The following is a 144179-nucleotide window of genomic DNA, read 5'->3' on the forward strand; positions in this document are numbered from 1 at the left end:
AATTTTTTACATTGCCATGAATGGGATAGGTGCAACAGTATGCAAAATTATTTACATGACATTAGACTAAATAGGAAAACTGCCCATTTTTGTTTCTAAATGTCTCTTGAATTTCAATGGTTTCATGCTCTTGGCAGCCATGAATCGTCAAAACCCATTGTGGTCAGCACAAACCGATTTTATCCATGCTGCAAGTGAACCTGCATTTAATATAGTCTCGGTCGCATATGCATCCAATTTGAGATCCATCTAATTTGGCTAGTTTCTACATAGTTACAGATAAAATTGCAGCAAAATACTATAAAATTAGATCAAACGCATGACATTAACATCAACAAAAGATATGGGGATGCATTTTCTCCTCTTTTTATTTTCATTTTATAAGCCTATTTATTTTGCTATCCAAAGTATGTATGATAATATGGTTAGTTAAATTGTATTATTTGCATGTAGCTCTGTTTTTGTCCCTGCTGTCTGCACCCCTATTTGAACAGGCCTGTGACCCATTTGGGGTTGCAACCAACCAGTTAAAAACAATTGCTCTTTTTATGTAAATGGCGGTGTGTAACCTCTTAGCCATAATTATTACCCACCTGAGTTTCCTCAATAAACCAGAATGACCTCTGTATGCCCTGACCTTCTTTTTACTCTGCTAAAGAGGGAGGCTTAGGTAACTGCTACGGACACTGATGCCACTTTCTCAAAAGATCAATAATTAAATTCGGCCATACATGGAATAGTGGCCTGCATCTGAACTGGAGTTTTGTTTTCCATTTGATCTCCTCCCAAAGTGGTCCATCATTCTCTCCAGATTACTTTACACTACATGAGATCGCATACACTACTAAAATGAAACTAGTCAAATGTTTGGACACGCCTACTCATTCTTTATTATCACAACGTTAAAACTATGTCGTATGTGGTTTTGATAACAAATATAACTATTTGAGATTATTCAAAGTCACCACCCTTTGTCTAGATTTCAGCTAAGTTTATAATTTTTAGATATTATATATCTTTAATTTTATTATTATCATTATATAATAAAAATAAAAAATAAAAAAAAAACATAAATTCAGTCAGGTGTGTTCAAACTTTTGACTGTTATTGGACATAATATCTGGTGATGCATGCTTAGTCATTTGATAACACATGCGAAGATTAGCCGATACATTTTGTAAGGTCTATATGCTATATGCTATAACATCAATTGTCAGTTGTCAGTTTGCTGTATATGTGAGTGTCGTGGCTGAGTGTAATCTCATTTAATGGGGTGCTACATGTGACAGCGGTGTAAACTTCCCTCTCAGCCAGCACCTCAGTGTAAAGCACATTCCCTGCGGCCCAGCTCAGCACTCCTGCTCCCAGGCCATTTGTTCACAGATGCAATCCCACTTTCCCGTGGCATGAGAGGTTCACCTTGAGAATGAGAATTACTTTGCTGCTTGACCCTGTTTGTGTGAGTTGACTTGCATGGTGGATATATTTTTTTTTTTCTGGTATTAATTAGAAATTGTACTGAATGTCTATTCATATGTTTTTGTTTGTTTGTGTATTTGTTGCATTGAAAAGGTACATAATTTAATTTGTTTGTTTAAAAGTAAAGTGTGTAATTTCTAAATAACGTCCCCAAAATGGAATTGCAAATGCAAAGTGAAATTGGCTCAGTGTTGTAGTGTTGTGCTGGTTGAAATGCTCAAACAGAGCAATGTTTTGAAAGTGCCACAGAGTCGTAGTGTTTATACTTCTTTTGGGAATCAACCCAAGACAACCTAATAAGGAACAAATTGTGGTAATACTTTACATTAATGTTCTCTTTGTTGAGAGTTTATAAAGGGATTCATTGATGACTAATAAGTCATTTACAAATGCATTATAAATCATTGACATGCAGCAATATCAATAAGAAAGAAAACATTGTGACTTTCATCCAATACTTGCCAAATAGTGGGAATTTTTTAATTAAGTGTTATGCATGCTTTATAAATACACTAGTGTTCGGTTCAAGTCCACCTTAGTCGAGTCCGAGTCAAGTCTGTGTCTTTAAACAATCGAGTCCAAGTTGAGTCCGAGTCCAAAAGGGGCCAAGTCGGACTCAAGATCGAGTCCATAACAGTCTGAGTCCGAGTCCAAATGAATCTGTTCATGAATCTGAATTAAAATTGTAACCGTAAACTCAACATCAATATTTTAAGCTTATTTTAAACTTCACAACTAAGAAAAACAGTTTGTCAATATAAATTGTAACAAAAACACCTCTGTTCCTTTTATATATATATTTTATGATTAGTATCCTGCTGAACAGACGTCAAAGTGCTTTCAGAATGAAAGCATATGCTTTAGGTGTATGAAGACAAAACTGTCCTTCAACACAATTCTTATTGATTTCTGTTGACATTTCAATTATTTGTTGCTTTTCCCCTCCACACAAAGCTGTGTTAGTCATTATAACCAGAGTTATTATTATATTGAATTTGAATTTAGTTTTTATTTCTACTTCATTTTCAATTTGTCAATTCAATTTCATTTAGTTTTATTTAAAATTATCCCTATCTAAAGAAATAATAGTCTATCCTGAGATTTCTTTCTGAATCTTTTTTCTCTATCTGCCGACTGATTTGGGAAAATACATACTGTACAAATGAGTCAACACAGTAGTAATTAGCACTCGCTCAGAAGTTACATCTCACAATTTGACTGCAAATGCTACATCCAAAAACACAGAAAAAGTCCACTGATAATATTAGGGCCATGTCATCATAGACATGATTTTCTAGTTAATTTGTGGGAAACCGCACAATGCAGGGCTGTTCTGCGAGTTGCTCGTGTACCTAAATCCCTGATGCGTCCGTGTGTGCCTCGCAGCATCAGCCACAGAAGATAAAAAATAATAAAAACAAATAAAAATTTATATTTGCTTGAGCGGCAGCCGTGTTGGTCTGCAATCAGTCTGAAATCTTTAAATACCAACCAAAGAAAATTTCATTGAGCTCTTCTTTAACTGCAAATACATGGAGAATAATAATTTTGAGTCATAAATTGAATAGAATTGTCCTTCAACAGTGTCAGAGATATTGGCTAAAAAAGATGTGCATAAGTTACCTGGTAGTTTACAATAAAAATAAAATAAACATTTAAAATAAAAACGTCATAACCAACTAAATTCATCTCGTACAAAACATTTCACTGCCCAAAATATCCTAATATTTTATTGTACCTGGTTGAATGTTGTGAATGGTGGACAAATGCTGTAAAAGAATGTATTTTAAGCAGCTCGTCAATGCTTTGAAAATAGTCAGTCAATAATAAATAGGTGCTGTTTATCTGTTTAGAGTTGCTGTCTGCTTTAGCAATAACACTTTTTCCCCCCGACTATTTAAAAAGTTACACAGTTAATTCATCAAGCTATTATGGACCAGTTCAAGCTGACAACACTGCGTGGACCACAAGAGACTACTGAAGCCTACATGTGTAGATACATTACGCCTAAAACAACTTAATATCCAATATTAATACTATTTTTATGTATTTTTATTTCGATATGCTGTTTTTAGTCAACTGTGAGAGACATGATGTGGATGACTTGACTCAAATAAGTTCCTGATTTTAAGTTTTTAACCACGATGAAACCGCAATGCGAGCACCGTCTTGGCTGCACAAACGCCACACGCAATTTTACCAGTTGTCAGATCCCGTGTCATGTGAAACTGCCTTGTTTAGTTTCTGTTACATTGGATACATACCCGTCTTTATTTTTTCATTGTGCCAGTCACCTCGGTAGTCAATGTTATACAGTCTCTGTAGTAACATTCAAGCGTATTGGTTGACTGATGAGTGTGCCTGTGCACGTGCGTATGTGTGTGTGCATGTGTTTGCTTAAAAACAGTGAAAAAAACTCTGGCTATGTCTACGACTTCAGGGGCTAATACAGCTGCATGCAGACGGAGATGTGTTCATTAATTTCTGTTTTGTTATTTACTTATTTTTATTTTTATTTTTTCCATTCATTCACAAATGTCATGGACTCGGCTGGACTCGGAAAAAAATCCAGAGTCCCAAAAGCTTGAATCCGAGTCAAGTCCAAGTAAAAATGCATCCGAGTCCATGACAAGTCCAAGTCCATTAAAACTGGACTTGTGACTTGGACTCGAGTCCGAGTCCAAACTCGAGTACCCCAATTCTAAAATACACTTATACATATTTATTTTAATCAAAAACATAAAATGCCCTAATAAATCATTTGTCACATTGCAAAAAAATATATATATAATAATAATAAAAATAAAAAATATCATAGTGAGATTAAAAGGAGATTTTATGTAATTTTTCTGCAGTCTGCTTTGTTGTCACTTTCATTGTGCACACTTATGTCAAAAGACGTGCTACTCCGAGTGCTGTCCCAACTTAACTGGTCTTAGTTACCTCTGCAAAAACACTTTTCAGATCTTCATGATTTTTCACAACATATATAATAAAGCCTGATAAATATTAAACCATACTGAACATTGTTACATTTTAATGCTATTTTATTGTTACATTAAAGGTACATTTTCATAAGTTACTAATGCTTAATAAGTGTTATTAAGCATTTATGACATGTGAGGTAAAATGGCTCACTATATGGGAGGTATTGAATGAAATTCGCCCTTTTTTATTCATGTTGTTAAAACCACATATAAATTATTTATAATGCATTAAATTAATTATTATTCATTAAATAACCCTGTTATAAACCCTTAACAAAGGGAATTTTAATGTAAGTGTTCCCCAAATGGCTCACTAATATTGGCTTTTCATATTAATGTTGGATAGGGAAAGTATTTTAACTTTGAAATAATTACACAGTTCACTTTATATCTAACTATAAATTTTTTGTTTTATATGTTGTGAAAATTATGTTTTTGTTTGCAGACTTACACACGACAAGCAAATGGCTGAGCAAACGTTTGCCTGCCTGTTTCTCTCGGTTTCGCCTAGAAGCACCTCTCTCTCCCTCTTTCTGGTTTAAGTTTCCCTTAGGGACTTGTCGAGACCCACAGCGTCAGACCCCATTCAGTCTATTGTTAATCGAGTGCGTCTACAATCAAAGTGTGGAGTGTTTGGGTCAGGAGTCTCAGTGATTGTGGCCTACCCCAGGGCAAGAACACGGCCCCGAGGGACACGAGCTCACCAACCTCCTTTACACAACAGAGCAATGAGGTTTAGCCTGGAGACTGGAGTGCTTCAAAGGGCTAATGACCAACTCCAAAAATATTTACTTGATTGAGTGCAGTTGACTCAAAGGTAACTTTTTTTCTCGTCTTGATCCACAGGTGAGGTCTTCTGTTACATTTACAAACAAAAGTACATGTTAAATCTTTTTTTTTATTTCTCTCCAGTTTATCACAACAGCAGCCCTGTTTAACTATTAAAATAAAATTGTATTTGGACATTTTTTTATTGAATCTTTATTGTTTTGAATTGTATTGAAGGCTACGAGGGGATGTTGGGATCAGATTTTGACTAGCTCATACATACTGGTATATCATGCATCAATTCAGCGTTTTTTTTGTTTTTTTTTTTCACCTCTTCCACTCTACATGCACTGTAAAAAGTGCATATGTACAGTTGTTTCTTTAAAGATCAAATGCAGAAATAGGAGTTTTATGGCTTTTAGTCCATGTCTGTTAGCTCTGAGAGCATCTATATGCAAGTGTGCTTTATTGTAAGTTGACAAAATGAACTTTTAGCACATATACTTGAGATTCACAGTCTTTCTTTTCCTGAAAAACAGACCAACATATATCTACTGCCCTATTTCTGCCTTATCCAAGGTTCAAATGGTCATGCAAACCTGGATCAGGACATTTTAAAATGGCATTTTCTAGTCCTGGGAAAGTCATGGAAAATGAATAAAATCGTAAACGTTATGGAAATGCTCTGCTGTTCAACTGTTCAATAATGAGAAAGTGCTCTTTTGTAGAATAAAACTTAATCACAAGCCATAGTACTGTATGGTTTGTGAGCTAGTTGTTTATTGTAGTTGGTTCTTTAGAATTAATCAGTCAAACTGGAACACAAATCTGTCTGAATGTGTCATATTAAGTCATATTTTTTGACTTGCAACCAATTAATTTAGGTGTCACCACATGAAGCACAATTTAGGTGAACAGACTATAGTGTATTTACAGTCCATGCTCACTTATATACTACCTGAGATGGCTTTAGGGATGGCATATTAGACTGCATAGACTGTTTACATTGGACTGTATGGCTATAACTTAAGTATGCAAAACCACACTGAGCATCTTTGATTGTGAGAAGGAGGGTGTGATGTACATGAAGTGTGCTGGTCCGGCCTTCATGGATGGTCTTAATATTAAGACACCCTCTCGGTGTACAAACAGGTGATGGCCTCGGAGCTCATTAGGGTGTGCTGGCACTCTGAGCCCAGGCCTGGCTCTCCCCATGTCCTTGCAGGAATATATGAGTCTTCTTCACACGTCCTCCACAGAAGCACTCTTTTGCTCCATTGCTGCTGTCTCCTCCTCCCCCTCATCCCTTTTTTCCTCTTCTCTTTTTCTCTCAAAGGTGCTGATCAATTCACAGCCTCCTTCGGAGGTGTGAGACTCATCCCTGCACTTTGTGATTGGCTTAGGCTTCACAAACCCTCTGCCACTCTCTCTCCTTCTCTCTCTCCCCCTCTTGCTATCTCTCAACCAGGGCAGCGGCCTACTCTTTTCACCTCTGGGCTCTGCCAGCCTGTTCTCCACACACTGCAAAATCGGCCATGGCTTCGGTCAAATGAAATCACACTAATCAACCCCCCAACACACACACACACACACACACACACACATACACACACATCTCCATCTGCCTCTCTCTCTCTCTATCTCACTCTCTCTCACTTTCTCCTCCTCTCTTGTGGCTCTGAGCCCATCAGCACACCTGAAATAATAACTCAAGTGGCAAATGTTTTGGCACTTCTAGCTGATAGACCAAGAGAAAGGGTGGGAGAGAGCACACCATGCTCTCAGAGATTTAGACACGATATTTTCCAATCCCTACTGCGTCAACACAGGAAGCCGACAGATTCAGGAATCATCCTATGTGAAAACTCACAAGCTTGATGTTAGTAATAAAATAAATAAACAAACAAACAAACAAACAAACAAACAAACAGGTTTGAGTATAGTATTTGTATGTTCTTTTAATCAAAAATCTCATTTACGGTGAATTAATGTCAGTTCCATTGGCCACATGTAGTTTAATAAAATCACAAAGGCATAACGTAACACTGATATCACAACTTTTCTTGATGCTCCACTGGTAATGCATTGCTGTTTGGTATTGCAAAATGTGTCATGCACATTTCTTAGGTTATAATCCAATAATGAGCTTTAGTGAACACAATTAATTATCATTGCTTTAACAAACAAAACATGCCAAAAGGAAACGGTGTCCTTTCATTTGTAAAGTGCTGTTGACCCTTACGATTTGTATTGTATTTTTATGTTTTATGTTTATTTATTTATTTTTGTGCTATGTATTTTGTCGCAGGCAATAATGTTAGGCTACTAAATTCTAACGCTATGCTTGATTTAGTTTTTCCTAATTTTGAAATGTGATTATTTGTGTTTTGTTTTACTTATAAAGTTTTTCAGTTACAGAAAAAAAAAAAAAAAAAAGATAATTTACAGATGAAAACTTCAAGAATTAAACTATCAATTGTATTAAATTATTAGATTCAACACAATGATCACGTGAAACAAAGAGCTTACTGGATCAAGTCGTTTTAAATATTGATTAATAAATACACAGTCCACAAAACTGTCATATTTAATTACTCTTGATGATTATTTTAACAAATAGGCCTTATTTAAAAGTTTTGGGATGTTGTAGCATGTATAGTGGCATTTTTTTAATATTTCAGAAAAGTCGCTGCGGCTCTCATTGGGAAACATAGAAAGAAAATTCTTTATGTATCCAGTAGAAGGCGCACATGATCAAGCATATAGGTCACTGAAAGCCTTTGCGTATGAAAAATGCTTTTCTTTTTGACCTTCTGTAGCAGTTTACATTATTGCAATTGCAAAAGTCTCGATTAAGAAAGTTTGTCGCAAATAATAGCCTAAATAGGCCTAATGAAAAGAAAAAGAAAAAGAAAAAGAAAAAGTCAAATACAATAAAATAAAATCACAAAATATAATGAATTAAAAAAACAACATATTTTTTAAATTAGTTCTACTAGTAGGCTACTAAAAAAAATCGACAAACGCTCGTGGCCAAAGTAGCGCTTGATTGCAAAGCCTTCATCTAATAATGTCAGTAAACAAATAGCCTTTATTTATCCACACCTGCAACATCTAAAATAAAGAAATAATAATAATAAAAAAATAGTCATTGTATTTTTATCCGATTAATTGAACTTATACGTTGATGGACGCAATGATCATTTGTTTTTTATTTTTATTTATTTATTTATTTATTTTTTTTTAATGCCTTGGGGTTTAATTTTATGTGTGTAGCCTACGCAGTCCTCTTTGTCAAGTCAATGAATTTGACTTTTTCCCCCGATTAGTACAAAATAATGACCATCTGATATGCGTCTGACATTTTAAATTATCCAATTGCCGAAAGCGTCCGTTGTGAGCTTGTGTAATGAAATACGATCATGAGTAAATAGAAAAACGAATATTTTAATATTCAAACATATACTTTTGACAAGCACTTTAAGCATGTTGGGAGAGCTTTACATCCAGTGGCAAGATCAAGAAAAAGCCAACAGCCTACTGTATTCTCCCCGTGCGTCTTACCCGGATAGTCTTGTAACTTTCAGGCGGTTGTCAGTGGTGGGGAAGGCAGGGTTCACTGCTGTCTGGCCCCTGCTCGCAGATTGCTGCGGGGGGATATAAAGGCTGACCTCCGTTTGACTTCTGAACCACAGCGGCATGTTGCTCTCAATATCGAGCTAGGGAGAGAAAGATTCAAATGAATAACAAATATTGAGGCAGGATGGTAACATTCTTAGAAACATCCAAATGACTTCATACGTTTGAACACGTCCTTGTTTTCAAAATGAAACTAGGTTAAAATTAGATTCTGAAGCCTAACGTAGGCTAATTGTTTGATATGAAACGCTGAGTTATTTTAGAGGCCCTATGCTCTAAAATGGGTGGACATATACTCTATAGGTACTTAATATAAGCTATGTATAGGCTACATACTGTATAGGCTACTTAGTACAAAAATAAAGTTTATATGATTAATTCTTAACATAAATAAATAAAACAACACACCAGATAGCCCTAATGAGCAGTTTGAACAAATGATGCCTGTGGTGCAAATAGATGCTCTCTTTTTTTATCTGATAGTGCAGGCCAGATCGATTTGCCCGATGAAGAGTCGGGCTTATTTTTAAACTCACATTCTCATTCTATGCCGAAAGGTTCATATCTCTTTCTAAACCCAATTTATCAGAAATGACGGTATTAGCTTACTGATGCGTGTTGCATTCTGGTGACCCTCACTAAAAGCCAACCTAAACAGTGAAAGTCCATGCCCTCTTTGTGCTCTTTAGCGTCCTTTTATAGATGCTAATTGAAGGAACTTAATTACTTTATAATGCTATTCTGGTGCTGTGACAGCAGTTAAGCGTTTGGGTAAGCAAGGCTTTCAAGTCATTCCGTTTGCTTCTTACAAAATTGAGACAGACGCTAAACTAATGTTGAGCTTACAAACATCAATAAAACAAATGAGTAAATAAATAAAATATAATAGATTAAATATGCAATGCATTATTTGCTTAGCCAGGTTCTAGAGCTAATATTTGGATAAACAATAAAACAAATTGATAATAAATAAAAATAAAAACGCACGCATGTGTAATTGTTTTATGTCGTTGGGCATCTGTTGCATGAATCCTGCTTTCATTGTGTTTATGTCCATGCGAGTTGCACTGATGGAAACATCAGATATCTCACCCGCGCAGCGCGCACCCATCGTTTGGGGATTTGTTAGTAATTTCAAGCCTGTAAATGTGCGCGCCGGATCCTACCGCCGCTCTTGCGCGTAAAGCGAGGGCTGTGTGATGCTCAAGGCAGCTGATAAGACACTGCTCCTCGCATTAAACGTTTCTGATCGATGACAGACGCTCCTCAGACGAACTGCATACACCTTGTCACCGTGTCAGTTGTATTGCCCACAATAGTGCACTCCAAATTATAATTTCAAAGCAACTTATTCGGATTTCATTTGAGATTTTAAGGAAGGTAGCCTATTAGTTAACAACATATTTGTAATAAAGAAACGTACTTATAATAGCCTACTTTTATTTTAGGAGCCGTTTATTTTTAAATTCACCAGACCACAGCCAACATGTGATGGCCTCCAATCACTTAAGTTCTGATTGGCGGACTTTAAGATGACTTTGAAGCTACTGGAATGCCTTTTCAAAGTTCAATCCTTAAAAAGAAATAAAAGAAATAGCAATATGATGGCACCAAGAATGGTTTAGGGACGTGTTGTCGAAAGGACAAAAATAGCTTCGCATTAAGTTTCCTCAAAATTACAATAATTCAACAACTATTAGCCTAACATTTACGTATATGAAAAAAGACAAAGTGTCTTGAGTGTGTGTATTCTGCGTGTTTCAGCTGGTTTAGAGGTAAATACAGAGAGAAAGGGATGGGGGGGAAAGAATAGCATTAGAACAAAATAGAATGCGAAGATTACATCTCAAGATTACAATATCTTTATTACACACATTCTTCATTTATGGCCGCATTTCGACCGATTAATTAATGATTGATCATGTTTTGAACCAATAGACGACTTTATTCACTGTAGCACGCGTTCATTGGACACTGCACCAAACTCCTAAGATCCTACAGTAAGTGGATGAGCCCATTCACAAATGACGGGGGTGTTTTGGTTCAGTGCACACACACACACACACACACACACACGCATAGGACTGCTGAAGAGCAGCATTTTTTCTGAATAGATACGTTTTGTTGAATGATGTTTGTGTGAGATGTAAGGTATATGAGCATGTGCTTTAAACAATGTTTCATCTTATTTGGCTAGTACTGCAATAAGCTACAGCGTAATGCACGGAATGAGTAAAACATACGCACATTGGACACTATGAACAGGGTTCCTAAAGCAAGTTCCCCGACTATTGTAAATACCGTTTTTCCTTTTGGACATTCTGATCAGAACTGATTATAAACATAAGAAGTGCTCAAACAAAGTGACATGATTTAAAAGACTCCACGCTCACTTTGGAGAATCACAGCTCTCACACTGCATCCTTATCTGCGCTTTTGAATCCATTGTTTCCAAATGCGCACTTGCATCCGTATACAGGCAACGTTGTATGTCATATATGAATTATGAACGCAGTGTCTTGAATATAAAAGACTGAAAGCATAACCAGGTCTCTGCATGATATCCATGCTGAACCGCGGTCTGCCTCTGCGCTTTTCTGCTTCCGACACATTTCACCACCTCCCCCCTGCTTTGGCAGAAACTTGATGTGGTCCATCGCATTGTGTAAGACGCGACCTGTTATGGCCACCACTACTTCCGGGTATCAGCAGTCTGGTCCAGATTCAGTTGCCGAGGCGCGTTCAACACACACTCATTGTACGCATACGGGAAAGGCAGTTCGCAGCATCGATCGTGGCTCCTTTAAGAAAAACTAAGCCAGAATTATCAGCCCACCTCCTCTTGATCTCATTTAGAAGCTATTGCATAAAAAAATCACCTCAGGAGCCGAGAGTGATCAAAGAAACGAGAGAGAGAGCTTCATTTTTGGGCATTTGAGTAGTATTATCGTTAAGGGTGCTAACCAGTGGAAGCGCACCGAGGATCATCATTCATTCAGCACTTTGACAAGCTCGCGTTTGATTGATTGACAGCCGGAGTGGCAAAAAGCCATGAGATTTGCTAGTTTTGTTTGAGGGGCATTTTCATACTGCTTTGGAATAGAAGATTTTGCTCGAGCCTCGTCGTTGTCCAGGGGGAAAGAAAGCGGAGGACCTATCGCTGAACGCGTTCGGCTGAACTTGTGGTGAAGGACTGGCTTCATCGCTCGCTTGAAAGAGGCATTTGGATTTTTTTTGGAGGGTGGTGGGGGGGGGGGGAAACACATTCAACATTTGGAATTTGCGTGTTTATTTCGCGTTAACCCTGGCCTCATAGGGGATATATTTTCGATTAAAGGAAGACGAGGGAGTGTGGAGGGCTATGGCGCAGAGGGTACGTATCCCGAAAAGTTTCCTGGGCTCCGTATATTGCTGAACGCAAGTTGGAAATACTGAAACGTGGCCGATGACAGTTTCGCAAACTTTCTTTTCTTTCGCCTGCCAGATTTAATGCGTTTCCTTTTCATGCAACTTTACATCGCTCACGCTTCAAGCATTGAAATGTTCATGTATTGCCTGGCTTAGAGTTGTGGGACACTGAAACATTTTAAATGGATACTCTCATATTTAGATATGACTATGTTTTCTAACTATAGATTAGACATGGAACAATTCCCCCCTTTTACTATTCGGACAAGAATTTGTTTTTTAATCTCTTCACAAGGCCAATATATTTAAAACTTTTGAATAGCTCAACTCTCATAACTTAGTCATTCTAAGATGTGGTGATATTTAACACAACGTGTAGAAATATTAACATGCAGCAAATACAGTTGAGATCGATTATTTCCATATTCAATCAATAATAGTTTTATATTCAGCATCATCGCAGTAAAGCATGGGTGTGCGCATGAACTTGTAAAGGTGACATTTACCGCTGGTCACTTTTTTTCTTTGCGTTTGTAATCAAACGTAAACAATCAGAAAGTAGATTAAATCGCAACCCTCCGACATCTTGCTTGTTGTGATGGAACTGCAACAGCACCTTGCTGTCTTGCTTACACCTTAATAGTTTTCAAATGTAAATGTGTTCATTTCACATTCTCACACTTTCCTATAGCATGGCACTTTGGATAATTATAATAAATAATCATTGTCACTGATCAGTTATTTTATAGAAACTTGTCAAAATGATTGGCACAACCTGTAGGCATAATTGGGCAATGTAAAATTTGTGTTTAATTAGACTACTCCTAATGCTGCCACTTATGTTTATATTCGAACTAGTGCAAAGAGAGTTTGCTAACAACATAATGCACAGTTGGTTGACTACGTGCAAATGTGACATTACCTATACCTTGAATTGTGCACTTGTAAAAAATAAGGATGCATATAATAAAAGTGGCACAACAGCACACAAAACCCTGAAGTTGTTTGATATTTTTGTGATAAACTCGATTAAGCTTTAGCTCAGAGCTCCATGTGGATGTGCCCGACGTTTCATTCCAAGTCTCTGTCTACCACAGTCTGTTTTTTAAAGCACGTTACACTTTTTGCAATAAAGCGCGTATTTTGGCATAGTGTTAGAAACACGAGGCAGTCAAGTATGCATGCAAAGCTGATATTTTTAATCGCCTTGTAATACCACAATAAAGTGTTATGGGGAAACAATCTTTTTTTAATTACAACCTCCGATAGCTATTATTTGTGCTTTATTTTTGTGTAGGCTAATTGTTTTTTATTTGTTATTATTATTATTTTTAATGCGTGTGTTCTGTAAGAGATAAAAGTGACAACATGGGACTGTTCCCCCCGTGTTTGTGCAGTACGAAGATATACCCCACTATGGGATGGACGGAGTAGGAATCCCGAGCACGATGTACGGGGACCCGCACGCCGCCAGATCCATGCAGGCTGTTCACCTGAATCACGGGCCCCAGCTCCACTCCCACCAGTACCCGCACGCGGCCCACACCAACGCTATGCCGCACAGCATGGGCTCATCCGTCAATGACGCCCTAAAAAGAGATAAAGACGCCATTTACGGGTACGTGTAGAAAGCAATGAACATATATTTCACGATTGTTTGCTAATAGCACATTATTTGAGCCGTAATGGAAAAGAGGCTCTGTAGGGTAATAAAACGTGTTGAAAAGTCTTGAGGCATTTTACTTTTTTGTTTTTTAAAGGTTTCGTTTTGCTTAGTCTACTTTTAGTTGTGTTTATATATATATATAAAAGAAAGAAAGAAAAGAAGAAAAAAAACTTGCTGCTTGTTTTGCCTTTTAGTTAGTGAGAGATATTTTCACTTTTTGTTTAAAGCATCCAGACAGTTATTTATTGTTTCAAATTTTTATATTTAAGTTGATAAATAGTAAATAAATTAAAACCATCATTATTCATAAATACATCTATAAGTACCGGCTAAAACTTCACTTTTGTAATTCCTTAAACTTCAGATTTAGTTATTTTTAAAACTGTAAACACTCGAAATGATTTCCATGTAAATTGACTATGAAGACCCCTTGTAGAGTTTAGCTATATTTAACATGCTCTGTTCATAAAATGTGCAAATGTACTGTATCTGGATGTGCTGGTTCTACACATATTCTGTATATTTTCCGGAGTTGCTCCAAACTTGCTTAGCTAGAAAAGCTCCTGGAGCATACGAGTTTACATCAGAGCGCCGTATATAAATGCAGTTGTCGCTCAAAATAGCAATTTATACGTAGAAACCTGCTATAGAACGCACTCTCATTCATTCTGGATTAGATAAGTCCCTAAACATTTACACAAGAGATAGGCCCAGTAGTTGAACCATTGTTAAATTGCATGCTTGGCCTAGACTCAATACGAGCATTTCTTAGGTACTGTGACCTCGTAGCCCACTGTTTATATTGACTGCTGTCTTTGATAATGCGTTCTAGGAGTCCATATGACACAACATAATGCACAATTGAAAAGGCTCGTAACAATGCACGTCCGTTAATATACTTTGTATCGTGGCACGATTGTATGCAAATATAGTCTGCTCACATTAAGTAAAATCAGGTTAATTAAAGCAAAACTTTTCTGCTAGCCTTCATATTCGATTGTTAATAACTACTTATATAAAAGGAGTTCTGAACGACTGCAAGAGATATTATATGTTTATAAGATGTCATTATGTGCTAATCCAAAACTTTCGCTGTACTGATGTTTCCTTTTTATTTATTTTATTCCAGGCACCCTCTGTTCCCACTTCTAGCACTGATTTTTGAGAAATGTGAATTAGCCACATGCACACCTAGAGAGCCCGGTGTGGCTGGAGGGGATGTGTGTTCGTCAGAATCTTTCAATGAGGATATAGCAGTGTTTGCAAAACAGGTCAGAGACTGTTTTATGGCGCAAAAAAAAAAAAAAAAAAAAAAAGAAGAAAAAAAAAAACATTTGCGTAGTTTTGTAATTGCAAAGTTGGTGTTTTGTGTTTTAGAATAATCAAATTATTATTATTATTATTATTATTATTATTATTATTATTTACTTTTTTTTTTTACTCACAATGTTTAATTATTTACATGCATATTGTCTCAGATTCGGGCAGAAAAGCCGCTTTTTTCATCAAATCCTGAGCTGGATAATTTGGTGAGTGCAAATTGTTATATATTCAAAAGTTTGTGTTGTAATTTTGATTTTCGTGTAGGAGTTGTGATTTGTTAGAGTTTCTTAAAAAATGTTCCTTTGTCCCAATTTGTTTGATTTCTTTACGGCATTGCTAGTCATTGATTACAGATAGCTGTCTGGGTTTATTTTATTTATTTTTCTTCTTGATAAGAGTTTACACGTTTTTTTATTTTAATGCAAATGATTTCTTATCTTCAATGCTTTGCAATTTTGACGCGTCACCCTTGTTCGGAGCCTCGGTTTCAAACTGAGCACACTAACCCATTAAAAACATGTATTACAGTAATAATTTATTCATAAATAATTTATAATCTAACTTAATTATAAAGCGTTGTCTAGACCGTGACCGCGAGACATATATGATATGATAAATGCCATAGATGACATGATTTGTTTGTAATTGGCCTGTTTTTATCGTCTCATTCATACTGAACCTTTCTGTTTATATTTGTCAATTTTCCCCAGATGATTCAAGCCATTCAAGTTTTACGGTTTCATCTTTTGGAGCTCGAAAAGGTAATCACAGTTCACCCCAAATTCTCGGTCCCCCCTTCAAACCTATGGGCCTCATCTGCATAAATGTATTTTTCCTAGTCTGTTGTAATTAGTGTCAAAATCAATCATGCCGCCCATTTCTCCTCTGAGTTTAATTACAATGCAACGGGCTACAACGGGCACAGATATATAATATAAATCATTTCAATGTTTCAGCTGTGCCTCTTGTTTTACCACTTAATCACTTTTTGATTCATGTTATTTATTAATCTGTGACTAACAAAACACTTTAGAGCAATTTTATCAACACCCGTTTCCACGACGAGAGAGGGTCTATAAAGAGATTTATCGTTAAACCACATAGCTTTACCATTTTGAGTACACATTGACTCCAAGTTATTTACATGAGCCTCTAGGGCTATATCTGTGCTGAGATAACAAGGCAATGCGATAGTTTGAACATTCAGCCATAAATGCACTGAATGGCATCGAGAGAGCATGTTATTCCCTTGTAAGGAGGTGGTAATGAAATAACTAGACGAAATTAAACAGTTTACCTTAAATGTCAGTCAAGCAGGTCATCTCTCTAATGGCCACAACCCCGGGAGCAGATGCATTTAACACGGGTGTTGAATACGGTGTAGCCCGTGAGTCGTCTTGTCAGTGTCAATTTTCTGCGATATCTCTATTTTGAGAGGGAGTAAAGTTGTTTCGCATCCTGGATGCGTTTGATAGCTATCAGAGAAGGCCGTTGGGAGAGGTTTTCTATGTCAATAGGAGTTCTGGATGCACTTGTCAGCTTGCGGTGATGACCCTTTCTGATTTTCCCCCTGCCTGCTTCTCTTTGCATCTATAGGTACATGAACTTTGTGACAATTTCTGTCATCGGTACATCAGCTGTTTGAAGGGCAAGATGCCCATCGACTTGGTTATAGACGACAGAGAAGGAGGATCCAAATCAGACAGTGAAGATATTACAAGATCATCGGGGCCTCACGATCAGGTACGTGCACGGAGGAGTCCATTGCTTTTCTTTTCTGGCCATTCAGATCGTCTTTTGGGTCACTTGTTATTTGCATACCATTAAGCCTTTTAAATTCCATCGGATTGAAAATTTTGGAATAATGTGGCTTATTATTGCTTCATTAAGGGATGATCTCGGAACTGACCCGAGGAGATTAGCTCGTGAAAGCATTGCCATAAACTTGACCTGTTTCTTGTCGATTTTAATTTAGTCTTTTCCCTCTTCTTTTCTCTCGCATGCGAATTTCTTTCTTTCTTTTTTTAATCAAACGGAATGTTCGGGCTTTTTCTGGTATATTTATCTATAAGTACTCTCAGACCTAATCGTGACATATCTATAGTGGGCATTTAGTGGTTTGGTGCCTTGCTTTTCTGCTGTTGTTCACGCTTCATTAGTTGCCTTGTCAGTGTTTTTCCTCAGATAAGAGCGCGCATTGCTTACGCGCAGCATTCTACCCAAAGCGCTTTGAGTAACATACGTGATGCGCGCTCACGTTTGAGTAGTGCGGTGCCGAACAGTATTGTGTGTGTATAGGTAAATGTTTGGAATTATGTGTTTCTGTGACATTTTAATCATGTGGCAGTTGTACTGGCGGATCCTTTGATGTTTCTTAAAGTTTTACGCACTTTTCAACTTTTACGCGTTCCTTGCGCGTATCAACACCACAATATTTTAGAAATAGATTTGTTAAAAAAAAACAAAAAAAAAAACAACGATTATTTCCCTCCTTATATTGGATATATGAGTCCTGGGAGGGACATTGGTTAAGAAAAACTAAGTGGTCAAATTAAGGGGCTTAGTAGATTCACCAGCATAAATGTAATGAAGCGATTAGGCTAAATAATTTAAATCCGTCATCTCCCATATGGCCGTGTGATCGAATAAAGCATTGACCAGTTGTAGCTTTCCAATGAGTGCGTCGGTCACCAGCTTTTATATGAGAGAGAGAGAGAGAGAGAGAGAGAGAACCCTATTTCAATTATTACCAAACAGGGACTGCAATAAAACGACCTTTGGCTGCCTTAGTCGCTTCTATCTCGGCTGTATTAATTATTATGTTAATGAGCAGATCTGTTCAGATAGGTTAATACTTCTAATTCAAAGGCAGCATTAAATAGCATGATGTCAATTGTTTGCTTATGAGTTTTTGAACAAAACTCTGTCGGAGGGTACTTGTCGAGATTCCTGAATAGATGAATTCTTGAGCAGAGCTGAACTGAAGCGATAGAAATAAATTAGGCTTATATTAAGACCCATGGGTATGCAGGTATATAACTTGATAAGAGCAATTTATGTTTTGCTCGAGGGCGCGAATTTAGATCTTTAATTGACTTTAAGATGAAGACATTTGCTATATTTTCCTTGATGAGGTCTAACGCCTAAATATCGGGACTAGTGTTAGGCGTTTACATCTTCATGAAAACTCTGTTTCCCCAATGACCAACTTTTCAAAACTGTTTTTATTTATTTATTTATTTTTTATTTTTTTATTTTTTAAGAATCACACAAGTTTTTGTATGGTTGTCATTAAAAAAAAAAAAAGAAAAGAAAAGAAAAAGCCTCAATGTACAGTATACAGATATAATAATAATAATAATAATAATAATAATGATCTTTTAAATCAAACTTTCAAATAAAGTATTCAATAGCTAGATGCACAGTGGGCGTTTTTTGCGCTGTTTCTAGTTAACAAATAATTAGAGTTAAAGTTATCTCCAAGCATTTGACGGTAGGTCATATATATATATATTATAGGCTACATATCATATTTTTGTGACTACAGTTCTTCTGTGCATATATATATATATATATATATATATATATATATATATATATATATATATATATATATATATATATATATATAGTATAGGCCACATATCATATTTTTGTGACTACAGTTCTTCTGTGCTTGCTGGGCGGTGACATCCCTAACGAATTTGCGTCGTTCGTGCATTATCTCGTTCCATATGTATTTTTAATATATGCCCTCGGGCATAAAGTTGAATTGGACTGGAAAAAAAATCTCATTTGTGCAAATTCCCAACGATGTTAACAAGAGGGGGAAAGGCGGTTCATTTATTCAAAGGCCAATTTATTCCAGCAAGAATACTGCAGCATAAAAAAAAAGAAAAAAAAAAAAAAAAGAAAGAAAATCCGGAATATACATAGAATTTATTAAAATCTTTTGGTCCGCCGCTGTACAGTGTTGTCTTCCTCAGTCAGTTCGCCCAAGCATCATATCAATAATGTCTCAACTCCAGCTTAGCATTGTTTTGCAAGTATCGAGAGAAGACAAGGAGAGGTAGAGCTCAGGGGTGAAAAAGTCAGAGCCTCTCTCTCTCTCTCTCATCACTCTCTGGTGAATGCGGCCCAACCAGTTCGGAATCGCGTTGTTTTCTTCATACTGCGCTGATAAACGCGAGGCCATATGAGCCTCAGTTGCCATATGAGTGCAGGGACACTTTAAAGTGTTTCCTTATCTCTTATTTTTCAAACATGTAGGCTAGTGAAAAAAATTAAATAAAAAATAAACTGTATTAAATTAAAGTTCCTACTTTTGGTCATATAGCTACCTATTCAAATTACAGTTAGGAAAATATATGTCACATATATGATGATATATGATTTTTTTGTAGTATTTTGAAACATATATGTTGCATTGGTGTAGGGTTAGGTTAGAGTTAGGGTTAGGGTTAGGTTGAAGTATGTTACTTTTATATCTGTGAAAGCCATGCATTGAACATACATTTGATCTGACATATATGCCATATATAAGATTTCTTTATGAGCGATATAGTTCCATGTGTGAAAATAGTCATGACTGATCAATTTGCACACAAACATTTAGCTACTAACAAATAGATTTAGTGTTGGCCCAGTAAAGTCTTTATCTTTTATTTTGGCATGTTTACTGCCTTTCTGTGCCTCAGCTAGGTGGGCTAATTTGTTCTCCGATTGGTTGGCTCCTGGTAACTTGTTTATGAAATATTTGCTCAGTGCTGATTTTCACTTTGGAAGGCCAAGTAAAGAGTCTGAAGACATTTCCATGGGCCGCAGCGTTTGCACAGTTGTCTTTAATTGCAGAGAGGCACTGCCATTTGCTAATGAACTGAATGCAATGAAAACCTCTGCAGTGCTTAAGACTTTAGTACTCGAGGGCTCTTTAGATGATTCCGTGCTGCCTGAAGAGGGGTTGAAATAATTGAAATTCTGAATAGTTTCTGTTTGCAGATTCCTTTCTGTTTTGTTCAGGGCCAGTTTTTTATAAAACGTTTTTGATGTTCTATTGCACAGGAGCCACCCAGAAGTTGCACCATTTTTGTGCTTAATAATTTGTCTTGAATTTCTAATGTGATTTTGGAGGATTTTGTTATAAGTGCAGCTTTCATCTAACGTGGATAAGCCTGTTTTAAGGGGTTGCATAAATAATGTCATTGTTTTCTTGTCATGAGAGATTCTTTTGGTTGTTGTTGTATCCTAACTGTCAAATGTATCACTTGTTTTCAAGCAAGCAATTGTTGGTGCACAAAATATATTCAGCTTATTTGCACCGAATGTTGTGTCGTTTTCAATATATAGTTTCTTTTTATTACCATGATTGTTTTTGTTAATGCAAACCAAAGATATTCTCTTTATGCGCAGACTCTTTGCTTATTTGTTAGTACACTTTTATTGTTTTGCTTTAATCGCTAGCATTGTACAGCACTTTGGTCAACAATTGTTGTTTTTAAATGTGCTTTATAAATAAAAGTGACTGACTGACAATAGTTGTGCAATGCCAGAATTATTACTGTGCTGTAATCATAGTCTTTGTTTAAATAATGAGAAGTTTAGATCCGTTTTTCCTTATCTAGACAAATGTTGGCTGCTGTCAAGGATTCAACAAGTAATATAGAGCAAACACACGACTCACACAGACTTTTATCTTCTTCTTGGAGTGAAGTAGCTCAAGAATATCAAATTGTGATTTCTCTGATTTTAATTTAAAACAGGCATGAATTATTGGGTTAAGTGCTCTTTTTAAAGAGACACCCTGGGCTCAGTTAATGAGATTTGCTTCAAAAATTAGCCCTATATATATATTCTGAATGATGCATGTTATATTTCCGCAAGTTATGCTGCTATAACTAATTTTCCTTGCCCTTGAATGTTGTTTTGCACAAGAATAGCACTCTTGACTCTCATTAAACATTTTCCATAGTCTAACATTTTCAAGAGAATGGTCAACATCTTACACTTTAAGTATGAGAGATTTTGAGAAATGAAGCTTCAAAGTCTTTTTAGCCAGTGATGTGAAAGCTGTTGTAATTAAAGAAGATGTGTGATTATCCTACAGTGCCATTAAGAGTGTAACTCCACTGGTTCTAAAACGAGATATCACCCACAGACAGGCCATTTTAAGAGCCTTTGCTTTCTCCGTAAAGCTATAACCTAAACTAAGCAGTTTTTTCCCCCCAGCAATTATTCCCCCCTCTGTCCCCCTCCCTGATTTTGCTCCATTTGGCTTTGTAAGATTTGAGGAAGGAGTAGGTGTTATTTGTGGGATTGGATTGTTCTAGCGTTCTCTTCTCTCTGTATTTCGGTGCATGCTATTACCACATACATTCATTTAAGAAGCCCTAAAGCTGTTGCTTGGAGTTGAACCAGCAGCCACATGCTATGTTATCAACATCGAGGATCTCGGCCTTATCAACAAGCCGGAGTAAACAAATAAACAAGTGTCCTGAACAGATTTGTTTTTTTGGTCTCAATCCATTGGGCAAAGTTCATGTGTTAATCTTGTGATTCCCAAGTATTTCCCAGCAGAGCTTGAGTATTTTAGTGAGCTTGTCCAAGTGTCCTTGCTAATCTCATTTGATGAGGCATATAAAAACTCACAGAACTCTCTCTCTCTCTCTCTCTCTCTCTCTCTCTCTCTCCCTCCCTCCCTCTCTCTATCTCTCTCTCTCTCTCTCTCTCTCTCTCTCTCTCTCTCTCTCTCTCTCTCCCTCCCTCTCTCTCTCTCTCTCTCTCTCTCTCTCTCTCTCTCCCTCCCTCTCTCTCTCCCTCTCTCTCTCTCTCTCTCTCTCTCTTTCAGAGTATAGTGTTGTGCTATTTAGATGATGCCTACTAAAAATAGTACAATGAGACACTGGTGATCTGGTCAAAAAAGTAAGCAGTTGATAAGGCATACTATTGTAAACATATAGAGTTTATGAGTTTTCTTTCCAATGTGAAATCTAAGTGTACAGTTAAATGAACATAATTTTTGTTCTTTATGCTTATAAGTGAATTTTAAGCCCAATATTTTTTGCACGAGTGCTTGTATAATGTGGGAAGGAAGAGAGCTTCCATCCAAGGCCCTTCACAATGAAAATGCAATGAATTGGAATGCCTCACAGATCATAGCAGAATCAGAATTTCCAGCAAGGAAAATCTTTTCATGGCGAATTAAGTGGTGGAGGAAGAAAATGGTAATGAAAAAAAAAAAGGAAAGGCACAGATGACAAACGCTGCTCCCTGGGCTATGCACCGCCGATTTAAGAACTTTAGCTAAAGCTATGCAGAATAGAATGTGGAAAATTGAATTTACTAAACAATTAAGCATTGAATTAATCTACATCCTGCACTGGAGAGAGAGAGAGAGAGAGAGAGAGAGAGAGAGATGGGGGGGGGGGAATTCATAAGGAGGGAAAGAGAAAAGGAGCAAGGGAAGAAAAATAAAACATGTGGAGGGGGAGGGGTGGAGCAAAAAAAAAAAAAAGGCAACTGAATAAATTCTCACTAGCTCATTAGAGGGACAGTGAATATATCAAGTGTGTTGTTGTGTGCAGCAGGACAGCATTCTCTCCGGTACGGCACTCATCTCTCCCGTAACCATCTGCATCCACACCACCTCCACCCTCTGTTCATTTCAGCCCACATATTTACTCTTTTGCTCATGCTCCTATGCATTTCCTCCGGGTGTCTGCTCACTGGTAGACTGCTCTGCGATTTTTGCGTTTTTTTGTGTTTTTTTTTAAATTTTTCTTTATTATTAATTAGCTGTTAGATGGACGGGAGTTTTGGGGCAGTTATAAATAGACTGGAGTTCATCCAAGAGATGTCACTCACCCTCAGCTGAGACCCTCCCCCATTCCCATGGGGCAGAGTGGCAGCCTCCCACAAGCCCCGCTGCTCTTTTGTTCAATTACAGTTAATGCAATAGTTTGCTATTTTCTCATTCTAATTACATTTTCAAGTGGGATTTGTTGTGCGTAAAAAACATCCTTTTACACGAGGAGGCTCTGGGGTTCTCAGTCTCCAGGGTGCTGTACCATTCTTTTCCACAAAGCTCTGAATAAGCAAGTTCCCTCCATTTCTCTCTCTCTCTCTCTCTCTCTCTCTCTCTCTCTCTCTCTCTCTCTCTCTCTCTCCCTCCCTCTCTCTCATGCTTTTACAAAAAGCCAAGTTGTAGAAACTGGCAATTTTAGTTTTAACTGTTTGCTCCCTGGGCATGTGTTCTAGATTACTTACCATACATTTGGTATGCTGTAGAATACACTTTTTTTTTCTTCTTGTTTGACTGTTTCTGAAAAAAAAAAAAAATAATAATAATATATATATATATATATATATATATATATATATATATATATATATATATATATATATATATATAATACAAATAAAAATACATCTAGAGTGGCTGGCACTATTATCCCTAAGAAGTTTTTAAGAGACTCATGGCAAATCTTTCAAAGGCAGTCTGGCTTGTGCCTTCCCGAATTCATTTTACTATTATTATCATTTTTTTCTTTTTCTTTTGGCTAAAAGAAATGCATCTTTTGACCTAGGAGTGTTTTGTGTGGTTTTCATTCCAAGAGTATAGTAAAAAACCAACCCCCCCCCCCAACCCCCCATTATTTACATGTAACTACATGTAAAGTTTATATGTATCAATAACAACTGCTAACTAGCTTCAGATTTGTTAAATGCATTAGTTTGTTATAAAATAAAAATAACGTCTTTTTTTCTTCAGTTGAATAATGTTTGACACACAAATAAAATATATTACAGAAATACGGAAAGCTCCACATATTTCCACAGAATATGGAATACCTGTCATTCACACATTTTTTGAACTATGGTGTTTATTTAAAGGTGCACTCATTAACTTTTTCTTAATCCAAATAAGTTTTTCTCTTAAAGAAATTAATAGTAATTTTAACACTTATGTATAAAATTGAGCACTCACATGAGATGAAGTCATATCAGTAAGCTTATAAAAGCTGTTTTATTCTACATGGAGAGGGTCTCCTTATGGGGGCTGCCATGTTATGATCACATGATCAGCTGAATACCACTTGCTTAATCTCAGTACACCCTGTTAATGGACACTTTTTACTCATTTATTGAATTAATCATGGCTGACTATGAGTAATGAATTTGTACAGTGGCATCCGTAACTTAAAACTATTGTGTTTGAATGATGCTGCATCCACACCTCTAGGTGTGTCATAATAAATAAATAAATAAATAAAAATATTGAATGCACCTTTAATTTTCTGGGTAATTTGATTATCCATTCAGCAACCAAAAAGTGCGTAATGGTCTCAGCTCGTTTTAACACATTTTACCATGTTTGAATCCAGAATTCCACAGATTTCCCCCCAAAATCAGCGCAGAAAACGTGAAAAAGCCTGCAGATTCCGGGCCTGCTAATGAGTTATATCATCTCTGATACTCATCTTTTTACATAAAAAAGGATGCTGCAGCCTTCATCTCCAAGCTTCTTTTCCTCCCAGTCTAATGTTACTTTTGTGGAGGCGCCCAGTGATAAGAGGCAACATCTGTTTTGTTCTATAGTACAAGAAGGCCCTGCATGGGGCTGAGTGTGTGCAGGCCCCAGCTCGCCATTGTTCCGTCCACTTCTCTTTATCCCCATGTCTGCTCCATTTGCCACAGACCATCCGCCCAACAGCTGACACTTTCTACCCCTTTATACACCTAAGCTTAATTGTCAATAGAATTTCTCACTCATTTTTTCCACCTACCCTTCCTACCCTTCATAATCCCAAAGAGAATTGGCTCTTATTTTATTTTATTTTGATTTGCTAGACCAGCGAGCACACATTCACACTAACACACGCACACACACAGATAAACTCTCGCCTCGCTCTGGGATATAAGAGAGGTGACTGACTGGCCCTTGTTGTCTTCAGAGATCTCTGGTTAGTCAGTGTGTGTAGACGTTCAGTCTTTTTGCAGCCAAACTCACAATCAGTGGCTATTGCTAATACTTCTTTGTTTACAGTTTTATTTTTGTTTCTGGACTATGGATATCCTGTCTCGGGTAATGTTTATTACCTCAAGTATAGTTTGTGATATTTAAAATAGTGCCGTAATTTTTTATGACAGTACTTGCGTTCTGTTTTGCTACACTGAGAAATGCATTTGAGAGGAAGCTGGCGACTGCGTGCTGTGCTTAGTTTCATCCATCGTTCTTGTGAGCTGTACTGACTAAATTGTCATGTGAGGTTACAGAATGAGGCAGGGGCCTGGAAAACAGCGAAATTAGGAACATTTGATAGGGATGGCTGTCTTTGTAACATGCGACTGCAGTGGTCGTGATCAGATGCCTGATTCTCTCTCTCTCTTTCTCTCTCTCTGTTCCTTTCCATGCAGACCTCATGGAACAGAGACCATGACGATACAGCTTCCACACGCTCTGGGGGCACACCAGGACCGTCTAGTGGAGGACACACATCACACAGCGGTGACAACAGCAGCGAACAAGGTAAGGTTTTGAGAGGTTAGGTTAATGCACATGTAAAGGGTAATGTAAAGACAGTTGGTCATTATCACAAAATAAGCCTTAAAGGAATATTCTGAGTTCAATACAAATTAAGCTCAATCCACAGCAAGGTCGTAGATTTGGGGGGGGTGTTGCAGCGTGAAGCATTTACATGTTTCCATTGATCATGGTATTAATATTGGGGGGGGGAGGGGGGGGTTGTACTTGCTTGTTTTGATTATTAAGGGGGTTACCTCCTCCCTCCTGGAATCTACACCCCTGATCCATGGCATTGGTGGCATAATGGTGGAACAAAAAAAAAAAAAAAGGCAAAAACCTACAGTGAAGCACTTACAATGGAAGTGAATGGGGTCAATCAGTAAATGTTCTAATACACACTGTTTCAAAAGTATAGCTACAAGAAGTAAATAATATGTGTGCTAACATGATTTTAGTGTGATAAAATCACTTACTAACCTTTTCATTGTAAAGTTATCAAATGTTACAACTTTGTTGCCATGATGACATAACGCTGTAAATCCAAAAACCCAAAAATGACTGATGATTTAAACAACTCTCCAGCTCAAATAATACAGAAGTTTTAACAGAAGAACGAATGTAAGTGCTTTATAAAATTACAAGCTTCACATTTCTGCTTTTAAATCCTCCAAAAATTGGCCCCATTCACTTCCATTGTCTTCACTGTTACCTCAATTTTATTTTTTTTAAAGAAGGAGGGATGAGTCAAAAATATTTTTTAGTGGTAATCAACATTATGCCACAAATCCTGTGATTGAGCTTATCTTGTATTGAACCCAGAATATTCCTTTAACAGGGTGATCAGGATTTGTTGACTCTACCTTATCCAACTTATTACACGGCTACTTACCAAATAAATAATCAAAAGGACATAAATTTAGTGATTTGAGTCAAAAACATATTTTTTTAAGATCCGTGAGATTGCAGAGTGATACGAGAGATGTGAAACTAGGACTGAAGAATGCCACGATTGACCAATTAGAATTAAGAATTCAATAGAGCCGTGTAATAAGTGTGTACATTCTATGAAAATTCCACTGTCTGATTATGCAGATATAACCAGCCCATTAAGACCATTGGTTAAACTGTAGCCAAGCATGTGGATGGAGAGAGCAAGAGTTAAAGCAGATGTTTAGGCGGCCGCTGGCCGGTGATGTGGCATTGGTCCATCAGCTGGTTATGATAAGGCTGCATTAATGAGCCCTCCTTTAGGCCTATATGGACAGGATGTCTGAAAAACGCCACTGGTGATGACAGTCTAACATAAGAGCTTTTACACTGCTGGGGCTTCATATGCTCTACTATATTGCAGTCCATGATTTCTGAATGTCTGGACGAAGAGAAATTCAAAGATAAATAAAAAAATAAATAAAAATAAAATAAAATAAATAAAACGCTTGGATATCTTCTGGTTAATATTTCCCTCTCAGAGGAATGAAAGCTGATGAAAGTGAACTTCACTCACCTCATAATGTCGACAGAATTCAAACTGTAAGCAGGGTCAGCTGTTCTGCACTGTGATAGGCTAGTTGTGCTGGAGTGGAGGAGGGATTCAAACAAACTGTAGGCAAAAAGCAACTTCATTTATTATTGAAAGGGATGTCAAGGCAACGGTTTGAGGGCTGCACAACCAGCAGGCAAAGCAGGATAAGAGCAGAAAGGACCACATTATGTTCCAGATGACTGAGCAACTGTTTATATACCAGCGCCGGTTCTCTCCCTCCATGAAGAATGAGAAATAAGAGCAAGAGAGGCCGGCCCGGCTGAGTTGGTCAGATGGCCGATGACTAATGGCCCAGGTTGCTCGACACACTCTGATTGGACGCCTTAATGAGCACATTTTGTGCCGAGTTTGGGCTCAAGCTTGCGGTGACCTTTGCACTGTATTGACCGAACTGACACGTAATTTTTCACATACTTCCAATTATCACCAGTCTTTTAAAGCCCCTATGCCCTCCTCCCCCCTGCCTACCCTCATGTTCCCTCATCCCAGTGTTTTGGATTTCTATTTGTTGTGTAATGGAGTACTGGAAAGGACCATCGAGAGACTGAGATATGAACCTGGATGTATGCTAAATTTGTTCAGCATAAAGCCTGACCAACACTTGAGTCCTTCAGTCTTATTCACATCAATGGAGGTTTAGAGGAAGTATTACAATATGTTAACATGGGTTAATTGCTGATTGTATAAACCATTGCTGTTAACTTCATAAGATCATTCTCTAATGAGTCACATCATAATCCCAACAGAACGCAACAGTGCCTGCCAACTTGTTCCAGTCTTTGCTCCGGAAGTAATATTCCCATTCATTTTTTTCATAGTGATTTCCTAAAGTACTTTATAAAAGAGTTCTAACCCATGAACCAAACCAACCAGCTCAGGTGAATCACAACATTACCAACTTTGATTTGAAGCAAAAAGGTATTTAAAATCAGGCAGAAAGACAAAAGAATGAGACTGTTCACTGAACGTCTTTAATGAGGGAATGAATTACAATCCTATGAAGCATTGCAAAAGACATAGTAAAATTAACAACAATGGAAAAATATAAAAATATTGATTCAAAATTGTTGATTGTAAGTATAAAATCAATATATTTAAAGTCAATTGCAAAACTGAAATATATAAAATATACATGTAATTTGAGAGTGTAGGGAGACCAACTTGACTGCATCATTCACAGTGCGTCATGGAAGTGGCATGCTTTGTTGGCCACGATTCTCTGATTTGTGGATCTTTCTCTGCTTTGATTGTGTAGTTCTTTGGCAGGAATTCCACTATTAAACATGAGTTTTAAAAACTAAAGTTGAAATGACATGGACTGATGTCTTCAGCAGAAGCATATACTATCAATTAACAACCTTAGAGCTCATGGTATGGTCTGTCTTTAAAGGTTTATTAAGTTATCGTTAATAATCAATTCTTCTGTTGGCTAAGAAACCCATGCCAATCTGTCCCAAACTGGTGCTTGCCCACTCTGTATTTTATTGTCACTACCTCATTTCCGCTTGCTTCACTGTCTTCATAATTAGCATTTTAGTAAGTGTCTATGTGCTGGTTATCTACCAGAACTCACCATCCCCTAAAACAAAAAGGTTCTAGCTACCACTGAAGTTTTGTTCCTGCATCTTTGAAACTTTGTGTTAAAAATCGACTGTAACAAGAACGGCCTGTATGCAGTTGCAGTATCACTGCATCATAACAAATTCCCATAAGCCTTCAAACTGTAGAAGAAGATTGTGCCCACATGCATAAAATAGTACATCTGTTACCCATCAACACAGAGATTGGCACTGCTGCTGATGGTTCAAGTGGTTGCCATCCACACCATGTTTTCCATACCGCTCCTAAATAGCATCTCAATCTGACTTAGGAAAGCATTTTCCTGGCTCACGATGCTGTGCTCTTCAAAACGCTAGCATCTCCCTGAAGAGGGAGGACAAAGCCTGCTCCTCCCTCTCTGCGCTCACAGAAACTTTCTTACTGGAGTTCAGCAGAGACCCAGCTCGGCCCATCTCTAATTAGACCCTGTCTATTAGCATAGGCTGTTCGGATGTTGCTCGTACGTACCTGCCTCTGTTTAACGGCCGTCCTCTCTGGGGACATATTCTGGAATCATATCATCTATTTTTTATTCTAGCCTCAGAGGGTAAAAATAAAACAAATCAATATTATGGCCTCTGAGTCTCTGATTGTATTGCTCACTCTGGACTCTTGGCAAGACCAGATTAAAAGAGACACCCTTGGCCTGCAGAAGAACGCATGTGATATCAACCCCTACCGAAAAAAGGGCAGGGCGTGTGGAAAAATGACATGCTCTCACATATGCGGTGATCATGCTGAGTGTTTTGAAAGGTTTTGGGTTTCCTCTGCCTCATCAAAGGGTCCGGGAACAAGGTGATGACTACAGGAGTCAGATATGAATCAGCAATTACCAGGACCCAATTGCAAATGGCCCCATGTGTGCCAAGTCAAATAGTTCCTGTGAGGTTCTTGTTATTGTCTGCATAAATTTACATGCAGAGCCACGGACTCAAATGCAGTACAGCGTTAAGAATGTGGGAGCCTAAGACATGTGAGTTTGCAAGTTTAGAGGCCATTAAAATTGAAAATCCTCACTGTTTATCAATTGTTTTTCTATGTAAACATCTTTGACCGTTGTACCACATCTCACTGTTTTTTCAGTGTCTCGCACAAGTGCCTTGTTTTGTAGATGCTGACGAAAGTTAAAAAGAACTTTAACTTTTGAAAACAAATCTGGAGACAACTGCGTTTTGTTCTATTTGTTGTGCCGCTTCAGGCTTTTTTTAGTGCAAGAATGCGTTTGGTCTGAACGGCCCCTAAGAAGTTAATTTACTTTGAATGACCATAACTGGAATGACCATTGAAGAATGCAACCACTCAGTCAAAAGCAGTTAAACAACCTAAAGTATCTGAAAAATTTAGAATGCCCTTGCACAAAGTACAAGGTATTCTCCTGTGAATGTTACATGGACTGTTGACATCTCGTTTGGTGCTGGTCCTTCAGTCTGTATAGTGCAAAGCTGCATGGCATCAAACTGATCATTATTTTGTTAGATTGATTGTGGTGAGTGCTGTTGTCAACATTGACCTAATGGTCATTTTTTCACCAGCCTATGTGAAGGTCAGCTTGAGCGAGGGCCCTAACAGGCTCCCACTCACCATCTCAGCATTGCGATTGGCTAGCATCTGAGACTGACCAGCAGACAGGGCCTCAGACAGGATGTCAGTGAACATCCTGGATCCGCCCACTGAGCCCCGCCTCACGTGTTTGTCAATGTCACCCATTAATTGGAATGATTGTCCAGCAGACTGGAAGAACCCGGCCCCTTTCTCTCTCCCGCCCACATGCCTTTGCATTTCTCATGAGCTATTTTCAGTGCTTTCCTCAATTGAGTGCACTACAATGCTGATCACTTTCCTTTTTGATTTTACAGCAGAGTGCTGCCTTTGTTTAGCGCAGACACTTTGAGCGGTTAAGAGGACACCTCTCCATGCTCTTGTTGTATTTTGCTTTAATCGTGCCTGGTGTGTGCGTGTGCTGTGCTTGAAACAGCAATGGGAGCTCTGTGTTGTCATTCAGGTATAGTCAGTCGGCGGTTGTTCCTGCCTTGCTAGTTTCTCCTCTGTGCATGCAAAAAGTGTCTCTGTGCAAGAGGGGGAAGCTTAATGCTCTCCACGCTCCCTGTGTATCAGCGGCAGCACGTTGAGTAATCTAGTTAAATCAGAGGCATAATGGCTGATAAAAGGTGTGCGGTTATTATAGAGCAGGGATCTGAGACTGGCATCGGGTGGCCCGAGCAGCCCCTGCTGTTTTGTTCTCTCATTTACATCACACATCACATCGTACATACACACAGAAGGAACAGAGAAGGAAGGAAGAGAGGGAGAGGGATAAAGAGAGCAAGGGATGAAAGGACACAGGAAAGAGAGCAAGGTGCCAATTTCAGTAAGTGCAAGTGAGTGTTTGGAAATGCAAGCGCTTCACAGGAACTGCCATATCAAAGAGCAGTTTTTATTTCACACGGCACATCTTGTTCCAAGCCTCTATGCATGAAGCTCTCATGAATTTCACATTGTGCCTGCAAATGGCTAAAATTAGCCATTACAACAAAGTCATGGAGACGCAAGCAAGGGGCACAGTCTGGCAAGCCTAATCTCTTGAATATTACATGACTGTAGCAACATTTTTGCAGAATTATATTATGTGGTTCCTCTGTTGTATCATGGCAAATTCAAGGCGAAAGATCCACTATGTGGCACTAAAAGTGAGTAAAAATTTCTCCCAAATGGATGATGTTTTCAAGGTCAGTGCTCTATCAAGTTTTAAATCATCAAAGTGTACCTCCCTACCCAAAACCCTAAACCTAAACTTAACCGATAGTGTCATTAAAGCAAATGTGACATGAAAAAATGCAATTGCTGATGCAGCCATATCATTTTTTCATGCTTCTATAACATTTTCGGCTCACGTATCGACTGTGTGCACTGTGGGACTCATACCCTGGTCCTTTGCATTGCTTATGTATCATGCCATCAGTTGAGCATAATAGTACATTTTATGAACTGATAATCTGTTGTTTTACTCGTGATTTATGTGAAAATGAAAAAGTAATTGCTGTTTTAGCGCCTCTAGTATTCATTTCATGAGGAAACTGCTGTGATATGTACAATGAGCCACGTAAAAAAAAAAAAAATTAAGTATAGTAAACGTGAATCTATGAGACCAGGTTGGACGGAGCTGTGTCCTCAGGAGACACTCGCAAGTTCTGTTAGGTTACTTAGGGGAATGATGCAGCAGCGTCCAATGCAAACCGCTAGCTGTTTATGACCCAATTGAATCTCAGTATTGATGCCTCTTGTTTTCTCCAAAACCAATGGGTACCAATGGCTTTATGGCCTTACTCCTGATAAGGTTGTGTGTATGCACAGCGATCCCATGGTGAAAAAGGGGAAACGCCACTGGTTCCCACAGCGAGGGGCAGTTTGCCTTTGGGATTAAGCTGATGCCCTCTGTCATGTGGGAAAAAGGAGAGTGAAAAGTGAGAAAGTGCAAGCAAACAACCCACCCCCCCTTCCCCCATATATCAGCTGTTTCTTCTGCTTTCCTAATCATTACCTTTACCTAGCTTTCAGAGCCTGATTGAGGACCTTGTCTCGGGGCAGATAATACTTATAAAGCTGGTATGATAAAGTGTCACTTATGTTTGCTCTTCTGTTTGCTCTGGGATTAAACTACTGCTGAAGTACTTCACTTCTCTCTGTTCCACACCCTTACACTGACCATGTAAACTCTGTGGTCGCTGTCAATAGCAATATTCCCATCTTCCTCTCTCGGATCCCTTTTTGTTTTATCTGATAGTAAAATGTTTGGTTGTTTATGGCAAAGTTGCATCTCTTCTTGTAAATACACCCATTATCCTCTTAAGAGTGCATTTTTGTGCCACTAGTGGCACCAAACGGAATTGCAATTTGGCCTGGCAGCATTTGCTCAGCCCATACTCTGAATATAGAGCAGGATTAACTGTTTCTCCAAACAATGGTAGACAGGAGAGTGTTTTGGATAAACAAAGCCATTATTTTTGCAATTATGTTTGGTGCCACTAGTGGTGCAGAAATTACACACTTAACTGTGTTTTGTCCAATGGAGAGGGAGTTTTGGGCAGGATTTGCTATGTGATGTTCAGTTTAAGTGGGAAGCAGATGTTAAATTTAGATCAGATGCTATAATTGTGGTGTGTGTTAATGATGTAGACATTTTGCATCTGTCTCCAAGTGCACAGGAAGTCATTCTCAACCAATCCTTTTTCTCTGCCAGAACCAGATTTTTTGGCATTTGCTAAATATTCCCTTCTCAACCACTAACTGTCATCATTGCTTATTTGCTCACACAACCTCTCAAACGTTAAAGTCAGAAAACTTTCACCTCTTTTGTCTCTCTTCATTAGGTGTTCCAGTTAGCAAGTTGAGTATAATACAAACATTATTGTAACATCAGATTATTCATATAACTATACAAAAGACATTAACAGAATATTGATTATCGATTGCAACAGTGAAATAGCATGTAAACTGCGCTAGAAAGCTCTTTTTAGGAGTAACCACTCAGGGTGTAATAGTACATCCAAACCACCAGAGGTGATAAACTGTGACCCTTACTCATAAATCTACATATGAATTGACTTCTTTAAATGTCATTATTATTTTCATCTATGACAACGTACATTTAAATTTTTCTAGAATATCTCCTGCTATTTTCTATTACAGTCTACACATATGTAACCCTCTCAAAATTCATCATAAAAAAACCTCCCAAAAAACAAAACAAAGCTAACAAAAAAAGATTGGGCTTTACTATATCCTTGTTTTGAAGTAAAAAGAAGCGAGAAGGTGTGTGTGTGTGTGTGTGTGTGTGTGTGTGTGTGTGTGTGTGTGTGTGTGTGTGTGTGTGTGTGTGTGTGATTTAATAACCCTTGCATCAAAGGGTTAAACAAAAGATTGAGTAATATCATAACAGACATAAAGGACATAGGAGGCAGATTTTGTACAATCTTGGTAGCTTTCCCTAGATCTGCTCCAAATGGCTGGGGAAACCCTTGGCTCCATTAAAAAAATCCCCACGCTGTGGCCCAGCATCTGATCTGTGCCGTAGGTTCATGTGAATTTGACAGAAATCAGCGCAACTCATCGCTGATGTGTCACAATGTATTAAGGCTGCCTGTTGAAGACCTGAGTGAACATTACTCAGCATGGCCCGCGAGGAGCCGCACAGACCCACTGGCTGTCTATCAGATACTCCCTATCCAAGTTTTCAGGAAAGAGCTGATATCACCAAAAGAGATGTGCTATCACCATTTGGCTCACCTGATAGAGAGGGCAGGAAGGTCACAGTGGAAAGGCAAGGGAAGGACAAGAAGGGATGGAGAGGGGGAAGTTTGGAAGGGAGTTTAAGAAACAGTGAGTGACAGTAAACAAACAGGCTTTAACTCTTTGTTTATTAGACAGGCACTCTTGTTTGGCTGTGTGATATGCACTTGCCTTTAGTTTATTTAGGCCTTTGATAAAGAGATTAGCAGAGTTATCCTCTGCCAAAAAGATGTCTCTCATTGACAGTTCTTTTTCTCATATCCCATCGACCACTAGGAGATGTGCTTGTCAACCTCCATGAGCGCCTGATAGATTGTTTCCAAATAAATTTAGATTAAAAAGTATAAATCTTTCAGCAGCCATTGCAGAAAAAAAAAAAAAAAAAGCATTATCCCAGCAGGATAATCCTCCTGCGATCTGTAGGAATGTACATTCTTTCTCTAAGCAGGAGGCCAGTCTTTTTATTAGCAGTATCACAGTGAGTTCGAGTCCAGCTTAAAGCCACAAACAGTATTGTGCTAATTTTAGCCTCCAAAGAGGATGAGGATGAGTGGCCTGCTGCTAGTTTGCCATATGCTGCTCTGCCGATAATACTGCACCAAGAACATTTTCCTGTCGATAGCAACTGGAACTGTGCGTCGGAGGTCCTGGAACTGTTACAAAGACATCTGAGCAGTTTGTAAGCAATATAATGAGATGTTTGTTAATGGGTCACATTGTACTCTCTGATAGACCTATATGTCTACCTCTATGCATTTATACAGAGCCTTCATTATTGTTGTTGTTTTTTCCTCCCTGACATGTAAATTTACCCTGCTGAATCTGACTGAACCTACTACAGCATGACTTGAAGTAATTCAATTTGAACACGTCAGAACCTCAATCGTAAAGAGCATTAATGCATAAAGCCTAACAAAGAACTAAAGAATTTTACAGGCCTATTTGGAGAAAGCCAATTTAATGCGAGCATACACCACCAAAGCTCCATATTTGGAGAATTTGGCTTCCCTTGCACTGTGTGCTAAAGCTATTTGACCTTAGTATTTGTCACTAGAGGCTGCTCACAGAGAGGGATTATTTGCTGGGGTGCTGGAGGTTTGGAGTGGCACTGGATGGAGGTGTGTGCAGATGGAGACTGGTGCAAAAAGCACCGGGGGGAGGGCTGTGTTAACAACAGGCCGAAAGCTTGACCCGGGACTGACCCTTACTAAACAACCCTCCCCCCCCCCACACACAGTGCCCAGTCCCAGTCTTTTGACATGGATACCTGCTGAAGGGATTTAGGGGGGAAAATAAAGACCTCCTCAAGCGTTTTTTTTTTTTTTTTTTTTTTTTAAGATTTAAGATTTAAGAAGTGAAAGAGAGATAACAAACAAACAAATATGTGTATACCTTTAGAGGGTGTATATGTTTGTGGAGAGAGGGTGTGTTTGCTTTAATGTGTGCTTGGGAGAGAGTGAATGCATTTGTGTGCGTGCATAAGTGCGTGTGTTTTTTCATGAGTGGTAACCCGATCACCGCCCATGTCCTGAGAGCCTGAATGAGTCAAAGAATGGCAGGAATCAGAAAGATTCCCAGGTTGATAACCTAAAAAATGCTAAGGTTCTGACTAAAAAAAGTCCCCAGAGCTGTCGCTGCTCAGTGTGAATGTATGTGTAAGTGCGCGTGTGTGTTTGTGTTTTGCGGTCTCAATGGAGGAGTGCACAGCCCGAGCTGTAATGGTATCACTCACATCCAGTTGCAGTCAGGAAGCAGACGTTCAGCCCAGCTCTGTTTCCGTCACTTCCATTACTAAGCCTTATCTCTCTGCTTCACCCCAAGCTGATAGAACTACAATTCCCCCACATCCCCTCTACTCCACTTCCTGTGGCCTCTGCAAGTCTGACAGGGTTGAAACGGAGGCCTTCGTTAAATGCAGTATGAATGGACATAATGGCTCTGCCACTTTGCATGAAGAGCCGCCTTTAAAAGACGAAAAAGCCCCTAGTGTTACAGTTCATCCCTCGGATGACTTAATAGAGATTCCTTCATCTTTCAGTGCCTCCCCTTTCCTTATAAACAGGACTCATCATGTTTAATTCTGCCATACTATTCACTCTCCACATTTAACAAACACAGGGGAAGCCAAGCAGGCTTTTATTAGCAACTAAATACCTTCGCATTTTCTACTGTACTTCAGACCAATGGATGGCGATACGCTACAGTGGGAGAAATCCCTGTGCATTAAAGCACTTATCTCAGCCTGTGTCATTAAGATTATCTACCAGAAGCCAATAATGAAGACAACCGCAGTTAACTAGATGGCCTTGGTACAATTTCGCTACCAAAATATAGCTGATTGTTGCTGATTGTGACAAGGAGGAGGGCGTGGCCGGGCTGTGAGGGTGCACGGCTGGCACTGAGTCAACTAATCAGCGGGAGAGAGAGGTAAAGAGGAGCCGGAGATGCCAGTTTGGGAGAGAGAGAGAAACACGTGGCCGTGCTGTGTGTGTGTGTGTGTGTGTGTGTGTGTGTTTATGTTTGTTTTATGTTGTTTTAAGTTCAGTTACATCATTAAAGTTATGTTGACTGTTCTGCCGGTTCCCGCCTCCTCCTTGCCTATCTTTACCTGTTACACCGATACTGAATAAAGCATACTTTCTGCATAAGTGCTCTGTGGATGTTCATGGACTATACACGCGCTCTGCTGTGAACTCTTTAGTTATAATCGCATTTACTATGACCTGCTACGTTTTACAATATATATTTTTTTTCTTTTGTAAAAATCCCATTTAAAACCATCCAAACTTACAGGACTGACACAGTTGACAAGAGCAAAAGCTTGTTTGATATAGCAACAATTGCTAAGGTTGAATTGGTCAGTAACGTATTTAAGGTGGGGCTTGAATTTCATATTTCAGAGTCAGGGGACGAGTATCATGTCTTTATTAGGCCATTGGTGTGTATTTTTTTAAACTCATTAAGAGTGGATGATAAGCGCCTGAAAAGCGCCCTTTACATGAGTTGAATTCCAAGCAGATTGCCGCAGTAAAGCATTTTTTTGCAAGGCAGCGAAGGCTCTTAGCTTTTGTTGAGTCATATTCCTTTTTTAAAAAATGCTCTCCTCTTAGCCATCCGGTCTGCCTGGATATCGAACAAAGCTGGCCCTGGAGAAGGTGTCAAAAGCTGTATGAGATAAAGAGAGGGAGTGCGAGAGAGTAAAGTTTGTATACTCTTTGTGTTTGAGTGTGTGTGTTGTCTCGGTGGAATCAGAAGACTCTTAAAATGTTCCCGTTTGAACCTCCCCAGCCTTCTCTTTCTGCCTGCCTTATATCTTCGGATTTTAAAAAAAATTACAAAGGAGAAAAATCAATAGTTACACGGTAAAAGTGCTCGATATGAAAGGGTAAACTCAGGGCCCTACACTTTCATTTGACCATTTTCCCCTGTGAGGTAGAGGAGGGAAGGGGGAGAGAGCAAGAGAGATGGCGGTTTAATGCTGTGTTTGTGCCCCTGGGCCCCTGTATGCTTTTCAACGTGTCGGGGGCTTCAGTGGAAGTGACCCCTACACAGACATGGACGAAAGAGAGCCGTAACATTTGCAATGACATTTTTGCCATCACCTGTGGGTATGCCAGCATTCTGATCCCAGAGACCTGGGAATATGCATGAGGAGCTCTCAGCTAGCTCACACGGGTGACTCGGGTTTAATTAGAGGCATTATCACACTGAATACCAGTCACATTATGCACCTAATACCCTCTCTGTTAGCCCCGCTGCAAGGCAATGACAGAGATGCACGAGGTATGGCTGAAAGAGTTGTAATTACACTCTTTTTTTCCCCAAATTATGAATTACAGGTCCGTCATTGTGATCATATATGTAAGAAATGAAAAATGATTTTTTGTTGTATTTATCTTAGAAAGTTGAGCATAAACATACAAATATGTGCAGGGAAATATCACATCACATCTGAGATCAAATCTCAAAGAGGCAAAAATTGCACCATGTCGCATGTCATTTTCTGCAAAAAAACTCTGCTTGTCTTTGCATTGATCTTTCTAAGTCAGAAGCTTCAGGATCTAGGCATATTTGGCTAGAAGAGCCAGTGATTGCTGGCAGCAGACTGCTGCTAATGTTTGTGTATTTTAGGAACGAAAAATGTATGGTGGGCATCTGCGAGCAATGCAAGCTCCCTTCAACTCTGAGTGTCTCTTGTTGGGAATCATAGCGCAGGAATTCCTGCATGTTCTGAATATTTTTAGGTGGGAGGCACTTGTGACCCATGCAAAAGGGAACCCCCACTGCCTGGTCCATTCTAACCATGTGAATGGCCTTAATACAATGAACCTGGCTTTTTCTTTTCTTCCCCTACCCTCCCTCTTTCCCTCCCTCCCTCCATCCCTTTCCCCCTCTCTCTCTCTTTATATACAACTCTGTGTGTGTGTTTGGGAAAATGAAGAGTGTGTGAATGTGTGCATAGTGAAAAGGCGGCAAATAGCAGACCCTTAAGGCAGAGGTTTTGCTGGACCAGAAAAGCTGTAGTACAGTCATCTGAGTGTGTGTTTAAATGCTAAGGGAGTATGAGAGAGCAGCACAGGTCACCTGACTCCATCCACGGGAAGAGGCAGAGGTGGACTTGAAATCATCCATGGACCAAATGTGGTGTAAAGCAAAAGCCAATCTGTTTCCACTGCTTGGTCCTATCCATCAGACCACGGGCAATAAAATTTAGTCAGAACACTTCTTAAAATTATTTCAAATGGCAAGCAGCTGTACTGCATGAGTTATGACAGACTGACTAATAACTCTTGCCTTGAATATTAAAATTTGCAGCATAAATGGTCACTAGCATATGTTGTGTTTTGGATGCTGGTGTGCTGGTATCTCTATCAGGGTTCTTAATGGTGAAGTGTGTAAATTCTGTGCCACTAGTGGAGGTAAAGAGTATTGCAAAGATAATGAAAAGTTTCAAACAATCCCCCTGTTTTCAATTGGTCAGACAAACATGGAGATCTCTACCCCAAAAACTAACATCGTTGGTTGAGCCAATGAGCACCCCAAGTCTGATTTGGTTTGAATACAATTTGGTGCCGCTAGTGGAGCAAAAAATTACACACTTCACCTTTAACTAATTTAACCAGCAACCTTTCTTGGTCAACCTGCTTCACCACTTAAGTTTTGGTCATGAACAGCATAGGCTGTGATGGCCCACTGACCAGGGGTGCATTTCCCGAACAACGACGTAACTCGCTGCTGAACCACCATAGTAGGCTACGATGCATCATTAGAGAAACTAACTAGCTAGTCACGAGTGTTTCCCGAAACCCTAGTAACTATGTCAAACATCCATCGTTCGAGCCACATTGGTTCAACGATGTGGAGCTGTCGTTAATGACATTACTCAGGGGGTGGACTAATAACTTCTGCAGAGATCAAATGGATATCAAATTATAACAGCACATTTACATGGACAGAAAGCCGTTTATTGTGAAAAAAAAAAAAAAAAAAAACTGCTTAAGACACGAAATAGACATTTACGTTTATATGCACAAAGAGAGGAAATACCTGGTTCGCTGACGCCCAAATAATTTAATCCAGAGAAGTTAAAACCCTTCACAATCTGAATTTTAATACAAAATATAATATCCCATTTGATGACCAAAAATACTCTGTCATTTTTTAACATGTGTTTTGAGTTAGTGCTTTTCTAATACACTGGGAATTCATCCAGTAGTTTAACATGTAGAAATGAGCATGTAATAGGTGATACTTGTGACTTGGTGCATCACAGTAGCATTGGAATGCCAGATCAAATGTAAGCAATCATTGTGTGAATCATTTCATGCAATGTCATTACTTCATTATCAACTACCAGAATAATGTCATTAATAAATTATGTACTGTAAGTGTGATTATGAATCCTATGTATGGAATGAAATACAAACCTTTATTGTTTTGCAGTGGTGATGACCCACCTTCACATACACTACAACAGTCAAGTAACTAAAGCTGTCTATGTAAAGATGTTCTCAATACACAAGATAATAGCCATGATAATATAAGCCAAACATGACACAAAACACATCCTTTATTTAAATCCTCAGAGACCTTCTCATTTTTCCCAAGCCACAGCATGAAAACTATGAAAAAAAAAAAAAAAAAAAAAAAAACAGCATGAAAGCAGCCTATTTTAAAACCAAAAACCCATTAACAGATGAATACAATAATTTGATAATCAAATTAAGCGGTGCCCTATTAATGTCACAAATCATTGATGAAACACACATTTAGCTAGTTAATTTAGATGATTATTAGCCACCAAGGTGTTTCTATCCATTTCTCAGGTGCATCAGTAGCAGGTGTATTAATGACTCTCCTAAAAAATACAGTATCTATGTGTGTATCAAATGCTCAACAATGGCGACTTTACAAAGAATCCCACAGCTTGAGCACAGAAGGCGACGCAGAAGTCAGGTAGTGTATATAAATGCCTACATAAGGACAAATTTCAACCCACTTGACCCTCTATCTGATGATGACATCATAAGAAAATTCATAAATACAAGGACCAAGATCCTTGAATTGCTACAGGTTGTGAAACCACACCTTCAGAGGGCCACAAGAAGAAACTACGCCATAAGTCCAGCAGTGCAGTTCTTAGCTGCACTGCATTATTGTGCTGTGGGAAGTTTTATGGAGGTGGTTGGTGATGGCTTGTGGCTCAGCAAGTCTTAGTTCAGCAAGGATGTGAAAGCAGTAACATCTTTGCTGTTACAGCTTATGAACACCACACTGACTTTCCCCAAAACTCCTCAAAAAATCCAGTCACAACATGGAAATTTGTTCAACTTCCTGAGGAGGAAGAGGGGGTCATGCTGGTGCTGCTGATGATGAAGATGCTGCTGATACTGATGATGATGATCCACTGAACCCACATCAAGACAGAATGCATCCTGCAGGAGCAGAAGTCAGAGAACATTTAATTCAGAAAATGTTTGGTTACTTTTTTTTTTTTTTTTTTTTTTTTCATTTTTAAATACAGTTTGGTTACTGTGTTTTCTATTATTTCATCTGACTGACATAAATTGTCTTAATAAATATTTTGTGTAATTTCCTACCTTGGTCTATTTTTCCCCCCTGCAAACATTAATTGAAAGACGTATACAAGAAGTATACATTTGTTTTCTATAACAAAGCCTATTGAGAATATTCCATATTCTATTATATTCTACTTCTGTGAACACCTCACAATAAACACAAAACCACTTACACAGACATGTTATCCCAAACAGAAATAAGATATATGGCCATACATGTATATTTCTACAATTATTATTCATTTATTTGGGCATATTGGCAATACAAAATTACACTGATTTGGGAAATTATGTTTTATATACACTGGCGGCCAAAAGTTTGGAATAATATACAGATTTTGCTGTTTCGGAAGGAAATTGGTACTTTAATTCAACAAAGTGGCATTCAACTGATCACAAAGTATAGTCAGGACATTACTGATGTAAAAAAACAGCACCATCACTATTTGAAAAAAGTAATTTTTGATCAAATCTAGACAGGTCTAATTTCCAGCAGCCATCACTCCAACACCTTATCCTTGAGTAATCATGATAAATTGCTAATTTGGTACTAGAAAATCACTTGCCATTATATCAAACACTGCTGAAAGCTATTTGGTTCATTAAATTAAGCTTAACATTGTCTTTGTGTTTGTTTTTGAGTTGCCACATTATGCAATAGACTGGCATGTATTAAGGTCAATATTAGGTCAAAAATGACTAAAAAGAAACAGCTTTCTCTAGAAACTCATCAGTCAATCACTGTTTTGAGGAATGAAGGCTATACAAAAAAACGGATTTCATATAAAGGTTTACACTACAGTCTTCAAAGACAAAGGACAACTGGCTCTAACAAGGACAGAAAGAGATGTGGAAGGCCAGATGTACAACTAAACAAGAGGATAAGTACATCAGAGTCTCTAGTTTGAGAATAGACGCCTCACATGTCCTCAGCTGACAGCTTCATTGAATTCTACCCGCTCAACACCAGTTTCATGTACAACAGTAAAGAGAAGACTCAGGGGTGCAGGCCTTATGGGAAGAATTGCAAAGAAAAAGCCACTTTTGAAACAGAAAACAAAAAGAAAAGGTTAGAGTGGGCAAAGAAACACAGACATTGGACAACAGATAATTGGAAAAGAGTGTTATGGATCTTAACCCCATTGAGCTTTTGTGGGATCAGCTAGACTGTAAGGTGCGTGAGAAGTGCCCGACAAGACAGCCACATCTATAGCAAGAGCTACAGGAAGCGTGGGGTGAAATGTCACCTGAGTATCTGGACAAACTGACAGCTAGAATGCCAAGGATCTGCATAGCTGTCATTGCTGCACACGGAGGATTTTTTGATTTAAGAAGTTCAGATTTGTTTTTTTCAAATTGTAATAGTAATTTTTCACGTTATTAATGTCCTGACTATACATTGTGATCAGTTGAATGCCACTTTGGTGAATAAAAGTACCAATTTCTTTCCATAAGAGCAAAATCTGTACATTATTCCAAACTTTTGGCCGCCAGTGTATATGAAAGTGTAATATTTTGAAATATGTAAATGAATGAATTTTACAATTACATAGCGCTTTTCTGACACTATACTCAAAGTACTGCAAATATGTTGCATATACTGTATTTACAGTACAGATAACTTTTTATATCAGTGAAAACCATTAACATGCATATTGTGTTTTACATATATATCCATATGTGAAATTTCTCCTTGGAAAATGTTGTAACAAAGATATTCGCTTGTAAATAATAAAATAACTCACCTTTTCTACGCAAAAACGAAGCCAATCCTGTGTTACAAATGTCATAAATCTTCGGAGGGTACTTCGAAGGGAGAACAGTTGTGACAGTCACACTGGAAGATCATTTCAAACAGAATTTCCAATAAAAATAACTTTGAACACCACAACTTCAAGCCTATCAAAGCTCTCAGAGTGGATGGTGAAGTCTTTGAAAGCAATAGGGCATAGGGGTGATAAGTCTGAACAGAACACACCCCAGCTGCGGTTAAATCAATGACGTTGACAACACAAACTAACAAGGAACTATGCTTCTAACCACAGGTGAAGAGCTGTAGTTCCAATTACACAACTTTGCGATGATGTTTGCGAATGTTCGTTGGAACTACGGTTTCGGGAAATGCCAAATCGTTGAACTATGTTGGTAACGATGAAACTTCGTTACATAGTTCGCTAACGATGCTTTTGGGAAATGCACCCCAGACCAGCATCAAATTAGCAGGAACCATCCAAGCCTTTTTTTTTTAGCAGAGATAGTGAATGTCAATCTTAATAAAAACTTCAAGCCAAGTCATCGTTTTCATAGCATGTAAATTAACGTTTGACATCGTGACACGAAAATGTGCTTGATGGATCGGAAGTGCCACTCTACTAATTTGTAAACCAGCAGAAAAATGGCTGACACTTTGGAGTTGTGTACGAAAAAGGCAAGAGGAACAGGTAGTGCCCTTTTTGAGTAATCAGATCATAACAGATTAGCCTACATCTTTCTGATAATGTCAGAAAGCGCCTTGAGTAAGTCAGAGAGAGAGAGAGAGAGAGAGAGAGAGAGGGTGGTGGAATAGAGAAAGACAGCTAGAGAGATTGAAAGAGCAGCAGACAAGATAATGGGAAAGAAGGGCTGAGCCAATCTGAAGAGCTGGCTGACAAAGGCATGATGAGGAGCTAACCTGTTTTTAGCAGCAGCAAGGCAGCTAGAGCGTCACAAGCTGATCTCACGTGTGGATGTGTGTGTGCGTACGTGGGGGTCATAAAAAATTCGCTCCCTGGTTAGCCGCAGGGCAACCTCCTCAGCCTCTGGCCTGCTCCAGTCACTGGCTTGCTCTCTAATTGCTGCATAGACTCCACCACACATGGTCAGATGAGATGACATTTTCCCTCTCTGTCAGTGCCGAACTGGACCGCACAACTGCCCCCCCTCCCTTCCGCACTAGTTGCTAAGACGCTGTCATAACCCATTAGCAGTTGGCCAAAGTTCGCCCGTGGCATTTCCTCATGGCATCAGCGAAAAGGTGCATAAATCTGCCAGTGGAGACTGCTGCTGGACTAATGAGGCTGTGAGCTTGTTTATGGACTAGCATCATTTTTATGATTATTTCCACCTTTTCAGACATCATTCACCTTTATTTGACGCGGGAAGAGTGCGAAGGCTCGGCAACGGGATGACATTTTGACACAAACGTGTTGGACAGATGTCGCCATATGAAAGCGCTGGCACTCCAATGCTAAATTAGCCCCAGACTCTACTAAGAAGAACTGGTATCAAAATGTGTCAAAAATGGAAATATCCAAAAAATTATCAAATAAAAAAATGACACTGATAAACAGCAATAATAATGCCATACTACCTGACAGAAATCACTGAAATGGCTGTCCTGAGAAATCACACCTGTGACAGCCCTAGACTCAGCAAAATAGAGTAAAGCCGGGCATACATGGTGCGAATTCTGATACTCGGGAGGTTGTGAGCCCCTGCACACGTTACGAGTCAGTTTATCTGATAATCGTACAGATGCAGTGGTACAAGACACAACTTAATGACCTGGTGAATTCCGAAGCTATCGCACAAATTTTTGCACTTTTTATTGTGTCACATTTTTGCGTGTTGACAGCAGACATGCTGAATAAAGATTGTTTTCTAGCGCAACCCGTATGGCGAATTTTTTTGTTTGAAGAGCAGAGAACAGCATGGCTTTCTGTAGAATCCTTCCCAATGATGTGGTCGTGAATAAAATAGGAAAAACACAGTTTTAGCACAACCATTTTCTCCAAATGTGTAAAACCTTCATGAACACTCAGTTTTCATTGGTCTTGTGAGTTGTAGCACCTTCTACTGATTGTTCAACTTCAGGTAGATTGCCAAATCGGCTCGTTCAACTGCACACACCTCACGAATTCAAGCCGACAGCACCCACATTTTTTAGACAGTTTTAAAAAATGATCGGGAGGTCGTGAGCTGCTCGTAAGCCGCTCGGTTCTGCTCATACGATGTGAGCCGCGACCACATGAGCACCAACGTTTTCCACGCGGTTTCTCCCGACTGGAAAAAAAATGGTCGGAAGCTCACACAACAGCCAAAAATCGCACCGTGCTCACCCACCTTAAGGGAAGCAGCACACTTTTTTAGCAAGAAATCTAGCCAATCAAAAGTACTCTCTGCCTATGAGTCATTTTGTGCATTCGGATATGCTGATGTCTTTGGAGGGCAGGGTTTTGGAGAGATTGCATGTGGTTGAGCAAAATGGCAAACGTTAGCAAAATAGCTAAAATCGCTACAAATTGCTAAAATCACTCACAACAACTTTAAATTTGTTGTTTCAAATGTAATAATTTGTTTTTTTTTGTAGCATATAAATGAACATTTGACATGACACAGCATGATTTTTAGGATTATTAACACTTTAGACTTGCCATCATCATTTGTATTTATTTGGAGCAGAAAAAGAGGGTGAAGGCTTGGCAAAAAGCTGACATTTTTTCACAAACGCAGCATACAGAGGCTGTCATATGAAGGTGAATGGATATAAAATGTGATCAAAACTGGAAATCAAAATAAATAAGTGAAAAATTATTATTATTTATTTATTTATTAATAAATGACAGCTAAAATCATGGTATACCTCCTGGCAGATATCACGGAAATAGGTGTCCTGAAAAATCACACCTGTGACAGTCCTACCTCAGCAAAAAATCTGACATCTTCGGATAGTGGGTTTTTGCAGAGATGGAACGCGGTTGAAGTTAGCAGAATGGCTGAAATCACCTACAGCACCTTTAAAAAGTCACTTCAAGTCATGATATCCGCAGCATGTAATAAACGTTTAACATAGTTTGACATTTTATTATGATTTCAACCTCTTCAGATTCACCTCCATCATGTCTTTTTTTTTTTTTGCAGAAAGAGCATGAAAGCTTGGCAACAGGCTGACTTATTTTTTTGACGAGAGAGTACATGATTGAAGTTAGCAAAATGGCAGAAGTTAGCAAAATGGCTAGAAAAATGGTAGATTTAAATCTCAAAATAGTCATTTTATTTTTGTAGCATGTAATGAACATTTGGCATCGTTTGACATTTTAAGATTATTATGACCTCTTAAGACTCCCCACCACCATTCATTTTTATTTGCCACAGAAATAGTGCAACAGTGGGCTGACATTTCTGTACAAGCATGCAATACAGACTCTGCCACATGCCTGTGCTGACAAAGAGGTTAAATGAGCCCCAGACTCTTCTAAGTAAATCGGTATCAAATTGCGTGAAAATGGAAATACCAATAAAATTGACAGCTTTCGTTTTTTCCCCCCTAGTTTGCCTTGAAGGTCCTGGCCTTCAAAGGTCAGTTTTAGGGATAAATATTGGGGATAGGAGGTTAAATAGTTCAAAATGGCTTGAGGAGGTGGAAGACAAAAGCTCTAGGGAGCGCACACGCAACAGTTACCTCAGACATCACTCAAATGCCCCCTGCCCTCTTTCAATCTCTCGTTCTACCCTCCTTCCTCCCTCTGACCTGCTATCCAGTGTTTGCTCCTGTTTTGCTAACTCGCATGGGACAAGCCCTGAGTTTATTATTTTAGGCTCTGCTGAACACGGACCGGTCTTTACACCGGATTTGGAGCATTTGCTTCTAATGAAAATGGTGTCTTAGATTACAAACCAGTGGTGCCACTGCCTTCCCATGTGGGAGCCGGGAAGTTCTATTTGCCTAAAAACAGTAGGAAGACACACTGCTCTTTAAGCCAAGACTGTTTTTGGCATTAGCTAATGATGTAATCGAAACTCACCTTTGACGTCTTATAGTGTGTATGTTTTCTTTTTTGTGTCTGTGTGTTGGGGGAGGGTGAGTCAGCTTCAGCTCTGGTCAGTTTCACAGTAAGTGAGTGACTGAGAGAAAGTGTCCTTGTGTAAAAGGCAAAGCCATTGTATCTACATAAGTCTTCACTTAAAACGTCTCAGTCTTTTCTCTGGCTTCTCTCCTAGGCGGAGAGGGTTGACGGAGTGTTTTATATGGAATGTAGAAAGTCTTCACTCTCCTAATGGCGTATATAATTCAGGTGCCCGCAAGGCATGCTTTCAGGAATTCTTTTGCCTGAGGTAATGGGGAGCAAAGACTCTTTTAGACCCCTTGATTATTCTATTGATGCACGGAGCTGGAGAAAAAAGATATCTCCAACTGGATTACTGCAGACATTTCCATTAATTATCAATGAAACAGGTGCCTTACGTCGCCGGCTGAAAGCTACGAGTTAACCCACCTTAATCTCTCGGTACGAATACTGACAGGGCTTTTGCAAGTGCTTTATATGTAATCAATAAGTTACTCTCTCCTTTCCTGTGCCTTCGCCATTGAAAACACAGCAATGTGTGGTTGTTTACCTTGCTTGAGTTTCTTGTATGGTTTACTATCTGAATCGCGGATTCCTAATAACAATTATGAAAAAGTCTTCTAAATGGTATATTTGGGCTCTCATTGATGGAAAATGAGTACGATAATTGGGGATCAAAATAAAATTAGCGCACACAAGCAAACATGAAGCTGAATAGGCGACATAAGCCATCTCTTCTATGTTGGTAAGTTGAACTGTCCATAATGAAGCCTTATCGAGCACCCACAGGTTGCTTCAAGCACCCATGCAGCATTGTTATTAAAATGCAGCACTTTGAAAAGCTGCTGTTTTGTGCAGGAGCCATATTCACCCCCCTCTTTCTTCTTTTTCATAGTGTGTAACTCCCCCACCTGAGGTAAAAAGGCACCGGGGCGAGCTTCAATCAATATTTCCCTGGGATAATGAAGACTAAATCTCTCTGTCATTCTCAATTCTTTGGTGACTCACTGTGTTGGAAGGCAGGGGGGAAATGCGACCTTACAAGTCCATTGTGCTCTCGTTCACTCTCTCGGAGCGTTGTGTGGGGGATGAGAAAGGGGGGTTATTTATAAAAGTATTAAAAATGAATGCATTCAGATGTGATGCTTCAAAGCTGTACTGAAGCTCTATTGTTGCCAGCTTACCCATTGCTTAGTTTAAAAAAAAGTGCTGCATAGTGACCTGGAACTGGCTCCCCTGACACCTGGTGTGTTCTCACAGGTGATGGTTTGGACAACAGTGTGGCATCACCCAGCACAGGAGATGAGGACGACCCTGACAAAGAGAAGAAAAGGAATAAAAAACGTGGTATCTTCCCCAAAGTGGCGACCAACATCATGAGGGCATGGCTCTTCCAGCACTTGACGGTGAGTCCAGAAAAAAAGAACATTTCCTCTCTCTGCCTCTTTCTTTAAGTCTTCCACAGCCAATAGTCCGCGCTGCACTTCAAAGCAACCGAAATGGTCAAATATAGTGCTGATTCTACACACATGCTCGCCCACACACACACATACACTTTATCTCCCCAAGCCTTAATCACACGCACTCAATAAGTTTTAAGCCAAGAAAAAAACAAACAAAAAAAAAACAGCCTCTAGCCAAAGATGGCAGAGATAGGTGTAACAGAAGTAAGCCGCTGTTTTCCATTCTTTTCTGCTGTTATTTGTAGAGAGTTTTGGAATTCTCTCTAAAATGTGTGTCAGTGGATTATTCCAATCAACAATGACTGTACAGCTCAAAATGACATGAAAAAGGGCATCATGAGACATGCAGAGGCCCCAAAAAAGTATTTGGACACTAAAGCCACACTGAAAAATTGCATTAGATAACAAAATGTCAAATTGAATTTTATTGTGAAGAAATATATTAAAAGCACACTTTTTAAGCAAAACATTTCACAGTGTTCTTCCAAGAATACTTTTTTGTTTCAAGTTTGTTGGGTTTAAAATGAGAAAACAATAGATACTGTTCAAAATGAAGACAAAAGTCAAAATGTTTGCCTAAAATTCACCAGTTTGTTTTAAGTAATTGCAAATATCAGAAAAGTCAAGTTAGTTCAGAGAGAAGCTCTTAAATATGTGTTTTGTTATCTAATGCAGTGACATTCATACATTATTAAGTGTGGCTTAAGTGTCTAAATGTGGGGCCACTGTACGTCTAGGTTACACGGATTGGAACAGAACTGGGTTAGCTTGTTAGTGGAATGAGCATGTGTTTGGGGGGGGGCTGGTGGTTAGCTCTATTGCTGTGGCTGTCCACACCTGCTATAGAGAAGTGATAGAGCAGTATGTGCCATTGATGTGGTCGACTCTTCCTCCTGCTTTGATGGATTTCACTTCCTCTATTGCATTCACCACAAAGTAATCAGAGTGCTGTCAAGACACCACTTATCTCCATATATCTACCCTCCTCACAGACTTAAAACACTCTCTCACACATACAGTACACACTCTGAGCATTACTGCACAACACAATAATGTCTCTTAATTAGACAGCAAAATGTTTACATAGGTTTCTTTGCGATGAACACATTACTTAAGGCTTCACTCTGTACATGTTTCACTTTATGATTGTGGGCTGAAGTAGCTATTAGGGCCAGCGGTGTGTGTTTTTTAGGTGTTGAAAGGAAATGTGTTTCTAACCAAACTGGAGTCAAAAGGGAGCCCATTTGATCAGTGCCAAAAGCCTCCACATGGCCACCGCCCACCCCCCCCACCCATTCCCACATCTGTGGCACAGAAACTATGCCTGAGCCCCCTGAACCTTTACCTGCCCCAAGCATGCCCCCAACACACACACACCCTTAAACCCCCACCAGCTATCATATTTAGGGGCCCCAGGAGAAAGGAGTGTGAAAAGAAAGCCATTTGCCAGTTCACACACGTGCACACACACATATACACAAACACAAACAACAGTGTGGAATACCCACAAGAAGCTTTCCTGTTTGTCCTGGCTGACTCATATGGTGGACAGCCTTGTATCATTGAGGGCTTGCTCTGTCTTCAAGAGTGTGTGTGTGTGTGTGTGTGTGTGTGTGTGTGTGTGTGTGTGTGTGTGTGTGTTGGGGGACAATTTTTTAAAATAAATAAATAAAAATCCTCTTGGGAGAATGTGAAAGATACAGTATATACAGGATTCTAAACAAAGAATTTGTTTTTTTTTTTATTTAGGGTTAGGGTTAGTATGAAGTAATTAGTGGTGCGGGTTAAAACGTGACTCACTATTACAATTGCTCACACTTAAATTTATTATATTTTGTCATGACATGAATGATATAAATAGGGATGTGCCGAAGCCGAATACCTTATTCAGAAAGGCACAAATAATGACTTCAAAACGAATAATGGATTTATCCGAATAATCGAAACAATATTCGTTTGACTGATTATCCAAGAAGCACAAGGATAAAGCAACATTTTAAATAAACATATCCAAATTTACAACAAAATGATGAGTCTGTGAAGTCAATATTAGTAGCCTACTAAAGTGAAAAAACGTTTGAATGAAAATGTGCATGGTGTGATTTCAGATTGGATGGGCGCGGTCTCGACTCCGTTTGCGGTCTCTGTTAATTGTGTGCGTCTGGATCTTGTCAAGTGTAACATTAACTAAGACACTACATCATATAGGCTACATTTTCCACTCCTTAATATATCTATATTAATGTATCACACAATTCACACATAATGATTTCCATGTATTCATTTATAAACCAACCCAAGCGAAATGTTAAATTCCTGACCTGAAGTGATGATTTCACAGCGGAGCTCGTCTTTTCACCTCTAAATGTTGACCACATTTATTTTCACATCACCGATTAAGGTAAGTATCTGGTTAAGACTTTATTTCAAAAAAGATTAAATGCTCCATAAAGTGTATCTATTCAGAATATTCCCGCTCATGTGATACAAAGAAACTAAAATATGTGCAATCTTTTTTCCCCTCCCTTTAAACTATACTAAATTTGAAAATGTTAATGTAACATTATTATTATTATTATTATTATTATTGTTATTATTATTATTATTTAGCTAATTCTGTACATGTAATTAAACTAAATAATTATGTCCTCCACATTATGTTAAAATATGTGTGCACAAATCAGCCTCGAGTGTAAAATTCCTGATATATTTATGGGACTTTCACCTATTTGTAGGCTATATTGATTTCTTTTAATGTTTGTATTTAATGTTCGCTGCAAAATGTGTGCTTGACATTTCACAATTGCTTGACACCTCATGCCTCAGTTAACAACGTATTCTACAGTTCATGAGCATACATATTCAGCTTCATCTGGTAAGAAAAATAAAATAATAATATAATGAAATAATAATAGCACAATAATAATAATAACACTCATCGTAATAATAATTTGTATTATTTTTATTAGGCAATTATTATGAATAGGCACATACAAGGCATATTTTATTTATAGAAACTATACATGTAATAGAGCTACATTTTAAAAATGGGTGTTTCATTTAGTTTCCAGTTTAAGCCCCACCCACATTCAGTTCTGTCTGAATACAGAGACAGATACAGATAATTTTGTGATAGTAACAGATACAGATACAAATACAGATAATGGCTGCACTGCACACCCCTAGATATAAATCATGCAGCTTGTTGAGGAGAGGTGGGCTAGAACTTTTCTTAGCAGTCCAACTTATGGTTTTTGAGCGGTAAATGATACAACAGGTGAAAAAGAACATTGGCTGGACGTTGGCGATTCTTTGTGCTGTTGATTTGTAGTAGGCATTCCTACTCAACTGCAGTATCCAACTGTATCCAGTGGCAGATAGCTGTCTTCACTCCCATTGCTAGTTGCCAGAATGTGTCACTGTTTATTTGCATAAAGTAGAACTCTGATCAACTTTGCCACTTATGGTTGCTGCAAATCGCTGTTCATGTGTATGCCCCTTAATTCTGGAGAGCGAAACAAAGCACATAATATAAAAAAAAGGGAAGAGAAAGAGAAAGAGCCCAGTCCCATAGAATAGAGTTTCTAAGTGTCTGAGGAGAAAGAGAGAGAGAGATAAACTTAGAAACAGGCAGAGAGAGAGAGAGAGAGAGAGAGAGAGAGAGAGAGAGAGAGAGAGAGAGAGAGAGTGAAAGGAAGACTTACTTTGACCATTTTGAAAAATATAAAAAATAAAAACAGCTTAAACCAGCCTAAATGAGGTTTTTTTGGTTTTAGCTGGTTTCCACTGGTAAGGCTGGTATGGTCTGATAATTTTAGAGGGATTTGAGACTTGAAAGACCAGCTAAACCAGCTAAAACCAACAAACCACCGCTGGTTTAAGCTGTTTTTTTTTTTGTGTTTTTTTTTTTCAGGCGATACAGGGGTTGACAGTCTTTATCAGAAGCATAAATTAAATGACATTTACACTTTATTATAAATAGATTTTCACTGTGCTCCTTGCACCAAACTTTGGACATTAGACTCATTTCACTTCCTGTGAAAAGTGCCTCACACTGACAGATCAGCATTTGTGTAGGAAACAAAACAACATGCAGCATGCGAGGTACGGATGACTGACCGTACGGACAATGCAGTCACTTTGCCTTCCTTCTCCAAACGGCTTGTACTTAAAGGACTTTGGAAAGTCTCAACCAGGCCTACATGGAAGCTAGAAAGACTGAGAGAGTTTATGAGAGAGGTAGCTGTGGAACATCTGATATCTGTTTTCCTCTGAATCGATGTGTTAAGGAACAGGACTCATGTCTGGCCCTTGGGGATAAAGACGGCAGCAATTAGCAAGCGCCACAAACACAGACATCAATGACAGCTTTCTGTCTTATAAATATAGAAATATAGATTACATATATGCCCTGCAGTTTATAGCTCAACCGCAGCAAGAATGTGCTCTTTTCGAGTCACATGAATCAACCAGTGAAGCCATTGTGCTGAGACGGAAGTGTGAGGTGGGTGGCAATACGAGATTATTCTGACAAGCTGTTCTGTGGAGGAGAGGAGGACAGGAAAACAATGAGTGGAATGGAGAGAGATACAGAGGAGACTGTGTATGTGTTACGGTGTAGCTACACCATGAAGCCACTCTTTAATCAGTTGTTTTCAGTCCCTGGTTATTAGCCGCCTTGCAAAGCGAGTAGAAGAGGGCGGTTTGCTGGTCTGAAAATAGTGAAAAGAAAGCAAGAGAGAGATGCTAGCTAATTACTCACCACTCACAAGCATTTTAACATGCTGTAAAGCTGGCGCGAACACATTCCAATAAACTTTGTGGCAAAGAAAAAAACACACAAGAGGCCCTAAACTTCTGTTATTTTTCCTGCTTTAACTGTTGTTTGTTGTTTTATTTTATCAGAACAAAGATCGTGTAATTGTGCCAGGCATCCTGGAGAGGAATGCTTGGTGCACTAGGCCACTTTCCTGTTCCTGCGGGCGTGAAATTAGACTCTTTTGCACTTGCCCAACCGCCACCCCCCCCCCCCCCCCCCCATTCCTTGTTCCCTCCAGATTTTCACATTTTATCTTACAAACAGTATTTTCTTGTTTAATTTAACAAGAAATGAGTAAAAAATGGAAGCCATTGCCCCAAATCCTGCTGTGCTTATGTTTTTGCACTCAGCTCCCCAGTGAAAGGGCAATTTGCAAAATTATGTGATAGAGTAATTAGATGAAAGCCAGGCTTCAGATTGTTGCTATGCAGCCGTGGTGAGGCCTGATCCTGGAACAGCTGAATATCAGGCTGGCACGCCTGGCTCTGGGCTTTATCCTGTTTGTACACAGAACTGAAGAGCGGGAGGGAGCCTCCATCACAGCTCGTAAAAAGCAAACCACAGCGCAATGTGCAATCAGCCTTTTTTCTCCCCCAATTTTATGTGCTGCTTGTGTTCGAAATGAAACTGGAAGGCATAATCGCTTTTAATGCAATTAGGCTCCAATTTAGCACCCTCTTCACACACATGTAACAATTCTGGTGGAGGTAACATTCTTTTTTTTTTGTTGCTTTCTTGCTGGGAGCACGTTTTGCAAACCTCAACTGTGCTGCATCTTGAGCAGAACCAGGTGTGAAAAACACTATAACTCATTTCTGCACTTGATGGGCTGAATCGCAGAGGTCCCAGAGCTGGTTGGACCAGCAGGGTTGTGTCCTTTTCTGGGAGTTGGGCTGAATTTGTTGCCCCATAGTTGGAGGTTGGAGGCGGGGGGAGCGAGTCGGGTTTGAGTTGGCCTGTTGATGATTTCCTGGGCAAAATTACAGATGTTCAGCATATGACCTCCTCAAGAAGTAGTGCTTGTAAAGCACAGAGTGTTTTTCAAGAGGCTGGACTTCTCAGTTGTACTTTAAAACAACACTGGCAAGAAGTCATACATTTGGCAGAGATCAGTGAATTTTCCATTTCCATGTCCATTTTAATTCACTCTTTAAGTCAGTTTTAATTTACTCTTAAGCATCTTCCACATTAACATAAAACTGAGCACATGTGCAGGGCCCCATCTCACCGTGAGGATGCCAGTGTGTGCACGCATGGAGATTTGAGGCCCCCTCCCCAAGAAGAGGTGAGCTCTATGTTTTAAAGACAGCGGTGATGAATCATTATTCACATCATGTGTGCTACATCCACCACTGTCAATATGACGCTTATTAATTATGCATCTCTTCTTGTTCTCCTGCCTAACTCCCGTCGTGAGCCTGGCTGAAGGACGGTCCTAAGAGGTGGGGCAACAATTACGAGAGGGAGGGTGGGTTGTTCCACCACATCACATTTTTCTAAATGTACCCTTACAAAAAAGTGGTGATACTATGGTACAGCAATGTATCAAATTAATATACCAAGCTACTTTGAAATAAACCATGGTACTTGATGTCTACCATATCCATACCATGGCTTCACATTGTACCCGAAGGTACATTTCTGTTGTTCTCTAGACACTTAAACACCCTCAGAATGCCCTTTCCACAAAGAATTACAATGTCCATTTTGTTTTGCCTTAAAACATGGTTGCCATTATTGCAAGTGAGGCTCCTGCCTGGCTCCTCTTTGTCAGAGAGAGTGATGTCCTCGTAAACAAAGTTTAGGCATGGTAGAAGTTAGCCGAGAACCCACTCTGAATGGCCTTGTCAAAAAAGCCACCCCAGCCTTTAGAGATCAGAGGTCAACCAGGCCTCAAATTCCATTAGTATGTGGTTGTTTATTGCCAAAGCCCTGGGATGTCAGCGCACTGGTCACCCAAGGCAACCCCAGCATGGCACTTCGCCTTCGACTTGGTGGGGAGCCCTACTCTGAATCTCTCACCTTTATCAATCAAGGCCAAACCTCAAGAGAGTCGTGCACATACTCAAATCAAATAACCGCAGCCAGCCTCTATGAAGAAACTGGAGCTCTGTGTGTATATATTTTCTTTCCAGTCTTTCATTTAGTTGTTAATTTATAAGGAGAGCAGAAAGTCCATGAAGATTAATATTTGCAAATTGAATTTAGCAGCCTATGGTCTCTGGTTATTTCTTAATTTCATCTAAGTAGCAATACTGGAGGCGCCACAAAATTGAAAAAGCTTCAAGGAATTCTTCAGACAGTGAGGATCAAGCACTCTAACTGTGGGTCTTTAAAAAATTAGATTATGTCCCTTGTGCGCTTTTGAAATGTGTCTTTGCTGTTTTACTGTGTTCCTTGCAGTCGACTGGATCTCTACCTTTAGCTGTTGTAGCTTTTTTTGGTCTCTCTAGTGTTTTTGTTTCAGAGAGAGGATACATGTTTGTGAAGCAATGACTTGATGCTTTATATAAAGGTAGGTGTCAAAGAAGAGGCAGCTGAGTCAATCTCAGGGTTATGGCTGCCCATAGAGGCAGGATGCGCCCCCCTTGCTCCCACATATTGTAATGAAAACATCATCAATTACCCCACTGACAGGCCCCTGGGATGTGGGGCAGGCAACTCTTTTGGGCTGGTCTTTGTGGATAGACAGGCCCCCCTGCACCCCCACCTCTCACCCCAGAGAGGGAAAGAGAGAAAGGGTGGAAAAAGACTATATATCCATCATTGGCAAGGCTTCGAGGGTGACAGCGTAAAAGGCATTGGTGTGTCGTGGGCAGAATGGATTGAATTGGCAGACTCCACATGGTGCAAGGAGAGGTGGAAGGACACTGCTCTGTCACCACTGATGCGGCCTTTCACAGGCCATCTGTGCCCTGATTGATGAACGCCACATCAGTGGGCCTTTTTCTACCCAAGCCCACCATGGAGTCCCCAACGTCAGCTGCATATTTTGCATTGAACGCATCAGGCATCTGAACAAAAAAGAACAGTGTTTAATCGACACCACTCTCTCGTTCTGCATCTCAACACACTGGGTTTGCTGCCTTCCTCTGTAATGTCCCTGAAGGGCAGTTAAGTTTTACTTCATATAACCTCTGAACTGTTTGAAAATGACTGGTCCAGATGAGAGCTGTCCCTCAATCTTACATTCCCATCCATCGATCTTGCTGCTCCCAAGAACCTGACAACTTTATAATGCCCTCAGGGTCAGCCACTCTGCCATGGTGTCGGAGAAGATTGTATTCATGTACTGTAGTTTCCACAGGTGGGCCTCACTGAATTCCACCGTCCTGCTTGTTAACATGCTTTGTTATTATATGCAGTTTCATTACGTTGTCTTTTAGGAAAGGTTATACACTGGTCAACTATATCATAACAGTATTGTATTTCATTATCAACCACTTGTGATGATTTAGCAGGGGCAGCAAGGGGCTCCTGAGAGTCAGTTCATCCTAGCCCAGTCTCTTGTCTACATACCAGCCATGGCCTTAACATGTGAAACCGTTCTGGCTAATGCTTATCAACCAGTTTTAATGTCTGTGTAATTCTACCTAAGATGTTCTGTCAGCATTAACTCCTCAGGATGTTCCTGAAGGAAGCTAGGTCCTCAGGTGTGGTGCAAGGTTCTCCAATATTCACCACCTGCCGAATAGTCTGTCTGTCACAGTTATTCAGTGGCCTACTGTGGAAATAGCGAGAGAGAAAAATCCTGAAGTTTGGATTAAATAAGTCTCCACTAGGGAGGAAAGTGTCCCTTGAAATGATTCAGCATTGATGACCATAGCAGTTTCAGGGCCGTTATTATTGGAATGGGTTTATGGGGCATTTGGGAAGGGTGTTAATCACAGATTATGATTGGTGCTTCAACCACCCAACTGCCAGGGGAGGGAAAGGCAGATGATACAACCTAAGGTAACATGAGGACAGTGGAAACAACAAGATTGGGACGTCCACTTAAGACTACGTTTGTGGCAATTGGTAGCTGTCAATTTGCACATTTCGTTGTCAGTCCAGCATGCTGTGTTCTGTAATCCAATTTAATCCAAGGCACACCGTAGGACAGGGTTTAGCTGTGGTCATGCCCAGCTAGGTGAAGGTCCATTGCTGGTTTTAGACTGTACAAGATGACATGTTAAGGGCCGTTCAGTCAGACCATATTATTGCACAAAAAAGCAAGATGCAGCCTTACGAATATAACACAACGCAAGTGTCTTGAGACACTTTTTTAAAGGTTGAAGTTCTTTAAAAATTCTGACATTCCTTTACGAGACACTAAAAAAAAGCGAGACATAGCACAATGGTCAAAGACATCCATCTAGCACATGTATACTTCAATTGAAATGCAGCTCACACAAAAGCACGTTCCATGTGAATGGCCCCATATTCTTCATATACCTCACATTTGTGGCTCTGCTGTTTCACTCTAGCTATGCTGTAATCGGCAGTGCTCAGGGATCTTTCCACCTGCAGTCAGCAGCTCAATACCCTTTACTTACAGCCACTGCAGAGCATTCCCGTACAGAGCAGAGCTCCAGCACTCTGTCCCAGATACTCTTGGCTCACTCTGTTTGTGTGTGCATGTACGCGCCAGTGTGTGCCTGATGGATTATATGGCAGCAGAGATGCGGTAATCAGTTTGCATGTTTGCTGAACTAATTTATTAATTCAGTTCCTCCTACTTGTAATCTCAACCATGCGTGCTGCTCTGAGCTCATTGTGCTTTTCATCTGGGGAAAAACAGTTCTTGTGGAGGAAACAGCTCTACCCCCATGTCACTTGATTGGGCTTTTTTACCCTTCGTCAGGGAAAGTCACATAGATTCAGCAGCATAATTGTTTGGCAATGCATCTGAAACAAGAACATACAAATTAAACAAAACACATACTCTCTGTTCTGCATCACTATCAGGCACACCCAAAATAACACTGCTTAATTTTGCATTGTCCCATTCTGTTTAAAAGTGAAGGGGGCCAAAACATTGGCAAACATTTTATAGTATATCATGAACTGTGCTGTCTTGAAGAAGAGATGACTTGATGACTTTTTAATGGAGCTAGCATGGCCTGTGCCCTGTATCCTAGACCCTTTAAAAGTGCCGTTGTCTTTGTTGTCATTGATTTCCCAAGGCAATGAACAAAGGGGAAATGGTCTTAAAACCTTTTAGATTTGTCTTATTTGTCTTAACTTTATCCAGCAGCTGGCAGAAACTTAACAATTGAATAGGATTCTCACCATTTAGTTCTGATAGTGGATCTTGAACTTTTCCTGCTGCGCTGAGTGCTTGGTGTTTCCTATCGCAATAAGGGATGCATGGCTGCATGGGACCTGCATTGAGAGCGCCTGCTGATCCATGTCGTCCCTACGGAGATTGTCGCGTGCAGCCAGGGGATCACTCCCCTCTATGTGAGGGATGTGCAGTGTGTCTCGGGCCAGACATAACTATATTTCATCAGATTAGATTCACAGGTTAATAGAAACTGTTATATCACTAAAAGAGAGAATAAGAGAGAGTGAGAGTGTTGGTCCAAAGGCCTCTTTATTTTTCCTTCTTCTCTCTGTTGTGTTTTTGCTGCAGTGGAGGAAGCAGACAGAGGCAAGGCGTTGCTCACTTGTTTATTACGACAGATTAAGTCATTGATTTGTATAAACTGTGCACCGATGGAGAAGGATCTCTCTTCCGCTCAGTGAGAGAGAGAGAGAGAGAGAGAGAGAGAGAGTGAAGAGGAGAAATATGTCTCTCTGTGTTCTCTAACTCTGTCCTTCTTTTTTCCAGGCTGGGAAAAGGCATAAGGGAGCAATTGTAAAATACCTTTACCTTCTTTTAACTCTTTTCCAACCATGACCAGGTTTCTCCTCCCCCTCAGGCCTTAAACTGAGCATTAATTAAAACGGTGATGGCAAAAGGGTAATTATGATAATAGCATAATAATATCATGCAGGTTATTCGAATTTTTTTGTGGTCCCAAAATTGCTTCCTTTGAGTTTCGCATTTCAGGGGCATTAGCTAAAGAATAATTTCCTTGAAAGTAAAGACATTGGAATGGATTCTTTGGTCAAGGTGCAATATGGTAACCTGATTCTCTTAACATTTAATACATCATGAGTTCCTGCTCTTGCCACTTGTCCCCCACATCAAAAACCCCAGTTCTAGCTGCTGAGAGGCAGGAGGGTGGAGCAGTTTGTGTACCGAAGCATGCCTTAATAGCACTGATTTGCATTTCACTCGCAGTCCTCTTGACAATAGCTAAAACAATCATTTGGGTTTTTAACAGCTTCAAACGAGCACAAGCCACTGTGATGCGGCTGACACTTTCTGAAGTGGAGCCGATAGGGATGGCACGTAGCTCTTTGTCCATAATGCTACCTGCCTGAGTGTGCTCAAATCCCCATCCTAGCAGATATCAGCCTCCCCCGCCGAGTGTCGGCAGCCCACCTCCAGTTGCGGTTGGCATGGCACTGCATGGCGCGGCTGAATTACTTTTCAATGTTCCCCCCTCAAATAGGCTGTAATTACAAGCTTAAAGAGGTTTAGTGGTCCAGTCAACTACATAATCACCCCTGAATTAGCCCAGGCTCATCAGCCGCAGTCCACGGAGCTCCAGTCAGTGTTTCCAGGCTGGCCCCCTTATTACCGTGCGACTGTGAACAGCAGGTGTGAAACAACACACATCCCCTTAAACACAGACTCCACACCCTTCAACTGGGATCTGTAATGAGACCAAATACGAGACTGCCTACTCTACTGAGACTGACATCAGATCATTGCCTGAACCAAGCTTACCATTTTAAAATGTCTGTTGGTGCTTGAAGCTATAGGCCATGCTATGAAATTTATAGCTCTCCTCTCTTCTATGTAAAACTTATCAAATACCAGCCACTGCCTCCAAATGAAGTGGCTTTTAAGTCCGGGTGTCCACATATGTGTTATTTTCTCTTTAGCTTGGTGCACTTTGCATTTTTAAATGCAAAACCCTTAGTTCAAATTTGATAATGTTGATTTAGTGCATTCTGGGCTTGGAAGTTTACACAGATATGGATAGATCTGATTTGTATTCCAGCTCACAACAAACCTTTAATTTTAGATTTACATTATGTTCTCTAGTGCCTCCAAACCAAGGGTGCCTCTTCCCTGCTCAAAAGCATTTATGTTACACCCTCTTCCCTAGAACAACAAAAATGTTTTAACAGAAGAAGGCTAATAAAAGTGCTGGAAACCAAATTGAGCATATCTGTCTTTTTATCAGACGAACATATTAAATGAGAAAAAAATGGGTTCCAAGGGTGACATTTCACCAGCTTTAGCTTGTTGTAGTACAAGGATTTCAAAAAACACTGCCTCTGAATAATTCATGTGCCAGCTTTGTGTTGACTTAGCTTGCTAAAAACTTAACAGCACTCCCAACAAAGAAATCCCACTTTCTGTTAGCCAGCTAGTCACCAGCTCCGCTAGGGCATCTTAAACCCTGGCCTCTTGTTGTTTTCCAATTCTGAGATCTTTTTCTCTCTTTTGTTATTGTCTCATTGGTGAATCAGTCCAAAGAAGAAATTGGGTTACAGAAGCTTTGCTGTTTTGTGTTTTTGTCTTTTTCACTCTCTCTCTCTCTCTCTTTAATTTTATTTTGAAACATGTTTTTTGTTTTCTTAATGAAGGACAAAACTTCATGTTTATGCCACATACAGAAAAGGAAATTTGAAATGGGTTATGTCTCAACTCTTCTTCTGCCAAGGGAAATCTCTGAGGTCAAGATCGATTGTACTGTCTTGAGAAATAGCACCTTTTCTGATAGTAAAAACTTTGCAACAAAGCAATATATTAATCTTCCCATCCCTATCTTACTGACGAAGACACTAGCTATAGTATTGCCTAGTGAGACGATAATGCTCTTAGCCAAATATCAAGGGTAATCCTTCCTCTCCCAACCTAAGGTTTGGGCTGGCTGTTGTAGGTGGCTATATCTACAGAAGAAGGCCTAGAGCTGGGATGTGGCTCTTATGAGTGCACTCTTAATGCTTGCAGAGCTGGAGTAGGTGGAGCACTAAACTTCAGACCTAATCCGGTTTTCTCAAGAGCCGAGCCATTGAAGAGTGATGGCCACTGCCCACTCATATTGGGACTGGTTCTGAGATGGGATGTTGAAATGATACTCCAAGGACACCTTGGCAAAAATGACCCCTGGATCAAGCCTCAGATATTTCTCAGGGGCAGCTAAGTTTTCATGGGGATTAGCCACAAGGAATATGGAAATGAGTCTGCAGTAGGATATCTACCTGAAATGAACACTTGCACAGTCTCCTTTTAAGGACCCACTTACCTTGGTCGCCCCTGAAACATTCAGTATTAGACTACTTGGGCTAAGTATCGGTGGGCATGTCACAATATGTATCACAATGCATACCTTACAATTCAAAATATTGTGATGCATCATGATCTTATAAATGGATCATGATTGAGAGAGACTCAGTATTCCATGAGAGAAAGACTCTAGCCTCAGAGTTTGCACTAATTTAGATTATACACTTCTTTATAGTTAACTTTAGGACTTGATATTAATACAGACAGTATATAGACTTGTACAAATATCAATACAGGCATCTAAAGTAACAACATTGTGTGAAAAAGTATTGTGAATTATCAATATATGATTGTATTGCCACAGTCCTAGATATTACATTATTTCTCAGCAATTAATGGAGCCATTTGTCATACAGAGCCACCAGGATCAGTTTCTGTGTCTTGTGAATCTGCCGTCATCTTCTCTTTCTTGCTGCTGGAAGGAGTGACTTGTGAAGAACTTCTTTTGTTATTGTGCTGTGCCTCCCCACTCTTTTTCTTGAAGAGGAATAAGCAGCACACACAGTTTATTAAGTTAATCTTGTGTGGAAAGCTTCTTTAATCCAAATCACATAGGATATAGAGAGATGTTCCCTTAAATAGAACATAACGATAAAACCGGTAATGTGGGTAATGAAGGCAGTGAAGTGGGGGGAGGGGGGTTGTGGCTGATTGTAATTAACTGGTTAAATGGAACACAAAAATGCGTGTCCATAGCGCTGAGGGGAGGATGTGTTCAGTATGTGGCCCTAGCCAACCCCGGGAGTCGAATGGTAAAGAAATATGGCTGAGATTCTGCCTTTTTTTGTGGGGGAAGCAAGATGATGAAGAAAATGCAGAGATGAAAGGAACTTCCAAAATAGTTCTCCCCTCAGAGTGAACCAGAGGATCCTGTCTAAGGACCTGATAAGGAGCACAGCTGGAGCTCATCCAGACCTCCTTCTCTCTGTTCAACATAGACACAGCTCTCCCCACAAAGACATAAAGAGCAAGAGTACACACCTCTCATGTTTCTGCTCTCTTAGTCTGGCTTGTACCTCTCAGCTTTCAGGGTACAGTGCAGTAAATACTGGAATCCTACCCGCTCCCACGGAAAGGTCTCCTGACTCAACTTGAGTCCTCATATCTTGGCTTTATTCAATATAGCATTCTCGTCCACCGCACTGTATTGTGGGTAAGAAAAGTAGAGTCAGCCGAGGGTTAGGGGGGGAAGTCTGAGTTCTGTTTGGAGCAGTAATCTTCTGCTCAGACAGAGAGCAAGAAAGAGGGGGAGAGACCTGTTCACCCTGTCTTATCTCACTGATAGGACATGGACTTCCACGCTCTTCCCCACCATTCTCTGTTTGAGGGGGCCGCGGAGGAAGACTGGGAGGGGTACTGTTGATGCACTGCTAGACACACATACACACACAGATATAAGATACATGATTGCGAATTGAGCACAGGGAGGACATCGTTGGCTTGGCATCCATCAGTGCTGAAGAGGCTGGGAATTCTGATGAAAGGAGCAGTATATTTGGACAGAACATATCATTAAGATAAGGCGAAGGGAAACAGGGAGGATGTATTGAGATTTTCCATCTGTTTTTCCAGCAATGTTATTGCTCTCTTGCTAAAGCATCACGAGACACTGAGAAAATAATTCACACCCAGTACTGCTGCCAAGACATTTAAAATACTCTCTCAGAAAAAAAAAAAAACACTTTCCTAACACATCAACTTCATCACTTTATGAACACTTTGGTGTCATACATCAGCTGGCATGGAAATAATGTGTGGGCAGACAGTTGCAATAGGAAGAGCGGAAGAGTATTTAGAGATGCAGGGAAGGAGGGGTTGCAGAAATGTAATAGAAGTGCAAGCAGTTAAGGGAACCAGGTTGAGAGCAGGCATCAGAGTACCCTGCAGAGTATGTGTAATCGAGGGCTAATGAGGGCTGTTATCGACTTGAGTAGTCTAGTACCTCTTCTCCATTCCCAAAGCTGGCTATGCATCTCTTCCTTCAAGCTATATACATAATCTTTACTCATCTCCAACATAAACTCTAGCCTGTTTGAGGAAGCATGCTACCGACATGCATAGTTAGAGCACAAACAACAAGTCCTGCTTGCTTTGCTGGTCAATGAATAGTATTCAAACCAAATATGGACAATATTTTTGCAACAAAGCAATTTGTAAAGAAACTGCAAAGAAAATGGACAGGCATGCCTAAAAATGAATGAAACTAGCATGCATAAAGGTCAAAGTCAACAACAATAATTATCTAAAATCAAGCTCCATGAATTCACATACACAGAATTTCTGTAGCACCTGCTGTGAACGCTGAAAACGTGGGAAAAGCACAACGCATATCAAGTTTCTGGCTAACAGACACTTTTGTTTGGGCAGCTGTTAATGTAATGTGGATAAATCATATAAGGGTTGTGACGAGGAGGAGGGTGTGGCCGGGCCGTGATGGAGTGGGAGAGCGAGATAAAGGGCAGCTGGAGATGCCAGTTTGAGAGTGAGAGACGCACGTGGCAAACAATGTTTGTTTATGTTGGTTTTAATTTCATTTATATCATTAAAATTTATGTTGACTGTTAAGCTGGTTCCCGCCTCCTCCTTGCCCGTCCCTTATCTGTTACACTGGTGCCAAAACCCAGGATAAGGAGGAGGCGGGAACCGGCTGAACAGTCAGCGTAAAGTTTAATTTAAATTAACTTAAAACCAACATAAACAAACATGCAGCATGGCCGCGTGCATCTCTCTCTCTCTCGAAACGGCGGCTCCAGCTGCCCTTTATCTCGCTTTCCTGCTGATCAGCTGATTCAGCGCCGGCCGTGCTCCATCATGGCCCGGCCACACCCTCCTCCTTGTCACACTCCTCCCACACACTCCCGATTCAGTCTGGAATGCCACCGGTCTGACTAACTCCCCCCATCTCTGGAAGGGAGACGCTGCCCTTTCGACCGTTCTGTCAGCCGGTGGTCCACCCCGCCTCCTGAAAACCTGGGGGAGAGATGAGGGAAGGCATGGGGAGAAGGAAAGGGCAAGTGGAGACACAGAGAGAGAGAGAGGAGAGAGAGAACTTCTCCACCCTCTGGCGGATGCCAGCTCGCTCCTCCACCGGTGGACAGCAGCGAGTCCTCCGACCCCTGGTGGATGGAACCACTCCTCCCCTTCTTGGTAGACGGCTGCGGTTCCTCCAGCTCTCGGCAGCTGGCAGCGATCCTTCCGTCCCCAGGCAGATGGCCGTGGCTGCTCCCCTGGCAGATGGTAGTAGCAAGGACAACGTGACAGTACATCCCTCCTCCCTCCCAGGTTTCGGCACCACTGTAACAGATAAGGGACAGGCAAGGAGGAAGCGGGAACCTGCTGAACAGTCGACATAAAGTTTAATGATATAAATGAACTTAAAACCAACATAAACCAACATGCAGTGCTGCCACATGCATCTCTCTCTCGAACCTGCATCTCCAGCTGCCCTTTATCTCACTCTCCCGCTGATCAGCTGATTCAGCGCCGGCTGTGCTCCATCACGGCCCGGCCTTGCCCTCCTCCTCATCACAGGGTTATTATCCATATATGACAAGTGTTAATGGGGCCTCAGTCCCTGCTGCCCCATTCTGCTCAAATACAGGTGTGGCTACCTGAAGGTCGTTATGACAACAAAGGTGAGGCACGTACAATGCTGTGGTTGGAAAAGCTCAAACCAGTTGGTGTTTGTACAGGAATCCTGTTTGGGTACTGCTGAATGCCCACGAGTTGGAGGCACCTGTCAATCACAGAACATGCCTTTGTATGGGGTTTCTAGGGTTTAATGAGCAGTTAGGATAGGATTAGTTGACGGTTAAGATGAAACTCGACTGCTCATTTTCTCCACCCCATTGTGCATTGTTGTAACATTTTGTTTGGTAAAGTTGTCTAACAAGTTGCCTTAGTTGAAAACCTTCCTCCCACCTCTTTCTTAAAAGCTAAGCTAGTACAATGCATTTTTCATTTAATGCTCAATGCTCTTTTACAATATTTAATATTTTAATTCTAAAGAGCTGTTATTTTTAGGAATGTCTCCCCTAGTTTCCCTTAAGACCTTTACAAGTTTGGACCAGTTAGTGTTCTAGTGGTATGACCAGGGGTTATATTGGGCCCGAACGGCCTTCTAAAAAATTAAATAAAATGCTTGTTTGTCAATCCATTCCATTTCTTGTAAGCTCTGATGCATTTTTGGTTTGATCTACTTCACACATTATGTCTCCATTTAGTGAGTGTACTTGTTAAAAAAAAAAAAAAAAATCAAGTTTATTCTGCTTTTCTATTGTCAGTTGCAGAAGCTGGGCTTATTCGAGAGCGGCATGAGACCACACACCCCCGCATACAATATACAGACGTGCGCTCCGCTTCTGTAGTGCTCCGTGCTCTTATCTCTGATTCATTTGAATTGCATAATATGGAATCAACTGCTCAGCCATTTCTTACATCCACTGATGCGTAGTAGTGATTTTGCTTAGTTTATTAAAAAGCTGTATACCTGGAAGGGTTTTGAAACTGGGACCACTCGTATCAAAAGGGAGATCATACTATAGGATCAAAACATCATGCCACTCTAGGTCAAAGGACCCCTCGAGCAACACACTATTATTTGTATGTGTACTCCATTTTTTAAGGAAAAAAAAAAATCTAGCAAATATATAGTGGTATTCATAAGTGAAATGCTTCTATTTTTATTTTTTTTTTTTTTATATAATTTAATGCAAATATGTTTTGTTTTCATTACAATTTATATTATCAGAACACAAGTTGAGTAAAACATAGTTGTGTAAAAGTTGTTTACTTTTGAATTGTACCATGTTTAAATATAGCCTATGTTTGACATGTTCAAAGATAATATGACCCACCTATCTAAGGCAAGAAAAAAGTAAACTTGTCCCAGCTGTGATTTTTATAAAATGGATAAAATACATTTGATATCATTCTTAATAATGTTTTTTTTTTCTTTTGTTATGTAATGTTAAATGCTAAATCAAATATTCCATGTAATTATATATTTTCACAATTAAGTTGACATCAAATAACAGAATCCCAGTCAAAGAAATTCATCTTAAAGAAAAAAACAAATCTATGAACTGCATACCACTTGTTGCTCTTTGTAGATCCGCAGCAGAACAGGCTGTGTTTGTGTTGTCACATAGCCTTTAGCACGGACTTCCCCTTGCAAAGTCACATGGCTTCTGATCCTCTTGAACAGAAATGTTTTTTACTGTAGGGCCGACTAGCCAATATGCCTCAACTGATGCCATATTTTTTTCTGTCCTGTCCATTTGTGAAGTTGGGAAGATTTGATGAACTACAAGTTAAGAGTTTATTGTCATATGTACAAGAAACAGTGTTACACAGTACAATGAAATTCTTACTCTGTGAATCCTCCCAGCAACCTCAGACATACTTTAAACAGGACATAAGGAGGAGAGAAAAAATAAATAAAATTACAAAGTGTATACACATACATATTAGTGTAAACTTTAGAAATGCAGAACACATGCACATCAGGCATAGCAAGTTATGACATTGAAGCAATTTGAATTAAGCTGATATTCTGTTTATAGTTGCCATTTATATTTTTGATACTCAAAGCCCTCCTATCAAAGGATTATCACTGATCAGATGACAGCAAGAGACTTTGGAATGTTGTTCTCACATTTTCAGCCCTTCTTACAAACCCCATCGTCGTGATTTGATAAAATTACCCAAGTGTCCCGATATAGACAAGGCCTTGGACACTGGAAACAAACAATAAGGCAAAAAAAAACAAAAAACAAGAAAATCCAAAAATCTAATCAGAAGTGGCTAGAGGCGACACTGCAATTATAACATTCTGTATGAAATTATCCACAGTTTGTTCCAATTACCTACAATTGGATCACATGAAAATGACATAGAGCGATAGGAAAACAGCTCACTTTCACTGGCAGTACCAGTAAATAAACATGCATTCAGCAGCATGAAAGACGTTCCAATTTATTATTGCTAAAAAAAAAAAATGAGCAGACAACCCGTGGCACCAACTACATTCTACATTTCTGTTTGTTTGTTTGGAAGCCTTGTTCTCATTATACCTCTCAAAGGGTTAATCAAAATAATAATTGATGACCTCTTCTTTTTCTACACTTGATCGCATAGATAAAGTATAAACTAAATCCTTTCCTTGATGAAAACATGACTCAGTAACTATTTTGCGGTGTCAAGATTGTTGACTTGGTTTGGTCTGGAGACGCTAGCGGGGAACTGGTACATTGCGGTCACTGTAGTTTGCCATCGTTTTTCCTAACTTTGAGTTTTCCTAACTACCCTGTTGAACAGCGATCTATTCTCACATTGGTCGATGTACACACCAAGGCCCAGATAAAGCCCATGCCTGTTTTAATCCCTGGCAGGCTGCACTTTCAGTAATGGGCTTAGAAGGCCTGGATCTGCTAGCACAGTGAGCCAAACAGCACACTAAAGGCCAAAGTATACTTCGTGCATCCACGTTGCGGATCGCTCCACGCACGGTATGCGTGACATAAATTTCATCATAAACCAGTCCGAGCTGCCTGACCGTGCTGGCCAGATTTTCTCGACTCGTGGTCACGGTTATCGCTTGTGCGCATCGTCAGCACATACACCAGCCATTGACTCCACTAAAAGAGTATCACAGAGATGTTGTAGTGGGCATGCATCAAACGCGTTCATATTCACTCGCGGCCAGAAGAGTTTACTCACAAAGGCAACGCAGTCGACCAGGCATGAGCCAATCCAGAACACGCAAAGACGAAGTATACCTGGGCCTTTACCTGTCCATTTTTATAGTGTTGAGGAATCATAATCTGAAAATATTATAACACAGACATGGGTGAGGTGTTATTGCTGTGCCATGAGGCCATGCACTGGGTTCTTTCTCTGTCTCTAGGTATAAATGTGGTGTACACAAAAACATCTTTGTGCACTGTTCCTTCCATCTTACAGGCTCAGCAGGGGCCTCAACATAGGCTGTCTTAACTTTTTCATGAACAGCACATTGAATAGATTTTAAGATAGCAAGCTTTGTACTTCTCTCAAATGCTAAAATAAATCAAGCAAATCTCACCTCAACTTTATTGAAACAGCTGGATCAGCTTAAAACAAGTTCACATCTTCACTTGTGAATCGGCCACATTAAAGACTGTTCAAACTGTTTTAGTATCATCCATGTTCTAGCTATCTTGCTAATCCTTGAGAATGTGGGTTATCTTTGAGCGATTGAACAAAGAAGAGGTACAGTATATATCAGATTTGTGGTCTGTATTCCTTGTTAGGCAGGCATTAGATATCTAACCTCCATCAGGCATTCACGGCAGCAAGATGACTAGAATACATTTCAGTGGGGTTGTATGGCACAGCACTCTAATTACTGTTTCTGTTCCCACACTTCACTTAACTTTATAATTGGCCTGCCTTTTTTGCTGCCATTAATTACACAATTTCATATTCCATTAATGACTCTAAGACAGAGACACACCTCACTTTTTCACACTAATTAACAGCTGCTTTGCCACTTTTCTTCACAAATGTGCAAGCAGCGTCTCCCTCCTTTACCTCAGACATTTCTCTCGCTAACAAATGAACTCATTAATTGATTTATTTACAGTATTTTTCATATCATTTCCCATTGTTTTTTCTCTCTTTCATCAGCACCCCTACCCTTCAGAAGAACAGAAAAAGCAACTGGCACAAGACACCGGGCTCACTATACTACAAGTGAACAACTGGTAAGTCAATTGTACTTTTGTGTTTACATGTAATCAATAGCTTCGCCCTTGGCAAGCGGCTCCTAATGATTTGAATGAATACCACCCCCCCCCCCACACACACAAATCGTTCCCGCCCCTCCCATCCATCTTCCACTTATCGTCTCATCTCCCTTTAAATCAATTCACCCAAAGAGATATTGCCGCCAGGATGTTTCCGACGTTTTTCCCTTTTTTTTTTGCTTTTTTTTTTTTTTGCTTGTTCAAATATGAATCCCTGGGAGAGCAGCTCCTCTCTGAATCCTCTATTGAAACCCCATCCACCCTGCGCTCACTCTCTGTGACATGGGACTCTTTGTCTCCACCTACCCAGCTATTGATTTCGCCACTCCCACCGTTAAAAGTTCCGTAAAGTTTGAACAATCCTTTGCGAGGGTGCGTATGTTATCATAGATGGCTATCAGCACATACTTACTGTTATTAGCCAAGTCTAATGCAGGGCCTGAGATAGGGAGTGGGGAGGTGAAACTGGAGCAGACAGGAACGTTTAATTTTGGAATACAAAGAAAAAAACTTTGCCACATATTTCTTCTTAACAACCTTGACAGGCCCTCACAAACTCTCTCTGCTCTTGTTCTCTAAGTGTCAGAGATTAATATATCTAAAGCTCTGATTATATGCCCTAATCCATTCTTCTGAATAAACCAGGCCTTGATGTAGACGCTGCCTACATTAGCAAACAGAGATGGGAGGGTTACTTTCAAAATGCATTATGATAGAAAGGACTAAATACCAAACTACTAATTACTAGTTAAAAAGTAACATAAGCTGAATACTTTTAGGCACTTTTTTGAAAATGTAATGGCCATAATGCAAAAGACAAGAGGAAAGCAACATCAACTAGATGATTTTAATTTAAGTGTCCTCTGTACGTTAACTACTAAATGTGACTTTTATCTTAGAATAAGGAAATACTATTGTTTCATATGGACCTCATTCATGAAACAAGCCGAATGACTTTCTATGTACACTATTTGTAAAACCATTCTTACCTATGTTCACACATTTCTATCAGAAAGACTCAAGATTATTGGTATTAATGGTGAACCGTCAGATCTTGCCGGAGGCGATGATGGCAGGGGAGCGGAGCTTACCCCTTCCCAGGACGGGACCTAAACTGGTAGAGATGGGAAGGGGTGGGGTTGAAAACACGGAAGTACGTGAACAATGAGAGGCAGCTAAGCAGGCTTATAAAGCGGTCCTGTATTGTGATTGGATGAGATGCCTGATATAATGAATCCCGAGATCTTCCTGCTATGAATTTATTTGATTGAGAACAGTGCTGCCTATTCCTGAGTATCACACTCGTACTGTATATGTCTTTCGAAAGCACGTAGCACTATTATGAGTATTCCAATCCTATTAACAAACCATATCTGGATACATACATACAGAGGCCATGAGAGAGAGAGACAGAGAGATGCGAGATGAGAGATGTATTAAAGCCCATTACATAAAATGTAATTTCTGACAACATAATCCTTACCATTGTTCAATTTGGTACCTTGGAGACAATGAATGACTAAGAATGAGGATTAATTTACAAAAGTGGCCTATCAGTGCGACGCAGACTGACGGACACAAGGGAATCTTGTCGGGGTTATCATATATATATTATCTGTAACCTCACAACAACCCATAGGAGATCAATTCTTTCAGCCATATTAGTTAGCGCAGAACACACAGGCAATTACTTCACACACGGTCCTGTCCTAAACCAGCTCTCTGGCTGTCGAGCCCACTTGTTTTGTAGCAGCGTTTGGCTTGTGATGGAAGAATTGTCATGCTGCTGGAGTGTTTGTGTGGATGCTGGAAAAATATTGTGTGTCTAGGCGAATGTGTAAGCGCCGAGCCAGGGGTGGTCAATCTAAGCGGTATTAGCCGCTAAACCCTGCATGCTGAGATCTCTCAGCCCTCTCCCAGACCGTGTGCATCAGTGTGTATGTGTGTTCAAGTATGTGTGAAAGGCTGAAGATGACATGGAAAGTGTGTAAGAAGCGAGAGACAGAGAGACACTCAGCACATTAGGGGTTAGAGAGTGGTATCTGTTGTTTCATAGACCTGATGTTGTGCTCAATAGGAAGCTTGCCATTGGATGTCTCCATGGCAACCCCTGGTGATGTTACCTCCTGACCTGCTGATTTTTAGAGGCAATTTCCCTAGCTGTGATTCTATTTATCAGACTAGACAAAGCAAGAGGCCAATCCAACCTGCTCCCAACAACAACATATGTTGTCAAACTACAGCAAGATTTGAAGGTTAAATTCTAGCATTTCAATACAGCACAAAAGCATATAGATTTAATAGAGTTCAAATCATTTAGCCATATCTCCAAACAAATACGGCGCTGATGAATGGACCCAAGGGTGAACATGTGGAAACTAGAACACGATGCCAGACAAACAGCAAACAGATGGAGCTAAACAAGAGATCAATTGAAATGACAGCTTCCTTAAGAAGCTGCTCCCGTTGACTTGTTAACACACATGTACGTGTCCATTATTGATGAGGAATTCGAAAATCAGCAGGCTGAAGATTAAATAAAAAATGCTAAATGCCACGTGGGGTGCGGATCACTCATGAATTATTGGCGCTAACATAATATAAGGGACCTCGGAAGATCTGAGTTCACATGTTAACAAACAGCACGCATACTGGTGCATTGTTTAGTTCTAAAATGAATCATCAAATCCGAAGGATCTGGAGTAGATGTGCACTTAGTCAAACTCTTGTGGACACCCTTACAACACATATGAGCACAGACACACATGCATACACACACAAAATACATGCATAAGCACATATAGATGGCCCAAGACACGGTTAACATTTGTAGTGTTGTGGAAGGGATGTGGATCAACTGCAAGATTTTTTGAGGCAGATGCTTCAATAGGGATGATGTACAACCATATTATGATATGGCGGTACAGGCAGTAGTTCCACCATTGACATGCAAATGTGAAACTTTTATTGCAATGAAGCTTCAGCAAGAGAAAATGGAAGATCAAGCAAAAGGACAGAGGTAGAGAGAAAGAGAAAAGTTTCTAGCCTTTCACAATATACATCCATTTTGATGTGGCGATACAGTCAGTTGTTCAGGCGCTAACATAAAAGTCACAGTCACAGCTATGGAAATTAAGCTTCAACAAAGAAAGAAAATGAGTGAGCAAGAAATAGGCAAGAGGCAAAGCAAAAGACAAAAGTGTTTAGCCTTTGACGATAAGAGCGAGCATTCTCAGAACACTCCATAAAGATCAGTGATGTAAAATCAATTGGTGGGTCATCGAATTTCATGTGTTGCCCGTTCTTCCCTTCCTGGCGGAATTTCATAATCCCTTTAAAGATGCTGTTTAAACCTTAGGGATGGATTGTTTTGTCAATAAGGCAGCTTTTATGAAAGTCTTAAAAGCATGGAGTGAAGTGTGGCAGGGCTACTTTAGAGAAATAGCGTCCACACACGCGGGATCAGGTTTCTGCGCAAGAGCAATAAAGAGAGAAAGAGAGAGAGAGAGAGAGAGAGAGAGAGAGAGAGAGAGAGAGAGAGAGAGAGAGAGAGAGAGAGAGAGAGAGAGAGAGAGAGAACTGGATGACTGGCATGCTTCAGTACTCTGACAGCCAAGCCCGCCCATGTCAAGAGAAGTTGAAACTTGTTCAAGAAAAGCTCTGGATGATTGCTGTGTGCTCTTCGTGTGTAGTATTTGGCAATGTTTGTCTAGCTTAAGGGAAAATGTGACCTCTGACCCAGTAGGTATCTCGAAGAGGTGATCCACAACATTTTTAACCATAGGAAAGTAAAGTCAGAAATGAGAATTATGAAGTTTCAATTCAATTGTTTCTCCAAGACAGCAATGAGATTCAATTGAGAGCAAATGGATACTTTTGTTTTGAGAATATGAGTTCTCATCTATGTCTCAAACTGTGCTCAGATTGGTTAAGATACCAAAGTCTGCTATCAAAAGTCAATCAATCAATCAATCAATCAATCAATCTGTTAGTAACAAAATTATCTGAGATACTCAATCCACCTTAATTTTATAGCTCTGGAATCTTACAAATGGGGAAATTGTACGATCTCCTGTATATTTTTGTATGTGAGTAGGTGTTTTTTAGACCTATAACTCTAGATGAATAGTTTGTAGTGTGTATGTCTGTGAGTGTCATTGTGCATGCATGTATATGTGTACATGTGTGTGCGCAGAAGTGGCCCACAGGATGTGTACATGTCTGGGTGAGATGTGTCAGAGCCTGTGTCCCGGAGCGCTCTTCACACAGTCTTCCTGTCAAGGTGCTTTAGTGTGAATATCCATGGCCTTTCAACAAAATACAAACACCCTGGGGTCAATCCGCCAAACAAAAGACATATTTACACCAGAGAGACACCAAGCATGCTAGCCCAGCCTATACCCCCAAAATCAGGCAGAAATAGTGACATTGTTGAGAGCTCAGCTCCATGAAGCTGGATGGATATAAGGATTGTTTGCCTTTCTGCACAGTTGGGCTCAGTCTGTTCTCAAGTGTTTGCTAACAATTCTGCCATACTGGAATTTCAGCACTTGCTCAGACCTGATCTCTATCTGTGTTGTGTCAACAGCAGACAAGTTGGAGTGGTTCTGTGTGTGTGTATGTGCATGTGTGTGCGTTTAGTCATGTGAAGTCATTTGTCATGTGTGCGCATGTAAACGAGAACAGCACAGTTAAAATAGTTTCTTTGTCCTTGAGAAAATGTGTCTCTTTATGTGGAGATATATGTGCATGGTTGGCTCTTTGGCAGTATGTTGTCGTAGGATATGTGCATATGTATGTGTGTATGTGTGTGTGTGTGTGTGTGTGTGTGTGTGTGTGTGTGCGTGCATTCGTACAGAGTCTGTAAGGGTGCACCCCTCCTCTTTCTTTCTCTCTGTCTTACATCACAATGAGCCCCAGGCACTGCTTCCATTTTTTCTTCATTTCTCTCCTTATTCTATCCTCTCTTTTGTTGGGAAATGTGCACATGGCAGACGGAGGGTGGATCTGCACTAGTGCATATTGGTTATGTTTATAAATCTAGGAACAGATTGGACCACTGATTAGCGAGCCAACCACTGATTAGCTAATGAGCTTTTAGCATTTCATTGATTGCAAAGTCATAGTGAACTTCACCTCGCCAGTAACATCCATAAAAATAAGCATAAAAGAGCGGGTAACATCTCATATATTTATACTACATGCAAAATATGACATATATGGCACTATCTTTGTTGATTTCCTCATAACACCATATTCTAACCAGGAGTGATACGATGAAAAAATATCTTTCATTTAAAGTTTTTGTCCTTACAATCCCCGAACACAAGACATTTTGTCAGCCGCTTGGTTTATGCTTCCGCAGCATCTTGAAAGCCAACAGTGAAATCTCACTGGTCCAAAAACCTGCTGTACACAATTCTGTATTAAACATCACATCTGTTTGTATTGGTTGGGATTGTGTCACGTTGAACAGTATTTTCAATTTCAGTGTGGCCAAAATAACATTGCGCTCAGTTCCCTTTAAGGTAAGTCAGATCACTCTGCGGCCATGTTTATAATGCCTCCAGGCAGCCTACGGGACACTATTTCCTATGAATACAAGTGCAGCTCCTATCTGTTTGAATCGGGAAAGACCAAAATCTCCAAAACAGTTGTTCAAGATTACAAGCACATAACAAATTTAAAATCAGCAATAAAATCTGACAATAATCATTGTCCATGTTTGTAATATCTCTGGGTAACCTGCGGGATACTATTTTCTATAGATACAAGTACAGATCCTATCTCTTTTAATGGAAAATCTTAAAAATGGTTGATCAAGATTATAAGCAAATAACACACACACATATATAAATATATATGGTGTCATAAATTGTGCTTCTTCAGCTCAGATTAGGCTACAAAACACTATTTTTGTTTCAGGTCCAGCTCTATTAAATATAAGGCGGAATATCCTTTCTTACATTTCCACCATATCCAGCGTTATTTCTCCCATTCATAAGTACGGTATACTAGTGATATGTCTCAATTTAAAAAGTCTCTGATTAAGCCTGGTTGGGACATAATGTACAGTGTAGCAAAAAAGTGTGTAAAAAGTGTAATGTAGAATGGTATTACAATAAAAACGATACCTTTGATAAAACTACCAACACCATAGTATTCTTTGAAATACCTTACATTACCTATTAAATACATTATATGATTGCAGTCAAACAGTACCATGGTACTGTATATAGTAAAGTGTATGATCTGATACCATTGTGGTACTGCCACAATACCTCTTTGTATGGGAAGTAAAAAAATAAAAAATATAAATAAAGTGACTAAACTGGTTAGAGCACAAATCTTAGGTTTTCATTTATGTCCTTTGGTTATGTTAATTGGTTATGCAAATTAACACAGCATCAGAATTTAAAGTAAAAATAGCCTTTTTCACTCGGGTAAGTTCCTGGTTGGTGATGCCAGTCAGATACTCTGTGTAAGTGTGTTCTTCTCACTGAGGCCTTGTATACGCAACAGAGCTGGCAGTACCAGCTTGAGCTCTACAGAGACCACCACAGTGACAGCTAGGTGGAGACCTATTAAACCTGCCGCAGTGATGTTATTTTCCCTCTAATGTGCCCCCTCCCCCACACACACATTCACACACAGCTGACAGTTGACATCCTACTACTGTGTGGCTGTTTCTTTGTGTGTTTGCCTAGACAGAAAGGCAGTGCCCTCTGGCCCAAACGCTGGCCTGCGGCATCAAGCTGCATGAAAAAGCCCTCAGAGATACTAGCATGGAGAACTTTCCAATGTTGTATTTAGGAATTGGGCAAGTGATGGTGCCCTCCCTCACTGATGTATTATTGCTCTCTTTCTCTCTCTGAACTGGGTGGGGAATCAAAGGAGAGCAGGCATGCCAAGAATGACCTCATACTCCCCAGCTCCAGAATAGCGGGAACCTTCTCTCTCTTTATGTCTCTCTCTCTGAAGCGCATCCAGCACCTCTCAGCAGTTGCACTCAGCTTTGTTTCCGGGGGTGGGTTTGAATGCTGAAAAAGGTAGATCACAGCAATGGTCTCCTCTTGCCTCGGGCTGGAGGTGTTCTGGCCTGTAGTCTTCCTGCAATTTCCCGGCTGTGTTCTTCACTCGTGCGACTCGTTGCAATCGCCGTTGCACCCCTTGCTCTTTCTCACTGTGTGTATAAAATGTGTTCCTCAGCCCCCAGGCGGCGGCCCAACTCTTTAAAAGCAGCTTTAAAGGGGACTTCACAGCTTTGTTAATGGAAAGGTTTTGACTATGTTTGGCGAGTGGAGCTTGTGGGGGTGCACCGGGGGTGAGTTTGCTGAAGTAATGGCCAGCCTCTGTTGGAGGGGGGGCTGATGCAGCAGGGATTATAGACCAAGCTTGAGACTTGCCCAAAAGCCCCCTTTACGTCTTCTCTGTTTTCTTTGGAAACAGGCTGTTCTGCTGTGCTAGAGTGGGCCAGGTAATCCCCCATAATGTCTGTGGGAATTAGATCCAAAGAAATCCCTGGCTACATACACACTGCAGAGTATTGGGAGTGAAAACCACATTTAAATGCAAGCGCGAATCCCCTGAATTATCGTTCCGTTTGTGTACGAAACACAGGAGTCACTCTCGAAATTGCAATGGATAGTGATAACCATAGAAACACTTAGACATCTCACGACTGCAGACAAGAAATGTTTTAGAAAACTTTTTAGCAGATGTATTTAATTTTGCTTATGCTTATTAAACTGATTTTAAGCAGTGCACTGTCTCTTGACCATATTGTCTGGGTTGCCGCTCGACTGCAGGGCTGGTTGGAGCAACTACCACAAAGAGAGACGGACTTGTATAAAAATTTGTGAATGAGTTAAAAACACTTACCTCGGTTTGTTTTATTATATAGCAGTGTCCAAAGGAGAACAGCATCACTATGTTAAGTTGTTCATTTCAGTTCTCTACACCACGTGGTTTTAATGACAATTCGGTTGCCACTTTTGTTCTGAATTTGGTTATAGTACAATCTGGTTTTCACTCTGTTAGTACGTTTACATTCCAAGAAATGAGCTACAGCCGGATTTAGCGTTGTCAAACTACTTTCATCATGTGCCTGTTCAAGTATACATTACATGATGAAATCTGTAATAAAATATTTAAAGGAAGGACGTTGGCTGAGGCAGAGTTAAATACACGTTGTTTGTCACCTCTGTCTTTCTGAGCATGTGCACAACACTGAGGCCAATTGTGGTCTGGCTAACGTGAATACATGCTGGACAAAGTGGAGCTACAATCGCATTATCTAGGTCTGTTAGTCTGACTTCGACAAAAATCCAACTGGTACAATTTCAGTCAGACTAAAGATGAATTATTGTTTAAGGCTGACTAAAATGTAACTTTTAAAGTGTATGTAAACATACTTTGTGTGTATAGAACAGGATTGAGCTCTCAGAAGTGGACTACCGAATTTGACTGCACTGTGTATGTGGCCCCTGTTTCCCTCAGACCCAAAAGAATGAGTGCTTCTTATAGGATTCCATCTATGCGTTCAAAGAAGCAGCACTGAGGGTAATGCCAATGCTATTAAGAAGAAGAGGAGAGGTGAGAAAGGCAGCAGAATGGAGAGGGAAAGGGGTGTGATGGAACTGAATGGAATTGTATGAGGTTAGAGATGCAAGTGGGTGTCAGTGAGTTGGTCCTTTATGCAGTCCCCCTCACCTGTCTCCACCAATGGAACAGGTTAAAGCAACCTCTCCATGCCTGAAGTATAGAGCTGTGCACTGATTAAAAGGAGTGTGTTAATGTGTGTGTGTGTGTGTGTGTGTGTGTGTGTGACGAGTGAGAGCGGGCGGATCGGGGAGGAGGCAGGATTGTAAATGGAATTTGTGCAGAAAACAGCTGGACTAGTTTATTTAAACACAGGCAGGCCATAGCGACTGACCCCAGATTGACTCCATGTGGGGAGGAGCTGAGGTGGACTTTTATGACTTTGAGGCCGAAATAAGGTGCTCGTATTTTTTAAATCTCCCCTTAAGGCGTGCCAACATGTGAATTACTAATTACTTAAATAAATGGATCTATGGAGCAGACATAGATAATTAAGTTGGTTTCACCCGAGGGGTCTTACTTGAAGATTAGCTGGTTTAAATATATCAGTTAGCAAGCTAAGCTAGCACAATGGGTATTAGCGCCTACTTCATAAAGCACTTCAGCTTTATTTTAACTAATTATACCTCATAATATCTCTGATTTATTTTGTTTCAATGCAATTTTGGGGGTTAGATTCCTGTAGAGCCACAGATGCAGATCTGATTCATCCAGATCACTCTACTCCGTCAGTATCACCGATATGCCTGTTTGTGGGTTTTTAATATACATGTAAATGTAGCTGAGTGTGTTGAAATGTGATTTCATGAGTGAATTTGGTCCTCCGTAGTCATGCACGCGCCCCCTCACGCAGTTTATATCTGAGAGGGAGAGAGATGATCGAGTGAATGAGCAAACGAAGAGGGCATTTCTTAGAAAAATGGTGTACTTCATATGCATTTAGATAGACTTACTGAAAACAAACCTTTTGTATCTCCAATCCGGATCTATCCAACAAGGTTTATTCAATTATTCCATAACTGGTAACGAAACAAATGCAGCTGATGAAAAAGACAATTTCTTGCTTTTAATTGGCCATTTCACATGCCATCCGTGCTACACCTGTGCATTTGTAATGAGAGTGGGATATTAGCGGACGCCCTGGTAGACCAGGCAGAGATCACATCGACTGTCAGTGAAGATGAGAATGTGCAATGGAGCTCCGACACATTATGAATCACACACACACACACACACACACACACACACACACACACACTCACACTCACACACACACATAGTAAAGGATTGAGAAGAACCAAACTCTGACCCTTTATCAAGGTTCATTTGGCTCATAAACGCTCCCAATTTGATCTTTCTTCGCTTCTCTTTTAGTAAAGTTCTGTATTTTTCACCCTCCTCTTTCTATTCTACTTCGGAGGTGCCACTAGTGGCGTTTTGCTTTAAAATAGCCCCCCATTGTCCCAAGTGGGCCTGCATAGTCGGCTTCATTGTGTGCCTATGGCAAGTAGAAACCGAACAGGCCATAAGCGCAGTCCTATAGCGTGGAGAGGTCACGCAAAGGTGAACTTTTACTCCTAATGGTGGCAGCAGCTTTAGCTGGGCCAGTATGGCTCCCTGCTCCTTTTGATTGCCTTCTTAACCGTCAGCGCCAGGGCGTCCGCCTGGATCACAGAATAGAGCATGACCATTCTTTCTCTTTTTCCTCGCACTCCTACACCCCCTCCCTCACTTGCCCCCCTCCATCCTCCTGCCTGGTATTGTGTAGCACTTGTCCTTTGTTCCAGCCTTTGGCGCATCTGGCCTTAGATATAGTGAGTACCGAGAGAGGAAGCTTAAGATACCTAAAAAAAACAACTAAAAAAAAAACAAAGAACAGCCATTTCCACAATTTAAAAAAAAAAAAAAAGAAAAGAAAAGAAACGAGTAGAAAAAGGCAGACCGATAGAGAGACGTTAGACTGAGTGAGGGAGGAAAATCCAAAAGGCAGAGGTCAGCAGATAGACAACAGTGGCCCGCCCCCCTTTGACCCCAGCTTGAGATGAAGGCAGTAAAAGGAACGCCTAGTCTGAGACTCTCCCTGATCTGCAGCCCTGCTGGTGATAAAACGCCAGACATTCCCTCATTTGATGGTGCACTGCCATGTCAGTACATTCCTCCCTGCTCTTTTTTTTTTTTTTTTTTTTTTTGGTGATGTCGTAGAGTAATATCAGCGATAACTATATGGGAAAGTTGTATTCTTGTATTCTATTGTTGTTTTGAACAACATGGGCATGAGTATAAGTGTTAAAATCTCTGTAACACATGACTTTAAGATTTTCCAAATTATGGAAACAGCAATATCTTAAAAAGTTCAATAAATAGTTTAAATTTAATGCTAATTATTTGAATAAAAAATTTTCTGCCAAAGTAATACAGTTCACAAGTCTAAGGCCACAGCCACGCTAATATGTTTAAATTTGAAAACTGTTTTAAGTTTCCTAGCATCATTGTTTTCCAATGTTTGCGGTAATGGAGAGTATTTTCGAAAGTCTCTGTTTCCGCTGGAGGAAACTGATGTTCTACTGTGGATAAACGTAGCGAAATCAATGCGTTTTCGAACTAAAACGTATTAGTGTGGATGTGGCCTAACTATAGGCTGTTTGTGGTTGCCAAGCAACTCGCCACAATAATATAGAATATGTGGTTACAAGTGTGCATTTATCAGCATTGTGCAATGACTTCCAATGTGGCTCATCCCAGAACGTCGAGTCAAAACTATCCGTTTTATGATTAAGAAGCAAGAAGCCTACCAGATGGCTATGTGAACATCTCTTTGTCTGTTAGTTCTGCTCTTTCTCTTTATTTCTCCCTTTTTCTCTTCCTCCACCCCAAGCTCTCCTCTTTTGCTTTTCTCAGCCTGAAAAGAATAGCAAGGCTATTGTTTCCTTAAAAGTCTACTAATTCCCCCCTCAAAGGATGAAATGGAAGTGTCCAACTGTGGTAACAGCAGGAGGACATAAATCAAGTTGGAACCCCTGAGCTTGGTCTCCTGGAGATGACCGGGGTCACGGGGTCACTAGAGGGGATTAATGCACAACAAGGCCAGAGCGGTCCAATGTATGGTGAGGGGACGCTGGGGGTCAGAAGCTACAGAGGCCAGATATGTTTTTGTCGCTAATTTTATGTGTAATATGCAGAAATGCAGTGCATGTGACACTAGCCTGTTCCTTATGGAGGGGGGGAAAAAGCACCTCATTGAATCCTCAGTTGTATTCTTCTTCCTCTAGGGAGACACAAGGAAAAAGAAAACATGGCTTGCATTTGTGTTCTTTTGACAATGCAACACTTTTTCTGTTAGCAAACATTTCCTAAACTAACTAATTCATGTGGTGCATAGAAACTGTTTTACATCAGGCATAAGAGTTTTGATCAGTTCAACTATTTGAAATAAAGTAGATGAAAAGGAAAGTCTATTGAATGTGCACAGAAAGAGAAACACACCACTTTCTTAAAAGTGCTTCTGTGCACCACACTAAGTTGACGATATGTTGAGCCAGCGCAAGTTTGTACAAGTCATAAGCTTTGTGAGCATTTCTGTTATGGAAAATGTTCTCGCTGACACACCCATTAGATAACTAGAGGATTAGAGAAAAAATCCCTCAATTACTCCTCCGATTAGTTATCTGGGTTGGCCTGGACAACAGCAGGCTTGGACGTGACTGTGCTTACAGGACAAATCACCAAAACATGCAACCGCTTGCTTTTTTCTTCGTGTGTTCCTAAACCTGACCATGCGTTGTTTCTTCTTGTCTCTTACAGGTTCATTAATGCAAGAAGGAGAATAGTGCAGCCCATGATCGACCAGTCCAACAGAGCAGGCAAGTCCCCCATAGTTTCTGTATACAAGTCACGCAGGCGCAAGCCCCCTGCAAGCCATGCACCCGGAGGCCCACCTGCCGGTAAATACTGTACTTAGCCCAGCCTGGATGTCAACAATGATTGACCACTAAAATCCATCCAATTAACCCAAAGCACTAATCATGCTGACTTGGGCGCTATATAAACCAATGATGGAGGGAAGCAAGCAAACACATATGATGGATTAAACTATTGAAACTAACTACAACTGAGACATCAACTATTTTACTGCTCTTAGACTAGCTCTTTATCCTCCAAATTTACTCCAAAGCTAAGTGGAGAGTTATTCGTCCAAGCAAAAAAGAAGATATTAATATGTATTTTTTCCTAGTAGTTTTGCCTACCAGCTTCCTCTCAGTTCATCCTGTTAGTGAGTAGTGTCCCTGGTGCATGGCTTGTTGTGGATTGCTGTAAAGTTTATTACCTGTAATAGGGTTCAGGGAGCAGGGTTGCATTAGGGACTCAGTAAAGTTCAAAGGCATTCATTGGGGTTGAGCTGTTGTTTTTGAACAAATAACCCCCTCAACTCACACACACACACACACACACACACTTTTTTTTTTTTTTTTTTTAAAAGCAGCGTAAACTCATGATAAGTATATCTTAATTAGCTCATGTGGGAAAATAATTACTGCTTCCTTTCATTTATTTATTGGACAGTTTAGTCAGTACTGCTAATGTTGAATTAAGATTTGTTATCTAAAAAGTAAGGCTGTCGATCTATTGCATTAATAATTATATAAAAAATAATGAGTTAAAAAAAATAATGCAATTAATCATGCCTCTTGACTGTACGTAAATTCCATAAAAGTCATTTTCCTACCATTGGAGGCATTCAAGCTTGAAGTTGGTACCATCTCAGTGTTTTTGTGAGTCACAGTTAGCACAGCTCCAACTGTACAGAAAAAAAATCGACAGCTTTTCAAAGACAGCTGCACTCCGAATGTAGGGGTCATGGTATACATTTTTCAAAGTTTTAAACTACATTTAACTTGGCACAAGTCCTAAAAATGCATTGTATGTCCAGAGACGCTGAAATTGAGTGAAATGCAACATAACCACAGTGAGATCTTTTAAAAGTTTCCATTTGGGGCATGAGGATGTAGACCAACAGAAACATTGCACGCGAAACACAGAAATGTGCCCTGTGAGAACATCCCATTATTCTACCTTGGAAAGATTGAGGAACTCAGTTGCTAAATGGATTGCTGTGGCCACTTTTTGTGTTGTCTAATCAATGCTTTACTCATCTGCCACAATAATTTAATGTCTTTGAATTATCTGAATTGTTATATATATATATATATATATATATATATATATATATATATATATATATATATATATATATATATATATTTTGACTATTATATATTGAACTGTCTTTATTTGGGAGCCTTTTTCAGCAAATTTTGATCTATGCGATTAATTATGATTGTATTAATTAATCACCATATCATATAAATAATTCAGTTAAAAGTTTTAATAGATTGACAGCCCTACTAAAAATGTATCCAATATCTCTAGGGTTAGTTCTTTGTTTCCAGTACTTAAGCTTCATTAGGCATGTTCTGTCAAGTGTGCTAGCTCTCATGAAATCCTAAGAAACTGGGTGAAATGCTTCGGTCTGCGTGTTCGTTAACAGATGATGTTTCTCCTGCGACTGAAACTTAATTAAAAGCACTAATTGACCACTGTTCATTTCCCCCACATTCCCTTACCGTGCCCTCCTGCAGTAAGTCAAGGAGCTCCCTACAACCCAGATGGTCAGCCCATGGGAGGCTTTGTGATGGATGGCCAGCAGCACATGGGAATCAGACCACCTGGTAAGACCCTGGCATGTCTTCTTCATCTCTGACATCTCCCACCTTCCCACAAGCCCCCTTCACTACATCCTTCTCAGTCTGACTCCAAGACCCATGCCTGGCACAGGTGTGCTCCAGTGCATTACACAGCTTTGTCCCCTCATGCTTCTCTTCCAAAACCATTTTCCCAGAATTCGCTCTCCTCTCTGTATCTAAGCCTCTTCCACCATGTGCAACTAGTCACTGTCACTAACCACTCACCCCCCTCCCACCTCACCAGTTAAGCCACAGGATTTGTTTAAAGCCAGGCTTCCTTCCAACCTTTAGCCTTTGAATGCATAATTTACTTGCGTTGTCTTATTTGAACTGTATGGTTTTCCTCTCTTCTCTTTTAATAAATGGGGGATTGTGCTTTTGTTTATTGACCTTCTGTCCCTTAAGTTGTGGTCTGTTCATTTTCTCATCTTTCGGCTTCTTCTTCTTCGATTTTTTCTCTCCTTCTAGGGCCTATGAGTGGGATGGGCATGAATATGGGCATGGAGGGACAGTGGCACTACATGTAACCTACTAGTTAACCAATCGCAAAGCAATGGGGGAAGTAAGTACAAAAGCAGGGTCACCAACCATTCCTAATTTGTGACATGTTTTTCGGTAATTCATTTGATTTAATTTTACAAAATGGGAGAGAAATTTAATTTTTTTCTTCCTGCTTCCCTATACTAATATTTTCTCTCATGTAAAGGTTCTTCTCATGGGTGATAAGCTTGGATCAGGAGTTTGTGTGCTTGTGTGTGTGTGTTCTTTCTTTCTTCTGCACATTTTTGGCTATTTTATTAAACAGTGTATAGAGTGATATAGAAGGGGAAAATGAGTGTGGGCGAAAGAGAGAGAGAGGGAGGAGGGATAGCTGTACGGGGAAAGAGGCGAATGGAGGGTGGGGGGATTGAGATTGGGGTTTTGGTCGGAGAAGGGGAGGAGTGCGTTACCATAGCAACAGACTGATTGGCAAAATGTAAGCATTCTGCAGCAGTGCAAGGAGAGAAAAGTGCATGTCCCCAAAGTGTCATAAATCTGTCTCCCTACAGTTGATGCATGAGTTACATTACATTTATACACCAACCTGCGAGGCAACGCACAAAGAATCGCTCTCTCACCCCGCAGCCGAACACATTTGGAAATTATGTCAGCATTGTATGGAATGTTTTAGGTGGAGCAGCTTCTATCGACCCTGAGACTTGGTCCACTGTTTTCTCATCTGTCTTTACTAATAGGATTACTAATGGCAAAGGCAGGGTAGATGAAGGAGTGCAAAACTGAGGTGTACACAGCAGGGTACACAGCTTAGTCCAGCCTAATTGACTATATCCAAATTAAATATGCCATCACAAGCGGTGTGACAAATGGATTTGACTTATTCGATATACAAAAATAGAGATCATTAAGGCAGCCATGCACAAAATGCTTCTGTTGCCAAAGATACTCTCTACTTAACTGTCTTTATCCAAGAGACACGGGCTGATAAAACAACCTCTGCGCTTTAAAGCATCACGTCCCTGCATGCCGTCTTTGTGTGCGTATCTAAACACACACAAGTGTTTCCCTGTGTCCAAATGGCTGCTTACAGCAGCTGCCGTAGTTCCCAGAAGACAGGAGAGAGAAACCTGCTTTAAACAGCCTCAATTTGCTTGCCGAATTCTGTAATTGGGCCGCGTGTGGAATCTTAGATGAGATGGGTTGAGGGGAAAATGAGAGCGAGCGAGAGGGTGAAATGAGGAGAAAAAAGGAGGCAGAGTGTGACAGAAATATGTCGCCATGGTGAAGAACGCCTGGTCTGTATGGCTTCATCACTGAAATTTCCTAGCTTATCTAATTTAAATATTGTTACTTTAGTTTCTAGGTCAGTTAAACGTAAGTGATGTGTTTTATACTTCACGACCAATTAAATTAATAGGTTATTACAAAAAAGTTATCTTATTTGATTAAGAGACCAAGACTTCATTATATTTTATAAGCAATTTTCATTAGTTGAGGAATTTTCCTCAAGGCGAGATTATGCAGTTATTTGACTGGGAAGTCCCAAGACCTGAAATTAAGGTATTTCGAGCAGTCAAACTGCAACATTACTTAAAACCGAAGACAATTAAACCTACTTAGCAAAGCGTTATGCTTTCTGCCCATGACGATTATAGAGCTTATAGCTCTCAGAAACAATACACCTGTCAGCGTGGATAAAGCCTAGCTACCCAAGCAGAAGAAGGCAAGCCTTTGATAAGTGAGGGAACAACTGTTTTATGGCCATTTCCCCCTGCACCGTTCTTTGTGTTTTTTCAACAAAATTAGCCAAGGGTGGCCAAATTTTTTTCATTTTAATTTCAAGACAAAAGCGAACACATAAAGCATTAATTATGGGCATATGGACAAAAATGTTGCCCCCTCTGCCCATACTTGAACGCCTCTGGTATGCTTTGGTGAGCTGGAAGCTCTGCTGGAGACTCCTTTGTCTGAATTTTCATTCTTTCCAATCATTAAGCATAAGTATGTTAACCTTTTGCAGGGTCAAAGTACCCATTTTTCTGCTCTGAACTTTTACTTTTAAGGGGAAAAAGGGGCCTTTGGGGATTTAGCTCCTGTACTGTCTGTGTCAAACATCCCTTGTTGATTTGGTCCCATGGCACCTCTGAAAATAGACAGGCAAGGAACTCAATGTATTGATTGACTTATTAAGTGAAAAACCGCATTTGCAACGTGTGCCCTTTTCACAACCGAGCATTGCTTTTCTGATAGAGTGGATGTTTTCCTTCCTAACGATATTCACCAACAACGTGTTCAAGAATTGAAATCAAATACAGCTGACGACCCCTCAAAAGCTCAGGTCAGGCCTTCAGCGGCGAATAATTGCAAGGGCATACAGATTACTGCTTCACATGTGAGTGCAAAACACAAACCATTCTATATGCCAATTCGAGGGGTACAACCTAAGACCTATAACTAGGGTATCACAAAAGAGGTCTTTTTTTTATTAACTTGAGGTTGATTTGTTGCTTTTTATTGCTGCTGTAACAGGGTTAGTGGCCTTTCTGCTTGTGGCACGTGCAGGCACCTAGGTGAGGCCTCTCAAGTGACGGCCTTTGTAAATTTTCACCTTTTGCCTTTAATTTGAGCACAATGGCAGTGTTTCTCAGAGGGACTTTCAGAGCGAGCCACAGACCTTTGCTCATTGTGTTTAAAGTGAGATAACAGGGGGGAGAACGTAGAATAAAGGCATGTCTTATTTTACCTCATTTGTCATTGTTGTGGTCTCCTCTGGCAAAAAGACTTTGCTCGTGCTTGGAACATTTAGCAGTTGATTTCCGCCTATGTGCCGTTTAGTGTTAAACTTCATAGGCACTATTTGGAAAGATTCATTTTCCAAATGACATTTGAGTTACAATTATAAACATGGGTAATTTGTGATTTCATGTAATGATATGGTAGGATTGGAATCTCTGTAGTTTTTACAAAGATTGGAGAGTCTATTGTCTCGATGTTGGTGTTGCAGAGATCATGTACTCTAGATTTGTGCACCACGAAACCAACAGAAACAAATAAGACTTAAATATGTGATATTATAACATTATGTATATATTAAAGGGAATGAATTTATGTGAGGATCATACCTGATTCTGCTAGTGTGGCCATTCTGAGCACGCCTATTGACTGATTTAACTTTCGTTTTAACCGATGACACTGTTCTGACCAACTGTTATTTTGCCCAAAAGTTGGTAAAAAAGGAATAAATCCATAATGAATTTGCACCTGGCAGCACATCGAGACATATAGCTTTCATACTGTAGTCGACGAACATCAAAATAAAGGAAAAGCATTGAAGAAAAAAGAATAGCCCTCAATCACAAACATTTATATTTGGAGGTCTGTCTGCTCCACAATTTTTATCAAAAAACACAGACATGTTTTATTCGGATAGTATTAAAATGACAAAGTAAGTTTGTGAAACACAATTTTTTCAGCCAGATCTCATGAACATTACATGACAATGGCAACATTTTTGCAAAATGAAATCATGTGCTTCGTTATATATTTCGCTGCAGTTTCCCAGTGAAGTGTCCAAATAGGGGCCCCAAAAGCACGTGAAATGATGCCGTAATCAGACAAGGTTTTTAAGGTGAATACTAGATGGAGCTTTTAATGAGTTAAAAGTACCTCCTTAACCTAAAACTTTAGGCTAAATCCTATCCTCCAATAGTGTCCTAAAAGCGAGAGGTGAACAAAACAGACATCCTTAACCAACACCTCATTTTAACCAATAATTGTGGAAAAACCAAATGCAACATGAAAAACACATTTTCTGAAGCCACCACATAATTTTGTGATGCTTCTATGACAGTTTTGTCTTGTTAGCTTGCATTGTTGATGTACTGTATTAGCTCACTTAGCTGGGCTCCAACTGTCCGATTTTACCGGGTTTCTCCAGTTTTTTCCACCCCTCCTCCCGCTGTACTCCTGATTTACAATTTCTCCCGATAAACTCACGATTTTCCGCATCCACACTTTGCTCATGAGAATGTATTAGACCTTCTGGTAAAGTTGCCACCCATCCCGTAAAATATGGGATCGTCCTGTATTTAAATATGAAATGATGCGTCCCGTATCGAATCAATACAGGATGTGATTTGTCCCGTAAGCTGGTCAGATGACTTCATGGCAAAATCGTTCCAGATCGTAAATTTAACATTGACATAAGTTGGACATTTTTCATAAGGTGGGTAAGGGGTTGTCTGAAGAGTCCACACATTGTGCTGAAACTGGCTTATACTGTGGAGGGTGTAGTAAGGGACCATCTGAAAAGTCCTCAGATTACTAAAACTGTGGATAACTGTAATAAATAATTACAGTTAATTCTCAGCATAAAAGTAAGAATATAGGCTACAATTTTTTTTATTATTAATAACTCATAAAACATTTATTGCTAATACAGAAGGATATGGCCAGGGACAATCTGAATACATGGTCAATTTCTTGGTATTATTAATTTTCATTGTAGTGTGCCTGGAACTGCCGCTCACTAAAAATCTCCCTATTTTTCACAATCCAATGTTGGCAGGTATGCTATGGACTTCTGAGTCCAAAATCCAACGCTTTATCAGGTGAGCTGCCGTGGAAGATAATCATGTAGGAATAAGTGTGTAAATGTAGTTTGGTCTGTAAAAGGTGCTGTTTTTCAAATTATGCATTATAGCAAAAGTGTTAAGATGTCATAGCACAGCAGTGTGAAAGTGAATAAAATGCACATATGTTGTAGCGCCTTTAGAGTTAACTTCAACAGGAAACTGCTGCGAAATGTAGAACGCGGCACGTTAAAGTCAGTTTGCAAAAAATGTTATAATAAAGTTAATTTTATGTGACTAGGTTGCACTTTTTCCTAACATCCTCAGGGGAAACTAGTAATGTCCAAATAGGGCTATTTTTGTATTAATCTGAAGGTTCTCTAGGCCACTAGATCATATACTAGAATGTGTTTTAAAAGTTTAGAGAGTGCACATTCATCAATGCTCGCCCTCTTATCAGAAAATAAAAGTCAGTGAATATAGGCACATGATAAGTCGCTTTTATCCAGTGGGGAGCCAATTATATAGATTATGTCACAGCCTTGTTCTTTGAGATGAATATAAAATTAGCAAATTAAGCTGAACAACAGCTGCATATCGACCTTTGGGTTGACCTTAGTGAAGGGCAGCCTTCCGGTTGACTAGGCCGGCACAACTGTGGCCAATTCCAGGTTTGATGGATAGTGCACTGGGTACAGATCTCTGCAAAGTGTTGTGTTCAGGCCAGCGAGTTAGTCCCTAGAGAGGCACACTCTCCCACTACATGGATTCCTCTTCTACTCTCTTCCCATTCATTACAGAGGACAGTCCTCTCTCAAAAGCTTCTCTTACAACCACATGACTCAGTCACATATGCCTTCTGGGGCTGTAATTGCGGAGTCAAATTGTCTTTGCAAAGGGAATTATTGGCTTGATGACCTCCCTAATGGATAAATGCATAAACATTGGAAAATATGGATAATGTCATGTCTGACGGTTCCAAATGCAGCTTTAATAATCTTGCTCTTCTGTTTTTTCCTTCCCAGGACTGCAAGGCATGCCAGTGGATTACCTGTCACACAGTTGCCCAGTGGGTATGGCTATGGGGCAAGCAGGCTACAGTGCCTCCCAGATGCCCCACCACCCTGCTCAGTTGCGGCACGGCCCTCCCATGCGTTCCTACATTCCTGGACACCGCCACCACCCAGCAATGTTGATGCACGGAGGACCACCTCACCCTGCCATGCCCATGTCAGCCTCTAGCCCCCCTATGTTCAATCCAGGAGACCCTTCCATGGGCGGACAGTTCATGGACATCCATGCCCAGTAATGTACTAAAACGGATTCTTTAAAGACTGTGATGAAAGACAAGGAACTGCGATTGGTTTGCCCGGGGCTTGCGTAGCACCCATTACATACTGACTTGTTACAGAGACTGAGGAGCTTATTTCTTGGCTATACATTCAGACCTAGAAAGAAGCCGATTTCTGTATGCAAGGGGACACTTTAAAAAGATGTGCCCTTTGCATAGAAACACAGATAGAAAGAAAGATTGAATTTATTACTATATCAGCCTCTAGATGGGAGGGATGAGGACATACTGTATACTGTTGTAAAATTGCATTGGACTTTCATAAGAACTGGGAAAAAGTATTGTAAATGCTATCGTATTGTTCTGCATATTATGTTGTTTCTAATAGTTTTTTGTTTTGTTTTTTTAAAAAAGGATGTGAACTTTTTTTTTCTTTCCACACTATGTGTGTGCCATCTCCATAGACTTTTTGGCCTCCTTCCATAAATTTTTTGCGTAAAAAAATTAAAATAATAATAATAATAATAATAATAATAATAATAAATTGTGTATATATATATATATATATATATATATATATATATATATATATATATATATATATAAACAGTACATATGTGTGTGTGAATAAATCCATAATTCATTGAATACATGATTTGCCAGGCCATTTTTATTTTTTATTTTTATTTTTGTCCTGTGGGAGAGTGAATTTCCTTTGACCCATCAGGGCCTTAAAGAAGACACAGAATGATATCCACCTGTCTGAGCCACAACCCCCATCTTTCAGGAGGTCTCTGTTTTGCATTCCCAGTTTGTATTACAAAATGGAACTGCCCCCTGTCTAACGCATCAGCATTGGAACCAATGAAAATTATTTGGATGTATGAGAAGCTGAATGTGAATAACAAAAGCATATGTGTGTGTGTGTGTGTGTGTGTGTGTGTGTGTGTGTGTGTGTGTGTGTGTGTGTGTCAGGCCAACCCATCAAACTTCAGCATTTAAGTTATAAATGGGACTTGGGATGTACATGTGCTTTCGGGTTTTTCTTTTTTTTTTGGGGGGGGGGGGGGGGGGTATTGGTTTAACATGTTGCTATCACTTGTTTGAATTTTGGAGAGTTTATGTATACATTGTATATGAATAAATTTTGTGTAAAAAGAGGGGGAGCATGAGCTGCATTTCATATATTGTGGATTATGGGATTGGTTCGATTTTAAATAACACTTGTTCATATTTCTTGCTTCATATCTGTTTAATATAACCTACATATTCTAATGAGCAAGACTTCATGGAATCTGTGCCTGCAGAGACGTGCAGAAAGCTGTTTGAATGGCTGCTATTGACAATGGTATATACAGTATGTATATATTGTGGAGGAAAATCATACGATTATTTTTTATCTCTCACACGCACACACACACATATATACTTATATATATATATATATATATATATATATATATAATATATGTATATATATATATACACACACACATTTTCCTCAACAATCAGTACAGAAAATGTGAAAGAGTGCAGATACCATGCATGCATACTAATAATTTTGTATTACAGAACATGTGAAAATTATTTCATTAGGGAACTAATATATTATATATCTATATCTATGTCAATCTATATATCTATATATATGTCAATCTATATATATATATATATATATATATATATATATATATATATATATATATATATTTTTTTTTTTTTATCTGAAACACCTTACATTACAGTGTAAATGCTGAATAATTAAGTACAACTGTACTTAATGTAAATATTTTGTCAGCTGTTTGTAATTGCACGGTTGTTTAATTAATTATAATAACATATAATATGTTGCACAAACACTGTTGTGTAAAGTGTTGCCAAACTTTCTTATCCCATAAAAATGTTCTGAACATGAGCTGGTGAAATGCACAACAAGGTGAGTCCAACTTCTTTGAAAGAGAGCAGCATATGGTATCATATATCGTGTAAATGCAGGTGCTCAAATCCAGAAGCAAACAGGTTGAAATGATGACATCTGGCTGCATATTCTCCTTTCTCACATTTGCTAGTGTGCAACAAATGTGCGGCCCATTTGGCGGAGGCTCACACGGGAGGCTAGACGAGGTGGAGGGACGGATAAAGGATGAATGATCCCCCATTTAAGCATTCAAATTCATTTAGATAAAATTGCCACAAACACTTAAATGGGAAGATTAGTTCCCCCTCACGCCTTATTTCACTCACTCAATGGCTCCGTCAAGAGCTCTTGAAACGGCATTATCTAGGCGATGGCTGTTTCCACGAGATCCGCTAAAGCCCACTGAAATAATCCCAAAACAGACACAACTAATCGAAATGTATGTTTACGATGGATTCGATACGACCACGAGAAGAAAATGTGGTATTTTCTTGTGGGAATGCTGCACAAAAGTTAGCCGGCTTGTAGCGAAAGGGTTGATGGCAGGTTAAACTACACTCCCATAATAAATCAGCAAGTTCCCTTTCACAAACCCGTCCCTCAGTTTTCTATCGCCATTGTACTTTTATTACCGTCTTTTCGCTGAATGTTTCGCTCTCAAGCAACGTGGAACACAGGCGACGTTTTAATGACACCGTTTCAGCTCCTCAGATTTGAATTCCTCAACCGTTCGCCATCCGGTGCTCTGGAGACACGGGCGGAGATAAATCCCATGTTTGACTGCCATCTTTAGGGGATCTGGAAAACTGTTCTTAAGGGGCCATGTATATTTAATATGTTGTCCAGATATTTCACTGTGGACTGCATACTGCAATAATCAAATACTAAAATGATGAAAAGGTCTTTTTTGATAGCTTTGTGTAAAACTACATAGCCTACTAAAAAGATAGGCTACTATGTGTTATGATTAGGTCACACTTTTTCTTTTTTATTTTTTTATTTATTTATTTATTTTTTTGTTGCATTGTTCTTGTTACCATTCTACTGAGTAGCCTAATATTAATTAACTAGGCCTACATCCTATAGGTTACTATAACATGCTATTAATAGGCTTCATAATTATTTTATGCAACTAGCTTTTTAACACTTTGATGTTCTTATGTTGTTATTGCTGATGCAATTAATTATATTAATGTGTAACATAGAAACTGTAATGTACATACAGATTTCTGACATATGTACATATTAGAACAATTGTAGTTCATACATTTGAGCATATATGCAGGCTACATAATCAGATTCCTCCAGTATTTGGGAAATTTACATAGCCTATACTATACATAGCATAACTGTAATTTTTGTAGAAGTTTATTTTGAAATGCATGTTCCTTAAATGTACAAGCATGTGACATTATCAGTGAAACCCATGTTTGAACCAACCCGAGCTCATGAAAATTCGTACATAATTTACGAGTTGGCTATTTTGTATGGTCTCGCACTATGTTGTTCGCGTAAACTCCTAGGACTTCATTGTGCAAATTCCTGGATGTCTAATGCCAGCCTAATCTATGAAAATTCGTTTATAATTTACGAGTTGGCTATTAAGCTGTTGTGTGTGACAGAAGCAAGTAATCCTTGCATATTAGATGGGAATGATGTCCAGCGACGTCATTGGCTGTAGTGAAAGTCATAGGAATTCAAACTAGTGCAGTCACAATATCATATGAATTTGCCAAATTTAGAAAGGTCGTACGAATCCTGACGATTTCGCCGTGAGAGTGTGTTGGTTTGAACTTATATGTATATGTGTTTTGCATATATTGCCATATATCACATTTCTGTATGGGGTAAAGTGTTGCCCATATAAAATAGCCTATGTTACTGCCAATAGTAAACCGAAAATAGGGCCACTCTATGTAAGAATGCAAGTTAGCTAAACTTATATTAAGCACTTTTTAAATCAAAGTGCTTCACAGAAGATGCAATGTATAGCTACATAAACGTTCACATAGGTTAGCCTGCATAAAAAAGGTAATGCAAGACAATACACTAATAAATAATCGAAAAAAGAATAAAAATGTGTAGGTTAGTCTAAACCTTGCAAAGGTGTTTACCTACTATAGGGCATGTTATTTTTTGAATAGTATACATTTTAAAGAACGTATGTGTCAGATGATTATAAAACAGATAGACATAAGTTTAGAAATATCGGTTGTAAGTTCCCATCGTTAGGTTAGTTTCCTGATGAGCGTTTCGTGACCTTTTGCGTTAACCCTTTGCAAATGAACATGAATATTGATTTTCTTCATTTCTCCACAGTCAGATACATACTGTATAAGGACGACGCCTTTTCCATCTGTTGTTTAAGAAGAAAGAAGAAAGCTTTTATCTGGCTCTGGCCACATACTGAACCCTGTGATTAATGACTGAAAGAAAAGTGTTCCATAAGCGCAGAGGTGCCCAAACTGGACTTTCTGCCTCCCATAAAGAGCAGCATGGGCTGTGCTGTTGCATGTTTCTGTCATCTGTACTCTTTATACAAGTAGTTTTGCTTCAGTTTTAAACCTTCACAAGGTTCACATGTGTCCGTGGCAAATGCAAATGTGGTCAGATCCACTGGTCTTGTTTGAGAGGGTTATGTCCACTCACCGTGAAGTGCGTGCTTGTGTCTGTGACTTTGTTTTATATTTGTGAGAAATGTTGCAGAAACAAAACCTAGCTTAGCACATTTAAGTTCTTCCATAATTTATTTCTATTTTTACTTATAAAAAAAAAAAAAAAAAAAATATTTCACTTGCAAAAACTAAAGGTGATATGATACAATGTACAATCCAAACCATATGAGAAGAAATCGTAATTTTCCAATATTTTAAACATTCGCAATGCGATTGTAATAAATTGCACTGCATTAAAAAATGTTTTCCAACTAAATTTTTTGTTATCATCACTAGTATGCAAAATATATATGTCACTGTCTTTTTATCTGACTAAATCAAAGCAATGCTATTATTCTTGTGTTTATTTAATATGCTGAAGAAATCTCAATTGACAAATACACTCGCCCAGCAATCAGACTAACGCATAAAAAATAATAAATAAATAAATAAATAAATAAATAAATAAAAGCATAAATTAATTTATTTGATCAGTCAGGTCGAATCAAATAAAATTGTAAAGCATGCTGTTAAATACACATAATTTTGTTTAAAAACGAGAAACCGGTGCCTGTCGAAATTGTAATTCTGCTTCAGCAACTTACCAAGCGTGTTAACACATAGAATTATGTTGTGTGCCAGCTGGTAGATTACTAAAGAGAGAAGTCTGAAGAGAAGAGATGGAGTGTCCAAAACTGCACCAGGGCCATTTTGGATGTCATCTGTTTCCTTGGTGACTTTAGCCCACCCCTGAAAGCCCCTGGGCTCCAGAATTGTTGGAGAGAAACGCGCTTTTTTCTGCACTATCATCTATCACTGTCACCACGTAATGATTCCCCTCGCAGCTCCTTATTGATGTTTGCAATTGCATTATCTCATAAGGGGGTGATCAATGAAAGCGAGCTTTGCATTCTGGGGTCAGATGATGCAGGATTGCTTTCTTGTCCGTTCAATTCAATGCGCGGTTATTATTATTATTATTATTATTATTATTATATATATATATATATATATATATTATAGAAAAATATCACAACAATTATAATTTGTGCAAACCCCGTTAAATCAAAAAGCACACGAAATGCAAGAACAATTAAGTTGCAAAACACAATTTGAATGAATTTCAACATGTTTCTTGAAAGTAACATTTTGCATGGCCAAATAGCACAAATTTAGTCGGCGATGAGGCTCGTGGAAGGTTTGGACTAGATTATATATGGCTTCTATGCCCAATGATATTTGCTCGTTATTGTGGCAGAATGGTTATTTTTTTTTTTTTTTTTTTTTATTTATTTTTTTTACAGATCGCACTTGATTGTTTTGGACGTTGAGTCCAAAACGAAGCACGCAAATTAAGTCATAATATCATGTTTCAGGTTCCAGAGGGAGGCTTGGTGAGCCGCGAATAAAGCAAACGAATAAAGCTTTTTCAGTGGTTTACACAGAAAGAGAAATTAAAACGGGTTAGTGTCAGTCATGCATTAAATTATATGTCATAAAATATTTTAACGGGGAAAGCAGCAACTGATCATTTGAAATTCAAACCAAACTGTAAATATTATATGCCTTAAGGAATGGAGAGCTTCAGTGGAGTGCTTCAATGTGAAACAGTTGTGCTTGTTTTGTTTATTATTATTATTATTATTTTTTTTTTTTTACATTTTTCGCAACGTCGTAATGGCATCATGGCAAATATTTTGAAAGCCGGCGAATCCATTGGAAATATACGATCGATATATTTATTTATTTACGCATGCATAACTTGAGCTCTTAACTCTGTTATGGCGCAGGAGTACTGTCAACAGATATTAATAGAAATATTCCAAAGAGAGAATGGAGACGTGTTAGACTGTTCCAGGAACCACAATGACGCGCACTGTTGCAACAGTGTCTCGAAATGTAAAAGCTGTTGCAGTGTCTCTGTCTCTCTCTCTTTAGACTGACTGCATCTGTAGCCTACACTTATTATTATTATTATTATTATTATTATTATTATTATTATTATTATTATTATTATCTTATTATTATTGTTGTTGTTGTTGTTGTTGTTGTTGTTGTTGTTGTTGTTGTTGTTGTTGTTGTTGTCATTATTCACAAACAATTGCCCGATAAACTATTTGACTGTTTTAGTGGCAAACAATATTTTATAAGTAAACTATAAAGACTGTTATGCGCTTCGCCTACTGGGATATGGTTCAACAAAACCTCGTAGTTGGTATCTTTAAATCTCTCTCTCTCTCTCTCTCTCTCTCTCTCTCTCTCTCTCTCTCTCTCTCTCTCTCTCTCTCTCTCTCTCTCTCTCTCTCTCTCGGTCGGCTTAAGGCGGACAAGAGCTGGTAAAGCAGCCTCGGATGTCAGTGAAAGGTGCGCCAGCCCGTCTCCCATCTTCACCTGGTGAGATCCGATCCAATAATAGCCGTTGTGTGTTAGGCTTTAATGAGAGCTCACCGACCCCCACCTCTCCAAGAGTCCCGATGAATGCCAAAACGCATTCAGCAGCATCATCTCTCCACTCGCTTTTATGTTATGAAGTATTATGTTTCGCTTATACAATAACCACTTATGTTCTCTCGGCGCTTTGATCCCCGATGAGACAGTGAAGTGCGATGCATCTGCAGCTAGGGAGGAAAGATTAACGTGAAACTGAAAGAGCCCATCAAGTTATGAGAACTTTTATAGGATTAAGGAGGCTCATACAGAAACGAACACATTTAAAATACATCTACACCAACACAAGAAAATCATACAAACACTCTGTATAATCCACTAAAGATCAGTTAAAATTAAAATCACTAAAGTATCATCATGCAAATTGCTTATGATAATTAAGTGTTATTCATTTTTGCTATTCCATGTCAAGCTGATTTCCAAATTTAGGCTAATAGAGCAACTATAAATGTTTAGTTTTGCAGCACATGAGTTGGCTAAATATAGAAAATATAGGCTTAATTATAGTGTAATAAAGTAGAGCAATTATTGTATTCTGATAAAAACATGCAAAACATAAACAGCATTTTTGCTGAATCGAAAAAAACTTGAATTAATATAGCCTATGTGACTTGTTGTTTTGAATATGTTGAGCTGCCACCCTTTGTGTGGAAATAAATAAATCGTAATGAAAATATTCTATCGGCAATTATTTTTTAAAGGACATTATGAGAACAATTTCTTAGAAACTGAAGCCTGTGCAATTCAGTTAATTTGTGCACTAATAGCCTATGCCTTCTAAAATAGTCAAAAACGAATTACTGATCACTTTCTTTAAGATTATAAGTATATAAACAGAGGAGTTTTGAGCCTAAAGGGAAAAAAAAATGAATACAGTAGAAAATCCATGTGTGTCACATGACTGGAACCGAAGGTGAAAAGGTCACGACAGCTTTAGGTAAATATGTGAGCTGCAAGTTGAGACAAGGCAGAGAGTCACAAATTCCACTCGCATAGCAGAAGAGTGATAAACCTCTGACCCGAGGCCAGTGGCCTCCTCATTTATTTATTCTCGGAGGCTGTAATTCGGTCTTTCGGAACGGTGCTTTTTGATGTGCAACTTTTGCTGCGAGAATCTGATGGACAACGGGCCAAGAATGGCCAAAACCGGTACACAGAAAAGGGAAAGGTATCAATGTTACTGTACTGAATAACAGTAGCCTATTATAATCTTTTAGAATGCATGTTTCAGTTGAAATACCATACACTTTAAGCTAAACTAGAGAATGAGTGTATTAAAAATGACCGTGAATTAATGATTTAATAAATACATAGGCTATATATCCGATAATAATAATACAAAAATGGGTAACACTTTCATAACAACGTTCATTAATGACATTTAAAACATTATTCAGCTCTGTTTATTAGTTAATGTACAAATTTATTTATATTTGAATGTACACGACTTATTTATCTTTTAAGCATATGCTGTATGCTGTATGTTTGTTAATGACTGAGCTGTTATAACGTATTTACCAAAAATTAAATATCCTCCGAGTCCAACCTGCAGTATGTCAAATATAAAACATTTTCTTAGGTATATAGCCTAACAATTAAACGTATAATTGAACTCTTTCCAAAAAAAAAAAAAAAAAAAAAAAAAAAAAAAAGATAAAAAGAAGAAATCTGTGTGTGCAGCCTATAATGTAGCTAGACCTTCACATAGACGCGTTTAGTCTGATTTTGCCTCAATCATGAAGCATGGTCTGCTACTCTGTGCAAACGTCAGGATTGATTCTCTATAGGCTAATGCTGTAAACGAAACACTTGTTTATTCACACATCACACTCCGTTTTAAGATAACCGTTTCTTAACGATGAATTAAATCCGGCTGCGATTTCAAAATAACACCCAAAGTGTATCTGTGCCTTACAGCACGCATAATTATCAGCCACACATCAGTGACGGGTTAAAAATGTCAGCGAGAAGCTCTCTCACCTTGTCAGTTTTTCTGAGTTGCGTGTTTTCAATTTCCCACCCTCAAGTCATAGCGCGTGAATCAAACACAAATAGCCTACTTTGTTATTGTTGTGGCAGGAGCGCATGCAGATACACAGGATGCAATCAGAAATGTATGTGCAGTACATTCACGAAGTAAAACTAAGTATAACTTTGTGGTATGCAGCTGTTTTTTATTTTTTTTTCTTCTTCTTCTTCATTTTCACACTTTATCATGAATGCATCATTTGTAAACACTGTGCAAGCACAGGGAAACTATTATTTAGAGAAAATGCAATGTGCAAGGTTCAAGTAAGAGTCTGACTTGTGTGATTATGGGGAGACAGGGGGGTTGATGTTACACTTTTTACAGTGAATATTTCTCGGGGTAGTTTTATGTTTGAAAGTGGATTTCTGTATAAGCACTTACCTTAAAGTCTTGGCTACAAAAAGCTATTGGACATTTATTTCCCTCATTATTGCCCAGGAAAAAAGATACAGTTCATTTAATACACACTGACACTATATTGGGTAAGTATAGCAGCTAAGCTTTTCAGCAAAAACAATTATGAAACACAAAACTTCAAAAATATAAAGTGGAACAAAGAGAAATAATAATAATAAAAAAGTAATTAATGAACTGTATAAAATCACAACATAAAAAATACAATATGGCAATTTGCCCCATGCAATAACACTGTGACAACTTGCCCCAACTAGGCATTATGAAAAATCCCCTTGTTCTGAGAAGTGAGTTCAGCCTTTAAAATCGACCTTTCTTGTATAGTTGACCCTTGTCTTATGTCTATGTATGCCAGTGTGCTCTTAATTGTGTTCACTTTACTTATTATTTGGCTATAGATAACATAATGATTTTAGAATTTTCGTTTGGAGCATAGAATTCAGAAGAAAAAAATCCAATTTAAAACATCTCTGAACTCTCTTTGAACTCTGTTTGAAGCCAACACAACCACTGCTAGAGAAAACAAGCATTCATGTATGATAATTAGACTTTTGACTCAAGACCTTATTGTAACTGATTTTATATCTCCCCTGTGACAGCTTGCCCCATGCTCCCCTATTCCATCTGAACACAACACAAGACATATCTAAATATGCATGATATATAAAAAATGTCACACATATGAAGTTTAATATTTCTTTCTGCAGTTTCATATCATTACGCAACAAATGCTATAAAAGCTTCTGATGTTGTCATGCTGTTTTTATCTTTGTCGCAGGAATCAGTCTTAGCATGATTGACAGTGCTCATTATAACAGTCATGAGTTCAGCAGTGTACATGAGTGAGTGATTACATCATTGCTGGAGAATCAAAATAGATTATCCTGCCGGTTCATTCATACATCCATTTGGAAATCTTGATATTCATCCATTTAGTCATTTGTTTTGTTTTCTTTTCAGTTGTCTCTCACTATGTGCTCATTGTTGCAGGAATGATATTTTGTCTTTTTAATGCTTTGTAACGTTTTACTGTGAATCTGGCGTTAGACCATGTGACAGGCCACAAGTCTATACCAGTATGTTGTACAGTATGTTTATTTTACACTAGCACTTTTAAGGCGCACCCATTCATGCAACATACAGTAGGGATGGGCACCTGGGTGGGTTGCTACAATGTGGAACTTAGTTGCCATGGTGTCTGATGCCAAAATATCTGTTTACAGCTGAAAAAAGCATCAGAATATTCTGCTATCTGAATCAACATATGCTCACTTTGAAATGTTGCAAATAATCCTCCTTTTTAAGTCTTTGTAATATATGGAGCAATAGACCCAGTTGCAGAATTAGAAACTTCCAGAGGTCTTAATCCTGAGCGGACATGCAAAACCCAATGCTACGCTTTCTGCTGTGTAGTTTATGGTCCATAGGCAGTTTATAAAAAGCAATGTAGTCTATCAGAGTGGCTGACTGACTCTGCACAAGAGGTTCAGTTAGAAATAGTGTGCTCACTCTGCTGTGGAGATTTGCAGGTAACAGTGGGGAGCCCGTCGGCTACTTACCCTAAACTAAACATTGACGGAAGTGGGAAAAGCCTCTATGAAAAAGAAGAGTGAGTGCAGACTTGATGACATGCATACTTATATTGAGAACTCCAATACACTGTTGTTCATGCAATATGTGTTAGTTAACATTTTGGGAAAATTATACTATATATTGCCACTATTGCTATTAAGGGTACAAGTTTGGGTCTTGATAGTTTTAATATAACAGATAACATTTAAAGTGTCTGTTTGTCCAACCAATGGTGGACGGAAAGCGTGCTTGGGAAATCTGTTTGATAAAATTTATGTTTAGTGAAGTGGTGTGGAAATTTTACACCTTTAAAGACCACATCTCACTCACCTTATAAGCTGAATTTAAATTTATGAACGTAATAGTTTGATATTAAAGGAATAGTTCATCCAAAAATGATAATTCTCTCATTATTTATTCACTCATATGCCTTTTCAAACTCAACACAAACAAATATATTTTGATGGAGATATAATGTGAATCAAGTCAATGGGGTCCAGAATGTTAAGCTCCAAAAAGGACATAAAAGCAGCATAAAGGCAATCATTCAACTCAAGTGGTTTAATCCATGCCTTCTGAAGCTCGATTACACTTTCTTGTGTTTGACACATGCGCAGAGCATCTTAATGAATGCGTCAAGCACAAGAAAGTGTAATCGAGCCTCAAATCATGATCGCACCTATTGGAGACCTCAGAATAAGATTTAGCATGAAAAAGAAGTAGCATTTTGGTGTGTTTCATATGGATTACCTTTCTGCTGCTTTTACGCCTTTTTTGGAGATTGGAAGTTTTGGACCGCATTAACTTGCATAGTATGGATATAAACACATCATGTCTCCACCAAAACATCTTCTTTCGTGATCTCCAGAAGAAAGTTATATGAATTTGAGACAGCATACAAAATATAAAAATAAATGAACCAACGAACAATGTTATAAAAAGTTTTCCAAAGTTTAATCCCTAACCCAAACCTTAAGGACAAAAATAAATAAATAATAATAAATAAATAAAAAAACAGCAGGTTTTGGAACAAGACGAGGGAAGCATTACAGGTTATTGATGTAAATCTGTAATTTTCCATTTTTAAAATAAAGTATTAGGTAGGAGGCTAGCAAAGATTTGATGCTTGTTTTGCATCGCTTTAAAATTCTGCATGTTAATTGATGGGCCTCAAGGGGGTAAAATTAGTACCTTTTCGTATGAGCCAACACTCCCTTACGATTTCGCCATATTATATGAATTATTACGAGTTGTCATGAGACTCGGTTAAGCATTCTTGTTTTGGTTCTCTTTTCGACCTGCCCTGAAATAGGTCTTAATATCATTTTCCACTACCACAGTCATTTAAAGTCTACCTGTAGCAATATGCTGAGAGAACCCTCTGCTTCTTCAGTCTAATAAAGGATTAGCTAAAGTGTGAGAGAACGACATATTCATCACCTTCCATGATGCATGAGAGCTTGAAACAGAATGCCCAAATATATGAGTTTTTTCAAAGATGTGCCACCTCCATTCCCGCAGTCCAAAACTGTTTATGTCTAAGATGAATCCTTCTCCACTTAAATGTAAAGCAAACAAATCCATCTGATAAGACATCCTTTGCCCCATCCCCACGCACTTAACTTTGGACAAGGCTACACATTTAGCATAAAAGCTTTTAGCGCACCATGTTGCAGCAGAGGCAGGCTATTGTTAGGCTTTGTGATGAATTAGCCCGAGATCCTACTAAGAATGTTAATGTTACACGCTATAACATTTTTGAATTTATTGTGGTTTGTGTAAGCAGGGTCATCGGTGCTAAATGGGATGTCAGTGAGTAAAACACAATTCGAAGATAAATAATAAGCACTTTAAACGAGTAAGTAACCTGAGTTGCACCTCCGCAGACCCAGGATAAAAGCATTATTTGAACTGAAGGGTGTTGGCTATGGGGTTAAGAGGACAGTCAAAGCTGAGCTATGCTGAACTGGTCTACTTATGTTGCCAGGTGTTTTTTGACTGGATTTATATTGAAAACAACATCCGTCAGCTTGAGTCATGTTTTTTATTTTTTATTTTAATCCTGTACATCTTTGTTCTAGATGTATGAGGCGCTCTGATGTTGTAGTGAAAATTATTTTCTGTTTCCTGCCTACATTATCATTCAGCTTCATCAGTTTCACTAGTGTTTTACTGAGTTATGCTAATTTCCTAAACATGGTAAAAGGATACCAATATTTTTTATCGCTTTAGTGTAGACCGCATTGTGATCTCATGAGTATTTTGGGCCAATGCTCATATATTCTTTGTGGTGTGATTTTTCTTTTCCATTTCACTGTATATATACAGTATATATTTATACAGTATCTCTCTCTCTCTCTCTCTCTCTCTCTCTCTCTCTCTCTCTCTCTCTCTCTCTCTATACAGTGTTATTCACACACACACACACACACACACACACACACACACACACACACACACACACACACACACACACACACACACAAAGAGAGACCAGTTTGTAGGTCTAGCCACTTGGTTTGATATTTTGTTATCTAATGCAATGAAATTCATCCATTTTAGGTGTGACCTGGGTGTCCGGTTTATTTATATATTTATTTAGATTATTTTTATTTGTATTATTATTTTTTATTTATTTATTTTTTGCGGCCACCGTAGTTCTTAAGAGTTTGATGTTCTCAGTGAAACCTTTTGAGTATTCCCATCGCCTTTTCTCTCCCTCTTCTCTCTTATTGTGATGGTGTAGTCCATTCCCACTCTTGGGACAAGAGACCTTGATTTTTCACTTACAGCAGCAGTTCAGTTTACAGATGAATTGTAGCTTGGTGCTAAACTGCATCCAGGCTGCGGTCAATGTTTATGTCTACCAATCAACTGCAGTGTGCTTATGTTATATGATATTATCGACACAGAAACCTTAAAACATGCCAGGCGTATTCAGAGGGGCAGATTTATGACATGTTGAATTTCAGGAGCTGGAAAAAAACATGCTGGAGATGCATGCGTGAGATCCTGTTTGTTTTTCTCTTAAGAAAACCTCTATTGTTTATTGTTCATGTGCCCGCAGATGATGTCAGTTCTTGTCTCATACAGATCACATACGTTTTTGATACTCTCATGAACACATATATCCATACTTTCGCAGAAGTCAAAAGTAGGTGTCATAATAAAAGTAATGATCTGAATGGAAATTCTGACAGAAATTCTCAGTGCAAACGTAGATTATGTTCGTGATGTTTGTATAATCAGCAGATCATAAGAGAGTTTTATAAGATATGAGCAATGGTCAGAATTAATTATTAATTAATTAATCATTTGTAATATTATTTTGTGAATTAAGTACAGAAAATCAAACTATGAGACCTCATAAGCAACATATGAACATCTGTGTGATCAATGCATGATACCATAACAATTGCAACTTGCAGTAAATCATTTTCTTTCTTTCTTTTTTTCTTTTTTTTTAATTACTCATTTGAGTTTAATGCTGACAGATGTTGGCAGACAAAAACACGATATGTTTGTCTACAAAAAGTATCGCACAAAGAGCCTAGATGTGACATCAAGAATAGTTGATGCTTTTTATGAAGTAACTCGAAATGAAATTCATCAAATTTAAAAATGACCACATACTTCAATCTCTTAATAAATTTTAAGCACTTGCAGTTGGTGTATCTTTGTTATCAGTTGTATTTGATATTTGTTTATCATCATCATTATTATTATTATTATTATTATTATTATTATTATTATTGTTATTATGTGTTTGGGTTTTTATATTTATTTATTTATAATAATTTTCCTTAATCAGAATCATAATTCACCTTTACTGGCCAAGTTGCACTTACAAGGAATTTGACTTGATGGTTTGCTCCAAAAACACAGATACACGCACTATAAACAATACAATCTACAGTATGGTATACAAATGGATATACAGTACATGATGTAAATACAACACAATGTCCAGTGCACAATAAACATTACAATACAATATACAATAAAATGTGCAGTATACATTACCCATGCAATTTGTGTAATGGTATACATGGAGAGTGCAAATGTAATCACAGTTAAATTGTATTTCATTTGTTTTGTTGACTGTTTTTAATATTGCTGTTTATCATTTGCTTCTATCTTGGACATTCATGTAAAAGAGATTTTTAATCTCAGTGAGGCTTGTTACCAGTTTGTTGGATGTCCATGTCATTGTTTGAGATTTTATTAGCTTTTGCACAGTCAGTCGATGTCACATGCAGCTAGGATCTCTTAGAGAAGCAGCATTGTAATGTTGTGTATGGATAACTCAATCCAGCATCCTGGGAGACAAGTACAGTGGATTAGAGAGGAAAACAAATGGCAGCTGAGTCTGTCCTTTTGATAACATCCTTGTGAAGAATGACCAGAAAAGCCTCCTATTCACACATGCTTTTAAATGGAAGTTGGTGAGGCCACCAGAAGAGCGGACAGACTCTCCACATGAGCTCAGATGAGCAACAGAGATTAAAGTTTTGTTTCCATCCATGTTTTTGTAACGGGGGGCAGGTTGAGATGCTTTGTTTGGAAGTCAGGCGACTCGAGCTGTTTTGTCCGCCAACTGCATGTGAGCAAAAAGCAAACAGACACTTAATCCTGACAGAGAGAACTTGACATCAATTTGTCCCAAGAGGGGAAAGACCAAGTGTAGCCCACTACTCCACGGCCAGTTCAAATCTCAGGTCCTCTCTTTCTGTACACAGACACTTTTAAAACTAAACTTTTCAAAAAAGGAGTTTGTTAGGTTGTAAATTATAAAATAACTGGCACTGTTAAAAAAAAAAAAAAAAAAAAAAAGAAAGAAAAAAAGAAAAAAAAAAGGTATGTAGACACTTTCTGGTTGTCAAACATCAGTGGAAAATGCCAATCACCATGACATGTTAGATTTAGGGTAGGGTTAGGGTTAGGGTTAGGGTTGTTTCAAAGTAATTGCAAAAATGGCTTAGAAGAGTTAAGTTAGCTTTAAGGATTGTGATTTGGTCAATCCATAACCAGAGAGCTTTGTAGTGTGTTATTAACTTAAGGCTACCTTAGAACAAATCCATAAAAAGCATGTTTACCCCGACATCAGAGAAGAGACATCTTTGTTCCGTGTACATTTCCTGCTTGTCAGACTATTTTCCAGAGACGGGCAACTTCTATTAAAATGAATTGGAGAAAATGGAACGCCCAACGGCAGCCAACAGTCTATGGATGTAGAAAGGAAGTCCCGTCTTACAGGTAAAATAGCCAATCACCTTTCAGATACAGAAATCGCTTGTCAATCAACTCAAGAACGCACATGCGTATTAGCTATACAAGACGGTTAAGATGCGTTTTTTAGCATAATCTGAGTTAAAGACGCACAATTTATTATACTAGTTGTGAGAAAACGACACGCCCGTCCCATGGATCATCGTGGCCTGATCATTTGGCGGCCTGCTGGCTGAACCCAATGAAAAGCCTCATCACCGCTGCTTTTAAACACCGAGCGTGCCTCTCCTCGGGAGACTGGCCTCTACCCGTCTTTGCAGGTCCACAAACAGAGCGTCGAGGGTACGGTGTGAGTTAGATGCATCGCCGGACCCACATCCCGGCGCGAGTTAGAAGCGACACCAGGAATTGAAGCAGGCGTCGCGGCTGATGGGCCAGGATGCCGGGCCGCTATACTCCTCAAGTGCCAAGGCCCAGGGAAGCCGGGCCGCTCGAGTGAAGCTGCCGCCACACACGCCTCGGACCAAGGATGGGAATTCTTCGTACTTTTCCTTTTCATAGCCTTTTCCACCGCGAAGGACCCAGATTACCCTTTGTTTTGGACATTTTAAATAAATGCCTCTCCAAGGCCTGACGTCACACCCACTGTGTCCGTCTCTTGCTCACCCCGACACACAGTGTTTCCAGATTTGACTGCTTATTTGAAATATGTTCTTTTATTGTAATCTTGACCAGCCATTTTGGAGATTTCAGTCTTTCCCCATTCAAGTAGATAGGAGCTGCGCTTTCATGACGCTTGTTTATATAGAAAAATAGCTGCCAAAACTGCCCAAGAATGTTCCAAAAATGGCCGCCGAGTGAACTGACTTACCTTGAAAAAGAGACTTTGTTGAAAGGATCCGGAAATATGTTTGGACCATTCTAATCCCTTTGTTTTTGTTTAAATTCTTGAAATGGTTTATATATTGTAACTCTGAGACCCCATGTTCATGTATTGCTAATTTCTTTTCCTAAAGATCTGTATACACATGGAATTTCCATCGCACATGAAATTTAGTGTTTGAGAGGTTTCTTGGACTTTTGGATCCTCAAGGGAGAGGGTCAGCAGGCCAGAACACTCTTGTGCGGACAGAGGGAGTTGCCCGTCCCTGAATCCCGACTCTCTGCATGGCCATTGCCTTCAGAAGGAGAGGCCCAGGCCAAGGGGAGTAGGGGGAGTGTTTAGGAGAGGCCCAGTCAAACCCCCAACCCCCCACACATTTTCCTCTTCTCTATAAGGTAAAAAAGTAGCACAGAACCTCGGGGTGACTCAGAGGACATGGTGTCTTGTAAAACACGTGCATTTAATATTAGAACCATAAAACTTGTTAAATTAAAAGCTATTTTGGAAAATAGAAAGGGAAATATTTATGTGTCTGGCCCATGATAGAAACCATTTTATCCCGGGGCCAAAGGTCTGCCCAGGCACAGGTAACTACTGTCAACAAGTGAGAAACCCTGCGGTACAAATTCTCAAGTGTGGTAGGGGCCATTTAACAGGCCTGCATAATTCATTTAACTCTGGAAAACATAACTTGTAAACTAAGGCTTTGTTAAGAATGAGGTAAAAATACCCCTGTGCAATTGCATATGGTTCAGTCCTTAAAATAAGGTAAAAAAAAAAACAAAACAAAAAAAAAACATAAAGAGTTCTCAATGATTGAAAATCTGCAAAAATCAATTATGATTGTAAAAATATACAGACCTCTGGGTTTAGCTGTGGCAAACATTATGAATCCTGCTGTACACTGTATTTTCACTATGATGACCTTGTAGTGCCCGAGCAGGATTTGACATATTCAGTATGGGGGACACATGATCCTTTATTTTTAGATTGCTTTGTAAATGCTTTTGATTATTCAGAACTGTGGTTGAATAAGAAAATTTCACTTTATTTTTTTGCCCCTCAAACTGAAAGGTAAATGTTCATCATGTTCATTAATTACATTAATGTTCCTTTATTAAGGGTTTATAACGGGGTTAAGTAATGACAAATAAGTAATTTACAAATGCACTATAAATAATTGATATGCAGTTATAACAGCATTAATAAAAAAGTGTGACTTTCATGCAATACTTGCCTAATAGTAAGCATTTTAAGGTATATGTTAGAAATACTTAATATACGTAACTTATTCATACTTAATACAAAAAAGAAAGAAATAAACAACATAAAATGCCCTAATTCAGGATTAAATTATTTTAGTGAAATTTCTACAGGTATTTTTCTAACCCCTTAATAAATGCTTTATGTGGGTCCACTTCACATAAATGTAAATTTTCATAGGTTATTGGTGAATAAGCATTATTAAGCATTTATAACATGTGAGATAAAATGGCTCACAATTTGGCAGGTATTGCATGAAAGTCACCCTTTTTATGCATGTTGTTATAACCACATATCAAAGATTTATAGTGCGTTTGTAAATGACTTTTTAGTCATTAATGAACCCCTTTTTAAACCCTTCATAAGAGTGCATTAATGTAAAGTGTCACCTGTTTAATTTTTTACCTTGCAACTTTATTTTGTCACTTTTAATAAATAGTAATTTGATTGTATTCCTGTGTAGTTTTCCTAGTGACAATTTTTGGTATAACAAAAGTAGTCATTTAATTTAATTTATTATTACTCACATTATCTTGTATCTGAACAGACTATTTTTTTTTTTTTTTTTTTTTGTTTGTTTTTTTTGTGTGTGTGTGTGAATGAATGTGGCATGCATGCAACCACATCTTTTGATGCTTCAAAATGCATCGGATGGTTTGCCTTTCAAGGATTTTTCTATCTTTAATGTAAACCAGCAAGTATGTGAAGGAACTCCATAGAGTTCTGAAGATTTATGGACCATTTGATCTTTGAATAGAAAGGTGCTTTAAGGCCCACAAAGGTTTTGGTGTGTCTGTGAGAGTGTATGTGCATGCCCTCACCAAATGACAGTGAAAACCCATTATTATTAAAAATAATAAAAACACAGACGCACTTGCACGGCGAAAGACACATGCACAGACATGCATTTACCCAAACACATAGCCAAAATGCACTAAAAATTTATGGCTCTAACATTCCTGCAGGGTCAAGCAATTTATCAAATCCTCCACATTCTGGTTTCAATTACAGAGCCTATTGTGAAAAGCGGCTATTTTAGCAGGTTCATTTGACTCGGTAGGGGACGCGAAGGCTTTCGTTTAATGCTCCTTCTCTGAAGGCTGCTAGTTTGGGCCTCATTGAGGAGCCGAGCCTGAGTTTTTTGAGAATAATGGACAGAGGCCTCCCTCTCTCTATCAGCTTTTAACAGAGAGAGGCACGGTGAGGGCTATGACTGTGGTAGAGAGGTGATAAATCCACGTTTTATTACTGAAGAATTCCACTCTCTCCACAGGCCTGACAGCTCCCCACGTACTCAGACCCTTTTGGACAATTTCGACACCGTGTCCATCTGGTTCTGATTAAGTCCCAAATGGCTTGCATCGCATCCGAAGAAGAGAGATGGTGAGAGAGAGAGAGAGAGAGCAGGAGGAGAAAAGAAAGATAGAAAGGTGAGAATGAGGAAGAACGGGGAAATAAAGGATGGAAAATGACTGCCAATGCCAACAGCAGAGAGTTCTGTAACTGATGCTCAACATGAGCGTCATTATTGAAATGCAGCATTGTTACATCAAAGTCCCAGCCATGGCCAAAAGACATTATTTGAAGTGAGTGTCCAGCTTTTCCTGTGTAGCTGCTGTTTATTAGCCTCTCTTCTGGCACCTGCTCCCACACAACGCATGCCAGCACTGTTCCTCGCCCTCATGCTGCCTCTCAAACTAATGGCAGCGATTCCATCCATGGAAATATTTGTCTTTTTTTTATTTATTTTTTATTGTTATTATTATTTTATATTATTATTTGTATATATATATACATAGTCACTATAAAGTTCATTCTAGAATTTGGATTGAAATTTAAACAATTATTTACTGATAATCTTCTCCTTTGCTGCAGCTCTCAAATTTCATTCACACTTTCGCATATTTGAACTGGCACGTCGGAGTCAGCTACGACCAGTGTTGGGTGTAATCTGAGGGCAAAGTTATTAGTTTCTGTAATCCAGTCATTCAAAAAGTCAAAAAAGTAGTGTAACACATTTCTTTTTAAATTATTGTAATCAGATTACAATTGCTGACTTTCAATTAAGGTAATTCATTTGACATTACTTGGACATTACTTGGGCTACACAAATATGTAAAACAATGTTATTTATATTTAATACATTTAAAATATGATTTCAAAATTTATTTCTGTGACAGCTGAAGGGTATCTGCTCATCAGTTGAGCGGAAAAACAATTTAGTAATGTGATAACTTGTTAGATGAAGTAATCTCTAAAGTAGTCTGATTATAATTTTAGAGATGTAATTATTAATTTGTAGTGGATTACTTTTTGAGTAACTTACCAAACTGGCTACTTCACACATGACAACCAATGACATTTGATGTCAGTATCATCAAACCTGGCATAGTGCATTGACACACAATTTTTAATTTGAACGCAAATGCAGAGATATGAGAGCTACAGTGGAGGGGAAGACTGTTAGTGTATAATGACATAAATTTCAGTCTGTTCACCACACAAAGTGAATGAATGATTTCAGAACCCTTGACATATAATGCACAAGTCATTTGGACTACTTTTTAATTTTTTTGTAATTTGTTGGACCTTGACTTACATGGTTGCTATGAGCTGTCATTGTATGAAGAAAAAAAAAAAAAACTGCATGATATTTCTTTAGAATTTCTCATTTTGTGTTTCAGAGAAAAAAATAAGACCATACAGAAACAAGAACAGAGTTTATTTTAAACCTGCCTGTCAACACGAATTCGATTCCTGGGCTTTGGTGGAGGGTAAGCTTTTCAGTGAATACTAACTTAAAGTTGGGTGTGTTCCACATACTATCTTATGGTTTCAGAAGACTTGGAATATAGTGCATGAGTTGGGACTGGGAAGTTTTGTTCTTCTTTTTGGAGCTTGACCGCCATGGTCACTATAAACTGTCATTGTATTAAAAGAGCTGCACAACGTTTTTCATAATTTATTTTTTTGTTTTGCCACAACACAAGGGTAAATACTGTAAATAATGTCAGAATTTTCAGTTGCACTTTATTTTACACTATATGTACTTTCTGTATACTTACAGCGTACTTATCCAAGAAATTATTAAGTTATATTAGGTAACTACATGTACTTAATATGGTTAAGGTTAGGGTTGGGGTTAGGGTTAGGGTTAGCACCTAGTAATTACTGTAGTCGTTGTAATTATATAGTACATAAATGTAGAATAGTACTGTAAAATAAAATGCTACTGAATTTTCATCTTTGGCTGAACTATCTCTTTAAAAAGGAGGTGGCCATTTAGGTAATCTCACTGAGTTTTATGACATCATAACCCAAATATTGCCCCAAGCAACAACTCGTTGACAGCACCTGGGCAACTCTCACCATAACAACCTTCACTCCCATATCGCACTGATTAAACAGGGATCAGTACACTCAAAGGTTAACCAGCCTCTGATGTTCCCACAGAAAACATCAGTGGGGAATATTGGGGGAACAAAAAGCATATTTAAGCATTCTGTACGCAGTGGCTTTGCTGAATTTGCTACAGTGCAATTTCTCACAATGCAGTGCACTTTGCTGACACACTGCAGTGGCGAAGGCAGGTAATGTGCATGTGTGAGTGTCTGAGAGATGGGAGGTGGGGCAGATGGTGGAGGTGTCATGGTGAGCCTGACCCTGCAGAGACCCCACGCCTCATCAGAGGATAAAATTCAACTACACAGCTCTGCCTTTTTCTTGAAGAGGTTTCTCTGTAAAAATAGTGCTATTAATAAAAAACAGATGTGAACATGGACAACCACAGGCCAGCTCTCACCCAACATGTGCCTATCACAATGAAATACAAAATCACCTCTGCATACATACAAATTCATAAAATATAAAATAAACACACTGAATGGAAAAGGGTAATTCAGCAGCATTATAACCAACAGATTATTTACAAATTGTTGTATTGTCTGATCGTTGAATACGTCTGTGAGAAATTTGAATGACATTTTGGTGCTTGCATGTGCCGAATGTACCATCATGTTAAGGTTTTCTGGGTTGTTGCTAGCTGCAAGGGCATTGTTAGGTGGTTGCTAGGGTGTTCTGGGGGGATGCTAGGTGACCATGCCCAAGTCTCCATAAAATTCTAGTCTCTAGATATGGCTCAGGCCCCGCACACACACACCGATCAGCCACAACATTAAAACCACCTGCCTAATATTGTGTAGGTCCCCCTCGTGCTGCCAAAACTGTGCCAACCTGCATCTCAGAATAGCATTCTGAGATGATATTCTTCTCACCACAATTGTACAGAGCGGTTATCTGAATTACCGTAGACTTTGTCAGTTCGAACCAGTCTGGCCATTTTCTGTTGACATCTCTCATCAACAAGGCATTTCCATCCACAGAACTGCCGCTCACTGGATGTTTTTTGTTTTTGGCACCATTCAGAGTAAATTCTAGAGACTGTTGTGTGTGAAAATCCCAGGAGATCAGCAGTTACAGAAATACTCAAACCAGCCCGTCTGGCACCAACAATCATGCCACAGTCCAAATCACTGAGATCACATTTTTCCCCATTTTGATGGTTGATGTGAACATTAACTGAAGCTCCTGACCCGTATCTGCATGATTTTATGCACTGCACTGCTGCCACACGATTGGCTGATTAGATAATCACATGGACAGGGTTAGGGAGTAACGGAATACATGTAACGGGGATTACATATTTATAATACAAAATATAAGTAACTGTATTCCACTACAGTTACAATTTAAATCATTGGTAATAAGAATACAGTTACATTCAAAAAGTATTTTGATTATTGAAGAGATTACTTTGCATTTTATTGTCATTTGTTTCATTTAATATTTAGTCCTTTCAGATGGAAAACATTTATACATATAAATGATGTGATCCAAAGTGCATTTGAACAGCGGTGAAACACTTTCTTATGATGTGTTACATTCATATGAGCAGACAGAGAAGTCAGTTTCAAGTAAGTTTGGAGCAGAAGAAATAGAAATAAACCTTGTGTAAATTGTCAGCTTTACGCTAAGCTAAAATGCTGTTTCTAGCCATTTTACATGCACATGGATCATGTTACCAGGCACGTTGGATCATAATTTCTTTTTTTATAGTAAGACAAAAATCATATTCTTTATATAAAACTTTGTATTGTTTTCCTGTAAAAATATCTAAAAATCCTTAAAACAAGATCAGTTTGATTTATCTTGTTTTAGAAGCAACACTGCATAAGATATTTAGGTTTTTCAGTGAATGTATTTTTAACATGTGTATTTTGTCTTACTGTACTGGCCGAGTTTTTATAGTCAAAACAAGTGAAAAAAATCTACCAGTGCTGAAGAAGTAATCCAAAGTATTTAGAATACATTACTGACCTTACATACATTACAAATGACATTTTACAGCATGTATTCTGTAATCTGTAGTGGAATATATTTCAAAAGTAACCCTCCCAACCCTGCGCATGGATGATTGTTGGTGCCAGATGGGCTGGTTTGAGTATTTCTGTAACTGCTGATCTCCTGGGATTTTCAAACACAGCAGTCTCTAGAATTTACTCAGAATGATGCCAAAAAAAAAAAAAAAAAAAAAAACATTCAGTGAGCGGCAGTTCTGTGGACAGAAACACCTTGTTGATGAGATGTCAACAGAAAATGGCCAGACTGGTTCGAACTGACAAAGTCTACAGTAACTCAGATATCCACTCTGTACAATTGTAGTGAGAAGAATATCATCTCAGAATGCTATACTGAGATGCAATTGGCACTGTTTTGGCAGCACGAGGGGGACCTACACAATATTAGGCAGGTGGTTTTAATGTTGTGGCTGATCGGTGTGTATGGTAACACTTTAAAATAAGGTTCCATTAGATAACATAGGTAAATGCATTAGTTATCGTGAATAAACAATTAACGATATATTTGTTACAGCATTTATTCATCTTTGTTAATGTTAGTTAATGAAAATACAACTGTTAATTGTCTGTTCATGTTGGTTCATAGTGCATTAACTAATGTTAACTAATACAACTTTTGATTTCAAAAATGTATTATTAAATGTTGAAATTAACATGAGCTAAGATTAATAAACGCTTAATAAGTATTGTTCGTTGTTAGTTCATGTTACAACTAATGTTGTTAACTAATGTTAACAAATGGGACATTATTGTAAAGTGTTACCAGGTATATATATATATATATATATATATATATATATATATATATATATATATATATATATATATATATATATATATATATACAGTATATAAGCAGAACATCAAGGCACTCCCAATGGAAGTGAATGGGGCAGTCCATAAACATTTAAATACACATGGTTTCAAAAGTATATGAACAAGAAATAAACATGATAAATGTTAACATGACTTTAATGTGATACTTATGGTTAAGAGTTTTTCAAATCCCTTACACTCAGTATGAGCAACAGTACTAACAATATATCACATCCTAGAAAACTAAAACTTGAATTGTATACATTAATTGATTTTTTTATTTCCACCATCTAAAAATATATCATGCGAACACTAGATGCAATAATTATTTTACAAATCATTATGAAGCATGGAGATCACATAATGCAGAAGAGTTTATTTGCTGTTTGGGACTTGGGAGAATGCACATAACTCTTTGGAATAACAATATCATTAAAACCCATGCCGGACGAATAAATCATTATTGCCATTTATGTCTGCTAACCTATTCAAATAGGCTTTTCCTTCCTAAAGTCCACCCATCTGTGTGGGCTTGTGTTATATTCAAATCACCATAATCAACTTTGCCGTGTATGCCGCATCTGGAAAGAATAATTAATGGCATTATTTAAAACCTAATTTTTGCATCCATGATAAATGAATAGATGGCTAATGGTGTCATTTGAATAAAAAAATGAAAGCTAAAAAAAAGCATATTAGTGGGAGGGGACTTTACAATGGAAAACATTCCAAGCTGTGCCATGCGTATGGTTATTTTGAGCTTGGGAGCACTTTAATGGACATTTTATAAAAATGGCATAAGAAATTAGTTTTATGCATTGACATCGCTCTGTCTGCAATTCCCAAATAAATTAAATCAAGCAATTTGACTCTAATTCTTACAGCCCCCTGTTTCTCAAACAACATTTCTCATTTATGACGAGTTAATCTGCCATTTAAAATGTTGTTGTGTATTTGTTTTCTTTGAGGTGAACTATACTGTTAAAATGGGATTAGGTGACTCTTAAGAGTGCTTTTTAAAAAATAACAGGGGTCTGGGAAATTTAAGGAGCTAAAAATAAGTGAACTGACAGAAGAGATACAAAATACACTGTGAAATAACTCATAAATCCCATGATTTTCATAGGTTCAGGAAGTAGTAAAGGTTATTATTGGGAACTCAAAGGCCCAATTAAATGTGATGGATCACCTTGCTTGTGATTGTATCCACTATTGACGCGTGTGAGCTCAGGCTACAAGAAAAAGAGAAATGTAAGAAGCAGACACGTTATGTCAAACAATCAATTCCCAGTTAAGCTCAGTGACAGCTCCTTAAACTGAACGGAAAACTGAATTTAACACATAAACACTCAAAGGCAGCTCTCCAGATTCCTTGGGCAGACTGATATGTCTCCTGTAAGCACCACATTGGACTGCGATGACACTGATTATGATTTTTAGCCTCTCTTAGGTTGATCTGCCCGCTGAGTGCAGTCAAACTGACCTGCTAATGCCATATGTCTAAAGTACGAGCTTCTGGCTAGAGAGGAAATCTGACTCTGGTCCGACTCAACAGCCTGAACTTTAGTAAAACCACTCTGCCTGGTGTCATTTCTGACACGGCAGCCAAGATTGTTAAAAATTTGTGAGAAGTGTGTTGAAAGAGATTTTAAATCAGTCTGACACAGCTTCGTGAATGCTCAGATATGTTCCAAAAGCATTCACAGGTGAACCGCTCAAAAGCAGACATTAAGCCCGAGACAAGCACAATTTACGAGACAGGATAGAGTGCGGCCTCCCAGACATGGGGGAAGTGTGAACAAATTAATTTATTTTGGTAATATCTCTCTGCCTCTCTCTTTTTTGCTGCCTTTGTCAAAATGAATGACAACAATTTGGCAGAGGACCTGGGATGTGCAGGCAGCACTGACAGGTGAATTATCAGGGGCCCGGCGCTCCTTATTATCAGCTGAGAACTCATCAGAGGTGCGGGTCCAGGAGCCCACGCCGCTGTCACTATCTGTCAGTAGGACAAGCTCTGCTGCAAGGGCCACCTGACAGGTCATTTCAACAATAACAATTACTCCGATTACTGGTGTCATAAACAATTCACCCAAGGCAGAGCAATAACAAAGCTTTATAATTCACAGCCACATAAATAAATGCCAGCAGGTAACAAGTAATTTACCAGAGGAATGGATCCCAATGCGTGGCATTGTTGCAGGGCAAATGAAAGCCAGGCACTGGGAGCATACATGATAACAAGAAACAGGAATTCGGCCATTAGAGAAATAACATGTTAGACCAAAGCAAAAGGTGCACACATTACAATGAAACAGAAAAGATAGACAGACAGACAGACAGACACATATTTGTGCTTTTATGTATACATAGAATGTTATCTTATTTGTGTAGCCTATATGCATTATGAGCAATTGTACAAATATTCCACTTTATGTTTACTATATTTGCAACTTTTTTCCTTGTGCTTTTAAAAAACAGATCAGAAAAACATGCAGGATTGACAGACTGACATTAGCAAGAGTATATGCAAGTGTTCAGTTGTTGAATAATGGGTTGGACAGACAAAAATCAGCTATCCTGCAGCAATTTAACTGTTCCACAATCCCTAATTAGGAGAGCTGTTGAGCAATTAACACATGTCAAACTAGCCATCATCAGGTTCCTCTCTAATTTTCTCACTAAAAGGCAGCATCTCTCTCTCTCTCTCTCTCTCTCTCTCTCTCTCTCTCTCTCTCTCTCTCTCTCTCTCTCTCTCTCTTTACCCCAGGGCATGTGGAATCAGACTGTGCACTACTAATGCACTGTCTGTCTTTCTGTCGCGTGTACAAAGCGCTTCTGTGATTACCAGCCCACGAATGTTTAACTCGACACTCGATTTTTTTTCTTTTAGCAGCAGCCAAATTACACACACCAGTCGCAATGCGCTCATCGTCGGATTAAAAATAAACAAATAAATAAATACAAATACAAAATAAAAAAACATTCTGAAACGAGAGAGCTACAAATATTTAACCAAAACTTATCACTATTTTTCCATGAATTTAACATGGAAACTTTTGTCTTGAGGTCTTTTGCGATAAAGAAAATAACTTCAGAATATCCTATTCTATTCTATTCTATTCTATTCTATTCTATTCTATTCTATTCTATTTAAACAAAATTGTACAAAAGGGGGATGAAAAAGATATTAAATCTCTGTCTCGTTTTAAAACTAATTTGTATAGACTGACTTTTATTACTATTTGAATGTGCTGTGTATTACTGTGTGTGTGTGTGTGTTACTTTTATTACTATGTGGTGTGAATATGTTGTGTTTTACTGTGTGTTCATTTTTGATTTTATGTTTTTTGAAGCACTTTGTGCTTGATTTGCTGAAAAGTGCTATATAAATAAAAAATATTATTATTATTAGAAATTATTATAAATATCTAAAATAAAATACAAATATTTTTTATATTAATATATATTTAAAAAGATTAATTACAATTTGTTTGTCACCAAATGGACATATGTAGCACATGTTCTTGACAACGGATATTTCAGTATCAAATAATTCGATTTTCAATGAATTTACAAACACTTAAAGAGTTAGTCACTTGCCTAAATTTTTACCTCCGCATATATACAACACCCCATGCATGCCTAATTCTAAAATGTTTAATAATGAAAACCATTTAAATACTAGTAAGATAATATTTAACAAAAATTGATCAAAATTCAAATATAATATGAGTTCAAAGGAACTCAACACCACACGAGTTTATAACTTTCCACAAATTAAGTTAGAAATGGAACCCAAGCTCTTTTATATAAAGAAGTGGAAAATCAATTTTAATTAAGTTTGTTTGGAAAATTTCACTGGTTTAATTTTCTAAAACCAAAGTAAATACATTTGCACAGCAACTGTACATTTTATATTAATTATACATTGTTTTATCAAGATTAAAAACACGAATAAATCTAAATAATCAAGTGTGCAAAAAAGAGAAAACCTCTGTAATTATTATAGCCATAATTGTAGCAGATTTCTTATAAAATAATAAAATAGATTTTTATCACAGTTGCACAGTAGTAAACAATTATTCCCCACAATGTCATAAAATTACATTTAAAAATAAATGTGCCACTCAAGCTTTACAGATCCCATACAGCAAAACCACAATCAGTGTTACTATGACAGCATTCTTATCCATAAGGATCCTCCTGACATTCCTTATTATGCCACAATTGATTGAATATATAGAGAGGAATCATGCAGAGAAAAGAGACAGCAAGACCCAACTGCACCCTGACTTCTGATAAAATAAGTACAATTCCATCGAGTGTAACTGAACAAAAGCCGGTAAGAGAAATGCTTACAGTGGAGGGCGAGAAAATGTGCTTTTGTTTCCAGTTCTCAGATGAGAGAGAGAGAGAGAGAGAGAGAGAGAGAGAGAGAGAGAGAGAGAGAGAAAGAAAACTCATCCTTCTCACTCAGTCAGTTGGTTTGTCTTCTCTTCTTGGACCACCATCCTTTTTGGGTTGTGCATCTCATTTGCATACATTTGTTTCCAGCCGAGGAGGCCTTCAGCTCATTAAGGCGTTCTCTTACATTCTCCCAGAACCCTGCTGCTCCCAGCCACTACCTGCTGCAGAACGAGAGCACTGCTAGGCACAGCAGAAAAAAAAAAAAGAAAGAAAGAAAAGAAAAGAAAAGAAAAAGGAGAGGGAAAGAAAGTGGAAGGGAGGGGGGAAAAGGCAACACGTTCTTCACTCCAAAACAAAAGCACAGTTCTGGTATAAAAGTATCCTCTGTGTGTGTTTGTGCCTTGTTTTCTACACTCCCTTGGAAGCGGGCACCGTTTTGTGTTAAGTAGCCTCCTGTCATGACAGATACCTCTGTGGGTCAAGAGTCAAAGGTGAGGGGGATGTCAGGAACATAACATGCAAGCCAATCTCTAAACTGGAATGCATTGGCAAGCCTGTGTTGTGAGGAAGGGTTATGAAGTTTCTCCATTTATTTTGGTGTTTTAGTAGGTATGTGTTGTAGAAAGACAAGGGAAAGTAGAATCAAGAAAATCCCATTGTGAAACCTTCAAACCGTTTGAAATGGAAAGTTAAAACCAAATTGAAAATTCTATCATAATTTACTCAACCTCTTGTTGTTCCAAACTTGTATGACTAACATTTTTTTCCATGGAACACAAAAGTAGGCTGATTGTTGACCTCAGTCAGCCTCAGTCACTATTCACTTGCCTTGCATCTTTTTCCATACAATGAAAGTGAATGGTGACTGAGACTAACATTCTGCCTAACACCTCCCTATGTGTTCTATGGAAGAAAGAAAGTCATGAGGGTGATTAAATTATGCAGATTTTTATTTATTTATTTATTTTTTTTGGTAAACTATTCCTTTATACTCACAAAAATTTGTCGCAGAACATCAAACGATAAACAGTCCATTGAGTGTGAAAGCAAGGGTAAATGTTGATACCCCGTTGAAGCGCTGGAGTGATTTCAGTTTATTCAAAGCATGACGACCCTTGGCCAAAACCTGCTTCAGTTGAGGGATGAATAAAATTTTAATGGCTCATAAAACACAGCAATTCCTCTCAGTGCATTTTTTGACCACATTATTCGTGGCCGCGCCGTGTCGCCTCTTTTGTTTGCCGAGTGAAAAGCTTCAGTGAGTGGCCACGGCTGGAGATCTACTGCATGAGGAGGAGGGAAGAAAGGGAATGCCATGAATACAATGGCATGATTGGTGCACTGAAAGAAACTTTCACACAGAGAGAATTGGAAATTGAAAATGCCCTTTATTACAATATACAACAAAAACATAACACACATTTACAAACTAAAAAAATAAATAAATAATGATTGAGTAAATAAATACTATACTTTTAATGTCAGAGATAAGAAAGGTCTACAAAAAATATCATGTAAATTACAAGTTGGCAAGTAGCAAACCGCCAACAAATTCATAACACATTTTGTTACACCAAATGAGCTGAAAATTAAAAAAATAAAAATAAAAAATAAATAAAAAAAAGGATTATAAGTAACACTTTACATTAAAGTTCCCTGTGGAAAGGTTTTCATTAATGACTAATAAGTCATTTACAAATGCATTATAAATCATTGATATGCAGTTATAACAACATGAAAAAAAGGGTATTTCATGCAATAAATGCTAAATTGTGAGCATTTTAACTTGCAGTACATGTTATAAATGCTTAATAAATCATTTTATTCATACTTCTATTGAACAAAAACATTAAATGCACTAATTCTTGATTTCTGTCGCAATGCAGGAAAAATAGACTATTACACTGAGATTAAAAGGAGGGATTATGTCAATTCGTCATAGTCCTTTTTGTCTATATACTGTATTAATTAATGTGATGTCTTGACTCACTTGTGTTGTCACTTTCCTGTTCACGTTGATGTCTAAAGAATGATGCCACTCCCTCGACTTAACTAGTCCTAGTTACCTAAAGTTCTCTGCAAAAACACTTTTCAGGTCTTCATGCTTAATTCACAACATATATTATATAATAAAGCCTCCATTAATTCATACTGAACTTTATGTACACTGATTTATAATGTTGGCAACTCCTTAGTAAATTCTTCATATATGTCCACTTTAAATGAAGGTACATAGGTTGCTAATATTGAATAAGTGTTATTAAACATTAATAACATGTAAGGCAAAATGGCTGATATTGCATTATAGTTCTAAAACTCACATGTCAATGATTTATAATGCATTTGTAAATGAATTGTCGGTCATTAATAAACCCCTTTATAAAACCTTAACAAAGGAAACATTATATATATAGATAGATAGATAGATAGATAGATAGATAGATAGATACATAGATAGATAGATAGAGATATGAATATTTTTTAACTTTTAAAAATGGAGAAAGAGAGCAAGAGAGAGCGAGAGAGAGAAAGACAGGGAGAGAGCGAGAGAGAGAGAGAGAGAGAGAGAGAGAGAGAGAGAGAGAGAGAGAGAGATCAACAAAAGCTTTCTTTTTTCGAACATTTCACATGTAAAGCCAGTAGGCACCAGTACAACAGAAAAAAATCTTGCATTGTTTCTTGATTTAAAAATCCCTCTCAGCCATATTCATGTTTGCTCCAACCATGACATGCGCCATTTGCTCTGGTGTTGATTCACTCACCAGTCGAGCTGGCCTAGGGGTAGATAAATAAACATGCATCTGTTGTGTTATTTAATGCTCTGTCTCTTACTGCCGGGTAAGAGTCTGCAGGCTTCTCGATGTGCAGCTCATCCTGCCTTTCTGGCTAAAGCTGTTAGCATAGCAGCAATCCATCACTCTGTGTATATAAGAGTGTCTGAGAAAAGGTATGGAAGAAATAGAGATGTGGATCTGGATCTAGCTGTGTGCTTGCTTTGTGAGAGTTTGTGTGTATTAGGGGATTAAGGAGACTGAGTGTCAGAGAAAACTCTATATCCTGGAGTTTGAGTGTTGCATTGAAATTGCTGTTCTAAGTACAGTTATAACTTTTCTATCTATCTATCTATCTATCTATCTATCTATCTATCTATCTATCTATCTATCTATCTATCTATCTATCTATCTATATGTCTGTCTGTCTGTCTGTCTGTCTGTCTGTCAATATCTGAAACACAGGAAGGCAAGTGCATCCTGTTTGTTATCTGGTGTATGATACTTTAAATTTATTACTATTTTCTGATACATCAACATGGTGTATCGGTGCTATTACAGTACTTTCAATGCAGCACTGTATTTTTCAAACATTATGGTTGGGGATTTAAATTATATTCTAACCTTGAATAATAAAGTTCTGCAATTAATTTAGCTGTACAGACTCAAAATTGTTTTGTAGATAAATTCAGTCTAGGTTTGTTTTCTATAATAAATGTCATACTTTGTAAAAAAAATTAAGATTAAACTTTAAAAGTATTCCATTGTCTTTCTGCTATTCAAAATGTACTGTAACTGAAATTGTAATATTTGCATCCTGAATGTGATTGGTCAGTTTTTACATCAACTTTGCATATTCTTTTAATCTCTCTCTCTCTCTCTCTCTCTCTCTCTCTCTCTCTCTCTCTCTTTCTGTGTGTGTGTGTGTGTGTTTCTGTTTTTTTTTTCTTTTTTTTTTTCTATCTTTTATTAATTTTTCGGTAACAATTAACAATCAGGTTGCATTCAGTAACATACGTTAACACAGTAGTTAACGTGAACTAACAATAAACAATACTTTTACAGCACTTATTAAGCTTGGTCTATGTACATTTCTACATATAGACCTACATATACAGTATACTGTATATTGGATGCACTTTATTATAAGGATACATTTGTAGTAAATGTATTAGGTATCATGACCTACAGTAACAACAAACTATATATTTTTACACTATTTGTCAATGTTAGTTAATGTTAATTTTTGAAAATATTATTGTTCATTGTAAGTTCATGTTAGTTTATAGTGTAGTAAGTGTTAGCACATACAACTTAAAAAAAATATTAGTATATGTTGCAGCTAACATTAATCAGATTAATAAGTGCTGTAAAATCAATTGTGTTCATTGTTAGCTCATGTTAAGTAATGTTAACTAAATGTAAACTTATTTTAAAGTGTTACAATTCTATGTGTATATGTCAACATTAGTTACAGCAATGCATTATGAACTAACATGAACAAACAATGAACAATTGGATTTTGATAAATTAGAATTTACGAAGATTTATAAATGCTGCAAAAGTTATTGTTTATAATTAGTTCATGATATCTATAATGCATTAACTAATGTAAACGAATTAAATCTTATGATAAAGTGTTACTAACTTGTATTACTATATTTTTACCTACAACTTTAACACTATTCTTTTGATGCTTTGCAAGCATTGTTATTTCCTTCATGAAATCTTGTCTATCTGTGCATCAGTATATCTGTGTGTATGTGGATGAATGTTATTTTTTTTCTCAGATGCTGTAAGGACCATAAACATTCATTACTACTATAATATTATAATTTTGGAATGCCAATATAATTTATTTTACATATTGGCATTATAAATAGCATTATTTATTAAATCTATCACTGAAATTAACATGATGTATAACATTCATTATTCAGACCCTTTAATAAATAGACCTAATACTTTATCCCATGGCTAAATTAGTGGGGAGGTCTGTTTATATGAATATCATTTTTGGACCAAAAGGTTTACAAGTTCGTTTTAGTTTGTTTGTGTATACGAGGGCTCGCTCCCTGCTCTTGAACTGTGGATCTGTGCAGGTCGTGAGACAGGCAGAGACCTGAAGCTATAAATCTCTCTTTGCAGTGCCTGCTGCCTCTTACACATGCCATAACAGCACACACACACACACACACACACACACACACACACACATAGTGTTACCATGGGTTGCACAGAGTTGCTTGTCTGTGCTTCTATTGCAAATCCTATACATTTATTAGAAAATTAATTTATTATGTTCAGAATGAACAGAATGTTTTTGTAATTTATTATACTGAAATGCACATTTACTACCAATTTATCAAGAGGTAAGAAGAGTATTTTGCAAATCATAATGCTTTTTGTATATGCATTTATCTGTCTTGTAAAAACCTTAAAGTTTTCAAAATTTTTTTTTTCTCAAGGGCATAAAATCACAAAAAAAAAAAAAAAAAAAAAAATAGATAGAAAAGCATTTTATCATAATTATTACTGTGCTCAAGGGAAGTTTGGCACCCTTTTTCACCCAAGACATGCAGTGACAGTTCCAGTTTGATTGTAAGCCATTATTTCATCCTCTTTCTCATAATTTATCATAACAGGAATACAAATCCCACACAAAACAAATGTGCTTTTCCTTGAGCTTTGTCAGTTTCATGTGTTTCAAATGTGTTTTGTTCTTCCCCTTTAATATTTTTCCCCTCTGAGTTGTGAACGCATGTGTTGGGGGATGTTAATTGATTTTCCTTTGTTTTCCTCCTCTTATTTAGCATTTGTTTGGATTCACTGTGCAAATAAACATCACCTGCTGCCTGCACCGTCTTTGTCTCAAAGCACAATACACAAAATCTCAAGGCGTTTTAATTTCACCCTAGCCCTAAAAAAGTATTCATATAATAAAAATTAAGAAAGCACAGCTAAATCACTATTTAATAAATTACCACTAGGGATAAATAACAAGTAAACACTCACATAAATTAACAAATTAATAAATAAACAGATAGACAAATGAATGTATGTGGGTAGTTTGCATGAAATAATGAGCAAAATGCAGTTCAAAATAGTTTTAGATGAAGTATCATGTCACACTGCAGGATATGTCTACTTCCCAAAAACATTTCATGTTGACTACCTACATACATTTATTTGTTTATATGTTTATTAATATGTAATTACCATATTAATTGAGAGATGTTTATGGAATATATATTCATTTGTCACACCACAGGACCATTTAAATTGGTTCAAGTGAAGGAAAAAAAGTGGAAAAGAAAAATGGTGACAATAATCACAGCAAATATACTTTTTTCCCCCATTAGACATTTATAGAAATGTTAACCTAAATTCTTGATGTTGATAAGAAAACCACATTTTGTGACACTGGATTTTGTAGGGTGTTTTTTCTAGCATAAACTGTGAACTGTGAGTATCTCAATCAAGTATAAATAATTATAAAATGCTAGTTAATTTTCTTTTCTCTTTTTAATTAAGTTGTTAATTTATTTTAAGATGTGTTTCATGGTAAACAAACACAGTTTCTGAACAAAAATGTATTTTTGGTCTTACAGCACATTATGATCCTGCATTACCTCATTCACTGCTGTGGCATATCTGTGATTTCTCTGAGGCTAAACAACACACTGTATGCTGACCTGATGTGGAGAGCTGCTGCTGTTGTTGTGTATGAGACAAAGCCCTTGCTGCCCCCTACAGCCTCTCCATTATGACATCACTACCTCAATGTTTTTACAAACAAGTTAGATGCCCAAACTAATGCCTGAAATGACGGGGAAAAAGAATACTGAATTCCAAAGGTATAGTTCAGCCAAAAAATGTATTTTCCCTTATGTTGTTCCAAAACCTGTATGACTATATTGCTTTCCTCTGTGGTAAACAAATGGAAACATTACACAGAATGACCATTCTTTCATTTACTTTCACCAATCACCATTTACTTTCACTGCATCTGTTTTTTTTTTTTTTTTTTTTTTTTTTCTTCACACAATGAAACTAAAAATTGATTAAGGCTAACATTCTGCTCAACATCTTCTTTTGTTTACCACAGAAAAAGAAAGTGATACGGATTTAGAACAGCATGAGTGTGAGTAAATTATGAAAGGTAAACTGTTCCTTTAAGTAAATGTTGACTCCAAAGCATATGGTTTAATGCAGAAGTCACTTATTGATTTAGAGGTGGATCTTTAAACACACATATTTAAAGGCTGTGATGTCTTTAATGTGCTCATTAGAATTCATTGTATTCACACAGTTAGCGAGGTCACCACTTTGTATTGAGTGATGAGTGCTGGGAGAGATATAGAGACAAAAACTGTCTTTAAGTAATTTCTCTGATTTAAGCACACTAAATGATCTTGAACCTGTAACTGAAGTTTAAATCAGCTTTTAGAGAGACTGCTGCTGTCCTGTACAGGAGATGCTCTATAACAAGTGCTGTTTCAATACTCGTGCAGATGCTGCTTACAATTAATTAACAAGCTTATATTGCATTTCTCCACTGCTATTTCACTATTAAATGATAAAAAATTTAAATTTATAAAATTAAAAATGATAAAAGTAATCCATATGACTCCAGTGGTTTAATCCATGTCTTCTGAGAGATCCAGTTGGTTTTGGGTGAGAACAGACCAAAATATAACTCCTTTTCACTTTAAATATCGACATCAGCAGTCTCATTGGCTCAACTGGCTCTGCGCATGCGTCAAGCACTAGGAAGTGTTGTCGAGCTTGAAATCATGATCGTGCCTAGAGACTGCAATTATAAGATGTACAGTGAAAAAGGAGTTACATTTTGGTCTGTTTTTACCGAAAGCTGAAAGGACCGCTTCTGAAGACATGGATTTAACCACTGGAGTCATATGGATTACTTTTATGCTGACTATCTGTTCTTTTTGGAGCGTTAAAGTTCTGGTCACCATTCACTTGCATTGTATGGACCTACATAGCTGAGATATTTTTCTAAAAATCTTCATTTGTATTTCGCAGAAGAAAGAAAGTCATACACATCTGGGATGGCATGAGGGAATATTATTTCTTTAATTCATCATACTGAGCTAAAAGATTAGCAAAAAAACATATTGTTAGAAGATTTTACTGGATTCAGGTGTAATCGCAGATTTAAATTTATCTTCTTTAGCAGGCTGTGGTGTCACATTAGGAGGTCATGTCTACTCCTGTCAGCGAGACAGCAGGTATGTGCATCCCGGGACACAGCCATTGTCTGCACAGGAAAATAAAACAACATTGCACGGATCGTCTTTCTGTCCAGCACATGTCCAGCGCCAGTGCTGAACTCAGTCCCACAACACTGAGCTGTCTCCCCCCAAACACACCAGACTCGCCTTGGGAAGGCAACACAGCATTGCAACCCTAAGCAGGCTGCCACGAGTGAGCTATACTGCAGAAATGGACAAAAAAAAAAAAAAAATAAAAAAAAATGCATTTTGTTCTCATAAAAAAAGGAACTAGCTATTCTATGGCTAGGTTACATAAACAAAAATGTACCTTTTCTATTATCATGTTTTTCTTGGTCATGGTACATGGTAATACCTTGAGAAATTAATATGTACCATGTTCAGTATACAGTACATTGTATACAGAAAATGCGAAAGTTTGGACACACTTTCCAGTTGATCCTTTGAGTAAAAGTTCATTTTTACTGTCAATATCCACATTTTCTTTTCTTTTCTTTTTTTTTTTTTCTGTGAAGAAGTAGTAAACACATTTCTCACGGCTGGTGCCCAATCATCCTCTCTAAGATCTTGCGATGAAGAGCTGCTTCCTGACACAAGAGCCACAGAGGAAAGGGGCAGCAACTGTCACAACTCACCACGACAAGCCACATATCCGCATTCTACAACACATGCTATTCACCAACCCACACTGCAGACCAGGCCCTACCACTGTTACTGAGCTGTATGAAAACATGATGGATGTCATAATGAAAGCCAAACAGAGATGGCTGACAAAATGCAAGACTGTGTATGCTTGCAGACCTCAAAACATGCTTTACTCCAGTAGTTTTATGTATGTATGTATAAAATGACTTCAGAGCATGTTCTCATTAAAATTACCTGACAGTGCCAACAATATATATATATATATTTTTTAAAGTGGCACTAAAAGCGAGTTATACCAAATATATATATATATATATATATATATATATATATATATATATATATATATATATATATATATATATATATATATATAGTTAATTTTGTAATTTATTATTATCCTTATTATTATTATTATTATTACTTGTAAAAACAAGTTGTACCAAACAGAATTGGCAAAAAAAAAAAAAAAAAGGTTTTAAATAAGTCGCAAACACTCCCCCATCATCCATTGGTTGGATGAACAGGCAGAGCACATGTTGTTATGTCCATTCCAAAAAACATATTGCAGTTTTCCTTAAATTGTCCTTAAATTGTATTAGCCTATATCACATATATACAGCATTATATTTGCCAGAGTTTATCATTATAAGAATACAAAACTTCCCTTTAGGTTGACATATTAAAATCAGTGGTGGGTAATAACTTGCTACATTTACTACGTTACATTTACTTTTTGGGAAACAAAATACTTTTAGAGTAGGTTTAAAATTAGGTACTAATTTACTCTCACTCAAGTACATTTTTAATGAAAAAAATGTACTTTTATTTCTTTACAATGGGTGGCGTTCCTGTCGATACATTAATGGGTTTAATTTTAATTAATGCGTAATTTATTAAGAGATCATTGAATGGGACTTTTATGATAGTGGAAGTTCACAGCTGTGCACGCCGTCACAGAATGTCACTCAAGCTGAGTCCATCACTGCTGCAGCATCATGCTCTTCAAAGTGAAACACTTTCTTCGCTCCACACAGTAAAGAAAGAACAGTATCATCATGCAATGCCTTCATTTAACAACAAGACAAGCGGATAATCCAAGATTAAAATTTAAGCTCCAAGTTGTGGCTCTAATGCTAACACGGGCTTTTCTGTGTAATGTGATGGTCATTTTCAGGGTGATTTTATAACTGGGCTCTGGACATCAGTTTTTAAGTGTACATTTTTAAATCAGTGCAGCAATATATCAGTGCACTTTGTCCCGCGTACTGCATGTCATGAGCAGTATTTACGCATTTACCCTGCGCAGCTATCGCAGCTATTTCGGGCTGATTAACTGTATAAATCCATGTAAACATCCAAGTTAAGTGTAAATGCCTTTTGCTCTGCTGTTCACGTGATTAAAAACTGGAGCGCAAACAGACAGCATATCTATGTGTGTACAGAGTGGTGCGTGGGGCGCGCGCATGAAAGATGTGTGGGCGCGAGGCGATCGTATGGCGAAGAGAGTGGCTGTGTCCGAAATCGTTCACTCATTCACTATTTCCTATATAGTGAATGGCAGTGGGTGCACTATATATGAGCAGTGAGTGAACGAAATGAGTGAGTGAATTCGGACACTGACGTATACACAGAGCGTCGGAGCAGAAACAATGTCACATATAAACTTTAAAATACTTGGGCCTTATTATTAAATAATAAATTAATACAATAAATATTCATTCTGTTTGTCATTTTTAATATATATGTTAATGTAAAGAGTAAACACATTTGATCAAATGTGCATTATTGTATTTATTTGTTATACTTTAGTATCTTTAAACTCCAATTCAAGCTGGGCAGCGTTTCTCATCCGACCATAAACGGCACCAAAGTTATCATAGCCTACATGTTATAACTAAATAATTAAATCATCCACATAATTATCATTTCCACTGTGTGCAGTCTCCTGAGTTAAAATAACATCACCTCAGTGAATTTAGTAAATAAAGAATTATTCAGCTTAATGGCAAAATTCTGTATAAATATAAATAAAGAGTACATTTTAAAATGTATCTGTATGTTTTGCCTCTATGTATGTTATGTTATTTTAATCAAGTAATGATTTGTCAAAAAGTCATTTAAAACATTCAGCATGAAATAAAACATTGCAGAAGTGAATAAAGCAGTAAACTACCAGCTCGTACGTCTTTCCCACAGTGAAAGACGTCACTGCAATTGACCGTCATTGAGTGTACGACGAATGTGCACACGAAATTAGAGTGCATTGTGGGTAAGAGTGATTGAACAAAAGTAGGGAACGAGTGGCTCACTCAGAATTCAGACTCTCCTACAAAATGGCAGACACCCGAAATAGTGCACTATATAGTGGATAGGGGGCGGTTTCAGACACAGCGAGTGTTCCGCGACCTGGGTGGGTGCCCTACCCAGGCTGCGTACTCTGTGTTTAAGGAGCGACGGTACTGCTGTACAGAACTAATTATATAAATTATTTTGACACAGCTGTAACTACACTGAAATAAGAATCCACCAATAAGAATGACTTTAAAAGCTATGAAATAGTGAAAGTAGGCAATTAATAAAGCATGATCTTGCTTTGGTTTATATTTTAGCATTATATATATATATATAATGTCCCTGTGGGACATTTTTATGTTTTCACCATAATAAAGAAGAATGTGAAAGTGATCTGTTTCTCATCCACTCTTATCACATTGCTTCTGAAGATACTGATTTAACCACTGGAGTCTTATGGATTACTTTTATGCTGCCTTATTTTTTTATTTATTTATTTATTTTATTTATTTTTTTTGCTTTAAAATATTGGCACCCATTCACTTTATGGACCAAAAGAGCTGAAATATTCTTCAGCAGAAGAAAGAAAGTCATACACATCTGGGGTGGCATGAGGGTGAGAAATTGATGAGAGAATGGTGAACTGTCCCTTTAAGGGCTCTTGTAAGATCTGGATGAATTTGTGAATAAGAAGAGAGGTTTGGAAACCTTTCTAGTAATTTGCTGATTCACATTCTTCTCTGCATATCGCCCCCTGCTGGGCAAAGAGAAGAATGCCTAGCAAAAAATGACAAATATTGATCTGTTTCTCATCCACATCTATCATATCACTTCTGAAGATATGGATTTAACTACTGGAGTCTTACTTTTAAGCTGCCTTTATGTGCTTTTTGGAGCATAAACATTTTGGCACCCATTCACTTGCATTGTACTGACTTACAGAGCTGAAATATTCTTCTAAAAATCATAATTTGTGTTCTGCAGAAGAAAGGAAGTCATACACATCTGCAATGGCATGAGGGTGAGTAAATGATGAGGGAATTTTCATTTTTGGGTGAACTATACCTTTAAAGTGATAGCACTGCCATAATTTAATATTTTGTCATCATTTCCAAACCCTCATGTTGTTCCAAACCCGTGTGACCTTCTGTATTCTATAGAACACAAAAGATGTTAGACAGAATGTTAGAGACTGACAGTCTTGGTCACCATTTACTTTCAAAATATGGAGAAAAAAACACATTCACTGAAAGTAAATGGTGATTCAGGCAAACATTCTGTCTAATATCTCCTTATTGTGTTGCATGGAAGAAAGAAAATCATACGGGTTTGGAACAACATGATGGTGAATGATGACAGAATTTCCATTAATAATAATAATAATAATAATAATAATTCTGTAATACATGTTAAATGTGTATTATATAATGGAATATAGGGGAGTTAACGTCCATTATGTCATTTGTGAAAGTAATGAGTTACTCACTACTTGAGTACTCTTTAAATTGGATACTTTCTTCCTCTTACTCAAGTAATTATTTATGTTAGTACTTTTATTTCTACTTAAGAAGTTATTTTTTTAAAGTAATTGTACTTTTACTTGAGTACAGTTTTTGGCTACTCTACCCACCTCTGATTAAAACCAATACGTGTTTTTATCATTATTACTATTATTATTTACCAATACCAACATACACTAACCAGGATATACTATATTATATACAACTAAATAGTGATATTTAAAGTGCTTTATAATCTATTTCAGAAGTATTATAGAAAATTAATTTTCCCAAATGTTCACAGCTGGAAACCGACAAGACATAAAGCTTTGATCATCGCCTGAAATATTTGGGCTTCCTATATTTCACTTAGAAACATGGAAACGCATAGACATACACACTCTATTAGTTAGTGCAGGCTCAGCCCAGGTCATTTGTGTTATAAGGGCAGTGGGCATAAAGAACAGGGAGTGTAGTGGAGTGGATCGGCACCCGCTGCTTTCTTACAGTTCTACCATTACAAGCCATTACAAGTAACCTCTGACCCCATCCGCCCTCAGATGAAACAGCAAGTCTGGTCTTGCTCCACTCGTTCAGGAGGCAGATTAAAGTAGGGAGGATGGGGGAGGAAGTGACCCATTCTTCAGACATGTCCCAAACCCACAGACACACAGCTTCAGGGCTCTCCCATGGCTATGCAGATGCACAAGAATGCAAAAAAAAAAAAAGAATTTTAATCACCCCAGAAATCTCCAATTACAGCACTGTTACCCGCCATGAATCTGTCTCCTCGGGACGCGTTCCAGAAATGACAGAGGCGCTTCAGCAAGGCCTCAGCACCCTCCTCTGCACGGCACACGCCACCCTCGTGCACCCATTCTGACAGCAGACGTATCTATGGTGGATGTCTCCTAATTACTAGACGTCTCCTTTGCAGCGCTGTTTCCTGTGTCATTCACCACTGACCTAAAAGAGCCAGGCACATGGATTCTGATCCAGGATTGGTCAGCCAGCCTCACTGCAATCGTATGGTGTGGGTTCACTGTACTGTCCACAGCAGCACGACGCAGCGGACACATGGAGTTTGTGCTAATTAACATGGGGCTTGTGTGGAGGGGGCTGTGCTGTGAGTAACTAACCTCAGATGAGACTTTGTTGTCAGATTCAGTTAGCCATGTATATAGTTCCTCTTCCTCAAGAGCCATTATTGTTAGAATACAAAGACTAGAGTTTTCAATTGAAAAAGAAAGGTCGAAAAAAAAAAAAATAGAAAAATGCATACACTTTAATTTGTTGGTAAACACAAATAATAAAAAAATGCATTGACAGAAATGCACTTACAGTACAGTGAAAGTCTATGGGGTAAACATTTGGCCCATAGACTTCCATTTTAAGTGCATGAGCGTCAACACATTTGTTTTGTTTTTACAAACTAAGTTACAATTCAAAATAATTTTCTGTATAATTGAGAGCATGCTACAAGTATATATGAGAAATAAAATTGCAATTGAGAGATATATGAAGTCCACATATTTTGACTTTATTATACATAAATGTGACTAATTCTTACAACTGTGAGTTTATATCTCATAATTACAAGACAAAATATTAACAGTTGCGAGATAAACTATGTCTATTAATTTTGACTTTATTTCTCATAATTGCAGGTTTATGTATCTTTATGAGAAACAAATTCAAAGTTCATATTTCTCGCAATTGCAACTTTACTTTTTATTAAATAATAATAATAAAAACTTAAGTGCAACTTAATGAGCCATATTTGGCCAGTGAATGATGAGGCACACCTGATTTGAGTGGAGCCTCATCATGGCTGCCATTAAAGCACAGAGTGCACATCTCCTCAGGAAGCCGGCTTCTATCTCCTCGTGTGCACACACTGGCATCCTTGCATGTCCAGGAATGGAGCAGGGAGAGTCCGGTAAAAGTTAGATGTGTCGCCAGACCCGCACTCTGGATCACCGGCGTGAATTAGATGTGACGACCGGGACTGGACCACTTCCTCATGCACCCAACGGCCCCAGGGAAGTTGAGCCACTCAGATAAAGTCCCACTGTGTCTGTCTCTTGCTCATCCCCGCCACAATTAAATATACTTATTGTGACTTTATTTCTCATAAGTGCAACTTTATTTAAAAATAATTAAATGTAGAAATAAGCAATTGCGAGACATAAAACCTTAATTGTTAGATGTAAAGTCAGAATTACCATTTATTCAATTTTTTTTTATTATTCCATATTGGGATCAAGGCACTATATGATTCCTCTGAAAGGTGTAAAGACGACAAGTGTATTGCTCTGTTTGTTGGAGCACCCAGACTGCCTGACATAACTTGTTTGAAAACATTACTTGTTGCATTTCTGTTAATACAGGGTTAGCGGTGTACGTTCAAATTTTGTAGTATATATATATATATATATATATATATATATATATATATATATATATATATATATATATATAAATATTATTAGTTTTTTCCAAGACAACATTTGATGTGTTCTAACTCATATGCTATGATTCCTTATTGTCAAAAAAATAATTTCTCTGTTTCTGGCAATCTATCTCTTTCTGCTAATGACGATGTGCAGCAACAGCGCAAACTTCCAAACACTGACAAAAATCCCTTCTCAAAACCTTCTTGACAATAGTAGAAAGCAAAATTCCTTTCTTCACACTGGCTTTGATATCTTTGCGATGGAGCCAGGCTGATATTCAAATGTAAATATTAAACAAGGTGAAACAGAGATCCACACAAAAGCCTTTTGTTCGGAGGCACTGAGAAAGCAGTCACCCAGAAACAATAGGTCAAATTAGCATGCACCAGCCCCGGAGCACAGAGCCGTTCCTCAGTGATGAACCCCCCCACCCTCCTGCTGGTTGGGTGGGGGGGTTTCATAACTTCAGCGCCGCTGAAGATCCATCTCAGCCACTGGCAGTATTTCAGTCCCATTCATTACATGCCGAGAGCAGTGCACCTACTAGCATGAAAAGAGACTTTCCAAGAACTGAAGATATGGGTGTTCAGAAGACAAGATTAATATAGGAAATATCTGGCATGTGAATGAGGTGGAACCCTTGTGATGTGATAAATGATGACGGCTGGTAATTACATATGAGCCTTTGAGAGTGGGTGACCAAGAAGACCATTCCCTGACACGGTTATCTCTAAGCCCTCGTCTGAAGAGTAGGTATTTTTCACTTTAAACCAAAATGTTTATAAGTATACTCTCACACAGAAATCCAGAACACATTATAAAGCCAAGTATGGCTGCTTAGCTGAAAGAAGATACTTGCAGAAACTGGAAAATGCAATTAATTTAAAGAAAATGTGAAGGTAGAGAGATTACAGCTGCTGTATGTAGTTTCCATCCTGATCTCATTAAAGTGGCAACATAAATTTTACACGTATCATGGCTGTTCAGATATGAAATGTCCACCGTGTGGCACTAAAAGCGAGTTAAATGTTCTCCCAAACAGATGAGGTTTTAAGGTTAACGATCTATCGAGTTTTAAATCAACAAAACCTCCCTCCCTACCTTCAACCTGTAAACCTAGCTGATAGAAAATCAAATGTGAGATGAAAAACACAATTGCTGAAGCAACCACGTGATTTTGTGGTGCTTTTATGACTCTTTTGGCTCACATGTCAAGTTGTGTGCTCTTCAAGACTCATACCCTGGTCCTTTGCACAACAATTGCATCAGTTGAGCAACCGTGCAATTTGATAGCATTCAAAGAAGCTTGTAAATGTAGTTCAGTCATGACAACTCTCTGAAAGATTTAGCATGTTAATGTGGGTATGACATGTTGATAGGATATTGCGGTCTTGGCAGACTAGTTCTGTTATGCTGCTGCTGTTGCTGCACGATTAGACAAAATGTCTTGGTTACTACTGTAACCTCCATTCCCTGATGGAGGGAATGAGACATTGTATCGATGTAGTGACACTAGGGGTTGAACTTGGGAGCCCCAAACACCTCTGATATTTGAGAAAAGGCCAATGAGAATTGGCGAGTGGAATTTGCATGCCACTCCCCCGGACATACGGGTATAAAAGAAGACGACTTGCATCCACTCCTTCAGGTTTGTGCTGAGGAGCCGAGACAGTGTCCCAGCCATTTCAGCGGGTAGTTCAGTGTTGTGGCAGGAGGGACACAACATCTCGTTCCCTCCATCAGGGTACAGAGGTTACAATAGTAACCAAGACGTTCCCTATCTGTCACTCACTCAATGTTGTGTCGATGTTGTGACACTAGGGGTCCCTATGCAAAACGCCACAACCAGCTGAACTTTGTTCCGCGGATCGGCGGTGCAGATGCAGGCAAGCTACTGCGTGCCTAGTAACAAGTGCACACAGCCCTGTCGTAACCTTCCCAAAGCCCCAGATAAGTCGCATAGTCCCTTGTACCCCAAGGGGGGGACAAGATGTACTTATAATGGGAATAGGTCACATCAGCCATTTTGACCTTTTCTCTCTTTTCCTCTTTGAAAATGAAAAATTCACAGCTGGGACCAAGATATATTTGTGCCGGGGAAGATGTTCTTTTTCCCCACAGAGAAAAGACACTGCGGAGACCACATCATGCCCGAAGGGGAGGTTAACATGTGGAGAATACATCACATGGACTTATCAACTGGGAAGTACCACACATGGAAAGAAGTCCCCACGGTAGGTCCTACCTGGAAGGGAGGAGCTCTACAAGTGCAGCGACTGGTGGCAGAGCAGAACTCTGCCCAAGGGAAGACACAGGTTTACTGTCAGGGAAACTGTACTGTGGAAAATAACTCATATGGGATTACCGACAGGGAACCACCACATATGTAGCACCTATCCCAAGTACATGGGCTGACCTGACAGGGCATACTTCATGAGTACTGGGCCTGGCATCAAATTCCTCTGCCTAATTTGCCTGCCGCAGGGTGGTGGGGGAAGAAAGACATCCAGGGTTTGCTGGTCCCGGAAACTCACATGGACAAAAAAGTGCACATTATCCCCTCAGGGAGGGGAAAGGCGCTGTGTGCAAGCAGTACACCTGGCCAGTTGTCCGCATACTTACCTGTTCGTACCTGCTAATACACGGGACGAAACTGGCTCAACCCAAAGATTGTAAAATCCCACAAAGGTATTGGGTGTCACCCAGCCCGATGCTCTACAGATGTCTGTTAGAGAGGCGCCATTCGCCAGAGCCCAGGAGGATGCCACACTCCCAGTGGAGTGTGCTCGTACTCCCAGGGGGCACGGCGCGCCCTGGCCTGGTATGCCAAAGCAATGGCATCCACAATCCAGTGGGCAATCCTCTGTTTAGGGACAGCCTTTCCCTTCTGCTGTCCCCCAAAACAGACAAAGAGCTGCTCAGAGCATCCAAAGCTCTCTGTGCGGTCCAAGCAAATACGCAAGGCACGTACTGGACACATCAGCTAGAAGGCTGGGTCTGCCTCTTCCCAGGGCAGTGCTTGCAATTTCACCACTTGATCCTTAAAAGGTGTAGTGGGAACTTTGGGCACATAGCCCAGCCAGGGTCTCAGGATCACGTGAGAGTATGCCATACCGAACTCTAGGCATGTATCGCTGACAGAGAATGCCTGCAGGTCCCCAACTCTCCTGATGGAAGTGAGCGTAGTCAGGACATCGACTTCAATGAGAGGGCTTTTAGCTCGACTGACTCCAGGGGCTCAAACGGGGCTCTCTGTAGGCCCAGCAAGACTACAGAGAGGTCCCATGAGGGAATGAGGTGTTGCCTAGGAGGATTCAACCTCCTGGCATCTTTAAGGAACCTGATGACCAAGTCGAGCTTCCCCAAGGACTTACCGTCTACATACTTACCTGTTCAAACCCACTTTCAAGGTGGAAGGGGACAGCCACCCCTCCAACCTCTCCTGCAGGAAGGAAAGCACTGACCTGACTGCGCACCTCTGTGGGACTTCACCTCAGAGAGAACAACGATTCGCGAACAGAAGCCACTTCAAGGCATACAGCTGCCTCATAGAGGAAGCTCTGGCCTGAGTGATAATGTCTACCACCGCTGGTGGTAGCCCACTTAGGTCTCCTGTGTCCCGTACAGGGGCCAGACATGGAGGTTCCAGAAGTCTGGGCGCAGGTGCCAAATTGTGCCACCAACACGACTTGTTCTTCATCCACCCTGACTTTGCACAGAGTCTGTGCAAGCAGGCTCACTGGGGGAAACGCATATTTGCACAGGCTGTGTGCCAATGCGTCTGTGCCGAGCAGGTCTCCACCATGTGATTGGGTTCGCCTGGGATGTGACCCCACTTCCCTTAGCGGGGCAAGGGCTGCCTCTGCAACTTTCGAAAAGATGCGAGGTGACAGGGACAGACCGAAGGGGAGGACCTTGTACTGGTATGCCTGACCCCGAAGGCAAACCGTAGGAACGGTCTGTGACGAGGCAAAATCAAGACGTGAAAGTACGCATCCTTCAGGTCTACTGCTGCGAACCAATCTTGATGCTGGACGCATGACAGAATGCGCTTCTGCATCAGAATTTTGAATCAGAGCTTGTGCAGGGCCCAATTCAAAGCTCGCAGGTCTAAGATTGGCCACAACCCACCGCCTTTCTTCAGTACGATGAAGTAGGGGCTGTAGAACCCCTTCTTCATCTCGGATAGAGGGACAGGCTCCCTAGACGGACTGCGATTTCCACACGCAGAATAGTTGCATCCTTGCCTGCTACCGAGGTAAAACGGACGCTATTGAATCTGGCCGGGTGCCTGGTGAACTGAATCGCGTAGCCGAGTTGGATAGCCCTGATCAGCCAGCACGACAGATCGGAGAGTGCTAACCACGCCTCCAGACTCCGTGCAAGGGGCACCAAAGGGACAATCGCCTTTGAAATGCCACGTTGAAAGGCCTCGCGTCCCGAACTCGTGGCTGTGCTGAGGGAAATGTTAGAGCACTTACCTCGATCCGCGAACACACCATAGGACCAGTCTGCGACAGGAGAGGAGGCTGTGTGTCCTTGTGGTGCGTCACATACACCTGGTCATGGGTATGTGTGTGTTGCAGCTGGGTGTGCGAAGGCAGGGGACTCGAGTCCGCAGCACCCCTGCTGCGAGTGTTCAATGTACGGCTGTCATGACAACGACGGCGGTAGACATCGAGTGTGTCACCTGTTCCACCTGAGGAACCTCCGTGTACCCCCTGGCCGCCTCGTCATTGAGGGTAGTGAGAGTGGAAGTACACAAGAAACGGGACCGGGCAGTAAAAAGGCGACCGCCACGACTTCGTGAGCTGCTTATGCACCTCCGGGAAGAAAGGAACTGGGGCAGAGCGGGGCTGTGTGCGGTGCTCTGAGCCCAGGAACCAATCATCCAGCCACGAATGCTCGGGGCGGGGTGGAGGGTTCCACTTCAGCCTGACGCTCGCGGAGGCCCGGGCAAGCATGGCCATCAGCGCCGCATCGGCCTCTGACTCGGCGTGCTCTCCAATGCTGTGATTGATACCTCATCCTCAGCGTGAGCCCCAAATGAGACATTAAGTCCGCCCTAGGGCGAGCTGCCTGACTCATCCATGAACTTGACCGGTGGAAATGAGCGTGCTGGGGAATGGGAGGTCCGTGGGGATTCACCCTACGGAAATGCTCCCATTAAAGCTCCCAAATCACTCCCAGCGCTAACTGCTGCGGCCTTGTGCATGTAAGCAGAAGGACCAGGACGGGGAGTGGCTGGAGTGACTTTCTCTCTCTGAAAGAAAGAAAGCCACGATCGCAACGTTGCCATGGTCACATTCTCGCAGTGAAAACACGAGCCACCCATGAACACTGTCTCAGCTTGACTACGGCCGATACATGCGAGACAGCGATCGTGGCCATCAGAGGATGAAAGACACCGACCGCAACCAGGAACTGCACGTAGACGGAAAGGCATCTTTAAAGAGACGCTCTCCATCAGTGCTTACTCTTTTAGAGAAAATATACTCTTTTAGTGTGGCTGCTGAAGCACCCAGGGGCGTTCTCTGCACTTATCTGTGCGAGGAGAGAGAACCCGCTGTAATGCGCCATATATCCAACAGCTTGTACACTTTTAGAGGTGAATGGAATGCCAGTGGGAAGCTCTACACTGATCGGCTCCGAAGAACAAATCTGAATGAGTGGATGCAAGCCATCTCCTTTTATACCCGTATGTCCGGGGAGTGGCATGCAAATTCCACTCGCCAATTCTCATTGGCATTTTCTCAAATATCAGAGGTGTTTGGGGCTCCCAAGTTCCACCCCTAGTGTCACTATATCGACACAACATCGAGTGAGTGACAGATAGGGAACATAAGACATGCTGCATCGAGCATGTGTTACATGCTGCTGCACAAATAGGCATTAAAAACAATGCCCATGTAGCAGATCTAGACCGATTGAGCTGGGGTGGAGGTGGGATTCAGAGAAAAAAACTCTTGCACACTGCTGTGACTTGTCTGCAAAATTGAGCAATTTATATGTTAGACAAAGACAGATGCAAGTTGATTGGCTACCCAGTAACGTGTCAAAAGACCAATCAGCCGATTGTCTTAACATGTCACATATGAGTGAACTGATTGGCTAACAGATAACAAGCTCAAAGAATCAGCTTGTGCCACATACAGTAGAGTTGCATGGCTGAACATTGGTCATTTGGTTTGCAAATGTTAAAACAACTCGCCTTATGAGTTATGTGCCATAGTAAAAGTATTTTGATGTCATGAGATAGCATTGTGTGAGGGACAGGGCAAAAACTCCACTAGCGCCTCTAGTGTTCATTTCAGCAGGAAACTGCCATGATATGTATATCGAGCCACGTAAAAATCGTTTTGCAAAAACGAGACCTGGTTGGTTATTTCTGGGCCACCAGCGTCATCAAACAGAACTACAAAAATAATGACTGTTTTTAAACAGGTTACCTGAACACTATCCCCCCCCCCACCGTCTTCCATTTGTCAACCAAACAGTTAGTCCCACCCCAAAACCATGGCATTGGTTAAAGTAATGTTGCTGTATCGAGCTGGTTGATATGCTCAAACAGAGCAATATTTTAATAGTGCCACGGAGCCACAATATTTTCACTTTTAGGGGAAATCAATCCACAAATGGTTACTGATACACTGGCGGCCAAAAGTTTGGAATAATGTACAGATTTTGCTCTTATGGAAAGAAATTGGTACTTTTATTCACCAAAGTGGCATTCGACTGATCACAATTTATAGTCAGGACCTTAATAATGTGAAAAATTACTATTACAATTTGAAAAAAAAAAAATCAGAACTTCTTAAACTACTTCAAAGAGTTCTCATCAAAAAATCCTCCATGTGTAGCAATCACAGCTTTGCAGATCCTTGGCATTCTAGCTGTCAGTTTGTCCAGATACTCAGGTGACATTTCACCCCACACTTCCTGTAGCACTTGCCATAGATGTGGCTGTCTTGTCGGGCACTTTTCATGCACCTTACAGTCTAGCTGATCCCACAAAAGCTCAATGGGGTTAAGATCCATAACACTCTTTTCCAATTATCTGTTGTCCAATGTCTGTGTTTCTTTGCCCACTCTAACCTTTTCTTTTTTTTTTTTTTTTCTGTTTCAAATGTCTTTTTCTTTGCAATTCTTCCCATAAGGCCTGCACCCCTGAGTCTTCTCTTTACTGTTGTACATGAAACTGATGTTGAGCAGGCAGAATTCAATGAAGCTGTCAGCTGAGGACATGTGAGGCATCTGTCTCTCAAACTAGTGACTCTGATGTACTTATCCTCTTGTTTAGTTGTACATCTGGCCTTCCACATCTCTTTCTGTCCTTGCTAAAGCCAGTTGTCCTTTGTCTTTGAAGACTGTAGTGTACACCTTTGTATGACATCTTCAGTTTTCTGGGCAATTTCGAGTATTGTATAGCCTTCATTCCTCAAAACAATGATTGACTGATGAGAGAAAGCTGTTTCTTTTTTGACATTTTTGACCTAATATTGACCTTAAGACATGCCAGTCTATTGCATACTGTGGCAACTCAAAAACAAACACAATGTTAAGCTTCATTTAACAAACCAAATAGCTTTCAACTGTGTTTGATATAATGGCAAGTTATTTTCTAGTACCAAATTAGCAATTTAGCATAATTACTCAAGGATAAATATTTTTTCAAATAGTGATGGTGCTGTTTTTTACATCAGTAATGTCCTGACTATACTTTGTGATCAGTTTAATGACACTTTGGTGAATTAAAGTACCAATTTCCCTCCGAAACAGCAAAATCTGTACAATATTCCAAACTTTTGGCCACCAGTGTAGTTGTCAATGCATATAAAGAGAAACGAGAAAAGATTTTAACATTGAAAAAAATTATGCACTGAAAGAAAAATGTGAAGGTAGAGAAATTAAAAAGGGGATTGAAAAGAAAGGAAATGACATCAACACAATTACCACATTAGACTTATTGAAAGCCCTTTTACATAAAATCTTACACGCACTTACGTAAAATCTCACTCAAAGTGATCGGTCCTTAAAAAAATCATGATTATTCTGCATCACAGATCAATTACAGTGCCTCTGATTTTCCTTTAAAAACATTTCAAAGCAATTTAGAAAATATCTCAAGGACACTTTGAGGTTAAGCCTTGAGTTTTCCAACTAGCTTTGAGGTGGCACACACACACACACACACACACACACACACACACACACACACACACACACACTTTGTTTTTAAGCGATTTAAATTATGGGGACACTAGAAATGTCCTCATAAACCACATTTATAGCATAATACCCTTGAAATTACCAGTTTGTAACCTAAAAAAAAGTCCTCGTAAACCACTTAAACCTGCACACACACACACACACACACACACACAACCCCCCAACCATCATCACAACCTGCATAAACAGGGATGACATGTTGAGATTAATGAAAGGGCCCAATTTAATTGTCAGGCATCAAGATCAACCTGAACTTAGCCAGAAAATACACCAAAGGTTATCAGGCTTATAAAAGGTTTCTAATTGGTTATGACCAGTATATAATTAGAAAAAAACTGATCTGTTAGAAGTGGGGGTTAGAACGTATTGCAGTACTTTGTGCCATTCAAATCTAGCCGTTCACCAAAAGACTGAAAGGTTCACTCCAACCTGTCCATTGTGTGGCCAACTTTGCTTTTCTTTTCACATCAGTGGAGTTATACACTCAGTGCACCACTTCAGGCTTACTTCATATCAGTGAATGTAATGGACGTCAGTGGAGTTATACACTCAATGCACCACTTCAGCCTTACTTCATATCAGTGAAAGTAATGGACGTTTGTTATTACAGCAGTCCAGAGGTTGTGCTGCCATTCTACTAAAACTTTCTGCCACGTTCAGCCCCGTTTGATATGCTTAGAATTCACAGCAAGCACACTGCATCTCTCCAAAACTGTCAAAATCTCACAGAAACAAATTCACAAGGGCACAGAAGGTTAGAGTCTTGTACATTTCACAGTGTTTTTTTCTTAAACATTTCTCCTAGCCTTAGACAGGAGTGTACGTCTGGCCAGCTCTCCAGAGTTCTAATTGAAGTCCAGCCCAAGATAAGCTGACAGCACCCTTGCTCTGTTGGCTTGAACAGGGAGAACTTTTGGCAGTCCTTCAGCCTTGTTCACATCAGTGTATTGGGAAATAATGTGAAAAGCACTTTACAAATGGAATCTGCATGAAGCAAGTGTGACCCAAAAAATGAATTCTGTCATCAAGTCCGATAATATATAGAGGTTAATAGCAGAAATTAGTAGAAATTTTGAAGAATCTTCATGCAACTCTTTTCCTTTTCATACAAAACACATCCATAAAAGTTGTCTAAGTGACATGTGAACGTTATTCTATATTCTTCCAAATGCATATGATAGCTTTTTTTGAGGAGCAGAACCAGTGGCATTTGGTGTCAAACCTGGCGAGAAACCTGGCAAGATGCACCAAGAAGAAAAAAATAAATAACATTGATATGAGTAAATAATGCCAGTATTTTTTATTTATTTATTTTCATTTTCTGGTGAGCTACAATATTCCTTGAATAGACTAGTTATTAAAACTAGCACATTATACTACAATACACACAGCACAATAAGCACTATTTTTGAGAGAGTGCATTTTTATTTATTTATTTATTTATTTATTTTTGTTAAAATGTGTTCTCCTTTTCCAGCTTAAAATGATAGTTCACCCCAAAATAAAAATTCTCTCATCATTTTCTCACTCTCATGCCATCCCTTTATGTCCTTTATGGACCTTCTGAGTTCTGATCACCATTCACTTGCAGTGTTAGGACCTACACAGCTGAGAGATTCTTCTATAAATCTTTGTTTGTGTTCTGCAGAAGAAAGAAAGTAATACACATCTTGGATGGCATGAGGG

General features: G+C 38.9%; 1 protein-coding gene across 2 annotated transcripts; it reads left to right on the plus strand.

The window, feature by feature from the left end:
- The first annotated feature begins 11564 nt into the window (after positions 1 to 11564).
- Positions 11565 to 91271, plus strand: LOC127413952 (homeobox protein Meis1-like). Of its 2 annotated transcripts, XM_051651534.1 has the most exons (13): positions 11565 to 12246; positions 13679 to 13899; positions 15077 to 15218; positions 15426 to 15476; positions 15981 to 16031; positions 16867 to 17013; positions 25684 to 25795; positions 48385 to 48530; positions 69470 to 69546; positions 81991 to 82053; positions 83830 to 83915; positions 84399 to 84492; positions 90025 to 90173. In XM_051651534.1, the coding sequence occupies exons 1-12, from the start codon at positions 12235 to 12237 to the stop codon at positions 84455 to 84457; spliced, it is 1167 nt and encodes a 388-aa protein (XP_051507494.1). In that variant the 5' UTR covers positions 11565 to 12234; the 3' UTR covers positions 84458 to 84492; positions 90025 to 90173. The 2 variants fall into 2 exon arrangements, with proteins under 2 accessions (XP_051507494.1, XP_051507493.1); XM_051651533.1 differs by lacking the exon at positions 84399 to 84492 and having other exon boundaries at positions 90025 to 91271.
- The last annotated feature ends 52908 nt before the right edge of the window (positions 91272 to 144179 follow it).

The sequence above is a fragment of the Myxocyprinus asiaticus genome, chromosome 23 (assembly GCF_019703515.2).
Source record: "Myxocyprinus asiaticus isolate MX2 ecotype Aquarium Trade chromosome 23, UBuf_Myxa_2, whole genome shotgun sequence".
Lineage (NCBI taxonomy): Eukaryota > Metazoa > Chordata > Actinopteri > Cypriniformes > Catostomidae > Myxocyprinus > Myxocyprinus asiaticus.

Coding starts and splice junctions, on each gene's coding strand:
- LOC127413952 (XM_051651533.1), top strand. Junction 15,477..15,980: donor ATCCTGAGCTGGATAATTTG/GTGAGTGCAAAT, acceptor AATTTTCCCCAG/ATGATTCAAGCCATTCAAGT. Junction 48,531..69,469: donor GGCTCTTCCAGCACTTGACG/GTGAGTCCAGAA, acceptor CTCTTTCATCAG/CACCCCTACCCTTCAGAAGA.